We start from the raw sequence: 121,896 nt of genomic DNA, 5'->3' as shown, positions 1-121,896 counted from the left end.
AGAACCCAGGCGTCCCGGTGCCCTTTGCAAAGCCTACTGGCAAAGGACCCAGGTGTCCTGCTCCCCATCCCCTTTCCCCCTTAACCCCATCAGGCCCTACCGTGCGGGGCAGGGGGTTTAGGAGCCCAACCTAGTCCAGAGCCTGTCCTATGGGATATGCCGTTTTGCTGCAGGATCGGGGCCGGAGGCATTCCCCATTAGCCCCTGCCCGGCTGGGTCTGGCCCCGCTCTGCTACGCCCGACGTTACGTTACGGTACCTAATCCGGGTGCTATTCCAAGACGGGGGATTTTCAATTAGGAACCGCTTAGGAGGGCCCCTCCCCGCCGGGCCATTTCCCTAATGAGCGGTGGCTGGCAGCAAATTAATAGCCCTGGCAGGGTGACCTTAATCTCCTTGTGTATTATAATTAAAGGAAAGGGCGGGAGTGGGGGGCAAAACCTTCCTGATTCCAGGCCTCGGCTGTGTAATTACCCACCACGTGGCAGGTTTGGCCACGGATTAACAAGCCCGTTAGCGAGCCGGACGCTGCTCTCTCCGCTGCCCCCAGGGCCGGGGGAAGAGATGCCCCCAGCCCCGGCTGCCCGCTGGAAGGCGCCCGATGCCTCCGTACCCGGCGGAGAAACCCCGGGGCGGTGTTTTGCCGTGGCCGGGATTTAACGCTAATTAAAAGAGCCTTGTTGTCCCGGCTCCCCTGGTTTTAAGCGGGTGGCCGAGGCCTTTCCCTCGGCCTCTGTTTAAGGGTATTAGCGAAAGGGGATCGGCCAGCAAGAGTCCAATTAAGGCCTGAAACCGGAGGGTCCGGGCAGTGCCGCCTTGGCACGGGGCGCCTGGGTATCCTGCTCGGGGCTGGGAGGGGCGTCAGAGTCGGAGCAGGGGGGCTGGGGAGGGAACCCGGGGGTCCCGGAGGGAGAAAGAGGGGGTCTGAAACCAGCCGGGGCTGGTGGGAGGGCAGCGGGGGGCAGTGGTTAGAGACAGGGAGCGCAGGGAGCCGGGACACCCGGGTTCTCGCAGCTGCCGCCACCCCCCAGCGTGCGGTGGGACACTGGTCCCGCCAGCTCTCTTTTTAGGGGGTGTCGGGGACCTATCCTGCCCCAGGGATGCGGCCGGCAGCGGTGACCCAGGCATCCGGCGACCCGTCTCGTTGCACCAGGCTGAGACCTGGGCCCCGAGGGGCGCGGGGGCTGCCGTGCCCAGCCGCCAGCTGGCCCCCACCCCCGGCCTGTCAGCACCCCCTGCCATCCCAGGAGATCAGGGCTAATTGCAGCCGGCAGGGATTAGTGACACACGCCCAAAGTCACCTCCTGCCGGGCCCTGGCCCCGGCCACCCCCCCGGATTAGCCGCTGAGACGACAGCTGCCAGGACCGCGGCCCTCCCTTCAGCCTGTCCCCCCCACCCGCCCCCCAAGTCCATCCGTCCCCTGCACCCCTCCTGCGTTTCCCCCCTGGGAGCAGGGATGAGCTCCTCTTACCCCTTTCCCTTCCCTCTGTTAATGGGGAATGCAACAGTTCCCCCATCCTGCCGGACTGGGAGAGCTGGGGAGGGAGTTGGGGACTAGGGGAAGGGGGATGCTCAATGGCTTCAAGTCCCTGGAGCCTGGTGACATCCAGGGAAATGGGAGCTGTCCGAGTACATGTGGAGGCCTTGGGTCCTCCATGCAGCGTGGGCCAAGAGATGCTACGGGGATAATGCTAAAGACTTGCGCCTCTTGCCCTCCATCCTTCGAGGTTTTGAAGACCCAGGTAGACAAAGCCTTGGCTTGGACAGTGGAGTTGGTCCTGGTCATGCTTGGAGCAGGGGTTGGACTGGATGTGACCTCCGGAGGTGCCTTCAACCCTCCTTGTCTGATTCTAAATAGTAAAGAGAAACTTTATAGGGAAAGTGTACGGGCAACAAGGGTGCTCGGTGCTATGGGACGAGACGAACGAGGCCAGGCCTGGTGGGGTTAGGAGAGAGGCGCTGGACGGGGGTTTGCACCCCACTAAAGTGCAGTCCTGGGGGATCGATTCCTGGCCATGTCTCGCCAGACAAGGACGAGGGGTCCCAGCGCGAGACAAGCAGGCCAGCAGTGTAACACCGACACCAGGACAGTCGTTTCCCCCATGTGAGATGAAAGGGGGCAGCTCGCAGGCACCGGGTGCCGGGGGAGCAGGCAGTTCAACCAGATCCACCCAGGGGCTGGGCCCGTGCTGGGGCAAAGGGGCATCGGGGTGTGTGGGGCACGGCTTTGGGGTCGCCACATCCTGGACCCTTGATGGCTGCGAGGGGGAGAGGAATGGGGGAAACCCTGCTTGGACCCCGTCGCTCTCACTTCCAGCGCTGCTTTCTCCTGCCCTGGCACGCCGGGGACCGGGCAAGATGGACCTAGGCTCTGACCCCGTCCACGGCAGCTCTCACGTTATGTCCCTGTATCTCTAAATCAGAAGCTGAGGCTTCTCCCGGCTGCACCCCCTTGGCTAGACCCAGAGACAGAGCTCTTTGCCTCCATGTTTCTCAGGTACCGAGAAGGGACACCCAGTTTGTGGCTCTTGATGCATCCCCTCGTTCCCGCACAAGCGTCACTCGCCTTTTGCCCTGGAAACGAAGCCCCCAGGGACCGGGCAGCGTGTCTGTAACTGCGGGAACTGATTCCAAGAGCTTTGGTTTTAAAAGGAAAAAAGCCACTGCTTTCCTTCACCACCTCCCAGCCCCGCAAATGGAAGTGGGTGTCTTTGAAGGTGCGCGGTAGGTGGGTCATTACGGTAATGGATAGCCCGGCTTGAATCTGCGCTTTCTGCATCCCTTTGGGCTCAGACACAGGGAGGTTTCCCCCCATGATCTTTGTCTCTCTGGGCTGTGTGATGCCCAGCTCCAGATTTAGAAACCCGCCTGCCCGTTCAGGCTTTCTTTCCACCCCTTTGCTCCATGCGTTTCCCGCTGCGAGTGGCTCTCCTGGCCTTCGGGAGCTTTGGCGGAGCAGCCGAACAACACGGGTGCTTCTGCGGGCGCTGCCTTGAGCTGGGCCTGACCTTTCCTGAGGCCTGAAGGCAAATGTGTTACGTTCCCCCCCTTCACCTTGCAAATTCACTGAAGGGAGGATGCAGGAGGATCCCGAGCCACACACAGAGGTGTGGGGGACATCCACGGACACTCGCGTGCAGCCACATGCGTGCGCGGAGAAGCCGTGTCTGGGACACGCGCAGACACCCACGTGCATAGACCCCCTGACACGTGTGCACACACACACACGCACACACCTTTCTCCCCAGACAAAGAGCTGCAGAAAATTGACTCCAGCCCTTCCCTCCAACTTGTCTTTCCTCCCTTAAGCCTTTGACCGCAGAGCGGAGCTGGGACCGAAGTGCTGCGCCCCCTTTTTAGTCTTCCAGGTTTTTGGGCAGCTCGTGAAGCTGCCGCCGGCTCTGGTGGAGCCAGGTCCTTTCCCTCTCCAACGAACAGGGGCATCAGCTCCTCGTACTTTAAAACGCTCCCCCCTCCCCAAAGCAAAAAGGACCAAATCGTAGGCACACGCCCGTGTACAAGCAAGCGCCCACCCAGCTCAGCCTGGAGCTGGCCGTGTCTCCTGCTTGCTTTAACGAGGTCCTTCAAGACGATTGCATGGTGACTTTCCGGTCTTTTCAGTGTGATGCTGGCTTTGGAAATCCTGCTGGTGGCCTATAGTGAAGAGCTCCTTCCTTCTCCAAAAGCAGCGTGAAGGCATCCCACCGTCTCCCAAGACAGCAGAGCTAAAGACAAATGACACTTAAAAATAAGGAGCTGCTTTTTCCCTCTGTTAATTCTCTCTCTCTATATATCTATATTTTAATCAACCTTATTTTAATTTTAAAGGGAGAGGTGAGAGAACCTAGCAATAAGCAGCAAGGGAGATGTGTTTGAGGCAAAATGTGTCCGTCTCAATGCAACGGGAATCCAGCATTTTCTCCTTCTAACTGGTGATGGTTTTATGAGTGACTTAGCAGGCCTCCTGCCATACGTAACATTTATGACGTGGTTCTCTGGTAAATTTAGCCCGGCCACAAGTACAAAGTAATGATCATGCCACGAATGGGTTAAGAGTGCAATAAATTTAGGCCAGCTGCGTGTGGAAAGTAGTGACGGCACAATTAATGCTTTAAATGTGCAATACATTTAAACCATTAGTTGCGAAAGGTGGGGATGTAGCGCATTTGCCTTCAGACCAGCCCCAGGTACAAAGTAATGATCATACAATTAATGGGTGAAGTGCGCAATAAATTTAGACCGGCCACGTGTGCAAAGTAATGATCACACAATCACTGGGTTCAATATGCGCTAAATTTAGACCAGCCACACGTGCAAAGTAATGATCATGCAATGAACAGGTCGCATATGCAACAAATTTAGACTGGCGACACATGCAAAGTAATGATTGTGCCATTAATGGGCGAAATATGCCATACATTTAGACCGGCCATAGGTGCAAGGTTGTTATCATGTCATAAAAATGACCATCCCGCTATGAAAAGAGCCGACCAGCTACAAAGTCAGTGCTTGAAAATGTGTAACAACTTTATAGCTAGTTCCTATCCTGCTTTAATTTGAACGTGGAGCAGGACCCTCAGACACTGCTGGCCTTGACACACATTCAAATGGCTTCTGTGTCTTTGCTTTGGACACTAGGAAGGGTGGACCTAGGATTTTGAAAAGGGGGTGGGTGGGGGGATGGGGTGGTACATCACCACGTCTACCAGGATGCAGCGTCTCATCAAGTCAAAAAGAAGCTTTACTAATGAGCTAGCGGCCTAGGGCTGCCTTATCCAGGTTACGATCAGAGCAAAAACAAATCTAACTTTTCCGGGATGTGCATTCATTTGCTGTCACATATCGTAGAGTCACAGACAACTCGGGCTGGAGGGGACCTCCGGAGGTCACACCCAGTCCAATCCCTGCTCCAAGCAGGACCAGCCCCAACTCCATCATCCCAGCCAGGGCTTTGTCTACCCAGGTCTTCAAAACCTCCAAGGATGGAGACTCCACCACCTCTCTGGGGAGCCTCTTCCAGTGCTTCACCACCCTCCTAGCAAGAAAAATTTTCCTAATGTCGAACCTCAACTTCCCTTGCTGCAACTGGAGCCCATTGCTCCTTGTCCTGTCGTCTGCTCCCACTGAGACCAGCCCCGCTCCATCCTCTTTGCAGCCCCCCTGCAGGGAGGTGAAGGCTGCTATTCAATCCCCCTCGGTCTTCTCTTCCGCAGACTGAATCAGCCCAGTTCCCCCAGCCTCTCCTCACCAGTCCTGTCCCCCAGCCCCACAACCATTTTCCTTGCCCTCCCCTGGACTCTCTCCAAGTTGTCCACAACTGCACAAAAACCATTGCAGACTGAGCAAAACGAATCACAGGTCATCTCTCCATTTGTCCTGCAGTCGCAACAACAAAGCAAGCATCTCTCTCAGATTCATAGAGCAGAAATCCTGCTGCCTCCATCCCCTCGGCAGGGCCTCCCGTGCCTCCCTGACTGTTATGTCCACACCTGTTTTTAGCCTGAGTTAAACCACGGCTGTCAAATGGGAGCTACGTTACCAGGAGCGGCTCCCAGACAGCACAACTGCAGGAGAAAAGTTTGTGTGCTAACAAGGAGGGAAGGCTGCCAACACATCCGGAGTGAAGAGTTTAGAAGGAATCAGGTAGACTCTGAGCCGTGAAGTCAACTGACCCCATCCCAGCTGCCTGAATAGGGATATTTTAAACCTTGGGTGGACCAGGAATCAAAGCAGGGGTGCAGTTGTACCACTGGGTATTAGGATCCTTCCCCCCCCCCCCGATCGATTTGTGGCCTGTCACAAGCATTTGATTGGGTTTCTTTAATTATTATTATTTGCTGTTACATTTGAAATAGTAGGCCATTGGCTCGCGGAGACTTTAATGCATGGGATTAGCCCCGATGTGCAGGAAATGTTCCCGTTTCAGAGAGAACGATGATGCCCTGATGCTTTGCCAAACTGGCGGGGCTGGACCTGTGAAAACGCAACCTTTTATTGTGAAAAAAATCCCCGTGTTGAAGTCCAGCTGTTGAATGCCGATGCACCCGTGCCCGTCAGCCCCAGCACGGGTGCGCATTCAGCTCCGATTCCGGTTAAAGTGGTATCCAGCCACAAAAATGTGCTGCCAGAGAAGGACGAGGGGAAGCCTGGTCTCAAAAGAGATAGCAAAGCGGGGTGGTCTTGTGGCCACCTGGCTCTGTCGAGGCCAACACGATGCCTCCAGGGCCAGGGGAAGGAAACCCGCTCCCCTCCGGGTTTTAATCCGTGAGGTCTAATTCCCATCATGTGAGATGCTCAAAGCAGGTCTGAGAGCGGAGCCCTGTCGGGAGCTCACCCCCTCGCCCCCCCTCTCCAGCCCTCCGGGAGAAAATCCCAAGCCTCCGGCTCCCAGACCCAGCGAGGGCAGAAAAGCGTGTGCTGCGTCTCTGTAGCCTGGGCCATAAATCTTCTCTCCAAATTCAGGTTAAGCTTTTCTTTTTTCTGCAGATTAATGGATCTCTGGCTCTTCCCGTTATCCTTTTAGCACATTTTTCTTTTTCCAGCTGGGCTTGTGGGGGGGGAGGTTATTATTATTTTTTTTTTCGGTAGCACTCCCGGGTTTGCTGTCCACCGAGGCAGCCTCGTATCGCGGGGCCTTTGCAAACAGATCTCTGCTATGTTCTCCTCTCCAGGACCCCTGCGGATCTCGGCCTGGACCCTCGGGGAACACAGGCACGTGGCAGGAAAGGTAAGATGAGCCCCAGGTGGTGGCTTGCGGGCAAGGGGGAATGGGGTGTCTGAGCTGGGGCTGGTCCCTATGGAGTTGGACCCTATATGAGTAGGCGGTTGGACCCTATATGACCCCCCGAGGTCCCTTCCAACCCTCATTTCCTATGATTTTGAAACGCAACTTTGGTTTTTGACCCATCCTGTCGCCAGCTGTAGGACTTTTACACCCCGAGAGCAGAGAGAGGGAGTTTGCCGGCGTCAGTCTGAAATCAGGAAGAAGGCAGGGCGCAGATGCACCTTCGAGACCAGCTGAATCAGAGATGCATCCGCTGTCGTGAGCTCCAGCTCGCTTCAGTGCTTTGAGAGCACCCCGCAGTCGCTAAAGGGAGGAAAAATCCCAAACATTTCTGCATTCGTTCCAGTCACAAAACAAGAGAGAGAGAAAGCTCCCGAACTGTAGCAAGCCCATCCATGGGCTTCTAACCCCCGGGGCGTAGGTTGTAGCTGTGTTGGTCTGAGGACACAGGCAGACAAGGCTCTTTGGGTAAATCTGGTATCTTTTATTCCACCAATTCATTTTTCCAACTGTTGGAGTTGGTTTAATAAAAGATACCAGATTTACCCAAAGAACCAGGTCGGCCTTCTAACCCCAGCGCATCCGTCGGATGCGGTACTTCCCGCCAGTGACCTCGGGTTTAGGATACTGGGTTACGTCGTTTCCTTTCTTTCCTCCTTCTCCATCCTGGGAGTGATGGAGTTTTGGGGGGTTCCCCCCATCTAAATTCATGAATTTAGATGGGGGGAACCCCCCAAATTGCCTTCTTCTTGTTCGCATTTTGGAATCTCAACCTAGTAAATATATAGAGAAGAAGAAGTACGCATTGCCTTCGAAAGCTTGTCTGCGGCCATCCTTACCAGAGAGCTGCTCCAATACAAGGCATCGCCCACAAAAATACTTGCCGAATCGATGGATCGCTTCCGGCTGAGCTGCAGACTCATGGAAAACCTTATCTAGAACCGATACAGCAGCAGACGTCCTATCCATCACCCTCTGCTTCCTTAAAAAGCCATTTTTAATACATTTATCTTGCCCTTTTGGGGTTCTTTTAGCATCCTGGAGGGTATATTTCAATCACTGGGGGTTGCAAATATACCTATATATCTATATCTATATCTAATCTAATGGGTTGAGATTCCAAAATGTGAACTATATCTATATCTATTGCTATCTAGATATCGATAGATAGATAGCTAGATAGATAGATAGATAGATTTTTTTCTTTAAGTACATACACATTTAATCATCAAGGATCTTCTTTCTTTTTTAGATAAAAGATTTCAAAGGGAAAGTTTTTGAAAGAGCCCAAAACTTCTCTTTTTTTTCAGTGCTTTCTAATTTCATCCCCGCTCTTTTTGTTTTTCCCGTTGCAAAGTTTATAACCTGGCCAGGGGAGGGGGGATAGAAAGGCTGATTCAAACTGGTACCTAACCCTGAATGAATGCAGATTTTTGGGGGTTAAAACTAATGGAAGGCAAAAATCACAATTCATTTCTTTAAAAAAAAAAATCTGCAAAAAAGGCCTAAGTGGTTTAGACACCCCAGCTGCTCCCACTTAAACACCCACTTTAGACACCCCCACTTAAAAAGCCTCTTTTTGTTTTCCACGCAATTTTAAACACTAGGGGTTTGGAAGTAGATTCAGGTTTTGCTTTATAAAAGGGGCCTTAAAGGACCTGTTCCCATCATGAGAACGAGGCGGCGATAGCCGATAGCCAAGCATCAGATCAAACAGAACAGGTTAAGGTGTTTTTTCATGAGAGAGCAAGGCATTTTATGACGGGGAGACCTGTCATCCCGTGTTTAAACCCACCACAAACCCATCCACTTTGAAGTGAAATAAAAAACGGGGGTGAACGACTTCCGGGCGCTGGAATCGCACCAGGGCAGCTCTTTGCTGGTCCCAAGGACCGGGCCGGTCCCCTTAGGGAGCGATCTGCAAATAGCATCGTGCCAGTATGTCCAGATTGGAAAAGGTTACATCCGGATCTCGGGAGAGGGAGGTCAAAAAGACGTGATTTTTCTTTTTAAGGAAGGAAATAGAGGATGGGGAGAAATATTTCTCTTCTCTGCCTGGGATCCATATCATAACAGAACCGACCAAACGCTTTTTGCTAAAAAGGGGAGATCGTCGCCAGAGTAAGAACGCGCGGCCTTCGAAAGCTTGTCTCAGTCCATCCTTACCAGACAGCTGGTCCAGTAAAAGACATCGCCCCCCAAAAATACTTGCTGAATTGAAGGATCGTTGCGCTGCTCGGCAATAAAAGACATGGCCAAAAAAATACTTGCCGAATTGATGGATCACGGCACTGGGCTGCAAACTCGGGGAAAACCTTATCTAGAATTGATGCAGCAACAAACCTCGTATCCATCCACGCTCTGCTTCCTCAAAAAGCCATTTTTAATACATTTATCTTGCCCTTTTGGGGTCCTTTTAAAGACCTTTCAGCAGCCCGGCGGATATATTTCAATCTGTAGGGCTCACAGACAGTATTGCAGATTATTTTCTGTTAATAGTACCATGGGTCTAGGAGAGAGAAAGACGCATGAATGCAGTTTTGAAGGGAGATGGAGCTAAAAAAACCCTGCAACCCCCCTCGGTTTCTCTTCTCTGCTTGCTGCAACCAGGCAGCTGGCTGGCGCACCTCATCCAAGGGCTTTAGGCTCAGGTGGACCTGTGGGTCCCCTCACCCGCTGTCCCGGATTTAGCAGGATTAGAAGAACCGTCATTTGACCGGAATTTGTCAAACCCTCGTTAACACCCCAACGCACCCCCTAAGGGAGGCTTATGTCCTCCAGACACCCCCACCCCTTCCACAAGCAGCTCAGGTCTTTGGGAACCAAAGAGGCAGTGGGGTGTCTAAACCACTTGGGCCTCGTTGCAGATTCATCCCTTGATATTTTGCCGGCTAGAGGCAGGTTCTGACTCCTTCCTGGACATAGGTGTCTCTCCCTTTCGGGGAGACCCTACTGGCGTCTCTCTCTTTTGGGGAGACCCAAGGGTCTCTATCTTTCGGGAAGACCCTGCTGATGTCTCTCTATTTTGGGCAGACCCTACTGATGTCTCTTTTGGGGAGACCCAAGGGTCTCTATCTTTTGGGGAGACCCTTTTGGTGTCTCTCTTTTGGGCAGAGCCTTCCGGGGTCTCTCTCTTTCGGGGAGACCCTTCTGGATCTCCATCCTCTGCAGATTTGGGGGCTCCCAGAGCTTTCTCCTCAGCCCTGTTTGAAGGCCCGTCTCCCAGCCCCTTCCAGAGCAGGGGGATGCCGGCGCCAATGACCTGCAAAGTGTCTGTCTGCCATTCATTTCCCCTCCTTTGCTTATCTGCCATGAGAGGAGCCGGGTCGGGGAGCTAATGAGCATCACCCTTTGCAAATTGGCACAGGAAGCCTTTTGAACGACACTCCCTTGTTTTGCAAACCCCCCTGTTGGTTTTTGGTGGAGAGAAGAGAAAGCAAGACCCCCCCCCCCAACCCCCCAGGTCTCTGAAGCAGCCCAGAGACAGCCTCCAACAGAGCGGGCGGAGGGGGAAGGACAGAAGCCGTGGGAGGGGAAACCCAAGCCCCTTCCCGCCCAGGGTCATACTAAACACCCAGAAGCAAGATAAGGTGACAATGCTCAAGGCCAAAAGCCAGGGTCAAAGAGGTCGAGAGAATAATAATAAAAGCACCAGAAAACCCAAATGTAACGGCAATAAAAGAGATCATCTCCCCCCCATCCCGGCTGGTCTGGCTGCTACGTTTGTGCAGCTCCGTGCGCGGGTGGGTGCACTTGCAAGAGGCTTTGGAGAGCGCTCAAGGGCGTTTCTCCCTCTGACCCGTCCAGCTCGGATCTGCCACGTCCAGCCGCCCGTGCCAAAGCAACCCACCCGACCTGAATGGGTCTGTGCCCAAATCCCCTGGTCCTGCTGGCTGGGATCTTCCCGCACAGCTTTGATGGGCAGCCCAACCTGGCAGCTCCCTGTGCTGCGTTTTGCCTTCAATCCCCAGCTCCTGGAGTCCCGTGAAAACCCAGCTTTGATTCGACCCATCTCCTAGCTCACCAACGAGGCACCCCAGCTCGAAACCCAGCCCGTTTTCCCAGCTAAGGGGAATTGCCCTTTATTGTCAGGTTGGATTCGCCGTTGCCTCCCGGCGACTGGACCGGTCTCGGTCGCATCTATTATGATTTTGTTTCCCCTCGGGTGCAATCCAGAGATTCCCGGACCCGAGCCCCGTCACGCTTGGAGCTGTACGAACTCTAATCAGCCCTTTCCTGGGCTCCCTTCGCCCCATAGACATGGGGTTTGGGTTTCAAATCCGGAATTGGGGGACTTGTAACCAACCCTTTACTGCTAGGCATCACTGCCCTTCGTTTGCTAGGCAGGGTTTGGGCAGAGTCAGGCCTGGAAATGCAGCCCGTGGAAAGGCATATACCCGCTACTTATTTATGAGCTCGTTAAAACCCTGGTAATTAACCCAAGCAAGTCCTAAGGCTGGTACGAGGGACCTGGGCCTGGGAAGGGAGTGCAAGGACTAGGGTGAAAGGATGAAACACTCGTGCCCCACTTTCACGGGGTCGCTGCGCACGGCAGCCAGGGGAGAAGGAATTAGGATTCTGCCTATGCAGCACGGCGCCAATTAGACCCGTCCTGAGCAGAGGACGCAGCTCATCCGTGGGAGGACGCCCAAGGTTGTTGCCCTGGAAGGGGGGGGCAGGATGGACACAGAGGGTCTCCCCACGGGAGCCCCTCTGCTCTCGTTAGCTGGGAGCCCTGCGTTATACCAGACCCTAGAGACCCTGGTTGGGATCAGGGCCCGGCGTGCTAGGTGCTGGACAGACTTCCAGCAAACAGCCCCCCCCGCAGAGACAGGGACATGCCCAGGGTTGCAGGGTTGCAGTGGCAGAGACCCCAGACTCCACTGGGCACCCTCATAGGGGCCTGGCAGCCCTGGGTTCGAGACGGGCACGGAGGGGTGGGGCGCGGACAGCTGAGCTGGGTGAAATCTGGGCATCTACCCCCGCCCAGAGCCCGGCCTGCGTGTTTGATGCTCCCGGCAAGACCCTCCCGTCTCTCGGCTAGCCCCGTCCCGGGGAGGACAGCTCCGCGCAGCCCACCCGAGATCTCCCCTGACCTATTTGCGGCCCTGCCAGGCGACTTCAAGGGTATGCATCGCCGGCCCTTAGCGTGTGCATGCGTGTGCATGCGTGTGCAGGCCCCTGCAGCGGTGGGGGGGGAAGCTAGGGACGAGGGGGTGGGGGTGTTGCTCTTGATTGAATTAATTAGCTGGCAGGGTGGAAAGGAGAGGGGTGGGCCTAGGTGCCCTGAAGGTGCGAATGCCCACGGCTGCTCCCTTTCCATTGGAGGAGCCTTGCCCCCCCCGCCCCCACCTTCCCCTCGCTTTAACCACCTCCCAGCAGCTTTTAGAGGAGATGCCCATCACTGCTGGGTCTTTTCTGTCCTAGGCTGCGGTGAAGCCGGCCTGGGACTCTGAGCCGCCCGGGGTCACCTAGCACCGGCCCCCACCCCCCGAGCATGATGTCTTACATCAAGCAGCCCCATTACACCGTCAACGGGTTGACCCTGGCTGGGCCAGGCATGGATCTACTCCATTCTGCCGTCGGATACCCAAGTAAGTGAATCGTTTTGCTCGGGCCAGAAAGAAATCCCCCTCGCCGGATGCGCGTCGCCGCGGTTGCAAGGGGGTCTGGCTGCCGCGCACCAGAATCAGCCGCATTCTCGCCCCTCTCGGGTCAGAGACCAGCGGAAGCCCGAAGCCTAGGTGCGGGTGTCCACGGGCTTGTCACTGATCCTCGTCGCTTTAGATATAGTCTGCGGACCCCCAGGAGGAGCCCGCGGACCCCCCGGTTGACAACCACCGGGATAGATGGACTCGCTACGTGCCGCAGCGGGTCAAATCTCACGCTTTCTAGAGCAGGGACGATGCCGAGGGGCTGGCTGCGGGGACACGGCAGGCGTGCAGCCCGGAGGGGACGAGGCCGAACCCGGTCGTTATCATGAAGTAGGGGGAGAGGGTAGCGGGGAGGACAGGAGAGGGGCGGGCAGGAGGAGTTTTCTTATCACGGGTGGAAATAACGCGGTCAGTGGAGAGCGGAGCCACTGAAACGGGTCCGGCTGGGTCACAAAGACCAGGCCCGGCTGGGTCGTCTAGTTAACGAGGGCAATGCATCGCGTTCCCTATCGCCAGCCAAAGAAACCTGATGCGGCTGTTACGGGAAGCTGGGAACCAGCTGAGACAGAGGGGGATAGAAACCCATTGATGGTGCTAATTATAGTGCTCGTCGTTATTTATTGGAATCGGGGTCATTATGAATATTGCTGTTGTCAGTCATCATCGACCTTGATGGCTATTATTATTAGTAGCGTCATCGATATTATTAGCGTCATTTATATTATTAGCGTTCTTGATATTGGCATGATTTCTATCATTACTATTAGCAATAATTATATACCATGTAAAATTATATTAATTATTATATGTAATAATTGTATTATGCGTAATAAAATAATATTCTATGGAATAATGCTCTATTATGCATAAGAGAATATTTTTCTATGACGTATACTAGACTAATAGTATATGTATACTGGAATAATATTCTATCATGTATAATAATATTAATAATGCTGTTCCTTAGCATGTGTATCACTGTCATTATCACCACTATTATTAACAGTTATAATAATAATGGATTTTATTTCTTCTCCATAATTGATCGATAATGATGATGATGATAAGTTATAATAGCAATTAATTTTATTCCTCTATAATTGATCAATAATGATGATGATAATGATAATGTGCCCTGTACTTCATCATAAGGAATAATAATAACAATAATAATAATTATTATTATGATTTCTCATGGTAAAGTACAGGGTACAAACCAGCTGTTTGAGACCGTCATGTTCCTAAAATTTAGCTCTCCCCCAGTCTTGTGCATATGCGTGCACGTGTGCATGCATGCATATGTGCGTGCACGTGTACATGCATGTGGGTGCATGCATGCATGCATGCGTGTGCGCATATGTGTGCTTGCATGTGTGTGTGTGTGCACGTGCACGTGCGTGTGTGTCTCCACTTGCCCCACACTAAGCATGTTGGAGTCCCAAAATATTTCAGTTGGGACCCACCTTTCACTCGGGTCCCCGGTGACCCGGGGCAAGGGGACCCCCACGCTGCCCTACCCGCATCCTCCTCCCGTGGGCAGGCCGTGGGGCAAGCAGTGCCCGGGGAGGGGGGCTGCCTTCTCCATGTTAGCTGCTGCCTTGGGGGCTCTTATTCGAGCACCTGCAAGCTGCTTGTTTGCAAACCCCAGGCCTGCTTGTTTGCAAACTCTGGGCTATCTCATCCAGACAAGACGGTTGCAGGAACACCAGCCTGTGCCGGACATTTGGTTCCTCTCCCTGGGGCATTCGCCCGCCGGGAGGGCACCGGGCGGCTCGCACGGAGTCAGTCCAGCTCAGGAAGTCCGGTTGGTTGCGTGTTATTCTCCGGCCCCGTGGAGCGTGTGCCACGTTCCCATCACATGGGAGAAGCACGCCAGCGAGACGCGGCACGTCCAAGCAGCTGCGGGGAGCTCGGGGAAACTTCGAACCGGCCGGGACCTCATCTCGGCGCGGGGAAGATTTAGGCTTTGGGCAGAGAAACCGGTGCCTGCGGGAGCTCTGGGGGTGTCGGATCCAGCGGTGAAGGCTGTTTCCAAACCCAACCTACTGCAAAATTGTCTGCCACCATGTCAGGAGAACTGTGCAGGTGGATCCTGGGACAGGGGATGCTTATCCTCAGCAAGGAAATGTTATTTAGGATTCATCCCGGGCCGACGGGCCCGCTTGTGCTTTGCCCCGGGATAACATGGTTCATCCCGGGATTGTAGAAAATCCTGCAGACGGGCTCTCCGGAGGTCACATCCAGCCCGACCCCCAGCCCGAGGCAGGATCGGCCCCGTCCAAACCAGCCCGGACACATCCGGCATCGACCCCCTGAGCAAAACCACCCTCAGCCCTGACACCGCACCCAAACCTGCCCCGGGAAAAGCAGGGGGGCGCAGGGGGCAAATCCTGCTGCTGCCGGGGGGGTCATAGGTGCTGGAGAGACCCCAGGACGAAGCTGTGGAAGGCAACCCCCCCGCCCAGTCCATACCAGTGTGACCAGGGGGGAAATAAGGCAAAATCCCAGCACGATTCTTCCGCTCAAGATCCTGTCCCCGGATGGAGCGGGGGCCACTCGCGCACTGCTGGTCTCTTCCCCCTCCCGTTCTTCCTATTCCCCATCCGTTCTGTCTCTGCTTTCCCTGCCTCGCTTTGCCCTAAAACACTCAGTTTGCCCCCGGACTCGAGCCCAGCAGACCCCCCAGCAGCCTCCACCTTTAGGACCAGGCTCCCCGCTCCGTGTCCCCCGGGGGGATCGCGCCCGGGGGTCGGGGTTTCTCGTAGACGGACGAGAGTCAGGCAGCCCCGGGGGGCTCCGGGGGAGGAGGCCGCCTTGCTTCTAACCTTGTTCTCCCCCCGCGCGTCCTGCAGCCACCCCTCGGAAACAGCGCCGGGAGAGAACCACCTTCACGCGGGCGCAGCTGGACATCCTGGAGGCGCTGTTCGCCAAGACCCGCTACCCCGACATCTTCATGCGCGAGGAGGTGGCGCTGAAGATCAACCTGCCCGAGTCCCGGGTGCAGGTGAGGTGGGAGCGGGGGCAGGCGGGGACCCACTGCGCAGGTGGGCGCACTGAGGCTGGCGCCAAGGCGGGGGCAGCTGAGTTGTCTGCATGACAGCTCCCTGCCTCGGTTTCCCCACTCGGCTTTGCTCCCCCCAACCAGTCCCAAAGTGTCTGGGGGGTGAGATGCAGGGGAGGGGCATGACAGCTCCCTGCCTCAGTTTCCCCACTCAGCTTTGCTTTCCCCCAACCGGGCCCAAAGTGTGCGGAGGGGTGAGATGCAGGGGAGGGGCATGACAGCTCCCTGCCTCAGTTTCCCCACTCAGCTTTGCTTTCCCCCAACCAGTCCCAAAGTGTCTGCGGGGGTGAGATGCAGGGCAGGGGCATGACAGCTCCCTGCCTCAGTTTCCCCATTCGGCTTTGCTTTCCCCCAACCAGTCCCAAAGTGTCTGGGGGGGTGAGATGCAGGGGAGGGGCATGACAGCTCCCTGCCTCAGTTTCCCCACTCAGCTTTGCTTTCCCCCAACCAGTCCCAAAGTGTGCGGAGGGGTGAGATGCAGGGGAGGGGCATGACAGCTCCCTGCCTCGGTTTCCCCACTCGGCTTTGCTTTCCCCCAACCAGTCCCAAAGTGTCTGCAGGGGTGAGATGCAGGGGAGGGGCATGACAGCTCCCTGCCTCGGTTTCCCCACTCAGCTTTGCTCCCCCCAACCAGTCCCAAAGTGTCTGGGGGGGTGAGATGCAGAGGAGGGGCATGACAGCTCCCTGCCTCAGTTTCCCCACTCAGCATTGCTCCCCCTAGCCAGTCCCAAAGTGTCTGGGGGGGTGAGATGCAGAGGAGGGGCATAACAGCTCCCTGCCTCAGTTTCCCCACTCAGCTTTGCTCCCCCCAGCCAGTCCCAAAGTGTCTGGGCGGTGAGATGCAGGGGAGGGAGGTCTTGCAATGCCCCCAGCCAGTGCCAGGGCAGGGGGGCACTCATGCTCACCCCCTTCCCCCCACCCCCCCCCGCAACACCAGGTCTGGTTCAAAAACCGTCGGGCTAAATGCCGCCAGCAGCAGCAGCAAAGCACGGGGCAGGCCAAAGCGCGGCCGGCCAAGAAGAAGAGCTCCCCGGCCCGCGAGCCCAGTGCGGAGCCCAGTGCCGCGGGGCCCTACAGCCCGGCGGGGCCCGGGCCGGCCGGCACGCCCAGCTCGGCGCCGGGAGCCACCGTGTCCATCTGGAGCCCGGCGTCCATCTCGCCCATCCCGGACCCGCTGGCGTCGTCGGCCGCCCCGTGCCTGCCGCGCTCGGCGCCCTACGCCATGACCTACAGCCAGGCGCCCGGCTACGGCCAGAGCTACGCCGGCTCCGGCTCCTACTTCAGCGGCCTGGACTGCAGCTCCTACCTGTCCCCCATGCACCCGCCGCTGGGCGCCCCCGGCGCGGCGCTCAGCCCCATCGCCGCGCCCAGCATGGGCAACCACCTCAGCCAGTCGCCGGCCTCGCTGTCCAGCCAGGGCTACGGCGCGGCCGGCCTGGGCTTCGGCCCCGTCGATTGCCTCGACTACAAGGACCAGACGGGCTCGTGGAAGCTCAATTTCAACGCCACGGACTGCTTGGATTATAAAGACCAAAGCTCCTGGAAGTTCCAGGTCTTGTGAAGCCGGGGTGGGGGCGACACCCCATCTCTACCCCCCGCCCCCTCGGCCCCGCTCCGTGCGAGGCGTGCGAGCACGGGGCTTGGTGTGAGCCCCCCCCCCCCCCTCCACCTTGCGTCTCCTGGACTCGGGGGAGCGGAGGATGGGGGCGTCGCATCCAGTAGCCCCCCTTTTCTGGCTCCCGGCCGCATAGACTTGGGCTGAGACCCGTGGCAATATAACGCCCTCCGGCCTGGCTCGGATTCACCTCCATCGATGTCCCGCGCCGGGTCCCGCTCTCCCGCCCGCGACGTTGGGGGGAGCGGGCCCCAGCACCCCCGTCCGGCACCCGTGGGACCGGGGCCGCCTGACGCTCGGACACCTGGGCTCTCTCCCAGCTCCGGTCTTCTTGCCCCCTTTTGATTTCCAAGCCAGGCCCAAAGGATTTGGGCGCTTTTTTCCCCCCCCCTTAGGGTTCAAACACCAGGGTTTGGGGAGGCTCGTTTGCTTTTAGCGATCTTTATCGGGACCCCGAGCCCCGGAGGAGACGTGCGAGCTTGCTGCACGGGCGCGGGGAGGTGGCGTGAAATAGTCGGGGCAAGACGAGGCCGGCGGGACGCTCCCAGCTCCAGGAGTGGGGTTTCGGGGCCCTTTTTAGTCCTTCAATCCCCCTTTCCAAGTCCTTCTCGACCGCCTCTTCACCACGTCCCCGCGGCCCAGGTTTGAGGGCTCATTTTCCAGGGGGTGGAGAAACAAGGCAGGGGAAGGAGTAATAAATACGGGGCAAAGAAAGGTCCCATCGGCGTAAGGAATCTAATATATATATATTTTTCTCTCTGTGTGTGTCTGTGCGCCCTAAAAAGTCCCCGCTTCGACCTACCAAGCCTGCTTGGTCCCTGGGGTAGAGGCCGTCTTTAGTCTAGTTTTATTCTAGGTAAATTCAAATGTTTCTTTCTTTCTTTTTTTTTTTTTGGCTCTAGCAGACAATGGCGACGCCGGCGGTTTTTTGATGACTTGAGCTATTTATTATTGTCGTTAGGACGGGCAGTTTTTGCCCCCCCCCCCCATTTCTGCTGGTCTGAGGTTTAAAAAAAAAGCAAAAAAAAAGAGAGAAAAAGAAAAAAACCTTTAAAAAAATAATAATAAAAACCAAGTGAAAACCAGACGTAGGGATCCGGCGTGGGGTTATTTTGGGGAGGGAGTAGGGTGGGGGCGTTGATTCATCGGTGATTTTTGCAGTTGCTAATTGGTGGGTTCAGATGGGTGGGAGCTTAAGTGTGTGTGTGTGTGCGTGTGTAGTCTTGGATGCCAGGGTTGTGCGTTTGTGAGTGTGAGACACCTGGGTTCTGCCTGTCTGGGGGTATCTGGGTTGTGCGTGTGTGTGTGTGTGCATCCATCTGGGACACGTGTGTGTGTGTGCGTGCGTGCATCTGAATGCCTAGGTCCTGTGTGCGTGTGTGTCCCTGTCTCGGACACCTGGGTTTTGTGAGTGTGTTTGCACACCTGGCTGGTGCCAGGGAAAGGCCCCGGCGCTGGGGGCATAGCCCCCCCCAGCACACACATGTCCGCACTGGGAGCCACTGGGACCAGCTGGAGGTGCCCGGGTGCAGGTGAGTGGGGGGAGCCGCCTACAGCTTGGGGGGTGGGGGCTCCCTGCCCCCCGCCCTGTGCTTCTCTTCAAAGCGGGGGTCTTTGCAACGGACAGTGGCTTCACACCTGGAGTTAATCCGGAGTCACTGCTGTTCCTTCACAGGCCCAGCTCCTGCCCCTGGGTTGGGGTGGGGCAAGCCCACCTGCCCTACTTGGCCTCCGTTAGCCACCAGTGTTAATTGTCCCCCCCCTTCCAGAGCCAGCTGCCCACAACAAACATGGCCGTCTCGGCTTCAATGCCCCCTGCTTCATGGGACTGCCCCCCGCCCAGCCCCCTCTTGCTGCCCCCCGGGGAGCCCCCCTTGCCCCAGCCCCCCCTCCCCCGTTTGGGCAGGTTTCCTGGGGAAGCGGAGACGGCCATGTTGGTTGAGGGCAGGGCCCCCCGCTTATATGGGGCTCGACCCCACGGGGAGGGCCTGATCCTGGGGCCCCCCCAGAGCTGGGCGGAGAAGCCAGGCATCCCGGTCCCCAGCCCTGAGTCCCGGGGGGGGAGCTGGAGCTGGCTTTGTTATTTTTACTGATCTAATTTAGCAAATGTCCCAATCCTCTTAGCGCCCCCCCCGCCCCCCCCAGTAACTGAATTAGACGAGATTATCGGGGCCCCGGGCGGACGCTGACAAATTGCTGCGGCGATGGGTGGTGACAGCTGTGCCCCCCAGCCCTGGGCACGAGCCCTGCCAGGCTGGGGGGGTTGGGGGCCTCTAGAGCCCCCCCCCCCCCCCCCAGGCGGCCGGGCTCTTAATTAGGGCCAGCTAACGAATGTTGTCTGGAACAGTCCCTTGCCCTTTGACCCCTAAATCCACCCCCCCCACACCCCCCCACCCAATGGGGTCTGAGCCAGGGCTGCAGGTGCCCACGTGACCCCCCCCATGGGAATTCACCTGGCACACGCATCATCACACTCACACACATAGACACACATGTTCATGCACGGGCATGTGCTCTGTGTAGAGGTGTGCACAAGCGCACACAGCATCCCCTGTCTTCTGTGCGTGGTGGTGAGCTCACATACACATAGGTGTGCACACACGCACACAGAGTCATACTTTCTCCTTTCTCACACACACACACACACTCATCCTCTATGCAGAAGCATGTGCACACACACACACACACAAGCATACTGGCTGCATAGTCAATGTGTGCGTGTGCATTGCACACACACAATCATACTGGCTATAGGCACACGCGTGCACACACAAAATCATACTGGTTACACAGACATGCGCAGGCACACACACACGTAGATATCTAGACATGCATGCGCACACACAGTCATACTGATTGCACGCCCACATACACACAACCGCACGTACCACCATACTGGTTTTACAGATGCATATGTACACATACAAGCACAATCATAGTGGTTACACACACACATAAATGCACAATCATACTGGTTACACCACCACGCACACAGACACAAGCGTGCCCATGCACACGCAATTGCACCCAGTGGGGTGTGGGGGCAGGGGGCTGCAGGTCGGGAGTGAGGGGCACCAGACCAGAAATGCCCCCCCATTGCTAATCCATGGCCTCCTGGCAGGTGGGGGGGAGGAGCCCCCAGGGTGGGGGGGACGGACAGTAAATTAATCCCCGACCTGTCAGCAGGTTTTAACGAGATGGGCAGATTGGAGCCTAATCTGCCCTGATCCGGGGGAGGGGGGCACCTTGGGAAGGTGAAGCAGGGGGAGGAAGGGGTCCTGGGGGGGCTGGGGGGCTGGGGGGGAAGGGGGTGGGGGGCCATGATGGGGGGGCGGACAAGGGAAAGAAGGTTAAGCTTGGTTTAAAATGTCTAATGAAGAGGATAAGTAGGGGCAGGGGGGTTGTGGGTTGGGAGTGGGAGGGCTGGGGGCTGCGGGTCAGGGGTGGGGGGCACCAGACAAACCCCCACCCCCTGCCGCAATCCCAGGGCCGGTGACTTGGGGGGGGCCATGCTCAGTGGGTCCCTTTTCCCGGGGGGCGGACGCCTGGGTTCCTCCCCCAGCTCTGGGAGGGCAGTGGGGGGCAGTGGGTGGAGCAGGGGGAGTTTGGGAGCCCGGACGCCCGGGGCCCCCCCTCTAGCTGGGGGCGGGCTGCGGTGGGGGGCGGGGGCCGGGACACCTGGGTTCGCTCCCCGGGGCCCGGGCCAGGCAGAGCGGGGCAGGAGCCAGGATGGGCAGGCGGGGGTCGGGGTCGGGGTCGGGGTTGGTGCTGGGGTTGGGGCTGGCGCTGCTGGCGCTCGCCCAGGCAGGTAAGGGCGGTGCTTGGCGCTGCACACCCGGAGCCGGGACGGCTGGGCCCCTGGGGGGGCAGTGGGGGCTAGTGGGGAGAGCAGGGGGGTCTGGACCCTTCGGGGATGGTGCGGGGTCTAGTGGGCAGAGCGGGGGGGTCAGGAGCCCCGGACCCTTGGGTTGTCTCCAGAGCTCTAGGGGGGCAGCGGTGCCTGATGGTTAAAGCAGGGGGGACACCTGGGTTCATCTCCCCAGCCTTGGGAGGGGGCATGGGGGGGGTCTGGTGGGATAACACAGGGGGCTGGGAGCCCACACTCCTGGGTTTGCTGGGGGGGAAGTGGGGTCTAATGGTTGGAGCGGGGGAGCCCGGACACCTGGGTTCAGCACCCGCCATAGCGCATGTGACCCCCCAGCCCGGGCGGGAGGGGGGCTGGGACGCGGCGTCAGGAAGCTTCTGACATCATCACCCCCCAGCAGGGATTTCCCCTCTGAAGCCGGGGTGGGGGCGCATAGGGGGCACCACGGGCCTGGGCAGGGGCAGCTCGGGGGCCGAGGCCTGGTGAACACGGGTCACGTGTGCGACGGGGCCAGAGGCTGGGGCAGGACCCGGGACCCCCTACCCCCAACTGCCCCCTACTCCCACCCGTGCGTCTCTGCCCCCCCAGGGAGGAACATGCAGCTGCTGCGGGTGCAAGTGGCGCAGCTGCGGGAGGCACGGGCGGTGCAGGCGGTGTCCCAGCATGCCCTGGGGCGGGGGTCACCCCCCCCGACCCCCGCTGAGGGCTCCCTGCCCCAACCCCTGGACCACTTCGACCGGCTCGAGCTTCGCACCTTCCCCCAGGTGAGAGCCCATGGGGGGCGGGGGGACCTGCCTGGCTTGGCCCAGGGTTGCTGGGCACATGCGTGTGTATGCACACATATGTGCATGGGTGCCTCAGGTGTCTGCCCACACATGTGGCAGAGTGGGTGCAAAGCAAGGAGCCAAGAGGCTGGGATTGGGGGGGGGGGGTAGGATGGGACCCCGGATGCCTGAGTTCTATCGGCAGGCTGCTGCCGACACACACATGTGCATGTGCACACATGTGTGTGCACAGCCCTGTGTGAGCGCAAGCCAGGCTGCTGGGAAGATGCATGTGCACATGTATTGGCACGCACATGTGTGAGCACAGAAGCACCCCCGCCCCGTGCAAGCGTGTGCCAAGCTGCTGGGAAGACCCTAGCATGTTCACACACTTGTATGCATGTACAAACACACAAGCACCCTCCCTTTGCAAGTGTGCCAGGCTGCTGGGAAGACAGATGTGTGCTCACACACTTGTGTGCATGTGCAAACGCACAAGCATCCCCTGCTTTGCAAGTGTGCTGGGAAGATGCATATACATGCACACATACACACGTGTGAGCACACTACTCTGGTGCAAGCATGTGCTGGGGGCACACACTGGCCTACACACATATATGGGCACACCCCCACCCCATATGGGCACATGCCAGGGTGCTGGGGGACACCTCCCCCTGCACATGCCTGGAGGCGACCCCTATACAAGTGTGGGCTCAGCTGCTGGGGACCCACGTGTGTATGTGCATGCCCACACACTTGTGCTGCACACACGCACTGGAGACCGACACCCCCAGCTCCCCCGTCTCCCTGCAGCGGTTCTGGATCAATGCTGAGTTCTGGCGCCGCCCGGACGGGCCCGTGTTCCTCTACGTCGGTGGCGAGAGCGCCCTGTCCCCCTTCTCCGTGCTTGCAGGTGAGGGGGGGGTTGGAGGGCCCCCCTGGGCCTGATCCGGGGGCACCAAGCGGCTCAGAGTGAGGCAGGGTGGGGACAGGGGCTTCCTGGGTGGTGTTACACTCAGCCGTCATCCCCTGCTCCACCCCAGAACTGGCTGCATCATGGGCCTGGCAAGAGCTGGGATGGGGGAGACCAATCCGGGGGCACCACACGGCTCAGAGCGGGGTGGGGAGGAAGCGGGCAGGGGACCGACTTGGGCGGTGTTACACTCAGCCGTCACCCGCTGCCCCACCCCAGAGCTGGTCGCATTGTGGCCCTGGTGTGGGAGGGGGCAGCCGTGGCCAGCGCCCGCTGACAGGGCCGTGTCCCAGGGCACCACGTGGAGCTGGGCCGGGCACACGCGGCGCTGGTCGTGGCGCTGGAGCACCGCTTCTACGGCGCCAGCCTCAACGCGGACGGGCTGCGGGACCGGCCCCTGCGCTTCCTGTCCAGCCAGCAGGCGTGAGCGGACCCCCGGCCCGCTCCCCGCAGTGGAGGGGAGCGCGGTGGGATGGGGAGAGCAAGGGGCGCTGGGGCCCGGACCCCTGGGTTGCCTCCCCCCAGCTCTGGGACGGGGTGGGCTATGGGGGGGTCCCCGGTCTCACCCCCCCCTCCTCCGCGCCCCCCAGCCTGGCCGACGTCGCTGCCTTCCACCAATTCGTGACCCACAAGTTCAACGTGTCGCGGGGCAGCCCCTGGGTGGCCTTCGGGGGCTCCTACCCCGGCGCCCTCGCCGCCTGGCTGCGCGTCAAGGTAGCGGGGGGCAGTGGGCAGAGCAGGGAGTCCTCTCCCTGCTGGGAGTGGGGCTTCGTGGTGGGAGCAGCGGGGCCTGGCACTGATGGGGGGGCCTTTCCCTCTCCCCCCAGTTCCCCCATCTCATCTTCGCCGCCGTCGCCTCCTCGGCCCCCGTCCGGGCCCAGCTGGACTTCGCCGCCTACAACCAGGTGTGTGTGTGTGTGTGGGGGGGGGGGGGGGGGGGGCAGGAGTCGGGGGGGGGACCCCGGAGTCCGTGCCGGGTTCAGATCCTCAGGGTGGGGTGGGGGTGGGGGGGGAGTTGTGCTGTGCTGCCTGCATCGCCCCCCCCGTGGGGCAGCTTCTGTAGGGGGCTGGTTAACCCATTCCGGGATGCCCCCACTTCCCAGCATGCTTTTGGGGCTGCACTCACCCCCTCACTGTGTGCCCCCCCCAGGTAGTAGCGGCCAGCTTGTCGGACCCCCTGGTGGGCGGCTCCACAGACGTAAGTGATGGGGCGGGGGGGGGACAGTCACGGTGCCCCCCCCCAGCTTTGGGGTGTCCTGGCTGTCCAGCTCTAACCACTGCACCCCACTCCCTGCCAGCCCTGGGGGGGTGGGGGGACAACCCTGGAGTCCTGTGCTAACCCCCCCCAACTCCAACCATGCCCCCCCTCACTGGGCACAGACCCCAGGTGTCTGGCTCCCCCCCCAACCCTAACCCTGGCACCTGCCCCAGTGACCCCTGCCCTGTGCCCACAGTGCCGGGCAGCGGTGGCCGCGGCCTTCGCGGTGCTGGACGAGCGGCTGCGCGGGGGGCGGCTGGCAGAGCTGGCGCAGGATTTCGGGGTGTGCGGGGGGGTGCTGGGCCCGGACGACGGCGCGGAGCTGGCGGCTAGCGCGGCCGACGTTTTCATGGCGGCCGCCCAGTACAACAGCGAAGCGCTGCCCGGCGCCCACGTGGCCCCCGTCTGCGCCCTCATGACCGATGCCGCCCGCGGGGACCCCTACCGCCGCCTCGTCGCCCTCAACCGGGTGAGGGGGGCCTGGGGGTTGGGCTGCGGGGAGTTGGAGGGGAGCTGTGGGGTGTTTGGGTGGGGCTGGGGGTGTTTGTGGGGGTCTGGGGGGCATTTTGGAGGATCTTGGGGTATTTGGGGGTGTTGGGGGGATGCTTGGGGGGCTGGGGGCATTTTGGAGGGGCTGGGGGGGGGCAGCGTGTGGGTCCCAGCTGGGCTGAAGCCTTGCAAACTGATTGCAGTGGCCTCTGGGCCTGCTGGACTCTGTCTCCCATGATGCACCAGGAGGACAAGGGAGAGGGGCCTCAGGGCAGCTGCTGCAGAGCATCATGGGAGCTGGAGTCCCAACCCCCCCCAGCTGCTGCAGCTCCCGTGGGGCAGGGGGTGCGTGGGGGGTTGGGGGCAGCCGGTGCACGTCCGTACCTTTGTATACGTGTGCAGGAGCAGGCGCATGTGTGTGGGTGCGTGTAGTCGTGCCTGTTGGTGTGCGTGCACACACGTGTCAGCTTGCACGTACACAGTGGGCATGCGTGTGCACATGGACACACCTGTACCCTTGCCCATACACACATGTGGGTGCATATGTGTGTGTTTATATCTCTGTGTGTGTGTGTGTGTGTATGTACGTATATGTAGATATAAAATGCATATATGTGCACACATGTGTGTGGTGTGTCCACATGTGCACAGAAATGCGTTTACGTGTATGTATGTGTGCACACACGCAAATGTGTGACTGTGTTGTGATGTCTGTGTGCAGCCCCATGTGCCTGCCCTTGTGTGTGCGCATCCAGCTGCGAGTGTGTGCCCATGTGCGCCTGCCTGCATGTGCTCATGGGTGCTGAGGTGTGCACCCCCCTGGGCCCACCTGCTGCTGCAGGGACATACGGTGCACGCTGATGTGTGGGCCTGACACGTGTGTCGGGGGCGGGGCCAGGACGTGCTGCGGCACACGGGGCAGAACTGCACGATGGCGTCGCGGGCAGGCGCCGTGGCCGAGCTGCGTGGCGTGGGGCTGCAGCTCGTGGGCCCCGGCGAGCGCCAGTGGCTCTTCCAGACCTGCACCGAGTTCGGATACTGTGAGTTGCGCCCCCCTCCGGCCCCCTGGCCCCACTCTTGCCCCCCACCCCCTGGGCCAAAGGGGGGGCTCCAGGGTCTCTACAACCCCCTGCAGGGGTCCAGATGCCCCCTGAGAGGGCTTTATGCACATGCATGTCTTCATTGCACACTCATGTGTGAGCATGTGTGCCCCCCTCGCATGCAGAGGCTGTGCAGGGCCCGGCTTGTGCATGCAGTGTTTGCACATGGGCATGTGGGCATTCATGTGCAGGTGAGGGGGCGTGAGCATCCACAGGCCCTGCCACACGTGTGCACGTGTGTGTGCTTGTGTGTTTGCACATGCATGTGATGGGTGCGCCCCTCCATTTCTTCCCCCGCATGTGTGTGTGCCCCGTCTCCCCGTGAGGGGACACGTAGGCCCCAACACACGCATGTGCATGCTCTCCTGCATGGATCATACAAAGAGTCCCCCTGTCCTCTCCCACTCAGGCGCACTCTAACACACACACACACATGCACACACTCACAGGCCCTGATATGCTGCGCAGAGGTTGTGCACACCTATGGCCTGACACACGTGTGCACGCCCCCCTGCACAGAGCATAAAGAGATGTCCCCGTTCCCCCCCATGTGTGCTCACACACACACACACAGAGGCTGTGCAGAGGTTGTGCACGCGCACGGCCTGACACGCGTGCACACACCCGACAGACCAGACGTGCGAGGACGCCGCCTGCCCCTTCTCGCGCGCCGTGACGCTGCGCCGGGAGCTGAAGCTGTGCGCCGAGGTCTTTGGGGTGCCCCCGGCCCGCGTGGGCCCGGCCGTGGCCTTCACCAACGCCTGCTACGGCGCCGCCCGCCCCCGCGCCGCCCGCATCCTCTTCATCAATGGTAGGGGGGGTCCCCAGTGCCTCCCAGTCTGCCCAGTCCAGCCAACCCCAGTCCCACCCCCCTGCCCCATGCAGGCGACATCGACCCCTGGCACGCGCTTAGCGTGACGCGGACCGAGACGCCCGCCCGCCCGGCCGTGCTGATCCGCGGGGGCTCGCACTGCGCCGACATGGCCCCCGCCCGGCCCGCCGACCCCCCCGCCCTGGTGCGGGCCCGGCAGGTGAGACCCCCCCCCCCCCCCGCTCTAACCACTCCCCCCCACTCCCCTCCCCGCCCCAACAGAGGGGGGTGGGGGGACTCCTGGGGGGGTGGGGGTCCTAAGAAGGGGTGTGACCACACCTGGAAGGGGGCGGAGCCTTTGGGGGGACCCCCCCCTTGGTGACCCCCCCCTTCTGTCCCGCACAGCTCGTCGCGGGCCACCTCCAGCGCTGGCTGCAGCAGGCCCCCCCCGACCCCTGACCCCCCCCGCACCAGGGGGGGCAGCAGCTTTTTCTTACTCTGCTTTGTATTGTAATGGGGGCGGGGGGGGGTCCAGGGGTGGGGGGGTGGGGGGGCAGGACCCCTGGGGGCTGGGGGGTCCCCGGATTCCTGCTTTGCTTTTATACCCCAATAAAAGAGGTGCAAACCCGCCTGGCTCCACGTCACTGGGGGGGCGGGGCAGGGCGGGGAGCCCCCAGGGGTGCACGGGGGGGGGGGCGTTGTGGGGGAGGGGCACCCAGCACGCCCCCCAAGGGGGAGGTGTTTAAAAGGGGAAGCTCTTCCAAAGGGGGCGGAGCTATCGGGGAGGGGGCGGGGCCTGGCAGAAGGGGGCACCCCTTCAGGGGGCGCGGCGCTGCTTCGACGTCACACGCTTGAGTGCGGCCGAGGAGGGGGGGCAGTCACGTGACGCGGCGCAAGATGGCGGCGCCCAGGGCGGTAGGTGACCCCGTGGCGGGGTGCCCCCCAGGGCAGAAGGGGACCCTGCTCCCCGCCCCCCCCTATCAGGGGAAACTGAGGCAGGGGCCCAGCGCGGACCAAGCCCCCAGGTGCCCCCCCACTGGGGGCGACCCCCCACGTGCAGGTTTGCCCCTTGCTGACCCCCTCCCCCCATTGCTGACCTCTCTGCAGCTCCGGCCCTTGCGGGGTCTGACCCGCGCCCTGTCCGGCCGGGCCCCGGCCCCGGCGGGCACCCTGCTGCGGCTCCTGTACGACCGCTTCTCCGACGTGGAGGCCCTGATGCAGTGGAGGGAGCTGAGGAGAGGACGCGCCCTGCGCCGGCAGAACACGTGCGTGGGGGCTGCCCCCAGGACCCCCCCCGGCCCGTACCCCACGGACAGACCCGGGGGTGGGGGGGGCTCATGGCCACCTTCCCCCTCGCAGGGAGAACGCCTACATCCAGAACCACTACGGGGATGACGTCACAGCTGCCCATTTCGTTTTGTCCAATGGGGGCGGTGCCAGGTATGGGGGGGCTGCGGGCCGGGAGCGAGGGGCCGCGGCAGGGCAGGGGGGGAGCGAGGGGTCCCGGCTGACCCCGCGCCCCCCGGGGCAGGTTCAAGGACCAGTCGCACTGGGTGCGGGCAGGCAAGAACGCCATGGCCGGGCTGCTGCCGTACCTGGACGACCCGAAGTCGCGGCCCGTCGTCGCCATCGACCTCAGCGGCTCCTCCCTCACCTGCACGGGGCTGGAGAACCTGGGTGAGCCCGGGGGGCGGGGGGAAACACTGCCCCTGCCCCGGGTTCTCCCCTCTTGCTGCTTCCAGCTGGGACGTGTCAGCAACACGTGTGTGCACACGCAGCCCCTGGGCACGTCCACCAGCGCCAGGCAGGAACCCCCCATCCCTGTGCCCCCTCCCAGCGTGGCGCTGCCAGGCAGTGACTCGGTGCAGGGGGTGGGGGAGGGCATTTCCCGGCAGCCGATGCCCCTGGGACGAGGCTGCTCGTTTGCTGCCATTAGCCCGAGATCGGTCCCAGGAGCGGGGGAGGAGGGGGGGCACGCTGCAGACGCCAGCCTGGGCCGGGCGCCAGCTCCGCCAGCCTCGTTGCTGCTGGTTGTTGAGTTGCAGTGCGCACGCCTGCGCACACCTGCGTGTCTGCCCATGTTTGCCAAGGCAAGCCAGCACGGCTCGCCCATGGGCGGGAGCCGGGCATGCAGGGACACGGGCGTGCAGGCAGAGACACGTGGCACATGCATGGACACACGTGTGTGCAGACACATGCAGGCATTGCGTGCACATATATGCACAGAGGTATGTGGACATGCATGTGTGCCACGCCTGCAGACACATACGTGCCCATGACTACACACATGCACGGACATACACAGATATTGCCTGCGCATGTGTGTGTATCCAGAGCCATGCAGACACGTGCCCGTGCACATATGCAGACCCGCCCCCCCCAGTGGAGCCTGACCCTGCCGTTGTTTGGCCCTGGAGACCCTGATGCCCCATCCCACGGACAGGAGGCCCCGCCCCTAACCCCCCCCCCTTGCAGTGTGGCTGAAGCACCTGGAGTTCCTGGACCTCAGCGCCTGCCCCCACCTGGACGACTGGGCCCTGACCCGCCTGCACCCGCTGGGGGAGACCCTGTGCCACCTCTCACTGGCGCGCTGCCCCCGCATCACCGAGCGCGGCCTGGCCTGCCTGCACCTGCTGCCGTGAGTGCCCGGGGGCCCCGTGCCCCCTCCCGGCTGGGCCCTTGCAAACTTGTCCCGTCCCCTTGGGGGGGGGGGGGGGGCAGAGGGTGGATCCCAGTTTACCCCCTTGTGGCTCAGCCATGGACTCCGTCTCCCATGATGCAGCAGGGTGCCATGGGGGCAGAGCCTCAGGGCAGCAGCTGCAGAGCATCATGGGAGATGGAGTCCCCAGGCTGGGAAAGATCTTCTGCTTCCCCTGCCTCAGTTTCCCCCTCCAGGACGGGCTTGTTTCTGTAGCAACCTGCCGGGGGGCAGGGGTTGGGGGCGGGGCTTGCTCTGGGATTAATTCTTCCCTGTCTGCCCCCCCTCCCCCCCCAGGAACCTGCTGCACCTGGACGTGTCGGAGCTGCCGGCCGTGGCGCAGCAGGGGTTAATGTGCATCCTGCTGGAGGACATGCTGCCGAACTGCCAGATCCTGGGCCTGAAGGAGGCCCCGCCCCCTCCCCTAGCCGGCAGCCAATCACAGCCTGGGGTTGGGTCCCATTGATCTCCTGCAGGGCGGGGGTGTGAATGGGGGGGGGGGGGGGGTCCAGCTGCTCCCATGGGAACAGCTCTCCCCCTCCGTGATTGGCTGAGTTGTGATTAAAGGCATCTTCCCCCCCCACCCAATTTGTGTTTTTTTTCTTGTGGGGGCACCACGGGGTGTGGGTGTGGGGGGGATCCAGGTGTCCGGGGGCCCTGGGGACCCTCTGCCCCCCCCACATGCGCCCTGGGGACCCTCACTGCCCCATCCCCATCGAGCCCTGGGACCCAGGCGTCCAGGGGTTCACTCTCCCCCCCCCCCCGATTGAGCCCAGGTGTCCGGCCTGCCTCTCCATCCCCTCCCCCCATAGACCCCGGGCGCCCGGCCAGCCCCCCCGAGCCGGGCGCCGCGCCCGCCCCCCCCCGCCGCGCCGCCGCTGCTCCTGGGTATATTTAGCCCTTATCGATGGGGGGGGGGGGGGGGTCGTGCCCTTGAGCCCTGCGGGCCGGAGGCTTGCAGGAGCGGGCGCGGGACCCCGGGGGGGCGGGGAGGATCCAGCCCCGCCCGGGCCGTGACTCGCTCGGGGCGGGGAGGGCGCGGCCGCCTCGGCAGCGGGAGGCGCCGGATCGGGGCCGGGAGCGGGGCCGGGACCCGCGCAGGTGAGCGCGCACGGGGCGGCGGGGACCCCGCGGTGCCCCCCCCGCATGGGACCGGGCTCCTGGGTCCCACCGCCCCGGGGGAGGGGGGGTCTGGGCTTTGCCGCTGCCGCGCCCGCCCCGCGCAGCCCGGCACGGGCGGGAGCCGGTGCCCACTGATGCCAGGCGCCCTGGAGCGGGGCTAATGCCCCCGGGCTCGCGTCCCCTGGGTGGGGCGGGGCGGGGCGGGGCGGGGCCTGACACCCCCAGCGTGGGTCCCTCCCCGCCCCCCCCAGGGGCTGGGCGCAGCCATCTGTGCAGGTGTCCTCTGCACTGGGCGCCCGGGCCCTCGCGGGCTGCTCTAGAAGTCTGGGGGGGACAGAACCCCTCTGCCCCCCAGTGCAGGGCATTGTGGGAAGGGTCTGGAGGACTCCACGGTGCTCAGATTGCCGGGGGGGGGGGGAGCAGCTGCCCTGACCCCTCACCCCTATGGGGCGCCTCTGCCCCTCTCATAGACAAGTCCGACAGGGGGTTGCTCTAGGAATCTCCAGGGTCCCCTGGTGCAGGGCATTGTGGGAAGGGACTGGAGGACCCCACAGTGCCTGTGTGGGGGAGGGCAGGGCTGCGCTGATGCCCCCACCCTGCTAAGGGCACCTCTCCACCCCTCTGACAGACGGGTCTCTGGATATTGCTCTAGGAAGCTCCAGGACCCAGAACTCACCTGCTCCCTGGTACAGGGCATTGTGGGAAGGGCTTGGAGGACCCTGCAGCACCTGGCTGAGGGGATCAGGGCCTCCCTGCCCCACCCCTTGTCCTTCCAGCTCCCTCCTGATGAGCAGGATGCGGTACCACAAGTGCCTGACGGTGGCACTGGCCCTGGCCACACTCCTCTGCCTGGATGCCTACATCCGCTGGAGCCCGCTGGGGGAGCCCGATCCTGTCCCCCTGCCGCTTGCCACCACCCCTGCACCCCCTACCACCCCGGCGCCCCCACTGCCCCTGCACCACAGCCTGCAGATCCTGGCCAACATGGTGCCCCGGGCAGATGCCTACTGGAACCGGCAGCTGCACCAGCGCCTGGAGGAGTTGGGAGGTGGCAACGGCACCAGCGCCAGCGCTGGCACAGCGGCGTCCCTGGGTGTCCCCGACTGGGCGGCTTACCCAGAGCCCCTGCAACGCTTCGTGAGCCATGGCGCCCGTCGCCACTACCCGCTGCTCCTGGAGCCGTCGCGGCCGTGTCCCCCGGACGGCCCCTTCCTGCTGCTGGCCATCAAGTCGGCGCCGGGCGCCTTCGCCGAGCGCCAGGCTGTGCGGCAGAGCTGGGGGCAAGCGGGCGCTGGAGTCCGCACCGTGTTCCTGCTGGGGGCACCTGACGGGGACGGGGACACCCCGGACATCTCGGGGCTGGTGGCCTGGGAGAGCCGGGCCCACGGCGACGTCCTGGCCTGGGGTTTCCAAGATGCCTTCTTCAACCTGACACTCAAGGGGCTGCTCTTCCTGGGCTGGGCCGGCGCCCACTGCCCCGGCGCCCGCTTCGTGCTGCTGGGCGACGACGACGTCTTCGTCAACACGCCGCGCCTGCTGCAGCTGCTGGCGGGGCTGGGCCCGGGGCCCGTGTACGCCGGGCACGTGATGGCTGGGGCCTGGCCCGTGCGGGCGCCGGGCAGCAAGTACTATGTGCCCGAGAGCTTCTACGCCGGGCCCTACCCAGCCTACGCAGGCGGCGGGGGCTACGTCTTCTCCGGGGCGCTGCTGGGGCCGCTGCAGGTGCTGGCCGGGTTGCTGCCGCCCTTCCCCATCGATGACGTCTTCGCCGGGCTCTGCTTCCGGGCGCTGGGGGTGGCTGCCCGGCCCCACCCTGGCTTCCGCACCTTCGACATCGCGCCCAGCGACCGCGCCAGCCCCTGTGCCCACCGTGCCCTGCTGCTCGTGCACCGGCGCCAGCCCCCCGAGACGCTGCGGCTGTGGAGGCAGGTCCGCGACCCGCAGCTGCAGTGCTAGGATGGTGGGGGGGGGGCTGTGTGTGTGTGTGGGGGGGTGCAGCCTTTCTATGAAGGGGGCATTAAAGGGTGTTTGCGTGCACCTGGCTCTGTCGCTGCTTAGGAGGGGTGAGGGGCTGCAAGTTGGGAGTGAGGGGCACCGGCAGGGCTGGGGTGGGGGAAGTCACGGCAGAGACCTGTCATTCTCCCCCCGCCCTGGGTGCACCGAGGTTCTCATGTCCTCAGCCCTGGCTGGTCCCCGTCCCCCTGCAACAGAGACCTCTGAGCCCAGCTCAGTTCTTACAAACTTTATTGGTGACGCTGCTCCTGGCAGCTCCAGTCCCAGCTCCAGGCCCCCAAGGGTGGGCGGGGGGGAGGCACAACCCTCCTAGCTCCGGGGGCAACAACACCTCCAGCCACTGGCCAAGCGGTGTGGGGAGGACGGGCTGTCCCAGGACCCAGCTCCCCCCCACTGGCAGCACAAGGGGACGGAGGAACAGGAGGTGAGAGTGGAGGTGTGGGTGGGGCCCGACAGGCATGTGCAGGGCTAGGTGGGGTGGGTGAAGCCTGGGGGAGGTAGGGCTAGGTTGGGTGGGTGGGGTTGGCAATAGGGGGCGGAGCCTGCCAGGCATGTGCAGGGCTGGCAGGTCTGGTGAAGGTGGGAGGGGCCTGATGGAAGCATGGGGGAGTGGGTGGGGCCTAGGACTGGGTGGAGTCTGCTAGGCTGCGATGGTGGGTGGCTGGCAAGGACGGCAGAAGGCCTGGTAGAGATGGAGCTTGTTAGGGTGGGTGGGGCCTGAGAAAATGGGCGGAGCCTGCCAGGCACAGGCAGAGCTGGCAGGTAGCCTGGCGAAAGTGGGAGGGGTCTGGAGGTGGGTGGAGCCCAGGGGCGGGGCCAGCAGTCACTTGTCAAAGAGCGCGAGCGGGTAGTGCTCGCCGTAGAGGCGCAGGTGCCGCGCCAGCCCGTCGCGCTGCCGCGCCAGCCCGGGGGGGGTGTCGCAGTACACATCGGAGAAGAGCAGCTGGGGGCTGGGCTTGCGGCGCCGCTCGGCTGCTTCGAAGGCCTCCAGCACCTGGTGGGGACGGGCACAGGTGAGTGCCGCCAGGTGAGTGCCCCCCCCCCGAGGCCCCACCACTCACCTGGCGCCGCGACTCCTTGCGCCAGGCCTTCTCGCGCGCCTCGTCCCACCAGCCGCGGCCCAGCATGTAGTGGCGCAGGCGCGAGATGGGGTGGTCCTGCTTGTCCCAGTAGTCGACCTCGTCCACCGAGCGGTAGGCTGAGCTGTCGTCGCTTGTGCTGTGGTGGCCAATCCTGGGGGCGGGGGCGGGGCTGAGCCTGGCCCTGCCTCCTCCCTAAGCCCTGCCCCATCAGGCCCCTCAGGCTCCGCCCTCAGCCTGGCCCCGCCTCCATCAGGCCCCTGCACCCCCCGCACAGCCCTGCATCCTAGCATAATCCTGCCCCCTTCCAAAGCTCCACCCCCATCAGGACTCAGTTTTCCTCCTGCAACTCCAGCCTGGCTACGTCCCCTCCCTAAGCCCCGCCCTCATCAGACCCCTGGACCCTCAGCATAGACCCGCCTCCTAGCATCTTCCCACCCTCTCCCCAAACTCCACCCCCATCAGGGCTCAACCTCCAGCCTCCCTAAGCCCCGCCCCCACTCACCTGTAGGTCATGGCTTCAATGAGGAAGGGCTGGTTCTCAGCCACGGCGCGCCGCCGCGCCTCCCGTGTGGCATTGTACACGGCGAACACGTCGTTGCCGTCCACGCGGATAGACAGGATGCCGTAGCCAGGGCCACGTGCCACTGCGGGGGAGGCAAATGTCACCACTGCAGCCCTGATCCCGCCCCCGGCCCCCGATCCCAGCCCCGCCCCCCGCGCTACTGACCAATGCCGTCGCCGCGGTACTGCTCGGAGGTGGGCGTGGAGATGGCGTAGCCATTGTTGCGGCAGAAGAAGAGCACGGGGCAGTCCAACGTGGCGGCGAAGTTGAAGCCGGCGTGAGCGTCGCCCTCGCTGGCCGCGCCCTCCCCGAAGTAGCAGATCACGGCGCGATCAGCGTTGTCCCGCTTCATGGCATACGCTGCGCCCACCGCTGGCACCGGGCGGGGGGGAGGGGGGGAGTGAACCAACCCCCCCTCCCAGCAGCCACGTCCCAGCTTGGGGGAAGGGGAGGGAAAGGGGCAAAAGGGCTGCAAGCTGGGAGCGAGGGGCAATGGCGCGGTTGGGGGCTGCAGGGTGGGAGCGAGGGGCAATGGCGCGGTTGGGGGCTGTGGGTCAGGAGCGAGCGGCACCAGCGGGGCAGGGGGGGTCAGGAGGTCGGGAGCGCAGGGGTCTCACCTTGGGGGATCTGGGTGGCGAGAGGGGATGAGATGGTGACGAAGTGCAGGTCACGGGAGCCGTAGTGCACGGGCATCTGCCGGCCCTTGCCGGGGTCGCCGGCGTGGCCGTAGCACTGCGCCATGAAGAGGTCCAGCGGGTACCCCCGGTACATCAGCACCCCTGGGGCACGGCGCCACGTCAGGAGGCACCGTCGTCGACCCCCGCCTCGAGGGGCTGGGGGCAGCCCCCCTGGGGGGGGGTCACAACAGGGCTTTACCTGCCTCGCGGTACTGCCCGAAGACCAGGTCGGTGGGGTCGAGCGCGGCGGCGCTGCCCACGTGGGTGCCCTCCTCCCCGTAGTTAGTCATGTAGAAGGAAATGCGGCCCTGGCAGGGGGGAAACCGAGGCAGGTGGCGCCGGGAGCCCAGCCCGCCCCCCCCCCCCCAAGGGACCCGGGCATCCAGGCGCGCCTCACCTGGCGCTGGGACTCGTACAGGATGCGGTCCATGGTGTTGAGCAGCGTCATGGTCTTGTAGAGCTTCAGCACCGTCTCGGCGGGCAGCTGCGGGCACGGGGGGCGGGGTCAGCGCGGGTGGGCGGCGCCCCGGATCCGTGACCCCGGGGGTCGCGCCCCCTCACCTGGGGGTCCTGGCTGGGGTTGAGGATCTGGCCCTGGCGGTCCATGACGCGGTAGACGGGGATGCCAGCCAGCACGTTGGGCTGGATGAAGTCCAGCGTGTCCACGAAGGCGGCCGAGGCGCCGGGGAACTGGGGGCGCTCCGCCGGCGACGGGAACTCCTCCTGCTGCCTCGCGGCATGCTGGGAAGGGGCGCCGTTACCCATCAGGCCCCGCGGTGCCCCCCCCAGATGATGTCACGGGCCCCCCGAGCTGTGCGGGGAAGGGGTGGGCTCTGCCCTCCATCTACACCCGGGGGGGCTGGTGTTTGGGGCGGTCCCTGTGCCCCCCCCCCCCCCCCCCCGGCACCTCCTGGACCAGGGTGCCCTTGGGTGCGGCAATGTCAAGGCCGCGGGGAGGGGCCAGCTGGGGGAGGGGGGGCACGCCCCCGGTGCGGACCAATCAGTGGCCGAGGCTGGGGGGCGTGCTTGCCACCTGCCCCAGGATGGGGGGGCTGATACCCCTCTGAGCTGCCAGGGGGGCTAAAGCCAGCTCTGCCCCCCCCAAAACAGGGTGGGGGTAACTGCTGGGGGGGCAAAGCTCATCCCGCCCCCCCAGGAGAACCCCTGCCCCACCCCACTGTGGGAGGATTGCCTCCCCACACACGTGACACCCCCCTCGCGTGCCCCCCACCTAGGGGGGATGTGCCCCACCAGGCCCCGCCCCCGCCGAGGCCCCGCCCCGCAGGCCCCGCCCCCGCGCTCACCCCCGTGCGCAGTCCCCGCAGCTGCAGGAGGCGCAGGCCCCTCCGCATGCCACAGGCCGCCGCCATCTTGGTGCGGGCGCGGGGGCCGATGGGAGAAGGGGGAATGGGGGTGTCACCATAGCAACGGCGTGTCTCTGCCCTTTTAGGGAAGCCCCGCCCCCACGGTGGCCCCGCCCCATGCCTACGCGGTGTGCTGATTGGCTAACGAGGAACAACGCCACACCCTGTCAGGGAGAGGGGGCGTGGCTTCGCGCACCCCGCCGCGCTGATTGGCTGGGCCGCGCCCGGCCCCTCTGTCAGGGAGAGGGGCGGGGCCTGCACCCATTGGGCGCCGTGATTGGCAGGGGCGCGTGCTTCTCCGGCCTATCCGGGGTAGGGGCGCCCAAGAGGCGCATCCATTGGCTGCCGTGCGTTCCAGCCCCCCACCCGCCTCGAGGGGCGGGGACTGCGCGTAAGAGACGCTGCGATTGGGCAGGAGCCGCGTTGGGAAGGAGGGGAAGGCTGCCCCGGAAGCGGAAGCTGCGCGTGCGGGCGGCATGGGCTCGGAGCCGGAGCCGGGCTGCGCCCTGCGGCCCTTTGCCGTGGAGCAGGGGCTACTGTCGCGGCCCGACGGCTCCGCCGCCTTCGTGCAGGGTGCGGGGGCGGGGCTTCGAGCGTGGGGGCGGGGCTAAGGGCTTTCCCCGCCCCCGTTGACCCCGGTGCCCCGCAGGCGACACGTCGGTGCTGGCGGGCGTCTACGGCCCGGCCGAGGTGCGGAGCAGCCGCGAGAGCCCCGAGCGCGCCGCGCTGGACGTGCTGCTGCGGCCCAAAGTGGGGCTCCCCGGTGAGGTGACCCCTGACCCCGGGGTCATTCCCCGCCCTCCACCTCCGTGCCGTGGGGGGGAGGGCACGGGCTTCTCCCCATCACGTGACGGGGTGGGGGCGCCTACAGAGGCCTGGACACTTGGGTTTTGCACTGGGGGGTGATGCCCTCCCTGGAGGGTCACGGGGGGCGGGGCTTCCTGCTGACCCTTGACCCCCCGCAGGCGTGTTGGAGCGGAGCCGGGAGCAGATGGTGCGGCGCGCGTGCGAGGCGGCGCTGCTGGGCGAGCTGCACCCCCGCTCCTCCGTCACCCTCGTGCTGCAGGTCGTCAGCGACGCCGGCTCCGTATCCTGCCCTGGGGGGGGCAGAGATGCACCCCCCCTCGTCATCGTTCAACCTCGCCGGGCCCCCTGGGAAGGACGGGGGGTGGGGTGGGGGTGAGGCTGCTCTAACCGCTAGGCCCCGGGGACCGGGTCGTTGGCCTTGACCCCGGGCCCAGCTGCTGTCGTGCTGCCTGAACGCCGCCTGCCTGGCGCTGCTGGACGCGGGGCTGCCCCTGCGCTCGCTCTTCTGCGGGGTCACCTGCGCCCTCGCGCCCGACGGCGCCGTCGCTCTGGACCCCAGCGCCCGCCAGGAGAAGGTGGGGGGGGGTGTAAGGGATGGGGGAGCAGATGGGAGCCGGACGCCTGGATTCTCTGGGAGGGGGGCGATGCCTCGTGCGTGGAGTAAGGGGGGGGCCTAAAATCTAGGACGGGATCGCTCCTTGGTGTGAGGCTGCAGGAGGAAGGGGGGCTGCTGGGGGGCAGAGGGGAGCCTGCACGCCTGGGGTCACACTCTTGCCCCGCAGGAGGCCCGGGCGGTGCTGACCTTCGCCTTCGAGAGCACGGAGAAGAGGTTGCTGCTCTCCACCACGCGCGGGGCCTGCTCTGCCAAGGAGGTGAGCGCCCCCGTCGTCCCCGTTAGGCTGGGGGTGCTCGGCAATCCCAGCATGCCTTGGGTGGGGTCCTGTCTCCTGGGGGGGAGGGGCCTGGCTGCCTGCCTGCCTGCCTGTACTGGGGTCCTAGTGCAGCCCTGACCTCTATTCCTCCTCCCAGTTACACCAGTGCCTGGCTCTGGCTCAGCGCGCCACCGACACCATCTTCCAGTTCTACCGTGACTCGGCCAGAAGGAAGTTCTCCAAGAGCTGAGGCCCCTGCGGGGAGCCGGACCCCCGCAGACCCGGGGGGGGGGGGGGCAAGGACATGCCTCAGGGCAGCAATGGGCAGCTGAACTGAAGGTGGGGGGGGGCTGTGGGTCGGGAGTGAGGGGCAGCAGTGGGGGCGGAGGGGTGGGAGTGAGGGGTGCTTCCGCCCAGGGGCTACCCAGTGTTCTGGTGGGATGGGGGGGCCTGCTCTGGCATTGGGGTCCCCAAATAAAGAGCACACGGTCTGTGCTGTTGCCCCCCAGCACCCAAGCATCTGTCTTGTCCTTAATGACACATGTTTTTTGTGGTTGGTTACCTGTGTGTGTGTGTGTGTGTGTGTGTACACACGTATACTGGTGGCTTCCCCATCCCCGGGGGGGGGTGGTTCTCTCCACCTTTCCCTACCCCCACCCCCAGTCTTCCCCTTGGTTCTGGTCACGGGCAGGGGGCGGTGGGTTGGGGGTGAGGGGCACTGGCTGGACTGGGGGGCAGGGGCTGCCAGGGGGTGGTGGGACCTGTGCTCTCCACGGCTGCTGTGGCGCTTGGGGCGGGGGACCCGTTAGCTGCATTTAATGAGCTCTGGGGGTGTGGGCAGCATCCTATCAAGCCTCTGCCTAACAAGCCTGGCGCTGTGGCTGGGCTCTTCGTTTACCGACAGCCCCAGATCTGGCCCGGACCCCTCTCGAAGGCAGGGGTGGAGGCCCATAGGGCTGCCAGGCCGCAGAGCGAGGGTGCTACGTGCAGACCTATCTACCTCTGGGCCTGTGCTGCTGGGGCGCAAGGGAGGGGGAAGTAGGGCCCATCCGTGGCCCTCAGGGCATTGGCAGGGCACCTCGGGCTGCCAGCAAGGCTGTTGCTGGAAAACGTGTCCCCAGGGCCATGGCCTGCCCCAGGTGTACAGTGAGGGGCCGTGGCACCCCACAAAACAGCCACCCTGGGGCTGTGGCACCCCCGGGTGGCTGCCATGGGGCTGGGGCAGTTCCACGCTGGCCGCCCTGGAGCCATGATGCCCCTCTTAAGGCAGCTGAGACCTGTGGCTCCCTCACGGGGGTTTCCATGGCGCTGTGGTACCCTAAAGGTGACGGTGGTACTCTGGGGTGGCTGCGGTGGAGCTGTGGCACCCCCATGAGGGTGGTCATGCACGGCGGCATCCTAGAGTAGCTGCCCCTGGGCCCTGCCACACTCAATATGGCGGCGGAGCCCCTCCCCCGGGCCTGTGACCCACCCAAGATGGTGGCGCTCTCCTATTGCGGCCAATGCTGCTTTGCCACACCCAAGGTGGCGCTGCGCCCGGCCATCGTGCTCCCTTCCCACGATGGCGGCGCTCTCCGTGCGGCAGTTCGACCTCCTCAAGATGGCGGGCAGCGCTCTCTTCCCTTCCTCCCGCTCTCTTGGGCGGGGCTGCGAGTGATACGTCAGCGCGCTCGGTACTCCGACCAATCAGAAGCCGGCATTCCGCAGGGGCCTGCCCGGTTGCCGTGGCAGCGGCATCCGGAAGTGGTCCGGAGTGCAGGGGCGAGTGGAGTCCTGCGGGTGCAGGCGCACGTGTGTGCATAGGGTGAGGGTGCAAGAGGGGTGTGCAAGGGGCTTTGCGCGGTTAGTGTGCAAGGGCGTGTGCACAGGTTGAATATGTAAGGGACGTGCACGGGACAAGCGTGTAAAGGAGTGCGCATAGGGGGAGCGTGCCAGCGGGTACAACGGGCTGGGCCGGGTGTGTGTGCAAGGGTGTGTGTGTTGCCAGAGTATGTAAAGGAGTTGGCACGGTGAGTGTGCAAGGATGTGTGTCGGGTGAGTGTGCAATGGACTTTGCATAACTGCAAGAGGGGAGTCATCACGTAAAGCGTGCAAGGGGCTTTGCACGGTGAGTGGGTGAGGGGTTAGGCACAAGTGAAGCGTGCAAAGGGGCTGGCATGGGGTAAGTGTGCAAGGGGGCACGCGCAGGGTGGGTGAGCGAGCGAGTGCGCGTGGCGACATGCATGGGGGTTGTTACACTGAGTGTGCACAGAGTGAGTGTGCAAGGTAGGGGGTATGTGCGGGGGTGCAGACACAGGTGTGACAGATGTGTCCACATGTGCAAGCTGGCAGGGCCCCGGGGGGCACGGGGGGGGGGGCACAGGTCAAGGTACAGGGCAGTGGCTGGGGGGTGGGGGCAGGGGGTCGGTGTGCGGGGCGGGGCAGGGGGCCGCAGGGCAGTGGGTGGGGGCAGGGGTCAGGGTGCGGGGCAGTGGCTGGGCGTGGGGGGGGGGGCACCGGCAGCTCGTCCCCGGGGTGCTGAGCCGGGCGCGGGGTCCGCAGGCCATGGCCGAGCTGCACGTCATCGGTCAGATCGTGGGCGCCAGCGGCTTCCCCGGCACCAGCCTCTTCTGCAAGTGGGGCATCCACGCAGGTCGGTGCCCGCCCCCCCTCCCCCCCCCCCCCCAGTCTCGTGGCTCGGCTCAGCCTAATGAGGGGTGAGATGCCGGGAAGGGGGAGAGGGGGGCTTCCCGGATGCCTGGGCTCCTCGGGATGGGAGGGGTCCGCGGGCAAGGAGCAGGCGGAGGGGGGGGCCCAGACACCTGGGAGCGGAGGGGGCCGAGGGGTTGCAGGCCTGGGCTTTGCTCTCCCCCCCCCCAGCTAGCAGTGGGGTGTAGTGGTTAGAGCAGGGGGCTCAGACACCTGGGTTCTCTCCTGGACTTTAGGGCCTAGTGGTTGTTGGGGGGGGGGGTGAGGGGTTCCCTCCCCAGGCCCAGCAGAGGAGCAGGGCCTGGTGGTGGGAGCGTGGGGGCAGGTGGGGGGCGGGTGCCTGGGTCCCATCCGGCCGTGCCCCCCTGGCAGGCGGCGCCTGGAAGCTGCTGTCAGGGCTGCCGGAGGGGCAGACGCAGGTGGACCAGCCCCAGCTGGACGACGTGGCCTACTGGTGCCACCCCATTGACGTGCACTTCGCCACCAAGGGGCTGCAGGGTGAGAACCTGCCCCCCCCCGGGGGCATTTTGGGATGGGGGCGCAGGAGCCTGCCTAATCCCCTCTTGCCCCTGCCCCCTCAGGCTGGCCGCAGCTGCACCTGCAGGTGTGGCACCAGGACGGGTTTGGGCGCACGGAGCTGTACGGCTACGGCTGCCTGCACGTGCCAGCGGCGCCCGGCTGCCACACGATCGCCTGCCCCACGTGGCGCCCGCGGGGGTCGTGGCCCGAGCGCCTGGCACAGCGCTTCGTGGGGGGGGGCCCCCAGCTGCGCCAGCCCCAGGCTGCCGCCGCCGCGCCCGAGCGCCACCGCCTGCGCACCACCGCCGCCGGCACCGTGCACCTGCGCCTCGGCGTCCTGCCGCGCCACTTCGCCCGCTACGGCGTTGAGTGCTAGCACCACCCCCCCCCACGGGCGCTCCCTGAGGACCCCCAGAGTCCCCCTGACCCCCCAATGCCCCTCCTACCACCTGGGGCCCCCTATAAACCCCCCCTACAGATCCCCCCCACGGGATCTCCCTGTCCCTCTTACCCTCTGCCCCCCACAGCCCCCCCATGCTTGCCATGGCCTCTACCTGCATCCCCGTTCCCCTGTGGCTACACCTCCCCCCCCCCATACCCCTCTTACTCCCTGGCGCTTCCCAGAGACCCCCACGGCCCCCCGCTACTGCCCACAGGTTCCCCCTGCCCGCCCACTATCCCCTGGCCCCCCCACAGAGCCCCCCACAGTCATTCCCTGCCCCCATTCCCCTGGGGCCACACCCTCTGACCCCCTGAGGCTCCCCATGGACCCCCCGCGGGCCCCTCCTGCCCCCCCAGACCCACCCTGGAGGTTGGGAAGGCCGAGGGGCTGTGGCTGGGGGCGGACAGAGGCCCCCCCACCGCGCTGCTGGTCTTGGCGCTGATGTGGGGCCAGACCCCCCTGCACTAGGATTCCCTCCCGGCTCTGAGACCCCCCCATTTGTACAGACCCCCCCTCCTTTTTCTATAAAGGCTCTTTTGTACCACGAGGTCTCGGGGGGAGTTTGTCTCTGCCCAGAGGTTCCCCTGGGGCACCTCCTGCCCCCCAGGGGCAAAAGAAGCCCCCTCCACTAGCTGCCATGACCTCCGCGCTGCCCCACCAGGGGGCGCCCTGCTGCCGGCTCCCATCCCCCCTGTGCCCCCCATTCACCCCTGCCATGGCTGGGCAGAGACCCCCCCTCCCCCCCGCCCAGTCCCATGGCTCGGCTCAGCCTAACGAGGGGTCAGATGCCGGGAAGGGGGGCGGGGGGGGGCTTCCCGGATGCCTGGGAAGGGGAGGGGTCTGCGGGCAAGGAGCAGGGGGCAGACACCTGGGTCCTCTGGGAGAGGGGGGCGGGGCGAGGGGTTGGAGACCTGTCTTTGCCCCGCCCCCCGCTTGCAGTGGGGTGTAGTGGTTAGAGCAGGGGGCTGCCTGCTGGGCCCCGGGCCTAGTGGTTAGAGCGGGGGGGGGGAGGGCAGGAGCCCTGGGTTTCCCTGGGAGCTGCGGCTGCGGGGGTGTGGCTGGTGCTGGGGGGGGGGGGCGGCCGGGAAAGGTCCGGGGAGTCCGGCCCCCACTTCTGCTTTCGGGTTGAGCGCGTGGGGCGGCCCTGGGGGCTTCTGGGAGCCGGGCGGGGTGGGGTCCCTGGGGGAGGTCACAGCTGGGGGGCCTCCCCATTCAAATAGCTCGCGGCGCCCCGCCCACCCCGGGAAGGCGTGGCTTAGCTGCAGGGGTGGGGGGGGCTCCCCCATGATACCTGGGTGTCAGCGAGGGGGCGTGGCGTGCCCCACTCGAGGGGCGTGGCTGAGCTCCCATTCTAGGCGCAGGGATTTCCCCCGCGAAGGGGCGTGTGCTCCCCGTGGGAGGGCGGGGCGGGGCGTGTCCTGGCCGTGCAGGGGCGGGGCTTGCGGCCGGCGCTCCCACTCGGGGCGTGTCGCGGGCGGCCCGGCCCGGCGGCGCACAAGAGGCGCGGGCCGTGGCCGGGGCCAGGGCCGGGGCCGGGTGCGGGGCGGAGCGGAGCGGAGCGGGCGGCGGGCGATGGGCCGGGGGCCGTGGCTGCCCGGGGCCGTGGCCGTGGCCGTGGCCGTGGCGCTGTGCGCGGCGGCGGCGGCGGCGCTGTCCACGTGCCGCTCCGTGGACCTGGAGGCGGCGCGGCGGCGGCGGATCGAGGCGGTGCGGGGCCAGATCCTGAGCAAGCTGCGGCTGGCGGCGCCGCCCGAGGCGCCCGGGGGGGACGCGGCGCTGCTGCCGCTGCCGCCCGCCGTGGCCGCGCTCTACAACGCCACGCGCGACGCCCCGGCCCCCGCCCGCGACCGCGACCGCGACCGCCCCGACGACTACTACGCGCACGAGGTGCATCGCCTGGACATGGCGCCCGCCAGCCCCCGTGAGCCGCCTTCGCCGCCGCCGGGCCGGGCCGGGCCGGACCCCGCGTCCCGCGTGGGCCGGGGTCCGGGGGGGGGAGGGGGCAGGAAGACGCGGGGAGGAAGGAAATGCGCTGCGCCGCGCGCGCGGGGGCAGGAAGCAGCTGCGAGGGGTCCGGTGCCCGGGCCCGGCCTCAGTTTCCCCACCCGCAGCGCGCCCCTTTGGGCACCGACTAGCCGAGCAGGGGTCTGCCTCCTGGCCCCGGGCTCCCGCCGCAGGCAGCGCCCGGGGTATTAGGTGCATTACGGTAGCACGCAGATGCCCCGGTCTGGGGCAAGGCTGCTCTGTCTGCCCCGCGGCGCGCAGCTGCTCCAGGATCAGGCCCTTCCCCTGGGGGGGTCAAGTGTGGAGATCCAGACGCCTTGGCTGTCTGCCCCCTGCCCGCAGCCCCGTGGGGGGTCTGCCCCCGCTCCAGCTTGAGTCACTCCCCCCCTCCGTCTGCCCCCCCCAGCGCCAGGGAGCGGATCCGGCCCGGCCCTGCCCGTGGGCCCTGTCTGGGCACAGCCTGTAATTACCCTGCCTGTGTGTGTGTGTGGGGGGGGGGGGGCACTTCCGCCCAGGGATTCCCCCACCTCCGCCCCAGGTGCCCCTGGTTCCCCCCCCAGCAGGGCTGGGCGCCTGGGGTCTCTGCCGTGTTCAGGGAGGGGGCTAGGCCTGGGGTCTCCCCTGATTCCGGGGGGGGGGCAGCTGGGTTGCTTGCCCCCCCCTCCCCAAACACACACACACACCCCCCTTCCTCCAGGAGTGTCTGCAGTGGGGGGAGCCCGGACGCGGGGGGCGGCGGGGGGGGGGTTGGGAGGCCCCAAAGGGGAGGAAGTGCCTCCTCGTCCCAAACCGCACGGCCCTTATCAGCGGCAGCAGGGGCCTGTGGGAGGAAGGAGGGGGCCCAGCGACCCCCCTCGCCCCCCCTGACATGCAAGGGGCGTGTGATGCGATGGGGGTGGGGGCAGCGGGGAGCCCGGAGGCGTCCACGGCTCCCGGCCCTTCCGCTATAGACCACCCCGGAGCGAAGGGTGGGGGTAAGAAGCCAAGCGTCCGGGCTCCCCCCCTTCCTATAGACCACCCTGCTGCGCAGCGGGGGCGGGAAAGAACCCAGGCGCCCAAGCTCCCATCCCCCCCAGCGGGGCAGGGACCCGACCCAGGCGTCCGGGCCGTGCCGGAGCAGGCAGCGCCCGGGGCCGGGACCCGTCTGCATCCGGGGCTGAGTCAGGACCTGCAGGGGTGGGGGCCAGGACACCTGGGCTCTCCGGGCTGAGGGGAGGCCATCATTCCGCTCCAGAGTGAACACCCCAATGGGGGGGATTTGAAGGGGAGGCTGTGCCCGTGCCCCCTCCCACCTGACTGTCCTCCCCACCCCCCCCAGAGGGCGCGGGGGCCGCCAATGCCTCAGTGCGGGGCACGCAGGGCAGCTACGAGCTGCGCTTCGACGCGGCGGCGCTGCGGGCGGCGCTAGGACCCGAGCTACTGCTGCACGGCGCCGAACTGCGCATGCTCCGCAAGCCCTACACGGCTCAGGCGCCCGCGGCGCAGCGCGTGGAGCTCTACCAGGTGGGCGGGGCCAGTGGCGGGCGTGGCCTGGCGGTCCCTGCGGGGGGTGGGAAGGAGCTGCTGGAGGGGGCAAGGATTTAGAGATAGGGGTGTAGGGGATTGGGGGAGCCCCCAAGGGGCCAGGGCATGGAGCTTGGATGTGTTCAGGTAGGGGGAGGGGCATGCAGGGTGGGTGGGGCTAGGCAGGAAGGGGGCGTGGTCTGGGGCATTTGCGCGGGGCATTAACTCCTTCTATCCCTCCCAGAAATTCGGCGCTGGGTCATGGCGCTACGTGGAGACGCGGGAGGTGGCGCTGGGCCCCGAGCCGCAGTGGTTGGCCTTCGACGTCACCGACGCGCTGCGCTTCTGGCTCGCGGGCCACGGTGAGCGCTGGGGGTGACTGGCTTTGGTGGGGGTTAGGCTGGGTGTAATGGCACTGGGGGTGGCTGGTTTGGGGGTGGACCGTGGCTTTGTGTCCCACCCCCCCACAGTCTGCTCTTGCCTCTGCGCCAGGAGCCCAGAGGTGTGGGTCCCACGCAGGGCCAGGGCACTGGGGGGCTGCACCCAACGGTGGGGGTGGGAGCCCGGATGCCTGGGTCCTGCAACCTCTTACCTCCCCCTCCCCCTTGCAGAGCCTTGGGGTTTCTTCAAGCTGAGCCCGCACTGTTCCTGCGAGGACGACCACAGCACCGCCGAGATCCTCTTCCAGATCGATGGTGAGTGCCGCTCGGACTCCTGGGTCCTCTCCTCCTGCAGTGGGGGGTGGGAGCCCAGATGCCTGGGTTCTCTGCCCAGCCCACTGCTGCCCTTTGACCCCTGCTCCCCTCCCTCGCAGGGTTCGAGACCTTCCGGGGCGACATGGGCAAGGTGAAGATGCAGGGGCAGCGTCTGCCCTTCCTGCTAGCCACCGCCACCCCCCCGGAGCGCGCGGCCCAGCTGCAGAGCCCACGGCACCGCCGTGCCGCCGCCGACACTGCCTACTGCTTCGGGTGCGCCAGACGCCTGGGCTCTCTCCCTGGGTTGGCTGGCGGGGGCGGTGCTGGGAGCCTGGACGCCTGGGTTCTTTCCTGAGCTCTGAGAAGGGAAGTGGGAGCTGGGGGAGTAGAGCTGGGCAAGGGAAGTCCAGAATGCTGGGTTCTCTGGGAGCAGGAGAGCTAGAGCAGGGGGGGCTGGGAGCCTGGGTTGTCTGGGAGAGGGAGAGCTAGAGCAGGGCGGGCTGGGAGCCCAGACACCTGGGTTCTTTCCCAAGCTCTGAAAAGGGAAGTGAGGGCTAGGGGAGTAGAGCTGGGCAAGGCAAGCCCAGATGCCTGGGTTTTCTGGGAGCAGGAGCGCTAGAGCAGGGGGGGCTGGGAGCCTGGACGTCTGGGTTGTCTGGGAGCGGGAGAGCTAGAGCGGGGGGCGCTGGGAGCCCAGACACCTGGGTTCTTTCCCAAGCTCTGAAAAGGGAAGTGGGGGCTAGGGGAGTAGAGCTGGGCAAGGGAAGCCTGGACACATGGCTTCTCTGGGAGTGGAAGAGCTAGAGCGGGGGGTGCTGGGAACCCAGACGCCTGGGTCTCATGCCTCCCCCTCCACCCCCCAGGACGGAAGAGAAGAACTGTTGCGTGCGGAAGCTCTACATCGACTTCCGCCAGGACCTGAAGTGGAAGTGGATCCACGAGCCGCGCGGCTACTGGGCCCACCTGTGCACCGGCGCCTGCCCCTACATCTGGAGCTCCGACACGCAGTATAGCAAGGTGCCCTGACGCTCGGGTCCTCCGGGGCTGGGGGAGATGGGCGCCTGGGTTCTCTCCCTGCTCTGGGCTGGGGGTGGCTTGGGTTGTGCAGCCCTGACCCTGACCTTTGACCCCTGCCCCCAGGTGCTGGCACTGTACAACCAGCACAACCCCGGTGCCTCGGCCGCACCATGCTGCGCCCCCGAGACCCTCGACCCGCTGACCATCGTGTACTATGTGGGCCGCAAAGCCAAGGTGGAGAAGTTGTCCAACATGATCGTCCGCTCCTGCAAGTGCAGCTGATCGGCTGGTGGGCCCCAGAGCTCCGCCCCTGCCCGCCTCCCATTGGACTCAGACTCTTCCCCCCCCCACCCCTCAGCAAAGCACGAGGGGAAAAGCGGTTATTTTTTTAAAGGAAAAAAATGAGAGGTTTTTTTTAAATGAGAGGTTTTTTAATGTAAGTTTTCTAGAGGGGTTTGGGGGGAAATCTCGTGGTTTTGGTAAACTTGAGGGGGGGAGGGAGGAGGGGGGGGTTAGAGTTATTTAACGGGGCCCCGAATCCCTGGATTTTAATTTAAGCCGATGCTGCCGTGGGTCCTGGCACCTTCTGCGGCCTTATAAGGACACACTCTTAATTTATGCGTGAAGGGTGGAGCTCTGACTGAATAGAGGCTCGCCCCTTGGCAGTTTTGGCCCCACCTCCTGCTCTGCCAGCCAACTGGCATTGGCCTGGCCGCAGTGGGCGGGCCCAGCTGGCTCTGGGACTCCACCCACTGCCCATGGGGCTCTGCCTCCAGCTGCATGCCCCTTCCTCTTGCAGACTCCGCCCCCTCCACCCTCCCAGGCTGGACACGGGCAGGGGGTGGGGGGGAGGGTTCCCCAATTTCCAGTTTCAAAAAGAACACATGGGGGTGGGGGGGTAATGGAGGGGGCAGTGCCCCTCACTCCTGACCCCCAGGTCCTTCCCCCAACTCCTCCCCCAGCCCTGCTCGTGCCCCTCACTCCCAACCCACAGCCCCTGCCCCCCCCGCCCTGCTGGTGCCCCTCACTCCTAAACTGCATCCCCTGCCCCTCCCGCCCCATTGGGGCAACCCAAAAAGAGGGCATGTTTGGGTGGGCGTATTTGCCCCCATGGGCACTGGATTTTGGGGGTGGGGGGGTGGTACACGGTGTGTGGGGGGGTCATGTGTGTAACATTAAAGGCAGCCGGCTTGGCTCCGGTCCCTGCTCTGAGCAACGTGTCTGGGTCTCTGCACTAACCCCTGCGCCTCACTCCCCTCCCTGGGCGGGGGGAGATCGCGCTCCGGGGGGCTCGGCCTCCCCTGGCAAAACTGCGGGGAGAACGCACGTGCCCGGGGTCTCGGCCCAGGCTTCGTCCAAGGGCCCAATCCTGCCCCCACCCCCCAGCCGAGGCCCAGGGCATGGGGGACAAGGCTGGGAGACCCCAGCCCCCCTCTGTTCTACTGGGCTGCCGGCTCCACCCCAGAGCTGGCTGCATCCCAGCCTGGCAGCCCCCCCCCCTGCCCCGGGGTGACGCAGCGGGTAAATATTTACCGCGGCTCCAGCAAATTGGCAGGTCTGGGCCATGGCGCCACTTCCTGTTTGTGCGCCAGGCGTGGGGGGGCTGGGCCCGGAGGGGGCTGCTCCTGGGGGGGAAGCAGGGTTGGGGGGGCACCTGCCTGGGGTGCAGCTGGTTCTAGGGTGCCGAGGGGCACAGAGACCCCCGCCCGCCCCTGCCCTGCCTTGCCCTGAGATGCAGCGGAGTGGGGGGGTCTACACAGCCTGGAGTGCAGCCAGCTGGGGGGGGGGCTCAGCCTTGCCCTGACCTGTGTCCGTGTGTCCTGGGTTATTGGGGAGGGCAGGGGGGGCGGGGGTAGGGCTGAGCCTGGAGCTGGGGGCTGGCAGGGCGTGGACCCAGGTGTCCGGGTGCCTGAGCTGGTCTGTGCCCCCCCTGCCCATGCACACACCGAGCTGGGTGGGGAGGGGGTGACCAGCCAAGGGGCCGAATATGAGCGGTGGGGGCACGGGTTTCTCCCCCCAGCACCTGGCGGGGGTGGGGGGGGGGCCTGTAGGCTGTGTGTTTATGTCTGTGCGTGCCTGTACAGTCACAAACATGCGTGTGCATGAATAAAGCCACCTCCCCCCATGGACCCCCCCCCCCCAATACTGGGTGCAATACCTCACGGACGTGCCCCCCCCCAACCCCTACTCTGGGGCTGGGGCCAGGACACGCGGGTTGTCTCCCGTGGGGGGGCAGCACGGGGGTCTCGCTGGGCTCAGGCCATTCTCTCAGCCCTTGTCGGCTGGGGGCGCAGGTCATGGCTGCGTCCTCCCCCCCCGCTCCCCCCCAAGGTGGTTCCGGCTCCGGACAAACAACCTGGACCCGCGGGGTTAAAAATAGCCGAGGGCTTCCGCCCCCCCCCCATGAGCAGGGCCGGGGGGGGGGGGGGGGGGGGTCGGGGTCTAGACACACAGGGCTTGCTATGACCAGGCCTGTGGCCCTCCCAAATGTCAACCCAGGCGTCCGGCCCAACCCACTAGGCCTTGCTTCCCTCTTCCAGCTGTGGACATAACCCAGGTGTCTGGCTGTACCCCCCCCCCCCCCCCCCCCGCCCCAACAGCTCCATCCCACCAGGTGCCCCCGTCCTGGGCCTGATATGGGGGGGGGCGGGGGGGGGGGGGCGGCAGGAAAGGGGTGGGGGGGCAGCTATAAATACCCTGCGGAAGAGAAAGCGGAAGCAGCTGCTGGTTGGGGGAGCAGCGGGGGGGAGGGGGGAGTGTGTCACGTGTGTGCACATGAGCACGCACTTGTAGCGTCTGATAGTGCAGGAGAACCCCCTCCCCCCATACACACGCACACTGGGAACGCGGGGTCTAGAACACACTCACGCACATGGTGTCCAGGACAGACGCACATGCACACACGTGTATGTACAACCCCCCCCCCCCCCACACACACACACGCAGAACCCAGGTGTCACCCCCCCCCCAGGTATGTGGAACACACAGATGTCTGTGCGCGTGCACACACACACACACACACACTTGTGCACACACACACTCGTATGACCCCGTCCCCTGCATACCCTCTCCCCAAATCCCCCGCAACACCAAGACCCAACACCACCTGGCCTCCAGCCCCTAGCTGGGGGGGGGGGAAAGAGCCCTCCCCGAAGGGGTACCATTGCCCTGGGGGGGGCAGTGGCTGGTGGAGAATCCTCCTTGGGGCCCTGCAGTGTGGGGTCTAGGACGCTGGGCCGGGCAGTGCTGCTGGGGGGCCGAGGGGCACTTGGGGGGGTGGGGTGGAGGTGGCGCCGGTGGCACAGAAAGGCCCATTGAGCAGCCCTGGCCCTGCCCCCCCCACGCCGGCCGCAGCTGGGGGGGCCGGGGGCGCCACGCTGGCAGCGGTGCCCGCAGCCGGGCTGGGCCTCCCTGCGGCTGCGGGCAGCTCCAGACGTAAACATGACCGGCCGCCCCCGGCCTTCGTTAGCAGCCTAACGAGTGCCTGCTGCATTGGCGCTGGGGGGGGGGGGGGCATGCTCCCCCACTCTGGGCTCGCCGTCCCTCGCCCGCTTGGCCCCACTCCCCTCCCAGACCGGGGTGGGGGGAGAACTCAGGCATCTGGCTTCCCACCCCCCTGCTCTAACCACTAGCCCTGCTGGGTCTGACCCACCGGGCAGTCATTTCCTGCCGGAAATAAAACCCAGGCGTCCAGCCGCCCCCCCCCCGGCTAGGCCCCGTTCCCCCTGCCCCGGGCCTGGGAGCAGACCCCCGGCGCCCAGGCTCCCCCGCCGTGCTGGGCGCCTCCCCCAGCCCCCGGGACAGCGGGTTAGGGCGGCGGGGGGGATGGGGCGCTGGGAGCCCAGACCGGGCTCCAGGGGGTAGGAGCGAGCTGCGTGGGGGGCAGGCAGCCCGAGACACTGACCAAGGGGGAAGGAATGTGCCCCCCCCGGGGTGACTCAGGGGCATCCAGGCCCGGGGCTGACTCAGTGCCGCCACTGGGCCCTGCCGTCCTCCCCGAGCCAGGGAAGAGCCTAGGTGTCGGGGTCCCAGCCCCCCACCCTGCACCAAGCCCCCGGCCCCGCTCCCCGCCCAGGGAACCCAGGCGCTCAGCCCTGCCCTAGTGTAGACGGTGCTCCGCCATGGCGGTGGATGAGAGGGGAAACCGAGGCACGCGGAGACCTGGGCCCTGCAGCGGGGGGGCACGGGCAGGCCCGGGGGTGAACCCAGGTGTCCGGGACCCTTCCCCTCCCATCTCTCCCTGACCGGCCAGCCGGTGCCCCCCCTGCCACCGGCCCTGGTTCCTGACCCCCCACCCGGGACATAACGAGCTAATGACATGGGATGAGAATATCCCACACCCACGGCTGGTGATGTCATCTCCCCAGAGTGCTCCCCCCCGGCCCCCCCTCGCTCTTCCCCTGGGAAAGAACCGGCCGGAGCGGGACCTCCCACGGGCGGTGAGGTCATGGCGGGGGAGGGAGACGGGAGTCCGAGCTCCCAGGCCCCCCCTGCTCTACCCATCGGGCCCGCTGCCCCCCTAGAGCCGGGGGGGAGAACCCAGGGGTCGGGGCCCGCAGCCCCTCTTGCTCTCGCCCCTCAGCCCCTCCCCTCCCCCAGCTGGCAGGGATGGGACCCAGGGTCTGGCTCTGGGGGAGGGGATTCCCCTGCAGAGCTCCCCCCCACCAGGGGCTCCCCCCCATCAGGGTGACATCATGTTGCCTAGCGACAGGGAGCAACAAACAGCTCCTTGGCAACAAGCCTGGGTAGAGGAGGGGGAGCGAGACCCCCCCCTCCACAGCAGGGCCAGGCCCTGCCCTGCCCACAGCCTCCTCCAGGAGGCGCCGGGCCTGATCCGGGCCCGATCCTGGACTGTGGGGGGGGGGGGGGCACATGCCAGCCCTGGCCTGTGCTGCCCCCTGCTGGCCCCGAGCAGCAGCTGCAGGCAGCCAGAGGGCGAGGGGGGGAACGGCTCTTGCCCCCGACCCCTTCCGGGTCTGGAGGACCCGGGCGTCCGGCCCCCCCGCCTGCCCCGTGTCGCAGGTGACGGGCAAACGGGCGCGGTGCTACCAAATCCCACTTTAATGGTGCACAGAGACCCCACCCCAAATGCCCCCCAGGTCCTGACCTCTGACCCGGGGGGGGCGCGGGCCCCTGGCTCGGGTGCACGTGTGGAGGGAGCGGTCCCAATCCAGCGGGGGCGGGGAGGGGAGCGGGGTTCGGGATCCCAGCCTGGAGGTCGGGGATCAGAGGTCAGGGGTCGAGGGCAGGCCCGGGCTCCTCGTCGTCGAAGTAGCGCTCCTCCTCGTCCCGCGCCACCATGTCCAGGTCGTCCAGCTCGGGGTTGTCGTCCACCGCGCTGCAGGGAGGGGCCGGCGTGACCGCGGGGAGGGGACCGCGGCGTCCGGGCTCCCCCCCCAGCAGCCCCCACTCCCGGGGAGGGGACCGCGGCGTCCGGGCTCCCCTCCCAGCAGCCCCCACTCCCGGGGAGGGGACCGCGGCGTCCGGGCTCCCCCCCCAGCAGCCCCCACTCCCGGGGAGGGGACCGCGGCGTCCGGGCTCCCCTCCCAGCAGCCCCCACTCCCGGGGAGGGGACCGCGGCGTCCGGGCTCCCCCCCCAGCAGCCCCCACTCCCGGGGAGGGGACCGCGGCGTCCGGGCTCCCCCCCAGCAGCCCCCACTCCCGGGGAGGGGACCGCGGCGTCCGGGCTCCCCTCCCAGCAGCCCCCACTCCCGGGGAGGGGACCGCGGCGTCCGGGCTCCCCCCCAGCAGCCCCCACTCCCGGGGAGGGGACCGCGGCGTCCGGGCCGCCCACCTGTAGTCGAAGTCGCCGTCGCGGCCGTCCAGGAAGTGCTGGTGCATGCGGGAGGTGAACTCCTGGCGCAGGAAGGCCTTCTCCGCGGCGCTGGGCACCCAGGCGTCCGGGTCCTCCTCCGACTCCTCATCTGGGGGGGAGAGGGGAGAGATGCGGGGGTGAGACGGGGCCCTGATGCCACAGCAGACCCCCCAGGAGCTGGCAAAGGAGCCCTGAGTCCTGGCTTCAGCCGCAGCGTTAACCTCCTGTGACCCCTGACCCCCCAGGCTGGGATTACGACCCCGCAGCCTAGGCTCCCAGCCCCCCCGTCGTCACCCAGCAGCCCCCATGCCACCCCCCGAGTCGGGAGCCCAGGTGTTCGGGCCCCCAGCTCAAACGGGCGCTCCCCTTGTAACTGGGGGTGTCGCACCCAAGTGAGCCCCCCTGAACTGAGGCATGAACCCTCCGGAGCCCCCCCGAGCTGGGGAGAGAGCCCGGGTGGGGGGGCCGCACACAGACCTTCCTCGCTGTCCTCGTCCTCGTCCTCCTCCTCCCGGCAGGCCTCCTCCTGCTCCTGCTGGGCGCGCAGCAGCTCCTGCTCCTGGTAGCAGTCGAGCAGGGCCCCCGCCAGCAGGCAGCCCCCCGCCTGCTCCCGCTCCCGCGCCCGGTCCTGCGCCAGCTCCTGGCGCCGCTCCGCCTCGCTCAGGTAGCGCCCCACGTACTGCTGGTAGAGCAGCGGGGCCCGCGCCCGCATGGCCCCCCTGCTGAAGTACTCGCCGTCTGCGGGCACAGGGAGGGTGCTGGGGGGCAGGCGAGTGTCCCCCTCACCTCTGACCCCTCATTGTCACCCCACTCCAAACCTGGGGCCGCCCCTTGTTTGCACCCCGTCGCCCGCCCCTCCCCGGAGCTGCGGCCCCGTACCTCGGATGAGCTGCTGCAGGGCGGCGTAGCGGCGGTTGCGGGTGCGGGTGCGGGCGTGGGCCTGGCGGGCGGCGCGCTGCACCTCGCCGCAGTAGAAGGCCACGTCGTAGCGCCCGGCCAGGTGGGCGAAGCAGCCCAGGTGCGGCGGGCGCAGGGCGCGGTGGAAGCGCTCCAGGAACAGCCCCGGCTTCTGGCGGTACAGCGCCTCCAGCAGCGCCCGCTTCTCGCCCGCCGTCAGCTCGGGCTCCCCGCGCTGCTGGCTGCACACGGGCAGGGGGCTGCTGGCCACGGCCGCCAGCATGGCCTGCACCGCGTCGCCCGGCTCGGGGGGCTCCTCCTGGGCCCCCTCGGGGGGCTCGTCCTCCGCGATCTCACCCCAGTGGCTCCCGGGGGGCGGCGGCTGCTCCGCGCTGCTCGTGGCACCTGCTGAGAGGGGGGCATTAGCAGCTCTGCTGGGGGGGGTTAGCTTGGGGGAACTATTTGATTGTGACGCTCCCTGTTACCCCAAAGGGGGGCTGCTTTGATCATGAAACTTCATTACCCCGAAAAGGGGAACCCGTTTGAGTGCAGCAGCTTGGGGAGCAAACAGGAGGAGCTGGTCCTCCTGCTAAACTCAAATAATTACGATGTGATAGGGATAACGGAGACCTGGTGGGACTGCACCCATGACTGGGCCAGGGTATAGAGGGCTGTGCCCTGTACAGGAGGGATCGAGTACGCAAAAGGGGCGGGGGTGTAGCTCTCGTGTCAAGGAGAGCTACACATCCCTGCAAGCCAACACTGGTGCCCAGGGTGGGCGACTGGAGACCCTCTGGGTTACAAACCATGGGGGAAATGCTGGTGGGAGTCTACTACAGACCCCCTAACCAGGGTCAAGACCTTGACCAGGAGTTCGCCAGGGAGTTGGCTGAGGCCACGCGCTCCCGGTGCACGATTGTCATGGGAGACTTCAACTACCCGGACGTCTCGTGGGAGGAGCGCTCGGTCAAATCCGGGCGGTCGCAAAGCTTCCTCTCGCGCGTGGACGAGCTCTGTCTGATGCAAGAAGTCTATGGGCCGCCGAGAGGCAAAGCGCTGCTCGACCTGGTACTGGCAATGGGGGACGAGCTAATCAGTGACCTAACGATCGAAGGGAAGCTGGGTGACAGCAATCATGAGCTGATCACCTTCACTAAAGCTGGAAGTCAGTCAGCAGTACAGAAGTCCTGGACTTCAGGAAAGCCGACTCTGACAAGCTCGGGAGGCTCGTCGGGGAGGCCCTAAAGGGCCACAGCCCCAGGGGAGGGGAGTGCAGGACGGGTGGCTGCTCCTCAAGGGAGCGATCCTGGAAGTCCATCCCGTCTCGGAGGAAAGGCAGCGAGAGGGCACAGCAGCCCCTGGCTCTGCAGGGAACTAGCGGTCCTCCTGTGTCTAACAAGAGAAGCCTACAAAGGATGGAGGACGGGATCCACCTCCCAGGAGGAGCACTCTGCTCTGCACCGGCCCTGCAGGGAGCAAACCAGGACAGGCAAGGCTGCCACCGGACTCCAACTGGCTACAATAAAAAGTCCTTTTTCAGATACGTGGGGAGCCGGAGGAAAAGCAAGGGCAACGTTGGGCCCTGCTGAACCAGATGGGACAACCGACGACTGCCGCCCAGGAAAAAGCCAACCTATTAAATGGGTGCTTTGCGTCGGTCTTTCACCAGTCCCATGGGACGCCCCTGCCCATTGTGGGACAGGGAGGCCCGGGTGAGGGAGATCCCCTGCCCTCCATCGAAGCTGACCTCGTGAAGGAACACCTTGAGAGGCTCGACACCTTCAAGTCAGCTGGCCCGGATGGGTTACACCCCAGGGTGCTCAAGGAGCGGGCGAGCATCATAGCCCAGCCCTGGCACGGGTCTTCGAGAGCTCCTGGTGCTCTGGTGAAGTGCCCCAAGACTGGAAGAAGGGCAATGTGGTGCCTGTCTTCAGGAAAGGGAGGGAAGTGGATCCGGCAAACTGCCGGCCTGTCAGCCTGACCGCTATCCCGGGGAAGGTCTTGGAAAAGATTATCAAAGAGGCCGTTCTTAACAGACTGTCTGACGGCAACACCCTGAGGGATGGCCAGCACGGGCTCGTTGCAGGTAGGTCGTGCCTGACCAATCTCATTTCCTTCTGCGACCAGGCGACCGATCACCTGGACAAGGGGGAAGAGATCGATGTTGTAGATCTTGACTTTAAAAAAGCCTTCGATCTGGTTTCCCAGGATTGTCTTATAGAAAAACTGGCCAACTGCGGCCTGGGCTGCATCACAGTGCAATGGCTGGGACCTGGCTCCGTGGTCGGACCGGGGGGGTTGACACAAGTCACTCATCGTGGCGGGTGGTGACCAGTGGGGGCCCCCGAGGCTCTGTCCTCGGGCCTACACTATTTAACATCTTCATTAACGATGTGGACGTTGGTGTGAGAAGTGGGCTGGCCAAGTTCACCGATGACACCAAGCTTTGGGGCAAAGCGTCCACACATGAGGAGAGGAGGGCGATCCAGGCTGACCTGGACAGGCTCAGCAAGCGGGCGGACAAGAACCCGATGGTGTTTAACACTGAAGAATGCACGGTCCTCCACCTTGGGAGGAAAAACCCACAGCATGTCTATGGGCTGGACAGCGCTGCGCTGGCTAGCACTACGCACAACAGGGACCTGGGGGTCAGGACTGACCACAGGATGGACACGAGCCTGCAGTGCGATGCTGCGGCTAGTAAAGCGAGCAAGGCGCTCAAGCAAATCCCGGGACGCCGCTGTCCCGTCGCAGGCGGCCGTGGAGGCCCGCGGCCGCTTTCGGGCCCCGCAGTGGAGGGACGCGGGGCGCAGAGGAGCCAGGCGCGCGGTCGGAGCGCAGAGCAGGCCCGGCCGCCGGGCTCCTCGGCCGCGACAAGCGCAGGCTGGGGGGGGCGGGGGGGGCACGGCACCTGGTGGCCGCCTGCCAGTTGCCCCAAGGGGGCCATTGCACTGGGACCCCCCCCCGGGAAGGGGAGCCCGCCCCCCCGAGAGCCACGCGCCGGCGGCTGCTCACCCGGCGGGGGCGGCCCGGCGAGGGCGGCGCTGCCCGGGTCCCGGTGCGGGTCCATGCGGGCGCGGCGGAGCCCGGCCCGAGCTTCCGGGCGGTCCCGGCCCCGGCGGCCGCGCACGAAGGTTCCGGCGCCGCTTCGTTCCGCCCGGCTCCTCCCCCGCCAGCCCGCCCGCCCGCCCGCCACAGGCCCCGCCCCCGTGCCCGCCCCCCAGCTCCAGCCACGCCCCCCAGGTGAGGTTCCTGCCTCCCCCCCGCCCGCCAGGTGAGGATCCTGTCGTGTCCCCCCTTCCCGAGCCGTCCGGGCAGGTGGGAGCACACCTCTTCCCCCCGGCCCCAGCTGCCCCCCCCCCCCGGCGAAGGGCCCGAGAGAGAGAGAGAGAGAGAGGCGGAGCCCAGGGTAAAGTTCAATAGTCACTCTTTCTCCAAATACAAAAAGCCGGTACAATCCAACTCAACACGGAGCGTGTGCAAAGTTACAGAAACCGAGACATCGTATAAAAAAGTTACACATCGAAGTGGAGGTTGGTTTTTTTTTTTTGTGTTTTTTTCTCTTGTTCTCACCTGAATTGAGCGGATTGGGGGGGGGGGGACGGGGCCGAGGAAGGGGCTGGGGTGACCTTGGTGAGACAGGAACAGCTGCTGACCCACAGTTAAGGGAGACGGGGAGGGAAATAAAAGTCTAAAAAATAAAGGAATCAAAACTGAACGGGAAGGAGGGGCACGGACTGATGGGAGAAGAGCCACGCGCCGGCCTGGGCTCCGCGCGGGTCCCAGGGCTTCAGAGCTGATGGATTAAAAACACCTCCGGGGACGGGGGCAGGAGGAAACGGGCTCTGCGGTGGGGCCGCAAAGGCAGGGGGAGCTCGGAAAGTCTCGCTAGCTGGGTCGTGGCGGCGGGCGGGCGGGCGGGCGGGGGGGCTCTAGGAGTCAGGCCCTTTGCTACTGTTAAAGTCTGGACCAGGGGGTCCCCGGCCGGGGTGGGGTCCGGGAGCTAAAACCAGGGCGGGGAGGGAACTAAAAAGAAAGGAAAGCGGGTGGAAGAGGCGAGACGCATGCGCTGGGCGGCGGAGGGGACGAGGCCGGCGTCAGGCCTATCGGAGGGGTGGGGAGGGCGCCAACCCTCCCCTGCCCCCCCGGCGGCGGTCTCGGGCCGGCTGGTCGGAGGCCGGGGCGGCGGGGCTGGGCTCACTGGGCGCTGGTCCCTCCCTGGCTGCTGCCCGAGTAGCTCCCGTAGTCGTAGTTGCCGTAGTAGGGAGGCCACTGGCTCTGGCTCTGGCTCTGGTAGTACTGGCTCCACTGCTGGGCGTACTGCGGGCAGAGCGGGGCATCAGCGCCGCCGGGCCCCCGCCGCAGAGGGGGGGCCCGGGCCCCATCCCCCCACCTACCTGTTGGTACTGGTTGTAGTTCTGCTGATTGTAGGGCTGCGCTGGCGGCGGGGGCGGGGGCTGGGGGTAGCTTTGGCTGTAACCGCTGTAGCTCCCGTAGCTGTAGCTGGGAGTGTAGCCGCCCTGGCTGTAGCCCCCCTGGCTGTAGGGCTGGCTGTAACTCGGCTGTCAGGGAAGACAGAAGGTCCCACAATCACCTCTGGGACCCCGGGGCGAGAGGGGGGCAGGTTTGGGAGGCAGGGAGGGTAACTTTCAGTAGCCTATGCGTGTGGAGTGCCCCCCCCCTCGTGTAATGGAGGGGGAAGGACCCAGCCCTGTCCCGCTACAGCAGACAGACCCCTGGAGTGGGCATCTGTGGGGGGTAAGGGGGGGGGGGTCAGGGCAGAACAGCACTGTCCTTGGGTAATGGGGGCAGGACTGGGAGGATCAACCCTGCCCCCACCCAGGGATGCCAGGGCACAGCAACGAGGCTGGGGGTCGAGGGACCCTCCCCCCACGGCCTCTTACCAAAGGGGGAACCTATTTCAGCAAGACCCCTGTGACCCCCGGAAAGGGGAGACCCGCTGAATGCCACACCCCCACAGTTGCCTCCATTTCAGTGCAACGCCACTGTCCACCCTCACCCCCACCCGGCTGCACTCCAGCACCTCAATCACTTGGGCATCAATCACCCCCTGCCCCACCCCCAGTAGGATGGTCCCTGCACATGGGAGGTGGAAGCTGGAGCCCCCCCAGTGACCAGGCCCCAGGGGGACGGAGAAGCAGGAGGCTGGTTGCTAAGCAGCTGTTGCCACAGCCACGCTCCTTGGAGGTGCCCAATGGCAGTGGGGCAGGAAGCTCTGCTGCCCCCCGCCCCCCGCCATACCTGCTGGCCCTGGCTGTAGGTGGGGGGCGCCGTGCTGGTGTTGGTGGGGGCCACGGTGCTGGCGCTGACACTGCTGCCACCGCTGGCTTTGTAGGTGCTGGGTCCGCGGGCAGGGCTGTAGCTGCTCGGGGGCTGCGCGTTGCGGCTGTAGCTGCCCCGGGTGCTGGTGTTGTTGTCCCTGGTGTTGTTCCCCCACCGATTTGGGGTGTAGCTGCCCCGGCTGAAGCCTGGCAGACAGGGCAGGGAGGGCTCAGATGACTGCAATCCTCTCCCCACATCCCCCCGCCAGGGCAACAGTAAGGGATGTCATGCCCACCCCGCCCCACAAGAGGAGGTGCTCAACCTTTTGGCCTGGCAGGGCCTTATGGGCAGAGCCCAGGCTATCTGCAAGTCAGGTCCAGCTGCTGGCCTCGATCCTGCAATCTGGGGGGCAGCCCAGCCCTGCTAGGGGCGGCACTATTAACTGCCACTGCCCCCCTACTGCCAAGTGCCTGACCCATGGAGAGTCCTATGGGCCAGAGGTTGAAGGCCTCTGCTCTATGGAGCCCAGTGCTGCCCACAACGCAGGCTGGTCCCTGCCCCCCCACACTGGGGGTGGGCATTAATCTGCCCCTGCCCCAGCCCCAGGGACCCCAAGCTTGGCACAAGGCTTCTTCAGCCCCGCAAAATCACCCCACCTCGGCACACAGCTGAGTCGCTATGACCAACCCCACCCCCCACCTCCACTGGGGCCCAGCCTCACCTCCACCACTGCCAGTGCTGCCCCCAGAGCCGCCGCCACTGCTGCCGCCACTGCCACCGCGGAAGCCCCCCCCGCCCCCACGGGGCTGGAAGGCGCCACGGGCCCCGCCCTGAGGGCCGCCGCCACTGCTGCCACCACCACCACGGCCCTCAAAGCGCTGGAAGCCGCCGCCTCGGCCCCGGAAGCCGCCCCCTCCAGGTCGGGTGTCAAAGCGCTTTTCGGGAGGGGGCCCGGCGCGGCGGCCCTCCTCGTTGTACTGCTTCACCAGCACCTCGGCCTCGGCGCGCTGCAGCTCCACGTACACCACCGTGTCCAGGAAGTCGCCCGCCTCGGGCAGTGTGAAGTTGGCTTGGGGGAGCGGAGAACAGGAGCATCAAGCAGCTGCCCCCCACCCCAGCTTGTCCCTGCTCCACCCCCCACCCCCTTGTGTCAGGGGGTGGGGATGAATGAGGACCCCATGGCTCCCCCCCTTATGGGGATGGGAGCCCTGGAGCAGGGGGTGTTTGGACAGAGCTGCCCCCCACCTTTGGGCATAGGGACAGTGGGGATGGAGGGGCAAGACAACAGGGGAAGGGGGGCATGGATGCCACTCAGCGACCAATCTCCACGGCAACACTCAAGCTGCATCCAAGGACCAAGCCCCCAGGTGCCTGGTTTGGAGGGGGGGGAACAATACGAGGCTGCCCCCAGCATGGCCTGCGGCCCCACCTTTCATTTCCAGCACAGCGTGGTCGGGCACATCCTTGCCCTCCTCATCCGTGCGCTTCACGGTGCGGTCATTGAGGTCATCGTCCGTGGGGCAGATGACGATGGCCTTGCGCTGGAAGCCCTCGAAGGGGCGCATTTTCCGCCGCTGGGCTGAGCCGTACACGTTAGTCTGGGAGGAAGTGGGGAGGGGGGTGAGCGGCAATGTCACTCGTTCCACTCCTCCTCTGCAACCACTTCCCCATTGACTGCTCTGCTTTCTGTTCCCTGCCCTGGGCCTCCTGTCCCATCCATTCCTCTGCTTTCTACTCCCTGCCCTGGGTCCCACGCCTCATCTGTCACTGCTCTGGGCTCCCTGCCCCATCTGCTGTTCTGCTTCCTGGCCCTCTACTGCTCTGCTTTCTGCTCCCTCCCCTATCTGCCCTGTGCCCCACGAACAGGTTACCTGTGTCGTGTGGGGCGCAGGTCCTAAGCTGGCAGCCCCCAGGGGTGCGTAGTTCCCCCCCTCTCCCAACTCTCCTCCAGCCCTCTCTCTCAGGGGGACACCAGCAAGCACCCTGCTGCATGCAGTGGCCCTGCCATGGTAAAGGCAGGGGACATGCACACACACTGCCCCATGTACCTGGTCCAGGATGTAGTTGCGCTTCTTGCGGGCAGCGATCTGGATGAGGCGGTTGAGGCACTGCGTGGCCTGCTGGATCAGCACGTCCCAGCGCCCTGCGTAGTTGCGCTGGCGCCGAAGCCCCATCACCTGGCAGAGAGGGAGCGGGGAAAGGGTGTCACAGTATGGCTTGGAAGCAAGGGGGGAGCGTGGGTGCGGCAGGTGGCTGGGGGAAGGGGCAGGGCTAGGACACCTGGGTCTGCTAGCCCAATCTCATGGCTAAGATGCGACTGGGAGTCAGGGTGCCTGGGTTCCACTCCAGCTCTGGGAGGTGAGTGGGTCAGCGCACAGCCACCAGGATGCCTGGTTTCCACCCCCAAGAGATCCACCCCACACCCCTCAACTCCGCCTTGAGGTGGGAGCTGCCTGCAAGTGGCAGGGGGAGGAGCCATGCAGAAGACCCCGCCCCTCCCGTCTCTCACCCGCATTTTGTCCATGATGGCGTTGGTGCCCAGGATGTTGTACTTCTTGGAGGGGTTGGCAGCCGCATGCTTGATGGCCCACGTGGTCTTGCCAGCAGCGGGGAGGCCGACCATCATGAGGATCTGCAGGGCAAGCCCGGTCCGTTGTGAGGATGGAAAGTGAGGCACGGAGATGCCAAGGGAGTCCAGGTCCCCAAGCTCACACCTCTTCCAAACCCTCACCCCCAACCTACCTCGCATTCGGCCTTGCTCTTGGGGCCCACAGTGCCACGGACACGGTCGGCCAACGGCAGGTGCTGGATGAAGGTGAAGCCGGGCGGGACGGAGAAGTAGGTGTCATCGCGTTGCCCGAAGTTGAACTCGATGGCGCAGTTCTTGACCAGGACATGGGGGAAGAGGGCCTGGCCGCCCAGCGCCTCCTTCCGCACCCGGTAGGCCACGCCCAGCCACTTGCCGTTCTTCATGAAGGACAACTCCACCTCCTCCCCGCACTCAAAGTCCTGGGGTTGGGGGGATGGAGCTGTCAGTGCTGGTCACAGAAAAGCAGGGCTAGAAGGGACCCCCAGAGGTCGCATCCAGCCCAACCCCCTGCCTGAGGCAGGAGAGACCCTATCCAAACCAGCCCAGGCACAGGGTCATAGAGAAGTTGGGCTAGAAGGGACCCCCAGAGATCACATCCAGGCTGACCACCTGCCTGAGGCATTTCTACATCCGAATTCATGTACCTACACCCAAACGAAGGCCTGTAAGTCAAGCTACAGGCCGTCTGCAAGGGCAGGAAAGAACTACAGTCCTGGAGCTGTGGAGCTGGAAGGGACCCCCAAAGGTGACAGCTAGGCTGACCCCTGGCCTGAGGCAGGATCAGCCCCATCCAAACCAGCATCAAACCTCTAAGCAAAGGACTGTCAGCCCTGACACCGCACCAGGCTTCGCACCCACCACGGCCCCAGGGAAGGCAGGGGGGCTGCGGCCGCCAATGTCCTGCTGCTGCCAAAGCGGGGTCACGGGCGCTGGACAGAGCCCAGGCTGAGGCCATGCCCCCGCTGCAGAGGAAGGCAAACCCCGCCACTGGAGGTGAAATCCCTTCCTGCCCCCAGTGCAGCGTGGGGCTGAGCCTGAGCCCAGGGGCAAGACCCTTTGGCCAGAATTCTGCCGGGTTGGTGCCAACAGGAGCGTTGGCACAGGCAAGGCCCCATCCCCAGCCTGGGCTGAACCAGCACCTCTGGGGGAGGCTTAAGGTTGCTACAGATAACCCCCCAGGGCTGCAGCTGCCTCCTGGGTTTGAGGTTCCCCCTCCAGGGGCCCCACAGACCTGGCCTATGCCCCCCAACCCCAGGACTATGTCTTGAGCCATGGCAAGGTCCCATATGCCAGCTCGGCCTGGGGGGTTACACCCAGGTCAGGACTATGCCTTGAGCCACAGCTCAGTTCTGACAGTCAGGACGCTCGGCCTAGACTCTGGTGCCCTCCAGTGGCTGCCCCAGGCAGAGCGAAGGGGGGGCTTGTGGGGGTGGGGGTGCCCTCACCGCGAGGCAGGCGATGACGTCGTTCTCAGTGAAGGTCTCGCCGTAGTTCTCGAACTTGCAGTTAGTGGACTTCTTGCCAGTGCCGCCATAGCCGTAGGAAAAGAGCTCCTCTCCTGCCAAGGGAACCGGGGTGACCCAGACGAACCCCTCCCGCCATGCCCGTGCCTCACTTTCCCTGACCTGGCCCTGAGGCAGGAGTAGAAATGCCAGGACCCAGCAGCCGGCCTTATGTGGCTCCCTCAATTGAAGGGGCCTTGGGGGGGAGGGGGGGATGACGACGACACTGCCTGTGCCCCAACCCTAGAGGCCAGCTCAGGTCAGGCCCAGCGCACGGCCCTCCCCACCCCGCCACCCCAGACACTCTGGGGTAGGTCACAGGGCCTCGCGGTGTCTGCCCTAGCCCCGTGCCCCTTACCCAGCTGCGTGCTGCAGGAGTCCAGTGACCAGCCGATGCGCACCACGTGGGGGTCCGGCTCCGTGGAGGGCAGGTGCTTCACCGAGATCTCTTCGTTGACCTGAGGGCAGGGGAGGTGGCTTGAGAATCCCCCTCTGGGCCCCAGGTACCAGGGGCAAGGAGGAAGTTGGGGTTAAGGTGGGGGGAGGGGCTGAATGAGGTGCTTTGACCCCAGGGAGGAACATCAGAGTGTCCTGGATGGGTTTGGGAGCCAGGGAGAGAGGCAGGGAAGAGGTTTTAACCCCAGCCAAGCCCTTGATATCTATCTAGGCATCCTGGCAGCCACAGAACCCACTGTGGTCCGAGGAGCTGAGGGAACGTGGGCCCACCCCCCACCCCATACCTTCATCTCGTAGCAGACACGGCCCTGCCGTACGCCATAGGTGGCACGGGCACCTGACCACAGGTAGGCGAAGCCCTCAATGGTCAGTGGGTAGCCGCTGTATCGGTCCCGGGCTACTTTGAAGTGCAGGTCGCAGTTGTCTGGGGAATGGAGGTGACGTGGAGGTGAGGCAGGGCATGGCTGCGCTGTGGCCAGCCAGGGGCATGAACCCTGCCCTTCCCTGGCCGGCTAGCCTGATCCCGGGGGTCAGACAGGACTAGGACCCAGGATGCCTGGGTTCCATGCCTGGGTCTGCCAGCCTGCTCTCGTGGATAAGACATAATTGGGAGCCAGGAAGTGCCTGGTCCCATCCCCGGCTTGGGGAGGTGAGTTGAGCCCATGCTGGCATGTTACACATGTGAGAAAAGAAAGCGGGACAGAAGCCCCCAGAGAGCTCCAAGATCCTGGGCCTGTAACCCCAGGGCTATGGGGGAGGTAGTGGTGGTGGTGGTGGTGGTGCGCGCTCCCCCCCAGCAGCACTGCTACCACTCACATGTGTCGATGGCCACAAGCGTCTCATCGAAGTCCTCCTCATCGTCCTCTGCAGGCGGCTGAGGTGACCGGCCCCTGTGGCAGAAACAAGGGGGGAGGTCACGACTCAGCGACTCCCTGATATCCAGTGAGTTACTAGGCAAAGTGTTGGGGGGACCAGGGTACGTGTGTTTAAGGGGCTCCTTTCCCTCTCCTCCAATATCAAGATGCTCACACATATTAGAGGCGTGCGCTAGCCCCAGCCAGCTGGAAAGACAGCATTTGCAAACATGGGAATGTCCCCAGGTCAGGGGGTGTGGGGGGGGAAACGGCTCCGATGAGAGCTGAGGCCAGGCTGTTGGCAGCACCTGGTGTCATGCCAGCTGATGCCCTGGCACTGCACAGAGGCTGGTAGCACTGCAGACAGGTGAGAAACTGAGGCATGGAGTGAGTGGCAACTGGAGCTGGAATCAAGCTGGGGGGTGGGTACACATTCCCCAGCTTCCCCAGTGCAGGAACCCCTGGACCGGGCTGAGAGCCCGCGACCCCCCTCACCTCTTGTCTTCCCGGTGCTCATAGTAGCCCCTGCCTCGCGGCTCCTCGTATGGCCGCTTACGGCCCTGTGGCTGTGGTGGTGGCTGCTGCTGGGGTGGCCTGGGTTGGGAGGCATCAGGCGTGCTGTAGCTGGTGGGAGGCGCGTTGAAGGCTGGTACAGGGGTGCTGTAACTCGCTGGGGGCGCGCTGTAGCCAGGGGCAGGTGCACTGTAGTTGGCCGGTGGGGCGCTGAAGCCAGAAGGAGGGGCGCTGTAGCCAGGAGCAGGGGCGCTGAAGCCTGGTGGGGGTACGCCGTAGCCAGGAGCAGGTGCAGTGTAGCCAGCTGGGGGCACGCTGTAGGCAGGGGCAGGGGCACTGTAGCCAGAGGGGGGCATGCTGTAGCCAGAAGGGGGTGGGTTGTAACCGGGGGGTGGTATGTTGTAGCTGGGGGCTGAGGCGTTGTAGCTGGGGGGAGGCAGGTTGTAGCCGGGGGTGGGGTCTTCCTGCTTGACTTCCGACTTCATCTCTGTGCACAGAAAAACAGGCGGCGTCAGGGGGCTGGAGAGGCTGGGTGCAGCCTGACAGCGATGCCTCGACAGCCTCAGACACTCAGTGAGGTCTTTGAGGGTGACAGGGGGGTGGGGGGGGGTCTCTCCAAACTGCTGCAGGGGGGTGGGCAGGGCAAGCTCAGGGAACAAGGGCCAGGCAGGGCTGGTGCTGAGTTCAAGGGATACTGGAGAACCCAACACTCGAAAGCCCTAAGTGGAGGCTTCTCAAAGGTGCCAAGTTGGGGGCAGGGAACCATGGGGCAGCTGCCAGGCAGGACCCAGCCCACATCTCCCCATGGCCAAGGAGACTCCCAGGGGCAGGGGCCAGGCACCTGTGGGACCCCCCGCCCCACCAATTCCCGCCAACAAAGGCCCCTTGGCGGGCTGGTCCCTACCTGGGTGCAGGCCAGGATGCTCCGTCTCTGTTGGCCGCCGCTCGTAGCTGGACTCATTCTCCTGCCTGACGGCGCCATGCTCAAAGGACTGGTAGCCCTGGTGGTCGCTCTGGTGAGTGTTGCTGTCGATGTCGTCTGCGCAACAGAGACGTGGCTTAAGACGGGAACCGGTAGGGAGCTGTGGGTCCCGCTCACTGGGGCGGGGTGCGTGGAGCTGCACTGGAGGCTCCAGCACAGAGCGCGGTGCGGTTGGCAGGACAAGGGACCGGCCAGGCATCACCGAGGTCCCTGGGGGTGTTTCCGGGCAGGGAAGTTTGGGAGTGATGCTCATCAGGGCTGGGAGCCAGGGGAAACCCAGCAGAGGCAGGATCCAGCTGCCTGCCTGCTCCCCCAGCTGGTGTGGCCAAAACCCACCAGACCCAAAAAACCTGCAAGCAAAGCAAAGCATCCAGCAAGGCAGCAGTGAGGGGTGTAGGCCCCCCGATACCAGGGATCCGCCGGGAGGGAGGTGCCGGGGTGGGGGGGGCGGCGCAGAGACACAATGTCACCAAAGCAGCCAGGGGGTGATCGGCTCCCCACGGCAGGAAAAGGGGACGGAGACGCGGGACACACACCAACGCTGGCCTCGAGGGGCTGCCAGCGCACAGACCTCCCAGCACAACCAGCCCGGCTCGAGACAGGAGCAACAGCTGAGCTGTGCCGGGGAGCCCGGTCCCCAGCGCGGAGCTGCACCGGGGGGCCACATGCAGCCCCCCCGCCGGACTCTGGGCAGGCACCCGACTTTCAAGCAGAGCCGTCGGATCCATCGCCCCGGGGAACTTTCTGCCTCACGCCGCCACCTCCTCCACAAAGCCCGGAGGGCACACCCGCGAGCTGAGGCGCCCCAAAGGTGCCTGGAGACCAGCACAGGACACAAACGGGGCACCTCAGCACCCCCGGGCTCATCTCCGGAGGACCTGCCCTGGCGTTCCCCTCCCGGAGCCGCACGGCTCCGTATGGAAACGAGCCATGCAGCCGGCGAGCCCCTATTGCCAAGGCCCCTGAGGCCGGCGTGCGCTCCTCTGTGCAGGCAGGCAGCGTGTCGCGTCCCACCACTGCTGCAGCTAAGGCTGGGGGGGCCCCCAAAAAAGTCCTGGCTCCCAGGGTCTTGAGTGGGTTCAGCACTCCCACGGCACAAAACCAGCTCGGCCGGGAGGCAGCTCCGCTACGGGATGGGGGAGGCAGACAGAACGTGAGCAGGACAATCCCCACCGCATGCCCGGGCAGGTCCGCCGGGCCGGCCCTCTGCAGCAGGGTGACGGAGCAGAGCCGCGATGCCGTGGGCTGCCCCGGCTCCTGTCCCGCAGGGCAGCCTGGGGGCCCGGTGGCCAAGGCCCACAGGAAGAGAGCGCGGGTGACCCTTTTGGGGTACCTGGCCCCCACCACAGACTTGCAAGTCAGAGCTTGTTGCTGGAGGTGCAGCAGGGCGGGGGGCACAGCACAGCAGCGCTGGGGAGCTCCCCCCACCAGGGGAGATGCACCAGGAGACCAATGGTGGAGCTGCACCAGGGGGCCTGTCCCACCACGGAGATGCACCAGGGGCCAATAGTGGAGCTGCACCAGGAGACCCAGTCCTCAGCGCGGAGCTGCACCAGGGGGCCAATGACGGAGCTGCACCAGGGGGCCCAGTCCCCAGCGCGGAGCTGCACCAGGGGGCCAATGACGGAGCTACACCAGGGGGCCCGGTCCCCAGCGCGGAGCTGCACCAGGGGGCCAATGACGGAGCTGCACCAGGGGGCCCGGTCCCCAGCGCGGAGCTGCACCAGGAGGCCCGGTCCCCAGCGCGGAGCTGCACCAGGGGGCCAATGACGGAGCTGCACCAGGGGGCCCGGTCCCCAGCACGGAGCTGCACCAGGGGGCCAATGGCGGAGCTGCACCGCGGGCCCCGGTCCCACCACGGAGGTGCAGCGGGGCCAGTGGCGGAGCGGCTCTTGCCCCCTTACAGTGTCCGTCGGGCGCGGGGTCGCCGCCGCCGGGCCCGCGTCGCGCCTCCTCGGCCTCCAGCGCCGCCTGCAGCCGTTCGGCAAGCTCCGCCTTGAGGCCGCGCGTGTCCAGGCCGCGGCGGCCCAGCTCCTCCTTCAGCTCGTTGACGCGCAGCCGCCGCACGTCCATGGCCCCGGCCCCGCGGCCCGGCCTGGCCCGGCCCGTCACTCCGCGCGCCGCCCGGCCATGGAGCCCCCGCCGCGGCCCCGGCTCAAAATGGCCGCCCTCGCCCTCCTCCTCCCTCCCCGCGCCGGGCCGCCTTGCAACGCGCGCCGCCATTGGCTCCGCGCGCCGGCCCGCCATGTCACGCGGCTCGCCATTGGCTCCCGGCCGCCGCCCGCGGTTCTCCCGCTCGCTCTCGGTTTGTCACGGGGTGCCCCATTGGGCCGGGGCGGCCGCGGGGTTGTTACGGGCCCGGCGGTTGGCTGGAACCCGGGTGACGCTTGGGGGGAAGCGGCGGGGCGGGATTGACAGCGAAAGAGGCTGGCAGCGGACCAATCGCAGCAGGCGTCGCTCTTCTGCTGCGCTGGAGGGCGCGGAGGCGCCTGGGGTGGGCGGGGCCAGTGTTAGCACGCCTCCAATTGGCTGAGCTGCGGCGAGGCGCCTGGTGGGTGGGGCCAGCGTGCTAACACGCCTCCTATTGGCTGTTTGGGTGCCTCCCATTGGCCGAGCCCTGCACGAGTTAAAGTTGTTTTTTTTTTTCCTTGCCCCTTTCCCATTGGCGGAGCCCTGGCAACCAGGGCTGAGGCGGGGTGTTAGCCTGCTCCCTATTGGTGCAGCCCTGCTGACACGTTGTCAGCCGCACTCTCCTTGGCTGAGAGCCATGGGCGCCATTGTGGGCGACGAGGGCACGCGGCCCCAGTCCTGAGGTGGTTGCCAGAGGGCGGCCATGTTGCCCGTGCCCTCCTGCGGGGACTGGTGGGGCGCCCGCACGATGCCGCCCACCGTCCTCCTCGAGTGCCTCCTTCCCAACGGGATGCTGGTGCCCCTGGAGAGCCCCCGCGAGGCCTCGCTGCTGTCCGTGAAGCGCCGGCTCTTCCGCGAGGCCCGGAAATACCCGCTTCCCCACCTCCTCCGCGACGCCGCCTGCTACGTCTTCGTGGGCGTCACGCAGGACGCCGCCCGGGAAGAGTTTTTCGACGAGGCGCGGCGGCTCTGCGACCTGCGGCTCTTTCGGCCCTTTCTCCAAGTGGTCGAACCCGCCGGCGACCGGGACGAGAAGATGCTGAACCGGGAGATCGGGCTGGCCGTCGGCACGCCCGTCCGCGAGCTGGAGGCGTCGAGGGACCCGGAAGTGCGGGACTTCCGCAGGAACGTCCTGAACGTCTGCCGGGAGGCCGCCGAGCGGCGAGGGGCCGACGCGCCTCGCAGCCGGGCTTTGTACGCTTGGCCTCCCCGCGTCCACGCGTCGCCTGAGCTGCCCCGGCCCCTGTACGACAAGCTAGACGAAGGGCAAATGGTAGTGGCCGTATGGGTCGTAGCCTCCCTGAATAACAAGCAGAAATACCCCGTAAAAATCAGCCATGACTGCGTGCCCGAGCACGCGATCGCCGAAGCAGTCAGGGCGCAAACACGAAGCGCGTCGCTGTCACCTGAGCAACTGAAACGCCGCGTCTTGAAGTACCAGGATAAGTACGTTTTAAAAGTGTGCGGCTGTGATGAATACTTGCTAGAAAGGTATCCTCTCAGCCAGTATAAGCACATCAGAAACTGCATCATGGTTGGCCTCGTGCCCAACCTGATGCTGATGTCCAAAGAAAGCCTGTATGCCCGGCTGCCGTCGGATAGCTTTACCATCCCGTCTTGTCCCAGAGGTGTTTCTACGCCTACCCCGTACACGAATGCAGAAGTTTCCGCCAAATCCCTCTGGTCTATAAACAGTGGTCTCAGAATAAGAATCTTCTGTGCCACGTACGTCAATGTAAATACACGAGACGTGGACAAGATATACGTCCGAACGGGTATCTATCACGGGGGTGAACCGTTATGCGACAACGTGAAAACTCGAAGGGTGCCTTGTTGCCGTCCGAGATGGAACGAATGGCTGTCGTATGACCTGTACGTTCCTGATCTCCCCCGTGCCGCTCGCCTTTGCCTCTCCCTCTGCTCTGTCAAAGGCAGGAGGGGTGCGAAAGAGGAACATTGCCCACTGGCTTGGGGAAACGTGAACATGTTTGATTACACGCACACTCTCGTATCGGGGAAAATGGCTTTGAGTCTGTGGCCAGTGCCACATGGGCTGGAAGATCTGCTGAATCCTATTGGCATGACTGGGTCCAATCCAAGCAAGGAAACTCCGTGTCTAGAGCTGGAGTTTGATAGTTTTGGCGGCCCTGTCAAGTTTCCAGACATGACGGTGATTGAAGACCATGCCAGCAGGGCTGTCTCTCTGGAACTCGGGTGTAACTACAGCCGTATGGAGCTGACTAACAGGCTAGCTAAAGGTTTTGAAGTAAGAGAAAGCGACAAAGAACAACTCCGTGCACTTAGCGCAAGAGACCCGCTTTCCGAAATCACTGAGCAAGAGAAGGACTTTCTTTGGAGCCACAGATATAGTTGTGGAAACATCCCAGAAATTCTGCCCAAGCTGCTTTTGTCCGTGAAATGGAACTCGAGAGATGAAGTAGCCCAGATGTATTGCCTGATAAAAGACTGGCCCCTAATCAAGGCAGAACAGGCAATGGAGCTTTTGGACTGTAATTATCCTGATCCTGTGGTGCGATCGTTTGCCATTCAGTGTTTGGAGAAGTGCTTGACCGATGACCAGCTGTCTCAGTACTTAATCCAGCTGGTACAGGTTCTGAAATACGAGCAATACTTAGATAATCTGCTGGGGAGATTTTTGCTCCAGAAAGCACTGACCAATCAAACAATAGGACATTTTTTCTTTTGGCATTTAAAGTCTGAAATGCACAATACAAGTGTGAGGCAGAGATTTGGATTGCTTTTGGAGTCCTACTGTCGCGCATGCGGGATGTACCTAAAGCACCTGCGCAGGCAGGTGGAAGCCATGGAGAAACTAACTCACCTTACTGATATTCTCAAGCAGGAGAAGAAAGATGAAGCACCGAAGGCACAAATGAAGTTTCTCGTTGAACACATGAGGCGACCAGATTTCATGGAAGCTTTGCAAGATTTTATCTCTCCTCTTAACCCTGCCCTTCGGCTAGGGAACCTCAGGCTTGAGGAGTGCAGGGTTATGTCCTCTGCAAGAAGGCCTCTCTGGCTAAACTGGGACAACCCAGATATTATGGCTGAACTGTTGTTTCAGAACAATGAGATCATCTTTAAAAACGGGGATGACTTACGTCAGGACATGCTAACGCTTCAGATTATTCGAATTATGGAAAACATCTGGCAAAAGGAAGGTCTTGATCTTCGGCTGCTGCCTTATGGCTGTTTGTCTATCGGCGACCGCGTGGGCCTTATCGAGGTGGTCAGAAGCTCTTATACAATCATGCAGATTCAGTGCAAAGGAGGCCTAAAGGGCGCGCTGCAGTTCAGCAGCCACACGCTACATCAGTGGCTCAAAGACAAGAACCAAGGAGCGGCGTACGACGCAGCGATCGACTTGTTCACGTGCTCCTGCGCCGGCTATTGCGTCGCTACCTTCATACTGGGCATCGGTGACCGTCACAATAGCAACATCATGGTGAAGGATGACGGGCAGCTGTTTCACATCGATTTTGGGCACTTCCTGGATCACAAGAAGAAAAAATTTGGCTACAAGCGAGAGCGCGTGCCATTTGTCCTCACGCAAGATTTCTTACTCGTGATTAGTAAAGGAAACCAAGACTGTACCAAAACGCGGGAGTTTGAAAGGTTTCAAGAGATGTGCTATAAAGCTTACTTAGCAATTCGGCAGCAGGCCAATCTCTTCATCAATCTCTTCTCCATGATGCTCGGCTCGGGCATACCGGAATTGCAGTCTTTTGATGACATTGCTTACGTTCGAAAGACGCTCGCCTTGGACAGAACTGAGCAGGAAGCTCTGGACTATTTCACAAAACAGATGAACGATGCTCACTACGGCGGCTGGACGACAAAAATGGACTGGGTCTTCCACACGATAAAGCAACATGCCTTGAACTGAAGTGAAAGCAAAGAGGACCAAAACCAATAGCCAGCTTTTAGGGCTGCGCCGCTAACACCTGTTGGATTGGAGTCACACAAACCACGAATGACGTTAGAAGTTATAGCAAGAACAGAGGCAGTTTTCCAAAGGGCTTCACACACGTTTAGTAGGCTCTTTAACTTCATGTTATGCTTTAAACCCAACAAAAGGGTTTGGAAGTTTTTCCTGTTTCTGGTTTTTTGATTAAAGGATCATTTGGCAGGAGGAGGAAGAGTGCCAGCATCAGAGGCCGTCCGTGACGTGCTACAGCAAGAGCTCTGGTTCGGGAGGTGGAGACAACACCGCGTTTCTAATGAGTGGAAAGGGAACTTCTCGTTTCCCTTGGCTATTTAGATGCTGCGTATCTGGAAGGAGAGGAGTTTTAAGGGCAGAACTGTTAAAAATAATAGCGAGGGAACCACAGTGCCTTTAACTGTATTCACACACATCCTGTTTGGGGTTTAACTGAACCTTTTCGTTCTGGGGGCTGTTGTCTGCTTGGTTTTTGAAAGCAGTGTGAAATACGCCCGATACGTACCAGGTTTTCCCCTGGGCCGTATTTGTACAGGGGGAAATAAAACATCCTGGTGTTCGCTTCGGGCTCGATTGAATTGAACGTGAACTGAACAGGCAATTTCACGCGTGTTCGGAGCCTAAAGACCAGTTATTAAAATTGTTTAATTAAAATGTATTATGTATTATTTATTAAAATAATCTTTCAATAATTTTTTGTATAAAAGCGATGGCTAGCATAGGAGCTATTATTAGTATATACTTTCAATATGGTTTGTCCCAGAGTTGCTCCTTTAATTTGGCCACCCAGTTCTAGCTGTCCAATGCTCCCGTTACCCGTTGTGTCGCTTTGCTCCTAGGACCAAATTCAGCCCCGGTGAGAGAGGACACAAGACCGCGCTTGGCAGTGGGAGACACAGCTGGCACTGGCAGAGCCAGAGGTGAATTTGTCCTCAGTCTCTTCAGCAAGTGAGTTGTGGGGGCGGGGTTGTCCATTCACCCCATTGCTTCACCCCCCAGGCATGTACAGCTCCGAGCACAGTGTCGAGGCCTCCCCAGCTGGTGCAAACAGACCCAAGCTCCTATCCTTCCACCCTGCCCAGCTTCCCCATGCCTGGACCCCATGATGCCCCCGCCCCACCCCAGTCCAGCAGCCGCGGCCCCTGGGAAGTTCTGCAAAGAGTGTGTTTATTCCCAGGCACGTACAGCGCCGAGCGTGGGGCGTACAAACCAGTTCATATACAGCACGTACAAAACGGGGCAGTATGTACAGAGGAGACTGGGCTTGGTTGTGAGGTGGGGGGGGTGGGGGTGCTGGATCGGGGCCGCGGGCCCAGCCAGGGTCCACCTTCCTGGGGCTGTGGGAGCTGAGGCTTGGCATGCTCAGGACATGTCGGGCACCACCCCAGAATGGTGGGGGGGGGAGAGGGGGAGTGTGGAGGCTGGGGCAGGGGGGCAAAGGGGCCATGTCCTGCCCTACTGACCTTCAGGCTTGGGGGCGGGGGGGGGGGTCAGGGGTCTGTCGGATGGACGATTGGCCAGGGATGGGGGGAGCAATGGCAGTGAAACAGCTTGGGGAGGGGAATGTACCAACTGGAGGGGGGGGGGGGGGGGCTAGTGGCTGTGGGGGGGCCAAGGGGGGCAGCCAGGCCCAGCCAGCCCTTGTCCCGCAGGGCTAGTTGCCCCCCTCAAATGCCCCTAGCCCCCCACCCCTGTGGGAGGTTATGTGCCAGGGGTGTCTCACCAGGAAGAGGGGGCACTCCATCCTGCCCCGCCCCCCCAGGTGCCCCAGAGCATACTGGGAAGAGCCCAATGGGGGTGGGGGTAGGGGTCCAAGAGACCACCCCCCCGAGCCCCACTCAAGCCCCCTCCTCAGAGGCAGTGCAGGGCGAGGAGGTCCCAGGGGGGTCTCCCAGGGCCCGGCTGCCCTCGTGGGGGGGTGGGCATAGCACATAGCGCCCGGCCCCCCGTGGAGGGGGCACCTGGGCCCCGGCAGCCCCCACACACCCACCCTTGGGGCAGCCTGGCTCTTCGGGGCCCCACCCCCCCACAGCACCCAGCTCCGCCCTCTCGCCTGCTCCCCCTTCCTCCATGTTGACATAGAGGGTCTCGGCGGGGTCCATGGGGGGCGGGAGCCCCCCCAGGATCTTGGCCAGCGCCTCGTGCAGCTCCTCAAAGCCCGGCCGGTCCCGGGGGCTCAGCGTCCAGCAGCTCGACATCAGCTCGTACCTGTGGAGAGGGGGGTGGAGTGAGATGTGGCCACCTCTGGGCCAGGATGTTGGGGCTGGGTCTAACAGGGACCTGGGATGCAGCCACTTCTGGGGTCGAATGTGAAGGCTGGGCGTAACGGGGACCTGAGATGCGGCCACCAATGGGGCGGGCGCACCCTGAGGACACAGGCCCACTCCACGGCCTGCTGGGAGCGACCCGGGGGGGGCGGGGGGGGCACTCACAGGCCGTCGAGGCAGTCGGGTGGCTGGCGCAGCCGGTGGCCCTGGCGCAGGTAGTCGTAGATCTCGCTGTTCTCCACGCCCGGGTACGGCGTCTGCCCCCGCGTCGCGATCTCCCACATGGTCACCCCGAACGACCACTATGGGGAGGGTGGCGGGGGGCAGGGGTTAGTGCCCTCCCATTGGCTGGGGGCAGCAAGGGCACCTTCCCATTGGCCACCATGCATGGTGCCCTCTTATTGGCCAGGGGCAGGAACCATGGCCAATGGCAGCAATGGTGTCCCTGCATTGGCCAGGGGCAATCACAGTTGCCTCCCCATTGGCTGGGGAACAGCAACCATGCCCTCCCAAGAATGGTGACCTCCCATCGGCCAGGAGCAATAACAGTGCCATCCCACTGGCTGATGGAGAATAATGGTACCCTCTCATTGGCTGGGGGCAGCACCCATGCCCGCCTACTGTCTGGGGACAGGAACCGTGCCCCTGTACAGGCTGGTGGGGCAGGGACAGTAATGGTGCTCTCCCATTGGCTGGGGGCGGGCCAGCACCCATGTCCTTTCATTCGCTGGGGGCAGTACTGGTACCCTCCCATTGGCCAGAGGCAGGTGGGGGGCAGTAATCATGCCTTCTTATTGGCTGAGGACAGGCAGGGAGCAGAAATGCTGCCTTCCCACTGGCTGGATGAGGATGGGAACCACGCCCTCCCATTGGCTGGGGCCAGTACTGGGGCCTTCCCATTGGCCACGGGGGCAGTAACTGCGTCCTTGGGGGCAGTAGTGGCACACTCCCATTGGCTAGGAGCGGGCAGGGGGCTGTGCCGGGGCCCTCCCGTTGGCCAGGGGCCGGTGGCACCTCACCACGTCGCTCTTGGTGGTGTAGACGCGGTCGGCCAGGCTCTCGATGGCGATCCACTTGACGGGCATCTTGGCGATGCGGCCCTGGCGGTAGTAGTCGCCGCTGTAGATCTTCTTGGACAGCCCGAAGTCGGCCACGCGCACCCGCATGCTCTCATCCAGCCTGGGGGTGGGCTCAGTGTGGGCGGGGCTGGAGGCGGGGCCTCCAAGGGGGGGCCCAAGGACTGGGGCCGTGGGAGTGGAGCTTATGTTAGGGGTGGAGCCACTGGAGTCAAGGGAAGTGGGGAGGGGCTAGGGGCAGAGCTGTTGAGGTTGTGGCGGGGCCACAGAGCTGGCCTGGGGTCACTGAGAATAGGGGGCGGAGACAAGGGGCTGAGGGCGGGGCCATTGGGGTGGAGCTATTAAGGATGGCGGTGTCCCAAGGGGCGGGGCCATTGAGGGTGGGAGTGTGCCCATAGAGCTGAGGCAAGGCCACAGAGTGGGAGGCGGAGACAAGGGCATGTGGGCGGGGCCACTGGAGCAGAGCCCAGGGGCGGGGGGCAGAGCTCCCTAACCAGTGGGGCTCAGGGCCGGGGCGGCGGGTCTGAACCTGCCCGTGCCACCCTTGCCCGGCGGTCGGGGTGTCGGGGGTCAGGCTCGGGGCCACTCACATGCAGTTCCGCGCCGCCAGGTCACGGTGGATGAAGTTCTTGCTGCTCAGGTAGGCCATGCCGCTGGCGATGTCGGCCATGAACTTCAGCAGCGTCTGCATCGGCAGGTACTGGGGGGCACGGAGGCGGGGGGTTAGCCTGGGGCAGCTGCATCTGGGGGTGACCACGCGGGGCGGGAGCTCGGGGGGGCAGACACGGCCGGCTGTGGGGGCATCGTGGGGCAGGGGAGGCTGGTCCGGGGGGCCGGGTGCGGCTGTTGCTGGGAAGGAGCAGGGGGCAGCAGGGGCGGGTGCGAGGGGGGCTGGGGGCGCCGAGGGGCTCACCGTGGGGGTGTCTCCGAGGCGCGAGTAGAGCAGGAAGCTGTGCAGGTCTCCGTGCTGCATGAAGGGCAGGAGCACGACGGGGGCGGGGAAGCCCCCGCTCTCCGAGCTCTGCAGGCAGACCCCTGTGGGGGCGGGGGGGGGCGGGGGTCAGGCCGGACCGCTGGGTCCCATCCAGCCCCCTCCACCCCCCCCGCAGGTCCCAGCGATGCTTTCCCAGGGCAGCCCTGCCCAGCCTGCCCCTGCGGACCGCAGCCCCCCCCCTTCCCGTCCACGTTCCCAGGGCATCGAGGGTGACACGTGGCCCGTCACACGGGCTCTCTGCCAGCCCCTCCCGCCCCAGCCTCCCTCCCCGGCTCCCCGGGGGGACGCCGGCATCTTCTGCCCATTCCATTCGCCCCCCCCCAGGCCACGAGCGGCTCCCAGTGCGGGCGGGCTGGGCTGCGGGTCGGGAGTGAGGGGCCCCGTTAACCCCCGCGGCGCTGGGCCCCACCAATCAGCGTCATGACGTTGGGGTGGTCGAAGTCCTTCATGCAAACGGCCTCGCTCAGGAAGTCCTCCAGCTCGCTGCGCGTGCAGATGGCAACTGTGGGCACAGGGGCCGGGGTCAAGGTCCAGGGGGCGGGGCCATGGCACGGGGGCGGGGCCACCAGAGGCACAGCCTGCGGAGGGCGGGGTTACAGGGCAAGAGGCGGGGCAGCCTGCAGAGGTGCAGGCACCTGGAGGTGGAGTCAGAGCCTTTGGGGGTGGAGCCACAGCATGCAGGGGCGAGGCCACAGCATATAGAGGCACCCCCCAGGATCGGCATGTAGGAAGTGGAATCAGAGCACGTAGGGGCGGAGTTGCAACCTGGGGGGTGGGGCTGCAGCACACAAGGGGTGGGGCCACAGTCCTGGAAGGCAGCTGCTCAGGGCGTGGCAGGAAGAAGACGAAGCTGCGGCACATGGCACGGAGCCACCACCCATGGGGCGGAGTCAGAGCCTCTAGGGGGCAGGGCCATTTGGTTTCTGGCACTCAAGGGGTGGGGTCACAGCACCACAGGGTAGACTCACTGCCTGCAGGGGCAGGGCTATGGAGGGGTGTGGCACATGGGGGTGGAGTCCCATCATCTGGGGGCATGACTCACTGGGGGCGGAGCCTGGGCATAGCCCCGCCCCTGGGCCTGGCAGGGGAGCATGGGGGGCACTCACTCTTCATGGTCTTCACGGCCACCTTGAGCACGGCGCCGTCGCGGTGCAGCTGCCCCTCGACCACCGCGCCGAACTCGCCTGTGGGCATCAGGCCGGGCACTCATGGGGGGGCCAGGGCATGCCTGTGCCCCCCCGTGTCTGCCACAGCCCCTCCCCCCCTGATGCCCCTCACTCCCAACCCGCAGCCCCCTTCACCCCCCATCCCTACTGGTGCCCCTCACTCCCACCCTGGCCAGATCAGGCCCCAACCCATAATGCCACGGGGCAAGGGCAGGGGTGGGGGGGCAGTACCTTCACCCAGCGTCTTGCCCAGGGCCACGCGGTGCCGGTCGACCATGACGTCCCGCAGCTTCTCTTTCAGCTCCTCACTGATGCCCAGGCGGTTCACTGGGGGGGCAAGGGGGGCATCAAGGCCTGCCCCCCCCCTCCACGGGCTCAGGGTAAGGGGGGGGGGTCTCGGCCCCCTGCATGAGGCTGGGAGGGGAAACTGAGGCAGGGAGCCTGCTGCAGGTGGAGGGGGAAGGGATGGGGGGCGAAGGGGCCCGGCTGGAAAAGGGACCCAGGCATGCGGGTTGGGGGGCACTCACGCGTGGCCTCGGTGGTCCGGCGGCTGTAGGACTTGCGGACGCGGTAATGGACCACGAGCTCACCCCGCTCGAGCCGCGGCTCGAAGGCTTCACTGCGGGGAGGGGGGTGGGTGAGACCCACAGCCCCCCCCCGGTGCCCCTCGCTCCCGCCCCGCAGCCCCCCGCCCCCACTCACCCGTAGCGCGTCTCCTTGCGCCGCACCCGGGCGAGGAAGAGGACGAGGATGATGCTGAAGGCTCCGGCCGCTGCCACGGCCACGACCACAGCCCACCAGGGCCAGGCCAGGGCGGGGGCCGCCACGTCCCTCACTGCCATTTGGGGAGGCGGGGGGGTTAGTTGGTTTCAGCGGGTGTGAGGGGCACATCCTTGCCACGTGCTTTGCAGAGGGGGGGACCTCTGTGGCTCCCCTCAGCCCTAAAGCCCCCCCCCGAGCTTCTGGGTGGTTTGGGGCAGGAGGCACCAGGGGGGTATCTGTGGGGGGTAGTATTGGGGTGAATGCCCCCCCTCACCTGTCTGCGGCTCCGGCTGGCCGTCATCTGCAGGGGAGAGCAGACGTGACCCCGTCAGCCCCCACCAGCCCCGAAAGGACCCAAGGACCCGGGGAGCAGGCCAGGGGCCAAGCTGGGGGTCCCCACCTCCACCCCCCAGTACTCACGGTCGGGGCCGGGCACGGGCAGGGGGAAGCTCCAGGGCCCTTCGCCGGCGCCGGTCCGGGCGGCCACGCGCACCGTCAGGTTCTGCACGGCCGGCGCCAGCTCCAGCGCCGCCTCCCGCGCCAGCCCCACGTCCACCACCACCTGCGGGGGGCCACCGTGTCACGAGCTGCCCCGGCCTCAGCTCCTCAGGGGTGTGGCCAGGTCCAGGGGGCGGAGCTCCAGTGGGTGGCCTGGCACCAGGAGGGGCGGGGCCATGCCATGTGGGCCAGGTGGGCTGGGGCTGTGATAGGTCAGAGGCCATGGGGGTGTGACTATGCTAGGGGCAGGGCTCTCCAAAGGGGCTGCGATAGGCTGGCTAGCACCCAGGGCGGGGCAAGGGGGTGGGGATATGGCAGGGGTGGGGCTCCCCTCATGTGCTGCAATAGGCCGGTCGGTACCTGAGGTGGGGCAAGCAGGTGGGGCTATAGCAGGAGGCGGGGCTCATCTCAGCCAGGCCAGCCTTGTGATTGGCCAGTGGGGCTGGGGGCGGGGCCATGGCAGGGTGGGGCTGGGGGCGGGGCCAGGGCTCACCTCGGGCAGGCCGGCGCTGCGATAGGCCAGGCGGTAGCCGTGCAGGACCCCGGGCAGGCGGCCGGGGGGCTCCCGCCACTGCACCAGAGCGCGGGTCCCATTGCGGGTAGCCATCACGTCGTCCGGGGGGGCGCTGGGCGCTGGGGGGGGGCACACGTGAGGGGGGCTCGAACCTCCCACTCCTGCATCGCTCCCGAGAAGAACCCAGGTGTCCGCCCCCCACAAACCCCCAGCGCAGGCGACCCTGGCGTCCGGGCACTCACGGGCCTCGAGGGTGCGGGCAGGCAGCCAATGGGTCCAGCGGGAGGCGCCGGCGCGGCTGCGGCAGGCGGCGCGCACGTGGTAGCTGGCGAAGGGCTCCAGGTCCCCGAGCACCAGGCCGAAGGGGGGCACCGAGATGCTGAGGGCACGAGGGGTGTTGGGGGGGGGCCGGGGGCAGCTCCTCGTCCGAGCGCAGCACCTAGGGGGGTGAGGGGGGCACTCAGACCACGCCCCCCCACGGGCCCGGCCGCAGCCCCCCGCCCCCCGAAAAGGGAAGCGCGACGTGCTGATCTCCAGATATTTTTCCCAGTTTATGACAGACCTCAGCTCTCACTTCTGCTTTCCTGCCCCCCCCGGACATCCGGACCCCCCCACGTTCCCTCCTTCCACCTCTGGGCACCCCCCCGCCACCGGGTGCCCCCAGCCCTGTTGGTGGGAAACTGAAATTCAGCTGCCCTTGGGGAAGCGAAAGTGTGCGAGGGGTGGGGGGGGACAGGGAGAGAACATGGGGGGGCTGATACCTTTGTAGCCCCCCCTCCATAATGGGCAGGGGCTGCAGGTCAGGAGTGAGGGCACTGGCAGGGCTGGGGGGGCCGGGGGCTGCGGGTCAGGAGTGTGGGCCCCGACTGCCCCCCCGGCCCTACCTGCACGGTGCAGTGGGTGAGGGGCTCGTCCCCGCTGGCCCCCGGCTCCCAGGCCAGCTCCAGCGCCGTCGTGCTCTGGGTCACCAGCGCCAGGTTCTGGGGTTGTTGCGGCACCACTGGGGAGGTCAGAGGTCAGGGGTCAAACGGGGGGTCACCAGAACTCACCCCCGCCCCCAGATTCACTTGGGAGGCCCCCCTGAGGCCCGATCCTGCCCCCCTCACCTGTGACCACGGCCGTGCGGGAGGTGGTGACGCCCTTGGCGTTGTGCGCTTCGCACGAGAACTCGGCGCTGCGGGTCAGGCCTGGGGGGTGGGGGGCGGATGAGTGGGGGGCCTGCCCCCGGTGCCCCTTATTCCTGACCCGCAGCCCCCTGCCCTCCCCAGTGCCCCTTGCTCCTGGCCCGCAGCCCCCTGCCCCCCACCCCGGTGTCTTGCACAGCCCTGCCCCCCCCACTCAAGGCCATGAGGCCTTATCTGGGGCCGAGGCCGGAGCGCCACAGCCCCCGCGGCCTGGAGGGGATGGGGGGGGGCATCGCGGCCTGCAGCCAAGGTCAGGGAACAGGGAGCGCTGGGGGTGGGGGCAGGATGAGGCCCAGTGTCCCCAGAGCCCCCTGGCTACGAGGGGAGGGGCCCGGACTGCTGGGTTCCTCCCCGGCCAGGGAATGGGGGGGCGCGGGGACGCCCCGATGCCAGGAGCTGCCGGGGCCCTGACTCAGCCCCTGTCCCTGCCCTGCATTCTCCTGCCCTGAGTCAGCCCCGCCCCAGCTCCTGCCAGCGACCAGGGGCCTCTGTGCCTCGGCCCCCCCGCGCCCCCCGGGGCTGTTCCCACGCTCGCGGGCGCCCAGGCAGCCGCTGCCATTGAGAGGGGCACAAAGGGGCCGCGGCCCAGACAAGGGGCCCATTGAGACTGGGGGCGGGGGGGCAGCATGGGCATGGAGCCTGGCCCCTCCCCCAGCCCTGCCGGTGCCCCTCACACCCAACCTGCAGCCCCCCTCACTCCTGACCCACAGCCCCCCTGCCCCCTAATGCCCCACACTCCCAACCTGCAGCCCCCTTGCCCCCTGGTGCCCCTCACTCCCAACCCGCATCCCCACTTCCTCCCTCACTCCTGACCCACATTCCCCCACCCCCGATGCCCCTCACTCCTGACCCGCATCCCCCCTGCCCCCCTCACTCCTGACCCACATTCCCCCACCCCCTGATGCCCCTCACTCCCGACCCGCAGCCCCCATGCTTACCTGCCAGGGTGAGGGTGGAGGGCACCCGGGCCAGGGCCTCGTGGAGGCCATTGAGGGGGGCTCCGTCCTGCAGCCACACGAGCCGCACGGGCTCGGGGGGGCCCTGGGCCCCGCAGCTGAGGTTGAGGGGGGGTCTCAGCTGCCACCGTCTGGTCCTGGGGCTCCTCGGAGAACACAGGGAGGCCTGGGGGGGGGGGGGGGCAGGAGCTGATGCTCCAAGGCCTTGGCCCACCCCCCTACCCTGCCAGTGCCCCTCACTCCCAACCTGCAGCCCACCCCCGGCCCCCTCACTCACCCTCCAGGGTCAGATGAGCCTCATCCGACAGCATCTGCTCCCCGTCCACCCACAGGGCGCACTGGTACCCAGCCCATGTCAGACAACTGCACTGCTAGGATGCTGCGGAGGTGACGGGGGGGAGGCAGGGTTGGGGGGACCTGCTGGTGCCCCTCACTCCCGACACGCAGCCCCCACCTCAGCTGGCCCCTGCCCCTCACTCGTGACCCGCAGCCCCCACCTGAGCTCGCTGGTGCCCAGCCAGTCGTCCTCGTGCAGGGGCAGGTGCAGCTGGTTGCTGTCGGCCAGCTCCAGCGGGTGCCCGTTGTGGTGCCAGGTGATGTCGGGGGGCTCGTCCGGGGCCTGCACGGTGCAGCGCAGCGCCACATCCTGGCCCGGCGACGCCGTCCGGTTGCCCGGGCTCTCCACGAACCGCAGCCCTGGGGCAGGGGGGTGGGCCGTGTCACCCACCCGGGGCCTGCCCAGAGCCGCACACAGGAGGGAGCCCCCCGCCCTGGCCCCACACGGGCCCCTGGGCACGTGGGTTCTCGTTCCTGGGGATGCCGTGTTCTTTCCCCCGAACCCTGGACGCCCCCCATCTGCCCCCCAGGCCCCACCTGGACCCCTGGGGTCTCTCTGCAGTGCTGCCAGGGGAGTGGGGTCCAATAGTCAAAGCGAGGGTGTGGGGGGGGAGTCTGGCCACCTGGGGTTTTTGCCTGACTTAGTGCAGTGCCTCAGTTTCCCCAGCTGCCTGACCCCTGGGAGCTGGGGGGGGGGTGGAGGGGGGCGTTAACTCTTCGAGCCTGGGAGCCACATCCAGTGCGCAGGTCGTGGGAAGGGAAGTCGCACCCGGGCCCAGCGCTGGGGGGGTCACGGCCTGGACCTGCCTCCCCCCATCCAGGGCTTCCGGCCCCCCCAGCCCCTGTCCGTGACCTGGCAAGGCTGCTTCTGGCCCCAAAATGCGGCTGCTTCTGGGGTGGGGGTCGGGGAACGTCCGCACATAAGGGCTATGGGGCCCTGGGGGTGTCCCCGCCAAGAAGCGCCCTCTGCTCCGCAGAGGAGGGGGCCTGATCCGTCCCCCCCTCCCCCGGCTGGACGGCTGTAACCAGCCCCAGATGTCTGGCTCCGGCGGCCCCTTGGCTCTGGGGGGCGCGTCATCGGCCCCCACCCAGCAGGTGCAGGGTGGGCTGGCCAAGAACCCCCCCCCCCCGCCCTGCTGGCGCCCCCCACTCCCGACCCATTGCCCCCCCCGGTCCTGCCGGCACCCCCCACTCCCGACCCACCGCCGCCCCCCACTCCCGCCCCTGCCGCTGGAGGGCATCATCGCAGCCATGTGTCCTGCCCCCCGTACCGCCCCGGCGGCGACTCTCCCGGGGCCCGGCCGGCCGGGAGTCAGGGTCAGACCGGGGCCCGGGAGCCTGGGGGCGGCTGACCGCGGGGGTTGTACAGCTCCGAGCACCTCGGCCAGGGGGCAGCCGCCCGGGCTCGTGGGGGGAAACTGAGGCAGGCGGGGCCGGGAGCGGGGCTGCACTCACCGCGGGCGGCGGCGCCGGGGGCCGCCAGGAGCAGCAGGGGCAGGAGCAGCCGGGTCGGGATCGGGATCGGGGCCGGGGCCGGGGCCATGGCCGGGCCGGGCCGGGGGCTGCGACCGAGTCCCGGCGCCCGCAGCTCCGCGCCCGCCCCGGCCCGGCCCCGGCCCCGCGCCCGCCCCGCTCCGCCCCGCCCGGCCCCGCCCGGCCCGGGCCACATTCCACCGGCGCCTCGGGGGTTAACGGGAGGAGAGGGGGGGCTCGGGGGCCTTAAAGGGCCAGGCGCCTGCGGGCAGCGCTCCCGGAGCGGGACCCGAGCGCACCAGCTGTGCCTCAGTTTCCCCCGCCCTGCCCCGTGTGTGAGCGCCCCGGTCGTGCCTCGGTTTCCCCTTCCTGCCTCATGCCCCCCCCCCCCGGCCGCCCCCGCAGCCGTGCCTCAGTTTCCCCGGGTTGGGAGACAACCTGGGGGGCCGGGTTCCCAGCGCCCCCCCAGCCCCCACTCCCTGCCGCAGACGGGGTGGGCATCGCCACCCACCACCCGCCGCCTCCGCCTGTCTGTGCCCCGGGGTTAAAGCAACAGCACTTAGCGGAGGGGGGCAGGCTGGGGGGCAGGCTGGGGGGCTGCGGGGCAGCGGCCGGGCTGAGGGGGGGGGGCAGACTGCCCAGCGTGGGGGGAGACTGCGTCACGGGTGTGTCTGAGCCCGAAGCCACCGGCCACAGCGCCCACAGCGCCAGCTGTTGGGGGGGGCAGGGGCTGACTCAGACCCCGGACACCTGCGGTGCCCCCCGCTCCCGCCCCGCAGCCCCCCTCGCTGGAGTCCCACAGCCTGGGGGGTCAGATCCGGATAGCCCAGGGAGGGGGCAGGGGACTGGGGGCAATCCTCCCGCCCCTCCTGCAGGCTGAGATCAGCCCTGTGCCACCAAGGCTGGGTGGGGGACCCGCGGCCCCCATCGGAGCCCCCTGGGACTGCCTCAGGCCTGGCAGGGAGGGGGTTAATCCCAGCACGCAGGCCTCTGGGTTAATGGGGGTGGGGAGGGGGTGCAGGGGGGAGTGAGGGGCTCAGGCAGGGCCGGGGAGGGGAAAGTCTGCCTTGCGCATCCAGCCTTGCCCCGCGGGGCTGTGGGAGGGTCTGGGGGGCACTGCCAGGGCCAGGAGGGAGTTTCCAAGCCCGGACCTGACTCAGACACTGCCCGCTGCCACCAGCCCCCCCTCCCCCCGCAGCAATGGGACAGGATAGTAAGGCGGGTAGGGGTCAGACCCAGGGGGCCGAGCCTGGGCTCAGGCCTGTCCTGGTTTGGAGGAGGGGGCTAAACTCAATGCAGGGAGACAATGCCTCCCCCCAGCCCAACGCTGGCCGCAGACCCCCCCCCCCCGCCCCCCACTGGCCCTTTGCTGAGTGTCTCGAAAGCCCGAGGCCTCGGCCGCGGTGGGGATGTGAAACTCCCGCGCAGCTCGCTCCATGCCCTGGCGCTGGGCTGGTGCTGCCAGCTCCCCCAGCCCCCTGCGACCCCCCCAGCCCGGCGCAGGGGCAGCCAGGCCTGTCCCCCCAGCTCAGGCTTCAGCCCCCTCCCCACCTCCCGCGGGCTCGGCGCCTCGCTGTAGCGCCCCCAAATCCAGGCCTGCGCGGGGAGCGCGGGTCCGGCCGAGCCAGGACACCTGGGCTCCCCCAGCACCCGCGACAGGTGCGAGGACCGGGGGCCCCGGCTGCTGCGGTCGGGCTGGGCCCTCAGCGCCGGCTCTGCGCATTCCTGGGCCGTTGTCTTAGCAGGAAGGAATTTCCTGCCTGCGATTCTCCATTTATTTATACTCCCGCCTGCGGCTCCCACGCACGCCCGGCCAGCTCCGGGCCCGGGCACCGCACAGGGGATGGGGACAGGGCCCACGGGTGCATCCAGGGGTGGCGACGGGGTGCAGCCGTGGGGGCATCCTTGCATCTTAGTCTCTGGGGAGGCAGATGAGCGTGTGGGGCTAGGACGACTGGGCAGATAAAGTCCAGTTTTGGAGCAAAAGCAGAGCAGATCAAACCAGTGCAACGTCTGCTCGAGGGTATCAGTGGAGACGAGACGCTTTTCTCCCATCCTAGTGGAGCTGGTGCCGTCCGATCCAGTTTCACATCCAAGCCAGAACACCTTGAACTGCCGGAGTGGACGGTCCCTTGCTGTATGATGCCCCCATTTAGGACACAGAGCATGGTCCAGAGGGGAAAATACGGCCGGAGACATCCAGGGTGTCAAGTCACGAGTCCTGGCGGTGTCCCTGTCTCTTCTTTGGGTTCATTCAATAAAATCTCGCGTCCTTGGGTGTCTTAAGGGCAATAAGGGGATCTTGGGTTCAACAAGGACAAGTGCAAAGTCCTGCACTTAGGACGGAGCAATCCTATGCTGGGGTGACGGGCTGGGCAGCTGCTCTGCAGAAAAGGGCCTGGGGGGGCAGGGGGCAAGAAGCTGAACAGGAGCCGGCAGCGTGCCCGTGGTGCCAGGAAAGCAAACAGCACCCTGGGCTGCATTGGTAGGAGCGGTGCCAGCAGGTCGAGGGCAGTGATTCTTCCCCTCGATTCAGCACTGGGGAGGTCACATCTGGAGTCCTGTGTCCAGCTGTGGGCCCCCTGCTACAGAAAGGATGTGGCCACGTTGGAGAAAGTCCAGCGGAGGGCAATGAAAATGGTTTGGGGGCTGGGGCACAGGACATGCAAGGAGAGGCTGAGGGAACTGGGCTGATTGAGTCTGGAGAAGAGAAGACCGAGGGGGATTGAATAGCAACTATCTGAAGGGTGGTTGTAAAGAGACTGGAGCTGGGCTGTTCTCAGTGGGGGCAGATGACAGAAGGAGCAATGGGCTCAAGCTGCACCAAGGCAAGTTGAGGTTAGATATCAGGAAAATCTTTGTCACGAGGAGGGTGGTGCAGCACTGGGACAGGCTCCCCAGAGAGGCGGTGGAGTCTCCCTCCTTGGAGGTTTCCAAGGCCCAGGTAGACAAAGCCTCGGCTGGGATGATGGAGTTGGGGCCAGTCCCACTTGGAGCAGGGGGTTGCACTAGACGTGACCTCCGGAGGTCTCTTTCTGCCCTCGTCCATGGTTCTATGATCTTAATGGCAGCTCGGATACTTCGCTGTCAGGCATTTCTACCCCTGGGTTCATGGGACCGCACCTGAGAGGTGGCTTCTAGCTTGAGCGATGAGCAGTTCTGCAGGGCGGGGAAAGAGCGTCCTGGAGCCGTGGGGCTGGCAGGGAGCTGCAGGGGTCACAGCGAGTCCAACCCCGAGCTGAGGCAGGTTCAGCCTTGTCCAAACCAGCCCCGACACATCCAGCATCGAACCTCTGAGCAGCACGACCATCAGCCATGACACTGCACCAGGTATTGCTCCTGGACCTGCCCCTGGGAAGCAGGAGTGCCATGGGGGGCAACGTCCTACCAGGGGGGCATAGACACCAGAGAGACCCCAGGTCCAGGCTGTGCCCCCACTGCAGAGGAAGGCAAAACCCCCCAGTCTGGACCAGTCTGTTAGGGGGGAAACCCCTTCCTGCCCCAGTGCAGCGCTGGGCTGAGCCTGAGTGCAAGAGCAAGACCCTCCAGCCAGGATCCTGCAGGGATGGTGCCAGGAGCATTGGCACAGCCCAGCCCCATCCCGAGCCCTAAAGCCCCCCTGACAGGTGGAGCAGCAAGAAGGAGGGTGGGGGAAAATCCCTCCCAACCCCTTGCAGCAACCAGCAATGCCCAGAGATGCAGGGGATCCCCACGGCAGAGCACAGGCATCACTGCGCCTCCATCACCCCTCCAGCAGCTGCCTTGAGCCCGGCCAGGGATGAAAGCCCAAGGCCTCCCAGAAGAGACATTGCTCAAGAAGGGAAATAGGGAGCAGAAGTGAGTCCAGCTCCAACATCAAGGCCTTTCGAGCAGCCCATTAACACGTGCGGGGTGGAGAGAGCAGCAGGAACCCAGGAGATGATAAGAAGCCATGAAGCCAATGGACTCGGCACTGCCTGGGTAGAAACGCCTCTGCCTCTGGGGGTTTATAGCATGGGCGGGGGGGGGGGCAGGGACCCCACCCCCTGCCCTGGGGTCTCAGCTCTCCTGGCCCCTGTTCCCTGGTGCTCCGACCTTTTGTGGCGGAGATATTAAGCCCCCTTCAAGAGACTTGGGGCAGGAGGGGTGTCTCTCTAATAGCAGGGAGATGGCTGCTGGTCTCGCGGGTGGCTGGAGGGGCTCAGTTTGTCTGGTGAGAGGCACCGGGGTGGGTGGGGGAGAAGCAGCTTGAACTGGGTCCAGTCCTAGCCTGGTGCACGGAGACTGGGAGTCACTGGGCAGTCCTGGGGGGCACCCGCTTGCCCAGGACTGCAGTGCCAGATGGCTCCGATCCTGCCCTGCTTTGATTCCTGGCTGCTGGAGACCCCCCGCCCCCCACAAGCCACTGCCAATCCCTCAGCCCCCCGCCTCTCCCCCCTTTCCCCAAGACACCAGGATCGAGCCCTTCATCTGTTCATGCATCCCTGGGCTGCGATTGGCTGGCTGGGAGGTTGTCATGGGGATTCCCCCCCAGGATAGGCTGGGCTGGGAATTAAGCTGCTTGTAGGTGCCCCCCGCACCACCCAGCCCAGGCCTTTCACCGCCCCGGATGGATGGATGCTGGGGTCCAGCATGAGCTCGCCAGGAATCCATCGGGGCTATCTCAGGAAATACGGTAAGACCCCCCCCACCCCCAAACACCCCCCACCCATCCCCATGCACTTCCACCCATGCCCCTGCCACTCCCTGGGGCTTTTCCAGGCCAGATGCCCCTTCCCCAGCTCCGGGGCTCACTTTGGGTTGAGCCTGGATGAAGGGGGATGTGGGGGGTGGCTACGACTCAGTTTCCCCAGACTGAGCATCTTTGGGTCACCCCCCCAGGACCAAATGTAACCCTTTAACTCTGGGATACGTCACTCCCCAAACACCTCCCTCCCCTCCAAGAAGCCATTTCAGGCCCCCTGAAGCCTGGAGTAGAGGCGCTGGGAACCTGGAAGTGAAAAGCCCCCCAGGGAGGGTCCTCAACGTTTGCAGAGGGGTCAAGGCGGAGAAGGGCCTGGCTGGCTCGGGGAGAGAGTTTCTGCCTGGAAACGTTGCAGGAGATGGAAGGAAAGATCCAGGCTCGGAGGCAGGATGGAAAGGAGGTGGAGACCGGGATCCGGGGATGGAAAACGTCTCCCCGGCATCCGGGACACGGAAACGTTGGAAGGGGGCAGGGAACAAGGCTCCTCTCTGGGGCAGGCGTCTGGATCCGGCCCCACCAGGTTGGATCAAAGATGACGTGAGCAGAGACTCCCTCCATCGCCCTCCCTCCGTGCCCCACGTCCTGGCAGAGACCAGCTGGTTTCAAAGGGCCTCTGGGTCCAGTCCAAGCCTCTTTGGAAGTGAAACCAGCTGGAAAATGCCCGGTGCTTTTCCCCCGCCCCCCTCTCTGGGCATGTGGATTTGATATTTTTGCAATGAAAATCCCAGGAAAGAAAGAAAAAAACCAAAACAAAACAAGTTACAGGTTGAAAGCCAGCTTCAGGGACAAGCGTCGGCTTCGAAACCCACCAAACCCTGAAAAGCACCCAGGAAAGGCATCGACTCAACCGAGACCCCCAAGTCCTGCCCTGAAAACTGATTTTTGCCAAACCAGGGAGAAAGGGAAGAGGGGACTTTCTAGCTGAAAGCCGATGGTTCGGCTGAAAACTTACATAATTCACAAGAAAAGGTTAAAAAAGGGGGAGTTACCGTATTCTCTCACATACAACACGCGCCTTTGCACTCACAACCGGCTCCCTGTGTGGCTATTCAGGGAGTCAAGTGACTTAATGGATCGTCCCAAGAGGACGGAGCTGGGCTGTTCTCAGCGGGGGCAGATGACAGGACAAGGGGCAATGGGCTCAGGCTGCAGCAAGGGAAGTTGAGGTTGGATATGATATTAGGAAGAACTTTCTCACGAGGAAGGTGGTGAAGCGCTGGATCAGCCTGCCCAGAGCGGCGGTGCAGTCTGCATCCTTGGAGGTTTTGAAGACCCGGGTAGATAAAGCTTTGGCTGGGATGATGTAGCTGGGGCTGGTCCTGCCTTGAGCCCTCCTGAGGTCCCGTCCAACCTGAATTTTCTGTGATTCTTCTTCACTCCAGAGGTTTGAATGACCATCTCTGTCTTAATTGCTCTTGCCAGTCCACTAATCAAATTCCCATCGCTTGCCTGCTGCTCCTGGTCTCCCTTCTCCCATTTCGAGGTTCCTTTCAAAAGCAGTGATGCACCAGCCTTCAGCAGCAAGTAGGGGTTCAGCTTTAGTTAAGCAGTACAGGGAAGGCGAGCAAGGGGAAGAGGAGGCTCCACCCCTGCTCCACACAGCCATGACCTCTAGACAAATCTCCCCCCACCTTCATTCTGCCTTTCGAAAGCCACCCGCGGGTCTGTCTGGGCCGCGTGGCAGGACAGGAAATACGGTGCTTCCCCCAGTTCTGACATCTCAACTTCAGTTTCCTTTTGGATGGAAAAGCTCTTTTTTGGGGGGGTCTCGAGCTCTCCGATAGCTTCAGGCAGGACACAGCCGACTCCCTGTCCCGAAAGTGTTAATTGTTTTGAGGCCGGCTCCCCCCCCAGTTCCTTGCTGCTCTCCTGGGATTTAGGGCAGGTCTCAGCTGTCCCTGCTGTTGCAGGGCCCCGCCCTGGGCTGGGATTAACCCCCACCCTGGGCCCTGATTGAATCCTAATCCTGAAGCAGCAAACCGTGTTTAATCAGAGGCTTTCATCTGCCCCACTCCCCCCCACCTCCCCGGGAGTCTGGTTGCCCCCGGCTCCGGCTCCCGGCGATGGCAGCTCTGAAAGCCCCGGGCGGGTCGGGCCAGCGGGCGCTGCCCAGGTGGGGTCGGCTCCTAGTGCGATAAGGGGATGGAGACAGGCTGGCTGGCTGCGGCAGAGATATGCACACACGCACACATACACTATAGGCCCAGAGTGCCTATACACCCCACCCCCCACACACGCACACAACAGGCAGAGATATAGCCACCCCCACCCCCTAGGCATACACGCGTACCCTAACGGCAGAGAGGTACACACCATAGGCAGAGATATAGCCACAGACACACACACAGAGCAGAGATTGCGTGTACATCTCTGCACAGAACTGTGGCTTAGCTCAGAGGTTCGATGCCCGGCTTGTCCGGGCCACTTCGGACAGGCCTGCTCCTGCCTCGGGCCGGGCTTGGACTGGATGTGACCCCTGGAGCAATTCGGGCCCTTTTATTTCTTTAAATGACCGCCAATCTGCGCTGCATGGACAGGCTTGGAAAACAAAGACCGTGGGCAAAAGCCAAGAGTCGGCGTTATCCAAGGGCTGCAGACCACCAGTTTGGAGGCCTGGGCGGGCAGGACTGAGAGGGAGAGGCTGGAAGAGCTCGAGGGGTCAAGCCTGGAGACGGAGCGGGGGTTTGATCCCAGTCTTGGGGCGACAACAGAGAGGACGGGGACAGGCTTTTCTCTGGGGCCGCAGGGGACAGGACTAGGAGCAACGGCCTCCGGCTGCAGCAGGGGAAACTGAGGCTGGAGAGGAGGAGGGTCCAGCACTGGGCATCTCCATCCCTGGAGAGGTCCAAGCGCAGGCTGGAGAGACCCGGGGCCAGGAGGGTTTGAACAGGGCCGATCCAGATGTGACCCAATGAGGTCCCTTGCAGCCGGGCTTCCCCCCGACACCTGCCTGCCCGTCTCATCCCCCTCTCCAATGCGGCCTGCTCCTTGCTCTATGTGTGTGCAGCGCTGTGCACACAGGGCCTTTTGCTTTCGGTGCTGTAAACCCTCCTACAGCCGCCAGGGTTGGGGTGTGCAGGGGTGCCCCACCTTGGGCCCCGGGAGCTGACACGGGGACTCTCCCTGCAGGGGGGTTCCTCTTCAAGCAGTGGAAGGAGAAGTTCCTCTTCCTGGCCCCAGACGGCAGCCTGATCATCAGTCGTGACGCCCAGTCTCCGGCCGAGCTGGGCATCTCTCTGGGCACCAGCTGCCGCGCCATCCTGGAGGGCCGCGAGCTTGGGGACCTGCCTCGCCTGCCCGGGGGCGCCCGGCCTGACAGCTGCCTGGGGCTGAGCCTCAGTGACGGCCGGGTCTTGCTCCTCCTGGCCCCGGACAGCCAAGTTTGCAGGTAGGACCAGGGTGGAGGGCAGGGGGAAAGCAGGGCGGGCAACTCCCGGCCCACGGGAGATGCAGACGTGCAGGGGATGGGGGCTGCTATCCAGCACCTGTTCTCTGCCCCACTCAGCGGGGTGCCCGAGAGCCTTTGCAGGGTGCTACAGCGGGGACCTGCCCTTGGCAGCTCCCATCACTGAGTACAACCCCAGCAGGGGGGATCGGCTGCCCATTCGCCCTCCCATCTTGCTGGCCGCACACGAGGAGCCAGTTTCAGACCCAAGCCAGCACAGATCGAACTAGGGGAATGTGCGCTCGTTTGCTACGATATCAGTTAAATAGAGGCTGGAAGCTTTGCCCCTAGGCTAGTGGACCTGGCACTAGAGGATCCACTTTCAGACCAAAAGCAAATCTAAATGTAACCTTTGCGACACGCAGCCCTTTGCTAGATGAGTTTTGAAGTTTAAACAACAAACAACACCGCAAACGAGGCAAAACCTGATACCCTGCCCTGAGTCCCGTGGCTGTCGGAGTTCAATGACAGCTCTTCTTTAGCTCCGCCCAGCAAAATCTCACCTTCTTGAGCACCTTCCTGGTGCCTCCGATGTGTCGCTGTTGGTTGTTTCGACCCCTGAGCTCGTGTGACGGTGCCCGCATGAAGAGTTGAAGCCATTGCAGGGCAGGGAAAGAGGGGAGAGATGTTGGTTTACCAGCAGTAGGTGCAGGCAGAGGAAAGGCCGGCTTGAGCAGTGCAACGATCAAGACTTAGAAAGGAGAGAGAGCCGTTAACATGTGTGAGGTGGAGAGATTAGCAGGAATCGGGGAGGTGAAGAAGCCCATGGACTCAGGGCTGCCTGAGTAGAAATGCCCCTGCCTCTGCTGGCAGTTGGGTTTAAAGTCTGGGTGGGGTAAGAATCAAAAAGGGTGCAACAGCCCTCCTGCCCCCCCACCGGGATCTGCCCCCAGGGGTGTCCTGCCCCCGATACCCTCAACCGGTGCAGCCCCTGTGCCTCCAGCTGCCTCCGTCCAGCACCTGGTGACCCAGCTCTGAGCTGTGCGCCACGGGGTGGTGTGGATGGGGGGAAGAGGTTGGCTCCAGGGCACTAACCTCCCCTCTTCTTCTCTTCCCCGGCTTCCAGGCAGTGGCTTAATGTCCTCCGCAAAGTCAAGGAAGTGAGTGCAAAGGGATTCAGGGGATCTCAGGGGGGACCAGCCCATGGCCCCCATCGGTGATGGAGCTCTTCTCTCTGTCTCTGCCCAGAGCTTCTCCCAAGGGTCCCCCACGAGCTGCCGGCTCCACATCCGCTCGCCCGCCAGGACGTGCTGCTGGACCGAAGCGGGAGGGGGTAATGAGTCCCCTGGTGCAGAGAGGAGAGAAGGTGCGAGGTCCCCCATGACTTGAGCCCCCCGTCACCACGGCCCTGGCACCACAGCCACGGACCCCGCAGTCAGCAGGGCTCTGGGTCTCCCATTAGCCTCGGCGCTGGAGAGCCATGGCGAGGGGCTCATTCAGACCCAGAGCCGAGGGGGGTCTCATGGCACCACTTACCCCTGCCTTCTCTCCCCAGCCCCCACCAGGACGAGCCAGCGCCTGGAGAAGCGCTCCGCGCACTGCCTCCGCCACGGCTCCCCGGCTCTGCCGGGGGTCCGGGCTGCCTGCTTGCTGATGGGGAGCGCAGCGGCTGGCCCCACCATGGGCTACATGGTCACCTCGGCACCCACCGCCCGCCCCACCGAGGCCCTGCCCCCCGACTTCAAGGAGCTGGGCTACCACCCGAGCGCCTGCGACCCCGAAGCTGCCCCCTACGACGCGCTGGACTACGAGGGCCTGGACCAGGACTTTGATGCGCCCGATTTTGGGGGCTTCACCTTCTAGAGACCCCACCCCCTTCTGCACCCCCTTCCCCAGATCTAAAGGGCTACACCCCGGGCTGGCTGCACCCCAGCTGCTCGTCTCCCCTTCCCCGCCCATCAGTGGGCGATGACAGGGCCATCAGAGCCATGGGGGACTTCTCTAAAGTCCCTGAACCAGGTAAGAAATCCCCTTCCCTTCCCCTCGGTGCTCAGAGGTGCTTCCCATCTCCTCCCTGTTCCCTCCAACCCTCCCGCTGCTTTCCCCACTGTCCTTGCAGGGGGCTGGGCTCACCTGGGACAGGGACGGTGGTACAGGCAGAGATGGGCAGGGGGGGCATCCCCCACCCTCCCCAGCCCCTGTGGGAGCAGGCGCGGGAAGGGGGAGCCCCTCCACCCATCACCTCTGCTGCTGTCCCTGGTCCCAGCCCCCCCCATGCCACCCAGCTGGAGCAGGTGGGAGGGGCTTTGAAGCATCCCCCGCCCCCCCAACAGTGAAGGAAGCAATAGAGGTAGGTGTTTCTGAGCACGGAGGAGAGGGAGGGGGGCTTCTTACCTGCTTTGGGGACCCTTAAGGAACACCCCCTGACTCCTGGGGTGCAAGCCAATCTGAAAAGTGTGTGGGGGGGGGTGCGGTGTTCAGGCACTGCCCCCCCACCACTGGATCCACTCCTGGCTAAACCAATGCCAAGGGGACAGTGTCCCCCCCGCACCCCCAGCTCTGTCCCCTCCACACTCCTTCACACAGGGAGAAATCAAGCTTCCTAGGCACATTACCGTATTTTCCTGCCTACAACCCACCCCCCAATAGAATCTGTGCTGTCTTGTTGAAAGGCAGAAGGAAGGGAATGAATAATCTTTCCAGAAATGGCTCGTACTGTATTTCTCACATATAAGGTGCCCTACAATTGCCAGCAGCTTATTTTAGTGAGGGGTGGGGCGGAGTATGTTGTATGCGAGATAATACAGTACCAGGGATGGTTTTGGTCTCTTTCTACCCCAAATTAGGTGTCTTTGCCATTGCTTTTTAAATCCCAGTTGCTTTTCTTAGTGCTCTGCTTTCCTGTCCTGCTTGTCCCCCCACACCATGTAGGGGTAAGGGAGGCAGGGTGGGGTCCTTGGCATCGTCAATCCCGTGTGGGGGTTTTTGCATTAAATCATAGTAGCCTCCTCCTGTCTCCCTGTGGTGCTTGCTTAGGGCATCAGTTTTTGGAGGGAAAGACAGCCGGGCCCGGCTGTCTCTGATGGACCTCAGCCAGCACCCTAGGGGTTACCGTATTTCCTCATGTACAATGTGCCCTGGAATATGTGGCGCACCTTGTTTTTGCTCGGCGCTGGAGGAGGAGAGAGATTTTTCCTTGTAGGAACAGTGGAGCGGCAGCCAGGGGGAAGTGGGTTTTTGTATTTGCCAGCTGGCTCCGGCACCGCTGAGCTCATCCTTTGGAGAGGCCATGGGCCAGGAAAGGGGGACCCCACCCTCCCCCAGGCTCGTGCCGGAGCACTTATGTGCGTAGCTTCTCTGAGGATCCTTGCAAAGCTGGATGGCCAGGGCCTCCCCGGGGTCTCCTCCAGCTCAGCCCCGAGGTCCAGGCAGCATCAGCCCTGTCCCAGCCCTCCCAGACACGTCCTGGTCCCGCCCAGTGCTAACGCCACACTGCAGCCCCATTGCACGGCAACAAGAGATGTTGTCCTGAGACACCCAGGGCCCCTGAACCTGCCCGGGGTAGAGCCGGGGGCTGCTTCAATCATGTGGGGAATGGGGCTCAATGCACTCAAGAGACCCCAGGCAAAAAAGGTGATCCCCCCCCCCCCAACACACACAGAGGCCATGTCCAGCTGAGCAGACAATTTTCTTCCTGATCCGAAGCAAGACCCTTTAGCTAGACCCTCCAGGGCTGAGTCCCAGCAGGAGTATGGGCCCAGCCCAGTCCCAATCAGAGTCCTAGAGAAATCAAGGCGGCCGGATTACAAAGCCAAGGCCCCGGGGGATATTCCCTGCTGGGTGTAGCTAGGAGCACTCAGAGCATGCATTATCCACCCCCCCACCCTGGCTTGCGGCTTGGCTTTTCAATCTCTAGAGGTCAGTCCTCTTGGGTTAAATTCCCCCCCCCCCCCCCGCCACCATTTTCCATGGAGGGAAGACTGGAGAGCAGCAGCGCCTTTTAACTCTCCCTGTTCCTAGAACAAGTCCCACGATGCAGAGGCGGACGGGCAGCAAAGGCCAGCAGAGCACCAGCTGCCGTGGCTTGCGGCTGTCATCTGGGCTGAGATGCAGAAGGGAACTACACGAGATCTCCTCTATGAGGGCTGTCGGCCACCGAGACCGATGGGCCTTGAATGGGGTGGATCTAGGAGTTGGAAAAGGTCCTGCGGCACAGATAAAACACATTTTTCTTCCATGACAGGGGAAGGAGAAGGTTTCCTAATACACTCAAAGCCAGATGCTTTACAGGGGCAGATCTGGGAGGAGGGTGCATTGGTGCACCTGCCCTCCTCTCCCAGCTTTAATTCCTGCTCCATCCAAAGTTTAAAGCCAGCAGTGGCAGGGGCATTTCTATTCCAGCAGCTTCTGTGTGATGATGCACCTATGCCCTGCCTTCCCCAATTTTGCAAAATCCTAGATCCACCCACAATGCTATACTGTCCATTTAAAAGGAAAACAAACACTAAACATGACTTCATTGGAATGTGCCCTCGTTTGCTAGCTCATATATGAAGTTTAAAAAAACAGCAACTCAGCAACTCCAGGCAACAAGAGTCCAAAGATGTTTCATTTGCCCTGGAGTCATTCCAGTTATGGGTGCTTCTCATTCAGGTTCATAAACCAAAATCATACAAATCATAGATAATGAGGGTGTGACCCCAGGAGGTCACATCTAGTCCAACCCCCTGCTCCAAGCAGGACCAGCCCCAACTACATCATCCCAGCCAGGGCTTTGTCTACCTGGGTCTTCAAAGATGGAGACCCCACCACCTCTCTGGGGAGCCTGTTTCAGTGCTTCACCACCCTCCTCATGAGAACGTTTTCCATAATCTCCAACCTCAACTTCCCTTGCTGCAGAGAGAGCCCATTGCTCCTTGTCCTGGCGTCTGCCCTGACTGAGAACAGCCCAGCCCCATCCTCTTTGCAGCCCCCCTGCAGGGAGGTGAAGGCTGCTATCCAATCCTCCCTCCGTCTTCCCTTCCTTAGACTAAACAAGCCCAGTTTCCTCAGCCTCTCCTCATCCACCATGTTCCTCAGCCCCCAAAACATTTTCATTGCCCTCTGCTGGACTCTCCAATCCAGAGCCTTCTTGACCATCTGGACTGTGCATCTGACACTTCCATACAAATAATTTCCACCCCTGCGTTCAGGCTCCCATGAGCTCACGTGACCACACCCGAATTAAGATGTTCAGCTAGGACTAAAAACAGTCCACAGGGCTGGGAAACAGAAGAGACGTTCCCAGGGAGGGTGGACAGATGGCAACAGAAGAAAGGGTAGTTTGAACTGGGGAACATCCAGACCATTGGAAGGGAGAGAGGGTCATTCAGACCTGTGGAGCAGAGAGATTAGCAGGAATTGGGGAGATGACAACGAGCCGTGAAGTCAATGGATTCCCTCACTGCTGCCTGGATAGAAATGCCGCTGCCTCTGCCAGGCCGTTGTGTTTAATTTTTGGGCAGAGCAGGAACCAAAGGAGGGCATGACTGCCCCACTGCCCCCAATCAGATCCACCCCTGGCCTGGACCAATTAGCCATCTGGGCGGCTAGGCTCGGAGGGGAACGATGTCCTCACCCCCTGCATACCCAGCTGGACTCCCTCCCTGGTGGTGACCATGTGGGTCATTGCTCCTTCTCTTCCTCATTAGCAAGGATTGTCTTTTGCTTGATGACCCACAAGAAGACCATGGAAGACCTGAGGAAGCCCCACCATAATGTATCACCTATAACACGCACCGTCCCCTGCAAACCCAGCTGGGGAAGAGTGGGGTGCACCTTATACATGAGAAAAAAAGGGATCCCCACTGGTCTGGAAATGTGTGTTGGGGGAGTCATGGCTCTGGGCAATCACCACTCCCTGATACCGCATACCCAGACCTGTGGGGAGCCCCCGGGGAGCTGGTATCAGACATCCAGCTGCTGCAACTTAGGTGCCACAAAGGACAATTTTCCCCCTCCTCCTGTAACTATTCAGGCTGCCCGTCCATGCCAAGGGGCGCGCTATAAGCGGAAAGTTATGGTACTCTCCTAGCACGGCTTAATCCAGATGCTGCAGGGATGAGCAGCACAGCACAGATGGGCCCCGGCCTAAAGCTTCATTTAAACTCCCATGAAACCACTTTTCCACCCAGAAAGCCAGGGGAGGAAGGCGGTGGGGGCAGGGTTGGGGATTAAATCCTGCTCTACCAAGAGGCTCATTAAAAGCACCTCTTCCACCCAGTCCCTCCCAGTGTGCCCGCGGGTCCAGAACTGGTGCAAGCTGGGCAGTTCCTTATTGCCGGGCGATCTGGCTGCACTGCCTGACGTCAGCCGTGGAGGAGCTCCAGCACAGGGGCCAGCCCCATCCCACCCTCCCCACGGCGTGCTGCTAGCCTGGGTACGGCGTCCCTCACCGTGTGCCCTGGTTCCCCGGAAATCGGGGCCCTGGTCCAGCCCAGCTGAAGCTGGAGAGACTGGGGCTTGCATGTTCGTACCCGACGGCCCCAGGACTCAATAAGACGGGGCCCCGATCTGGGCCCCTCGTGGCAGCAGGGATAGGCAGGGCACTGCAGCAGCGGCTGAAGGAAGGGGTGGGCGGTCCCGGGGGAGGCCACTCGCTTTCCAAAACAAATTACCCTGCAGACGGTGACAGCAGGATTGGATACGAGAAGGGAGGCCAATGCTGTCAGGCGGCCTGGATAACAACCTGCCTCCTCCCATCCCCAGCTGTTAGCAAACAAGACATCCCTACGCTGGTCTAGTCCAGGGCAGGGCCTGGAGTGGCTGCGTGCTGTGTTTTGTAGTGTACAGGGTGCTCTATGTCCCCTCCTGGAGCCCCCCCGCCACCCAACAAATGGCAGCTAGGAAGTTTAGTGCACGTGATATGCGAGGAAATACGGTAAGAGCTGGTTCTGGTGCTTGCTGGGCAACAGAAGAGGTTAGATCTGCATTGGGTGGCAGCCGAGGGGAACAAGGAGCAGGCTCCCAGAGCCGTGGGGCTGGCAGGGAGCTCCAGAGGTCACGGCTACTCCAACCCTGGCCCGAGGCAGGATCCGCCCCGTCTAACCCAGGCCGCACAAACCCAGCATCGAACCTCCGAGCAACACGACCCCGCGCTGGGCATCGCCCCCGCCGCTGGGAGATCACGGGGCAAATGTCCTGCTGGTGGAAAAGGGGGTTCATAGACGCTGCAAAGACCCGCAGGCTGAAGCCATGCCCCTGCTGTGGAGGAAGGCAGCACGGACCAGTCTGACCAAGGGGGAAATCCCTGAGCACGGGGACAAGACCCTCCAGCCAGGACCCTGCGGGGTCGGTGCCAGCAGGAGCATTGGCACAGCCCAGTCCCATCCCCAGCCTAGGCTGCAAAAGCACCCAGCGCCTCGTGGGGAGGCTTAACCCCGCCTGACACTATAGCAGCAAGACGGAGCGGGGTGAAATTCCCTCCCAGCCCCACGCGGCAGCCAACACAGCCCCGAAGTCTGGGAGATGCCCACAGCAGAGCACAGGCATCGCTGCGCCTCCAGCCCCAGCCCCAGCAGCTGCCCACCCGCCCGGGATGGAGACCCTTGCACCACCCCGGCGCCTGCTCCCACCTCCCTGCTCCCACAGCAACGCAGGCTTTCCAGGTTTACAGTCGCTTTTGGGCCCGACTGTGTCGCGGGGACAGGTCTAGACGCGGTTTCGAAGGCGAGACCTTCTTGTGCAGCTCTCTGCCTATGGAGGTGGTCCCGGGACAGCTTGGCTCGTGGCAGCCTGGCTCGACCATCCCGGCTCCAGCGGGGCATTGGTCAGGCTCAGCTGTGGAGGAACAGTGCCGCGCAGTGGTCAGGGGAGGCAGGACCAAGGAGCCTCCGGAGGGCATGGTTCGCTTCCCAGCTCCTTATGGACAAGAAACCACCTGTCTCCGAGCCTCAGTTTCCCCCCGGCAGTGGCCTCCCCCCATGCATCAGGAGGGTTAATTCCTCGGGGTAAGGGGGGCTTGAGCCGACCACTGGCTCCTGCAGCTGGAGAAGGGCCGGCAGGGATCGCAGGGGCTTCTAGGGTCTGTTGGAGGCCTGGCAGCCCGCAAAGGGGCTGGAGGGAGAAGCTCTCTTTTCTCCCACTTGCTCCTTCCCAGAGCCACCTCCCCACTCTCCTTTTGCACTGCGGGGAAGAGAGAAGGCTGCCGGTGTCTCTTGTGACCCCACATCTTCCCCAAAGGCTTCTCTGCGCCCCCTGAGCCAGTGCACCTTTCCTGCCTCAGAGCAGCTCCATCACCGCCAAAAAAGCAAAGAAAACATTAGGGACGATTAAGAAGGGAACAATGAAGAAAGTGGCAAAGCTCGTGAGGCCCCTTTATCAACCCGCCCGTAATACTGCGCCCAGCTCTGCTCCCTGCACCTCCAGAAGGGTGGAGAAGAGCTGGCGAAGGTGCAGAGAAGGGCCCTGTGATTTCCAAGGAACTGGGACTTTGGTGCGTATCTTTTGGCTCAGTGCCCACAGCCACCCTGACTTCTTGCAGACATCACGTCCTTGCCCCTGCACACATTGTCCAGCACCAGCCGCCCTGCCGCACAGCATCGTGGGGCTGGAGGTGCATCACGGAGCTGAGGCAGAACGCTATGTGGGCACAGCCAGGATTTTGCAAAGAGGGGGCAGCTGAGCTGGGACCCCGGATCCTCACATCCTGGCTGTTGCCAAGGCAGAGATCCAGTGTGCAGTGCTGTTGGTTCAGCCCAAAAAGTGCCCACTAACATGGTGGCATCGTCCCGTGTCCCCTCCGCGCCCAGTGCGGACGGCGAGGCAGGACGTGACGAGTGACCAAACCCCTGAGGGCCCCAGAGCCGTCTGCCAAAGGGGCACGCACACAAGAAAAACAGGTGTACAACCGGCCACTCCTGTAGGGAAAAGGGAAGCCCACCCGGGTCACCCTCCCCTGCCCTTCGCCCATCCATGCCTCTGGACACAGGCCCTGGTCCCAGGCAGGCAAGTGACCCTGGGAGGAGAAGAGCCCCAGGCACCAGCTTGGAGGAAATAGGCATCGGCGGCTGCTGGGCGCAGGAGTGCGGGGCACAGCTTTGGGGTCACCATGTCCTGGACCCTCTAAGGCTGCAAAGGGAGAGAAACTGGGTAAAACCCTGCTCAGACCCTGTCCCTCTCCCTTCCAGCGCTGCTCCCTGCTGCCCTGGCACATGGGAGACCGAGCAGGATAGAGCCAGGGTCTGACCCCGCACCTTGGACCCTGGATGCCCCTGGTCTGAGCGGTCCACACCATCGCATGAGGCAGAGCTGGCCTTGCGGTCCCTGGCGTGTGGGGACACTGGGTGGGCAGTATCGCCCCAGGCAGTATTGCTCAGCCCCGGTGGGCACCACTCTCCTCGGGCTGCACCCTTGGATCTCAAGGGGCCGCGACCCCGAGTGCCCCCTAGGGACGGGTCAGGAACCGTTCTTGATGTCTGATTACTGAGGACCTCAGCGAGAAGTGGGGAGTGGGTGGGTGAACAATTAACCAGCCGGGGGCTTGCACGGAAAGTGCACAGACACAATGAAGGGAAGGTGACACGTGCGGCCATGGGGAGGAGCGACCTCCCAGGAGGCGAGTCCTTCTGCCCCTCTCCCCACCTTTATTGCCTTCTCCCACTCCTGCGATTTCCAAGGAACTGGGGTTTGGCGATCCTTATCTTTTGGCTCAGTGCCCAGAGCTGGCTTCCTCCACACGGTCACGGCCTCGGTGCCTGCACACTTTGATCAGGACCAGCCGCCCTGCCGCAAAGCCTTGTGGGCCTGTGGGGACATCGTGGTTCATCGTGACAGAACCGTGCATGGGCACAGGCAGAATTTTGGGAAGAGGAGGCAGCTGGGCTGGGACCCCGGATCCTCACATCATGGCCACAAAGCCAGAGATCCAGTGTCGCCTGCTGTTGGCTCAGCCCCCAGGGCTCCCACTACCACGGTGGCATCGTCCTGTGTCCCCTCCGCACCAAGTGCGGACGGTGAGGCAGGACGTGACAAGTGGCCAAACCCTTCAGCACCCCAGAGCCATTTGCCAAAGGGCCCACATAAAAAAGGGTCTGGGACATGCCCAGGCAGCAGGACACATACAACAAGCACAGCACAGGGTTTCTCCAGTTAGACAGGTGCCAGGAGCGTGATGCCGGTTCAAGAGGGACCCATGCTTTTGTGATGGGGGTCAGATAAAAGCCCAAGCCAATGTGACGGATGGATTGTGCACTGATTTGCTAGTGTGTATAGGAAGGTGCAGAGACACACAACAAACCAGGCCAGAAGGAGTCAAGAGACGTGTCATTCATCCCGTTGGTGTTGGAGTTCAATGCACATGTCTTGTTCACGTTGATCACCCAACATCCTGCCTCCTTGACCGTCTTGATGGCGTAGCTTGAACTGAACTAAGGTAGCTGATGCTAACAGAGAGTGTAGTAGTAGAGCAATGTAAGCGTGGTATCTTGTCCTGTAAGCAACTGGAAAAATCCTCTTCGTATCATTCTGCTTGACGTAAGTGAATGAACTCTGCATAGCCTTTATGTACGCGTGTGTGTAAAAGGGTGAATGGTGAGAGAATGGCATAGAGATGGGAGAAGAATATTTAACTGCTCATGTAAGCAACATGGCGCCAAACATAAGTTACTGGTCAGCAAACTAATTAATAAATGGCTGAAGAATCCCTTTTGGGCCTGGGGCACAAAGGAGATAACGAGGAGAAGGAATGCACCCATCCTGCCAGGTGGGCACCAAGAGCACTCCAAGGCGGAGAGAAGCTGCAAACCAAAGAAGAACAACCGCAAAAACAGAAGCTGGGCACGAAACCCCCCAAAAGCACTGAAACAAAGGATGCCAATCCCTATGAAAGAAGATTTGAAATTGGGGGAGTCCCTTTCTCCACCGCTGTTTCATTGGAGCACAGATGCATGTGTTCACCCCGCTCCAGCTGTTATCTTCAAATCTGCTGTCATCAAATCATCATCATCTACTCAATGAGCCCGGGTTGGCCACCCTGGGCGATATTGAGCACCTATTGCTGGTGACTATATGTGGTGCGTGTGTGGATGAAATGGTTGTTTTGTGTATGTGTATGCCTGTGTGTAATGATGTCTACGATGATTTGTGGGCGTTTGAATGACTTGTGTGCCTGAACCTCTGTGTCTAACTCATGTGATCAATAAATGCGGCACCTTGCCTTATCCCCCTTTATAAAGTCTCACTCGTGATTTGAGCAATCGGCAATGTGTGTAACCACGGTGCCGCCAGTACTTCACCGGCAGGCATTTCCACCCCACAGCTCCTGTGACTGCACCCGAGCTAAGGTGTTCAGACAAGGATGAGGGCTCCTGGCATAAACCAAGCGGGCCGGCAGTTTAACACTGACACCAGAAGGGTTGTTTTCCTCTGCGTGGAGTGAAAGGGGGAGCTTGTGCCTACCGGGCACGGGGGGAGCGTAGAGTTCACCAGATCCACCTGGATGCTGGGCCTGTGTTGAGGCAAAGGGAGATCGGGGGCTGCGGGGCACAGGAGTGTGGGGCACGGCCTTGGGGTCACCACGTCCTAGACCCTGGATAGCTGCGAGAGGGACAGGAACAGGGGAAAACCCTGCTCGGACCCCCTCACTCTCCCATCCAGCCTCACTCTCTGGCACCCTGGGACATGGGAGATGGGGGTGAAGGACCCGGGGTCTGAGCCAGGCCAGGGCAGCTCTGCCCTTCTCATATAGAACAAGAGCCCGTGTCGAGGTGCGGGGTGGTCCTGTACCCGCGTTCCTATCTGGGCAATACTCGGGGAGTGTGAGGGAAAAGCTGCCCCTTGGCAAAGTCAAACAGGGCAAAGGTGGATCTTGGAGGAAGGAGGAGGAAGGAGGAGGAGGAGATGAATCAGCAGAGGGTGGGGTTCCCCTTTCCAGGGACCAGCTTGGCATATAAGGGGCCGTCTTTGCTGCCGGACCCCAGCTGGCTGACTCGGCTGGGCAGAGAGAGACGTGCAGCGACCATGGCTCTCAAGTCTGTCACCAGCTTGGTGAGTACCAGCCCTTCCCCCTGGGCGGGGGCTGTGCCCAGGGCCCCGGGGAGCATCTGCGAGTCCGATATTTTCCACTTCTCCCAAGCGCCGTCTCCTGAGCTTTCCTCTCTTTTCCCCTTCTCAGACCGCCCCCTGCTCCCTGGCTTTTCAGGATTGTTTTCACCCTGGTATGGGGGTGAGAATGCAGGGCTCTGTGCCGTGCGGCAGCCAGTGGTAAGTGACTGGACACGTAGGAGTCACTCCCGGGCGTCCACATGTGTCCACATCTGACATCAGATCCCATCTCGCCTTAATGACAGGGTGGGGTAGGGTGCTTAGGTGGTGGGGGCTGACCCCTACAGCAGGGCCCCTCAATTAACTGCACACACACCAGCACGCACACGCACACCGCCCCTCCATGAGACACGGTAGGAAGTCTCTCCGTCCCCCGGCTCAGCACAAATCCACGCCCAGGGACTCGTGCTGGGCTGTAGCAGAGCCTCTGGGCTTCTTGCCTCGCCCATAGCCTGGATCCTGCTAGCCCTGATGGTCTCCCACCATCTCCCCCCACCCCAGCCTGGTGAGGAGCCCACAGCCCACTTGCGTCCTGGCTCCTGGAAGTGCTGGGCACGGAGCTGGAGCTGCAGCTGGGACCCGGCTGCTTGCGCCAGGTGTGGATGCGGTACAGAGAGAGCACCGCGCTGAGAATCTGTATAGAGTGACCCACCCCTATTCAATACCCGCCCTGGGGTCTACCACGGACCGATCTAGAGATACCCAAGGAAATCTCTCCAGCCGTCCTGTTCAACAGCCATGAATGCATCCATCCCCCATGAACCTGCATTGATCCTGGCTCTGCTCTCTGCCTCCCCCACCTCTTGTGGCCATGACTTCCACCAGGGAACGATGGTGTTTCCTTAAGAAAGTCAACTCTCTTGTTACTTTTACGCCTCTCACCTACTCATTTCAGCAGGTCCCTCCTGGTTCTAGTGTGCGGGGACTCAACGAACAGCAGCCCCATGGTCACTTGGTCCACAGCCTTCATGGTGTGATAGACCTGTGTCAAGCTGCCTGCCAGGTTTGCGCTCCGGTTGAGGGTTGGGGTCCAGGGCTCGGGGTCTCACAGGTCTTGCCTTCTGCCTACTCTCCCAGGTTCTCTGTGAACTTCATCTGTGGGGAGGAGCCCAAATCCAATATAGCCTTTCACTTCAAGCCCCGCTTCGACCAGAACTGTGTGGTGTTCAATAGCTTCCAGAACCACAGCTGGCAGTCTGAGCAGGTGATGGAGGGGAACCCGTTCAAGCATGGGGCCTCCTTCCTGCTGGAGTTCTACATCACTGACCAGCACTTTGAGGTACTGGGGTCCAGTGGGCCATTGGGTAGGGAGGGGATTGCAGGGGGCAGTGTGGGGAGATAGGGCAGGAGCCCACAAGAAGGGCTAGTGGGATCCAGGCCAGGGGCAAGACAGGAAGCCCAGAGCCGAGGGCGGCAGAGGCTCCTCCACAGCCCAGCACCAGGGCCTGGGCTGAGAGCTGTGCCAGTTGGTGGGATGGGGAGACGTGTGGAGGGGTGGCATGTGTGTGTGCAGGTGTGGGGGTGAGTGGGGGAGTTGTAGGCAGATGGCTGTGTTTGTGTGGCCATCCATGTATGCGTGTGAGTGTGCATGCATGTGCCCGCCCCCCTGCCCTGCCTCTGATTACTCTGCGCAGCCCTGGAGACAAATCCCCTGCCTCCACACCCCAAACAGGGACTGGAAGAGATGTCCCCCAAAACATCCCTTCCCCGCCCACCCAGGGTCTGGATCAGACCAATGACCTCATGCACGCCTTGCTCCCTCCCAGGTTGTTTTGAACAAGAAGGTGTTCGGGCAATTCAAGCACCGCATCCCCCTGTGTGGAGTGAAGGTCCTGGAGATCAATCCTGAGGTGCAGATTCAGAAGATTGAGTTCTTCTAGGTTGTCCCAGAACAAAGAAAACCCCAGGAATGGGGACCCTGCACTGGGGATCCTGCAGGGATCTGCTGATGGAGGTGGAGTGTTACCAATAAAGTAGCCTCTGGGCTCTCCCCTACCTGTGCCTGTGCTTCTTTGCACCTTTGCTGTACAAACGTGTGGGGCTGGTAATCCACAGACCTTTCCCCTGGCCCTGGGGAGACTCTGTCCTCAGGGGAGGGGAATTCACAGGTGCAGGTGGGAGTTGGAGGGTGGGAAATGTTGGGGAGCCAAGTTGGGGGATATTGGAGAGCAGTAGAGCTGTAGAGGTCACATCTAGTCCACCCTTAACCTGAGGCTCCTGCCAAACCAGCCCAGAAAAACCCAGCCCAGAAAAACCCAGTGTCAAACCTCTGAGCAACACGACCTTGAGCCCTGATACCGCATTGGGCATCACACCTGCCCCTGCCCCTGGGAAAGCAGAGGAGCCACAGTGGGCAACATCCTGCTGCTGCTAGGGGGGTTCACAGGTGCTGTAGAGACCCCAGGCAGAGTCTGTGCCCCCAACCAGCATTGCCACAGCCCTGTCCCATCCCCAGCCTGGGCTGCAGCCAGCACCAGTGCCTCTGGGAGAGGCATAAAGACTGCTGATGTGAGCAGCATCAGGGACAGGGGGGCAACCAGGAAAATCTGGAAGCCTGGGACACCCCACCAGCAGAGCACAGGCATTGCTGAGCTTAGATCCTCCCCCACCAGGGGGGCAGTGGCCAGTGGCGGTCCAGGACTGCCCGCAGGTACCATCAGCATTGGTGGTGGCGCTTTTTGCAGGGGGTGCACCACCAAGCTCAGGGAGTGCATGTGCATCCATGTGCACCCCCTACGCGTTGCCAATGGACACAATGAAGGGAAGGTTACCCTTCAGGCAACAGGGAGGAGCAACCTCCCAATAAGTGGATCCTTCTGTCCCCACTCCCCACTACTATTGCTGTGACAGGCTCATTGCCACAGGGGTGGCCATGACTTTCCGTTGTGGCTTTGCTGCTCCTGCCTGGCTCAAACTCAAATGCTGCTCTCCCTAGATCACTCGCCTGCCATGCCTTGTTCTTAAATAATATAGGTTGGTACAGGGATGCTCCCAACAGCCTTAGAGTGAGCCCTAATTCCAGTAAGTTCCCACTGGGCCTTTCCCGAGACCCCACTGGGCTCAATCCAGCCCTCAGGCTTGGTAAATCTTGATCAGCCTGACTAGGACCCTGCAGGGCACTAAGAGCCTGAAGGACAAACTGTGCAGCACGTTCACCTTCCCTACACCGCACCTGAAGCCTCATGGATGTTCTCTCTCATTGATGTAACGCTTTATACACTTGGGCCCTCAGACCCCCGGACCCGCCAACAGCCTTTCTTCTGGGCTCTTGGACCCTCTCAATTGGCTTGGCCCGCTCTGGGCTCTCTGTAAAATGCACCATGGGTGAGTTTATACAGAAAGAGCGGTTAATAATTATTTCCACGTAAGAGATGATCAATCTGATGGCTACAAAACATACACTATGCTAAATACTCATTATATTAATCCCCTAATTAATAATTCACAACAAATAGCCATTCACTCTGACTTAGGTCCAAAGGATGGAGGGAGGGGCAGTCCCTCACTCCTTTCATCATGTGTTTTGAGGACTCCAGCTGTCTCGGGCTATCCCCAGTAGCCCCAGGTGTCTGGAGACTGTTTTCTCTCCAGACCACTGCAAAACACAGATTCTTCCCCACACACCTCTGTGCACACTTCTCTGCCTCTCCAAGCCCGCAGGCCTATTTACACAATTGCACACAGAAAAAAAGTTCACACTGCCGCAGGCAGGCCAGGCAGCACCTCGCTCTCGCTTACCCTTCAGGCACTTGCACACCGAGGCTTCCCCTCAGGCCGAGCCTCCCTGGGTGTGAGCCCACACAGGTGTCCTGGGCACTTTCCCTTGCTGGCATCTCTTTCCTCAAGCTGACACGGCTCCACACAGTTCTTTCTGTGGCCGCTCACACAGGGGTTTATCCCACTCTTACTCAGCCCAAGTATCCCAAACTCAGTGGGGGATCGGTGTCCTGCTCTCTGGGCTCCCTGGGGCTCTGTCCCCACCCAAAGGGATTTGTGACGCCATCTCAAAAACTCCAAGGGCTCGTTCTAGGGGTTGCTCTCCCTGCTCGACTTTCAGGTGCTCCACTGGCCTCCAGCCACTCATGAAGTTTTCAGCAGACAGCAGAGTGATGGGACACGGTGAAGGCTCTTCCAGCCATCTTCACTTAGTGCACATCTCTTTCTACCACCCCTCAGAGTGGGGATATACCCAGGTATAAGAGGAGTAGCCAGCCAATCCCTGGGCTGCAGTTTTACTGGGCTCTCCAACCAAGTTTGGAATCTTGAATCCCGTGCTGGGGATAAGACTGGACTACAAGTTTTGTGTCCTGATTGGTACAAAACCGATGGTAGTTCCTGGCAAGGTGTCCCTGAGGGAACAATCTTCCTCAAGCATCCAGGCAGAGCCTGACGTAGGACACTCTGGAGGTAAGTGCCCCTTCAACGGCCTGGTACATCTATAATAGCACTGAGGGGGTCAGGGTGCCCCACGCACTGCATGCTTCCCCAATAATGGAGAAGAGGGCACATACACCATAGACACGGACCGATCTCCAAAAGAGAGCGGGGTCACCCCGATCTTCAAGCCCCAGCACACCCTAGCACACCCAGCTGTCAGCACAGCGAACCAGCAGACGACAACCACAATACAGTTTCTTTGAACTATTTATTTCATGAAGTCAGAAGAAGAGGTCAGCAGAAGACTGAGTCACGCCGGGCTCTGCAGCTACGCCCGGTGTGCTGAAACATTCACTGCACGCAAAAAAATACCTGCCAATGACACGGCAAATGACCTGCAAGTCCCTGCCACTTGTAGGGACACTGAGGGCACTTGTGCACCTCATTGGTTTTCTCTAGCGACAGATATTCCCTAGGAGGATTTCACTCTCGCAGTGTACAACAAAGAATGACGTTACAGTTCTGTTACGTAACACGTTTAAGACTCAGAACTGGTCAGTGTGCTATTACAAGTGTAATAGTACAAGTGTAAATAGTATTACAAGTATTAGTGTGCTATTGCAAGTAAAAGACGCCAGAGGGCACCTTATGGCAATTTTACCCTCTTGATCTCCTGGTCCTGAATTACAGCAGGGGACACTTTAGGAAAGTGTTTAGCGACTGGTTTATTTTTGGGGGGACTTTTGCTTACACTCCTCCCCACCCTCCCAAATGTTCTTCCGCTCACCCAGCTATTCATTTTCAGGGGCTCTCTCCTGGTGCTCTCCCTGACAAATCTACATAAATTGGTACCCAATTTTCCCCCCTCCCATCACTTTGGGGACTGCTGGTGTGGCCAGTGGAGCCCACCCATTTTTTTCTTTATATTTTATACCTTTTATTTACCACAGCACCCCTCCCTCCTGCAGGGAGGATGTCCTCTCCTCTTCCCATATGTGCCCCTGCCCCCCCAAATCACTTTCATATGAATGTGCAAATGTCAAAGCCCCCCTTGTCCTGCTGGTCTCTGTCTAGCTCAGGAGACATCTGTGAGACATGGGACATGAAAAGGTGGGGTTGGAGTGTGTGAAGAAGTGCTTGTCATCCGGGCAGGTAAAGGGCAGCCTCCCGCCTGATCAACATCAATCAGGAACATCAAGGCAAGGCAGGCGAGATGGGCAGGTGGTTTGCCTGGAAGCAAGTGAGTTGAGACCAGCCTGGGGATGCCCCCTTGGAACAGAGCAGGACTAGTGAAATGTTAGAAATTGTTGAGCATTTCCATAAGGATGCTGATTGTTTGGTGGCACGGTTTCATGTGGCAACAGGTTCTCATCTCAAAAGCATGAGTGTACCCAAATATTAGCAACATCCTATTAACATTTCCAGTCCACAGGCAGTCGACAGTGCTCCAGCTGTATTGCTTCTCTAACTGCCTATTACCTTGTATTACTATGTACTCAATGCACGTACCTTTTTCAATGTCTGGGGGCAGGAGTTTAGGAACAGTATCCCACCCCATACTGGTGAACAAGTTAAGAGGCTGTGACTTGGATAACTACACAGTCCGGTGGGTGGTGAATTGGCTGGAGGGTCACACCCAGAGAGTCATGGTAGATGGGTCAGTCTCGACCTGGAAGGGTGTGGGCAGTGGGGTCCCGCAGGCCTCGGTCCTTGGACCGATACTCTTCAATGTCTTCATCAGCGACTTGGACGAGGGAGTGAAGTGTACTCTGTCCAAGTTTGCGGATGACACAAAACTGTGGGGAGAAGTGGACATGCCGGAGGGCAGGGAACAGCTGCAGGCAGACCTGGACAGGTTGGACAAGTGGGCAGAAAACAACAGGATGCAGTTCAACAAGGAGAAATGCAAAGTGCTGCACCTAGGGAGGAAAAATGTCCAGCACACCTACAGCCTAGGGCATGACCTGCTGGGTGGCACAGAGGTGGAAAGGGATCTCGGAGTCCTAGTGGACTCCAAGATGAACATGAGCCGGCAGTGTGACGAAGCCATCAGAAAAGCCAATGGCACTTTATCGTGCATCAGCAGATGCATGACGAATAGGTCCAGGGAGGTGATACTTCCCCTCTATAGGGCGTTGGTCAGACAGCAGTTGGAGTACTGCGTGCAATTCTGGGTGCCGCACTTCAAGAAGGATGCGGATAACCTGGAGAGGGTCCAGAGAAGGGCCACTCGTATGGTTAAGGGCTTGCAGGCCAGGCCCTATCAGGAGCGACTAGAGAACCTGGACCTTTTTAGCCTCCGCAAGAGAAAGTTGAGAGGCGACCTTGTGGCTGCCTATAAGTTCATCATGGGGGCACAGAAGGGAATTGGTGAGGTTTTATTCACCAAGGCGCCCCTGGGGGTTACAAGAAATAATGGCCACAAGCTAGCAGAGAGCAGATTTAGACTGGACATCAGGAAGAACTTGTTCACAGTTCGAGTGGCCAAGGTCTGGAACCGGCTCCCAAGGGAGGTGGTGCTCTCCCTACCCTGGGGGTCTTCAAGAGGAGGTTGGATAGGCATCTAGCTGGGGTCATCTAGACCCAGCACTCTTTCCTGCTATGCAGGGGGTCAGACTCGATGATCTATTGAGGTCCCTTCTGAACCTAGCATCTATGAATCTATAAATCTATATAAGGAGAAGCATAAATTCCCATTTAAAGTCACTTCTGTTTATTGTCCAAAGAATACCCAAATCACATTGCCTATTTGCAATCCAAACCCCACCCTCTTCCAACAGAATTTCCCATGCTCTCCATCCGTCCCTGTCACTGCCCATAGTCCTCAAACAACAGACATCCCTTTCCCTGAGACTCATCAACTCAGCACTCCCTCAGGTGACAGCCAGCTTTGGGCTTCGTTGTGCACTGTGCCTTTGTGCCCCGTGGCTCAGGGCACTTCTCACCTCAAAGAACTAATTAACAGCCACTGATGACCAGCAACTGGCCCTTTCCAAAGGCAGTAGAACACCCCCTAGATAATCTAGCATAAAGCATTGATAATAACACTGTGGGAGAGGAGAACCAGACACGGAGCAGCCAAGCCACAGAACGAAAGACCCACATGGTGCCTTTCGACACAGGCAGTTGGGAAGGGTAGACAATGTAGGCAAACTGCCCCCAGTGTTACCCAAACCCTACCACTTCCTCAGGCAGGGGCACCCTCTTCTCCACCCTTTCCCACTGAACGGGTGCTCGAGATAAGACCACCCGCAGCACTCCTAGTACACACGACTGTGTACCTGGTCCCGCGCCTGCCCCTCTTGCCAGCACTGCCCCACTCCGAACGCTCCAGCTGGCAACCAGGGTTTGGGGGCCAGCACCCGGAGGGAGAGTGCGGGACATTGGTACGTTCCCAGAGGGTGGGGTCCTTCTGAAAACACCAATGATTTTTAGTGGAGATTTGTGAACGGGCTAACCGCTCAATGTCATCTCCCCCGCCAGCTGTTCCTTGCCCTGCCCCACGAGGTGCCACGACCCGGACGGAGGAGTGATACTATCAATCAGGACACTGATTCATTATGGAGGTAGTTAATGGAAAGACTTCTAAAAATCAAACTTTTGGAATTACGTCGGGAGAGAAGAAAGCCCAGTTCCTTTGATTCTTTCTTACTTTCACATGTACTAGCTGCACATTAATCCTGAGGGCCCAATGTAAAGATTTTAAATTTGTCTTTTGATAGGAGTGAAAATGAGATGGGCGTCCAGTTATCCTGAGACACTACTGCTATGGTCTATTATATTATATGGTCACTTCCATACAAATAATTTCCACCCCTGCGTTCAGGCTCCCATGAGCTCACATGACCACACCCGAATTAAGATGTTCAGCTAGGACTAAAAACAGTCCACAGGGCTGGGAAACAGAAGAGACGTTCCCAGGGAGGGTGGACAGATGGCAACAGAAGAAAGGGTAGTTTGAACTGGGGAACATCCAGACCATTGGAAGGGAGAGAGGGTCATTCAGACCTGTGGAGCAGAGAGATTAGCAGGAATTGGGGAGATGACAACGAGCCGTGAAGTCAATGGATTCCCTCACTGCTGCCTGGATAGAAATGCCGCTGCCTCTGCCAGGCCGTTGTGTTTAATTTTTGGGCAGAGCAGGAACCAAAGGAGGGCATGACTGCCCCACTGCCCCCAATCAGATCCACCCCTGGCCTGGACCAATTAGCCATCTGGGCGGCTAGGCTCGGAGGGGAACGATGTCCTCACCCCCTGCATACCCAGCTGGACTCCCTCCCTGGTGGTGACCATGTGGGTCATTGCTCCTTCTCTTCCTCATTAGCAAGCATTGTCTTTTGCTTGATGACCCACAAGAAGACCATGGAAGACCTGAGGAAACCCCACCATAATGTATCACCTATAACACGCACCGTCCCCTGCAAACCCAGCTGGGGAAGAGTGGGGTGCACCTTATACATGAGAAAAAAAGGGATCCCCACTGGTCTGGAAATGTGTGTTGGGGGAGTCATGGCTCTGGGCAATCACCACTCCCCGATACCGCATACCCAGACCTGTGGGGAGCCCCCGGGGAGCTGGTATCAGACATCCAGCTGCTGCAACTTAGGTACCACAAAGGACAATTTTCCCCCTCCTCCCGTAACTATTCAGGCTGCCCATACATGCCAAGGGGCGCGCTATAAGCGGAAAGTTATGGTACTCTCCTAGCACGGCTTAATCCAGATGCTGCAGGGATGAGCAGCACAGCACAGATGGGCCCCGGCCTAAAGCTTCATTTAAACTCCCATGAAACCACTTTTCCACCCAGAAAGCCAGGGGAGGAAGGCGGTGGGGGCAGGGTTGGGGATTAAATCCTGCTCTACCAAGAGGCTCATTAAAAGCACCTCTTCCACCCAGTCCCTCCCAGTGTGCCCGCGGGTCCAGAACTGGTGCAAGCTGGGCAGTTCCTTATTGCCGGGCGATCTGGCTGCACTGCCTGACGTCAGCCGTGGAGGAGCTCCAGCACAGGGGCCAGCCCCATCCCACCCTCCCCACGGCGTGCTGCTAGCCTGGGTACGGCGTCCCTCACCGTGTGCCCTGGTTCCCCGGAAATCGGGGCCCTGGTCCAGCCCAGCTGAAGCTGGAGAGACTGGGGCTTGCATGTTCGTACCCGACGGCCCCAGGACTCAATAAGACGGGGCCCCGATCTGGGCCCCTCGTGGCAGCAGGGATAGGCAGGGCACTGCAGCAGCGGCTGAAGGAAGGGGTGGGCGGTCCCGGGGGAGGCCACTCGCTTTCCAAAACAAATTACCCTGCAGACGGTGACAGCAGGATTGGATACGAGAAGGGAGGCCAATGCTGTCAGGCGGCCTGGATAACAACCCGCCTCCTCCCATCCCCAGCTGTTAGCAAACAAGACATCCCTACGCTGGTCTAGTCCAGGGCAGGGCCTGGAGTGGCTGCGTGCTGTGTTTTGTAGTGTACAGGGTGCTCTATGTCCCCTCCTGGAGCCCCCCCGCCACCCAACAAATGGCAGCTAGGAAGTTTAGTGCACGTGATATGCGAGGAAATACGGTAAGAGCTGGTTCTGGTGCTTGCTGGGCAACAGAAGAGGTTAGATCTGCATTGGGTGGCAGCCGAGGGGAACAAGGAGCAGGCTCCCAGAGCCGTGGGGCTGGCAGGGAGCTCCAGAGGTCACGGCTACTCCAACCTTGGCCCGAGGCAGGATCCGCCCCGTCTAACCCAGGTGGAGGAAGGCAGCACGGACCAGTCTGACCAAGGGGGAAATCCCTGAGCACGGGGACAAGACCCTCCAGCCAGGACCCTGCGGGGTCGGTGCCAGCAGGAGCATTGGCACAGCCCAGTCCCATCCCCAGCCTAGGCTGCAAAAGCACCCAGCGCCTCGTGGGGAGGCTTAACCCCGCCTGACACTATAGCAGCAAGACGGAGCGGGGTGAAATTCCCTCCCAGCCCCACGCGGCAGCCAACACAGCCCCGAAGTCTGGGAGATGCCCACAGCAGAGCACAGGCATCGCTGCGCCTCCAGCCCCAGCCCCAGCAGCTGCCCACCCGCCCGGGATGGAGACCCTTGCACCACCCCGGCGCCTGCTCCCACCTCCCTGCTCCCACAGCAACGCAGGCTTTCCAGGTTTACAGTCGCTTTTGGGCCCGACTGTGTCGCGGGGACAGGTCTAGACGCGGTTTCGAAGGCGAGACCTTCTTGTGCAGCTCTCTGCCTATGGAGGTGGTCCCGGGACAGCTTGGCTCGTGGCAGCCTGGCTCGACCATCCCGGCTCCAGCGGGGCATTGGTCAGGCTCAGCTGTGGAGGAACAGTGCCGTGCAGTGGTCAGGGGAGGCAGGACCAAGGAGCCTCCGGAGGGCATGGTTCGCTTCCCAGCTCCTTATGGACAAGAAACCACCTGTCTCCGAGCCTCAGTTTCCCCCCGGCAGTGGCCTCCCCCCATGCATCAGGAGGGTTAATTCCTCGGGGTAAGGGGGGCTTGAGCCGACCACTGGCTCCTGCAGCTGGAGAAGGGCCGGCAGGGATCGCAGGGGCTTCTAGGGTCTGTTGGAGGCCTGGCAGCCCGCAAAGGGGCTGGAGGGAGAAGCTCTCTTTTCTCCCACTTGCTCCTTCCCAGAGCCACCTCCCCACTCTCCTTTTGCACTGCGGGGAAGAGAGAAGGCTGCCGGTGTCTCTTGTGACCCCACATCTTCCCCAAAGGCTTCTCTGCGCCCCCTGAGCCAGTGCACCTTTCCTGCCTCAGAGCAGCTCCATCACCGCCAAAAAAGCAAAGAAAACATTAGGGACGATTAAGAAGGGAACAATGAAGAAAGTGGCAAAGCTCGTGAGGCCCCTTTATCAACCCGCCCGTAATACTGCGCCCAGCTCTGCTCCCTGCACCTCCAGAAGGGTGGAGAAGAGCTGGCGAAGGTGCAGAGAAGGGCCCTCTCCCATTTCTGTGATTTCCAAGGAACTGGGACTTTGGTGCGTATCTTTTGGCTCAGTGCCCACAGCCACCCTGACTTCTTGCAGACGTCACGTCCTTGCCCCTGCACACATTGTCCAGCACCAGCCGCCCTGCCGCACAGCATCGTGGGGCTGGAGGTGCATCACGGAGCTGAGGCAGAACGCTATGTGGGCACAGCCAGGATTTTGCAAAGAGGGGGCAGCTGAGCTGGGACCCCGGATCCTCACATCCTGGCTGTTGCCAAGGCAGAGATCCAGTGTGCAGTGCTGTTGGTTCAGCCCAAAAAGTGCCCACTAACATGGTGGCATCGTCCCGTGTCCCCTCCACGCCCAGTGCAGATGGCGAGGCAGGACGTGACAAGTGACCAAACCCCTGAGGGCCCCAGAGCCGTCTGCCAAAGGGGCACGCGCACAAGAAAAACAGGTGTACAACCAGCCACTCCTGTAGGGAAAAGGGAAGCCCACCCGGGTCACCCTCCCCTCGCCTTCGCCCATCCATGCCTCCGGAGACAGGCCCTGGTCCCAGGCAGGCAAGTGACCCTGGGAGGAGAAGAGCCCCAGGCACCAGCTTGGAGGAAATAGGCATCGGCAGCTGCTGGGCGCAGGAGTGCGGGGCACAGCTTTGGGGTCACCATGTCCTGGACCCTCTAAGTCTGCAAAGGGAGAGAAACTGGGTAAAACCCTGCTCAGACCCTGTCCCTCTCCCTTCCAGCGCTGTTCCCTGCTGCCCTGGCACATGGGAGACCGAGCAGGATAGAGCCAGGGTCTGACCCCACACCTTGGACCCTGGATGCCCCTGGTCTGAGCGGTCCACACCATCGCATGAGCAGAGCTGGCCTTGCGGTCCCTGGCGTGTGGGGACACTGGGTGGGCAGTATCGCCCCAGGCAGTATTGCTCAGCCCCGGTGGGCACCACTCTCCTCGGGCTGCACCCTTGGATCTCAAGGGGCCGCGACCCCGAGAGCCCCCGGGAACGGGTCAGGAACCGTTCTTGATGTCTGATTACTGAGGACCTCAGCGAGAAGTGGGGAGTGGGTGGGTGGATAATTAACCAGCCAGGGGCTTCCACGGAAAGTGCAAAGACACAAGGAAGGGAAGGTGACACTTGAGGCCATGGGGAGGAGCGACCTCCCAGGAGGCGAGTCCTTCTGCCCCACGCCCCACCTTTATTGCCTTCTCCCACTCCTGCGATTTCCAAGGAACTGGGGTTTGGCGATCCTTATCTTTTGGCTCAGTGCCCAGAGCTGGCTTCCTCCACATGGTCACGGCCTCGGTGCCTGCACACTTTGATCAGGACCAGCCGCCCTGCCGCAAAGCCTTGTGGGCCTGTGGGTGCATCGTGGTTCATCGTGACAGAACCGGACATGGGCACAGGCAGGATTTTGGGAAGAGGAGGCAGGTGGGCTGGGATCCCGGATCCTCACATCATGGTCACAAAGCCAGAGATCCAGTGTCACCTGCTGTTGGCTCAGCCCCAAGGGCTCCCACTACCATGGTGGCATCATCCCGTGTCCCCTCCGCGCCCAGTGCGGACGGCGAGGCAGGACATGGCAAGTGGCCAAACCCTTCAGCACCCCAGAGCCGTTTGCCAAAGGGCCCACATAAAAAAGGGTCTGGGACATGCCCAGGCAGCAGGACACATACAACGAACACAGCACAGGGTTTCTCCAGTTAGACAGGTGCCAGGAGCGTGATGCCGGTTCAAGAGGGACCCGTGCTTTCGTGATGAGGGTCAGATAAAAGCCCAAGCCAATGTGACGGATGGATTGTGCACTGATTTGCTAGTGTGTATAGGAAGGTGCAGAGACACACAACAAACCAGGCCAGAAGGAGTCAAGAGACGTGTCATTCATCCCGTTGGTGTTGGAGTTCAATGCACATGTCTTGTTCACGTTGATCACCCAACATCCTGCCTCCTTGACCGTCTTGATGGCGTAGCTTGAACTGAACTAAGGTAGCTGATGCTAACAGAGAGTGTAATAGTAGAGCAATGTAAGCGTGGTATCTTGTCCTGTGAGCAACCGGAAAAATCCTCTTCGTATCATTCTGCTTGACGTAAGTGAATGAACTCTGCATAGCCTTTATGTACGCGTGTGTGTAAAAGGGTGAATGGTGAGAGAATGGCGTAGAGACGGGAGAAGAATATTTAACTGCTCATGTAAGCAACACGGCGCCAAACATAAGTTACTGGTCAGCAAACTAATTAATAAATGGCTGAAGAATCCCTTTTGGGCCTGGGGCACAAAGGAGATAACGAGGAGAAGGAATGCACCCATCCTGCCAGGTGGGCACCAAGAGCACTCCAAGGCGGAGAGAAGCTGCAAACCAAAGAAGAACAACCGCAAAAACAGAAGCTGGGCACGAAACCCCCCAAAAGCACTGAAACAAAGGATGCCAATCCCTATGAAAGAAGATTTGAAATTGGGGGAGTCCCTTTCTCCACCTCTGTTTCATTGGAGCACAGATGCATGTGTTCACCCCGCTCCAGCTGTTATCTTCAAATCTGCTGTCATCAAATCATCATCATCTACTCAATAAGGCTGGGTTGGCCACCCTGGGCGATATTGAGCACCTATTGCTGGTGACTATATCTGGGGGTGTGTGGATGAAATGGTTGTTTTGTGAGGTCCTGTGGCTGCACCCGAGCTAAGGTGTTCAGACAAGGATGAGGGCTCCTGGCATAAACCAAGCGGGCCGGCAGTTTAACACTCACACCAGAAGGGTTGTTTTCCTCTGCGTGGAGTGAAAGGGGGAGCTCGTGCCTACCGGGCATGGGCGGAGCGTAGAGTTCGCCAGATCCACCTGGGGGCTGGGCCTGTGTTGAGGCAAAGGGAGATCGGGGGCTGCGGGGCACAGGAGTGTGGGGCACGGCCTTGTGGTCACCATGTCCTAGACCCTGGATAGCTGCGAGAGGGACAGGAACAGGGGAAAACCCTGCTCGGACCCCCTCACTCTCCCATCCAGCCTCACTCTCTGGCACCCTGGGACATGGGAGATGGGGGTGAAGGACCCGGGGTCTGAGCCAGGCCAGGGCAGCTCTGCCCTTCTCATATAGAACAAGAGCCTGTGTCGAGGTGCGGGGTGGTCCTGTACCCGCGTTCCTATCTGGGCAATACTCGGGGAGTGTGAGGGAAAAGCTGTCCCTTGGCAAAGTCAAACAGGGCAAAGGTGGATCTTGGAGGAAGGAGGAGGAAGGAGGAGGAGGAGATGAATCAGCAGAGGGTGGGGTTGCCCTTTCCAGGGACCAGCTTGGCATATAAGGGGCCGTCTTTGCTGCCGGACCCCAGCTGGCTGACTCGGCTGGGCAGAGAGAGACGTGCAGCGACCATGGCTCTCAAGTCTGTCACCAGCTTGGTGAGTACCAGCCCTTCCCCCTGGGCGGGGGCTCTGCCCAGGGCCCCGGGGAGCATCTGCGAGTCCGATATTTTCCACTTCTCCCAAGCGCCGTCTCCTGAGCTTTCCTCTCTTTTCCCCTTCTCAGACCGTCCCCTGCTCCCTGGCTTTTCAGGATTGTTTTCGCCCTGGTATGGGGGTGAGAATCCGGGGCTCTGTGCCGTGCGGCAGCCAGTGGTAAGTGACTGGACACGTAGGAGTCACTCCCGGGCGTCCACATGTGTCCACATCTGACATCAGATCCCATCTCGCCTTAATGACAGGGTGGGGTAGGGTGCTTAGGTGGTGGGGGCTGACCCCTACAGCAGGGCCCCTCAATTAACTGCACACACACCAGCACGCACACGCACACCGCCCCTCCATGAGACACGGTAGGAAGTCTCTCCGTCCCCCGGCTCAGCACAAATCCACGCCCAGGGACTCGTGCTGGGCTGTAGCAGAGCCTCTGGGCTTCTTGCCTCGGCCATAGCCTGGATCCTGCTAGCCCTGATGGTCTCCCACCATCTCCCCCCACCCCAGCCTGGTGAGAAGCCCACAGCCCACTTGCGTCCTGGCTCCTGGAAGTGCTGGGCACGGAGCTGGAGCTGCAGCAGGGACCCGGCCCCTTGGCCGAAGGGGTTCTCCCTCCTCAGACTGCTGTCCCGTGCTAACCTGGCTGGGCCTCCCGAGCAGGTGACCAGTTTGCCCACTCTCCAGCGACTGGAAGCACTGGCCACAAGCCCCATTCAAGCACCAAGTCCTTACGTGCAATTTTGCCCAGCGACTTTGTTACTTACTCCTGGTTTGTCCCGGTGTTAACTGAAGGAATGTGTGGTCAGGTCATGACTTGTGTCGCATTAAGTGCGATTGTGTCAGGGGTCGGGATTTTATAGGATGCTTTGGACAGGGCTGATGACACCTCAGGCAGGGAGCTGGACTAGCTGTGACCACACTGCTTTAGGATGTCTAGGACTCCAGGATTGCTAATGCTTGGAGACGCATGTCTACATCTGGACATGACCAGGGCCACACTGGGTCAGACCCACGGTCCATCCAGGCCAGCGTCCCTCTCTGCTTGCGCCAGGTGTGGATGCGGTACAGAGAGAGCACCGCGCTGAGAATCTGTATAGAGTGACCCACCCCTATTCAATACCCGCCCTGGGGTCTACCACGGACCGATCTAGAGATACCCAAGGAAATCTCTCCAGCCGTCCTGTTCAACAGCCATGAATGCATCCATCCCCCATGAACCTGCATTGATCCTGGCTCTGCTCTCTGCCTCCCCCACCTCTTGTGGCCATGACTTCCACCAGGGAACGATGGTGTTTCCTTAAGAAAGTCAACTCTCTTGTTACTTTTACGCCTCTCACCTACTCATTTCAGCAGGTCCCTCCTGGTTCTAGTGTGCGGGGACTCAACGAACAGCAGCCCCATGGTCACTTGGTCCACAGCCTTCATGGTGTGATAGACCTGTGTCAAGCTGTCTGCCAGGTTCGCGCTCCGGTTGAGGGTTGGGGTCCAGGGCTCGGGGTCTCACAGGTCTTGCTTTCTGCCTACTCTCCCAGGTTCTCTGTGGACTTCAGCTGTGGGGAGGAGCCCAACTGCTATATAGCCTTTCACTTCAAGCCCCACTTCGACCAGAACTGTGTGGTGTTCAATAGCTTCCAGAACCACGGCTGGCAGTCTGAGCAGGTGATGGAGGGGAACCCGTTCAAGCATGGGGCCTCCTTCCTGCTGGAGTTCTACATCACTGACCAGCACTTTGAGGTACTGGGGTCCAGTGGGCCATTGGGTAGGGAGGGGATTGCAGGGGGCAGTGTGGGGAGATAGGGCAGGAGCCCACAAGAAGGGCTAGTGGGATCCAGGCCAGGGGCAAGACAGGAAGGCCAGAGCCGAGGGTGGCAGAGGCTCCTCCACAGCCCAGCACCAGGGCCTGGGCTGAGAGTTGTGCCGAGTTGGTGGGATGGGGAGACGTGTGGAGGGGTGGCATGTGTGTGTGCAGGTGTGGGGGTGAGTGGGGGAGTTGTAGGCAGATGGCTGTGTTTGTGTGGCCATCCATGTGTGCGTGTGAGTGTGCATGCATGTGCCCGCCCCCCTGCCCTGCCTCTGATTACTCTGCGCAGCCTTGGAGACAAATCCCCTGCCTCCACACCCCAAACAGGGACTGGAAGAGATGCCCCCCAAAACATCCCTTCCCCGCCCACCCAGGGTCTGGATCAGACCTATGGCCTCATGCACACCTCGCTCCCTCCCAGGTTGTTGTGAACAAGAAGGTGTTCGGGCAATTCAAGCACCGCATCCCCCTGTGTGGAGTGAAGGTCCTGGAGATCAATCCTGAGGTGCAGATTCAGAAGATTGAGCTCTTCTAGGTTGTCCCAGAACAAAGAAAACCCCAGGAATGGGGACCCTGCACTGGGGATCCTGCAGGGATCTGCTGATGGAGGTGGAGCGTTACCAATAAAGTAGCCTCTGGGCTCTCCCCTACCTGTGCCTGTGCTTCTTTGCACCTTTGCTGTACAAACGTGTGGGGCTGGTAATCCGCAGACCTTTCCCCTGGCCCTGGGGAGACTCTGTCCTCAGGGGAGGGGAATTCACAGGTGCAGGTGGGAGTTGGAGGGTGGGAAATGTTGGGGAGCCAAGTTGGGGGATATTGGAGAGCAGTAGAGCTGTAGAGGTCACATCTAGTCCACCCTTAACCTGAGGCTCCTGCCAAACCAGCCCAGAAAAACCCAGCCCAGAAAAACCCAGTGTCAAACCTCTGAGCAACACGACCTTGAGCCCTGATACCGCATTGGGCATCACACCTGCCCCTGCCCCTGGGAAAGCAGAGGAGCCACAGTGGGCAACATCCTGCTGCTGCTAGGGGGGTTCCTAGGTGCTGTAGAGACCCCAGGCAGATTCTGTGCCCCCAACCAGCATTGCCACAGCCCTGTCCCATCCCCAGCCTGGGCTGCAGCCAGCACCAGTGCCTCTGGGAGAGGCATAAAGACTGCTGATGTGAGCAGCATCATGGACAGGGGGGCAACCAGGAAAATCTGGAAGCCTGGGACACCCCACCAGCAGAGCACAGGCATTGCTGAGCTTAGATCCTCCCCCACCAGGGGGGCAGTGGCCAGTGGCGGTCCAGGACTGCCCGCAGGTACCATCAGCATTGGTGGTGGCGCTTTTTGCAGGGGGTGCACCACCAAGCTCAGGGAGTGCATGTGCATCCATGTGCACCCCCTACGCGTTGCCAATGGACACAATGAAGGGAAGGTTACCCTTCAGGCAACAGGGAGGAGCAACCTCCCAATAAGTGGATCCTTCTGTCCCCACTCCCCACTACTATTGCTGTGACAGGCTCATTGCCACAGGGGTGGCCATGACTTTCCGTTGTGGCTTTGCTGCTCCTGCCTGGCTCAAACTCAAATGCTGCTCTCCCTAGATCACTCGCCTGCCATGCCTTGTTCTTAAATAATATAGGTTGGTACAGGGATGCTCCCAACAGCCTTAGAGTGAGCCCTAATTCCAGTAAGTTCCCACTGGGCCTTTCCCGAGACCCCACTGGGCTCAATCCAGCCCTCAGGCTTGGTAAATCTTGATCAGCCTGACTAGGACCCTGCAGGGCACTAAGAGCCTGAAGGACAAACTGTGCAGCACGTTCACCTTCCCTACACCGCACCTGAAGCCTCATGGATGTTCTCTCTCATTGATGTAACGCTTTATACACTTGGGCCCTCAGACCCCCGGACCCGCCAACAGCCTTTCTTCTGGGCTCTTGGACCCTCTCAATTGGCTTGGCCCGCTCTGGGCTCTCTGTAAAATGCACCATGGGTGAGTTTATACAGAAAGAGTGGTTAATAATTATTTCCACGTAAGAGATGATCAATCTGATGGCTACAAAACATACACTATGCTAAATACTCATTATATTAATCCCCTAATTAATAATTCACAACAAATAGCCATTCACTCTGACTTAGGTCCAAAGGATGGAGGGAGGGGCAGTCCCTCACTCCTTTCATCATGTGTTTTGAGGACTCCAGCTGTCTCGGGCTATCCCCAATAGCCCCAGGTGTCTGGAGACTGTTTTCTCTCCAGACCACTGCAAAACACAGATTCTTCCCCACACACCTCTGTGCACACTTCTCTGCCTCTCCAAGCCCGCAGGCCTATTTACACAATTGCACACAGAAAAAAAGTTCACACTGCCGCAGGCAGGCCAGGCAGCACCTTGCTCTCGCTTACCCTTCAGGCACTTGCACACCGAGGCTTCCCCTCAGGCCGAGCCTCCCTGGGTGTGAGCCCACACAGGTGTCCTGGGCACTTTCCCTTGCTGGCATCTCTTTCCTCAAGCTGACACGGCTCCACACAGTTCTTTCTG

General features: G+C 62.8%; 14 protein-coding genes across 19 annotated transcripts; 10 read left to right on the top strand and 4 right to left on the bottom strand.

Moving 5' to 3' along the window:
• Nucleotides 1-7,552: 7,552 nt before the first annotated feature.
• LOC102576692 (homeobox protein otx5) lies at nucleotides 7,553-17,163 on the top strand. 2 transcript variants are annotated; one of them, XM_006264949.3, is made up of 4 exons: nucleotides 7,553-11,911; nucleotides 12,212-12,378; nucleotides 15,291-15,442; nucleotides 16,437-17,163. In XM_006264949.3, the coding sequence occupies exons 2-4, from the start codon at nucleotides 12,282-12,284 to the stop codon at nucleotides 17,058-17,060; spliced, it is 873 nt and encodes a 290-aa protein (XP_006265011.1). In that variant the 5' UTR covers nucleotides 7,553-11,911; nucleotides 12,212-12,281; the 3' UTR covers nucleotides 17,061-17,163. The 2 variants fall into 2 exon arrangements, with proteins under 2 accessions (XP_006265011.1, XP_059574303.1); XM_059718320.1 differs by lacking the exon at nucleotides 7,553-11,911 and having other exon boundaries at nucleotides 12,116-12,378.
• A 4,143-nt stretch (nucleotides 17,164-21,306) lies between these two features.
• PRSS16 (serine protease 16) lies at nucleotides 21,307-27,002 on the top strand. Its single transcript, XM_059718166.1, has 11 exons — nucleotides 21,307-21,743; nucleotides 22,557-22,656; nucleotides 23,010-23,139; nucleotides 23,307-23,430; nucleotides 23,544-23,621; nucleotides 23,867-23,914; nucleotides 24,171-24,443; nucleotides 25,362-25,503; nucleotides 26,195-26,374; nucleotides 26,449-26,594; nucleotides 26,780-27,002. The coding sequence occupies exons 1-11, from the start codon at nucleotides 21,576-21,578 to the stop codon at nucleotides 26,831-26,833; spliced, it is 1,443 nt and encodes a 480-aa protein (XP_059574149.1). The 5' UTR covers nucleotides 21,307-21,575; the 3' UTR covers nucleotides 26,834-27,002.
• Nucleotides 27,003-27,185: 183 nt separating this feature from the next.
• On the top strand, nucleotides 27,186-29,655 carry DMAC2 (distal membrane arm assembly component 2). Its single transcript, XM_019483003.2, has 6 exons — nucleotides 27,186-27,289; nucleotides 27,482-27,639; nucleotides 27,734-27,814; nucleotides 27,906-28,051; nucleotides 28,850-29,012; nucleotides 29,370-29,655. Exons 1-6 carry the CDS (start codon nucleotides 27,272-27,274, stop codon nucleotides 29,536-29,538), a joined length of 735 nt encoding a protein of 244 aa, XP_019338548.1. The 5' UTR covers nucleotides 27,186-27,271; the 3' UTR covers nucleotides 29,539-29,655.
• A 441-nt stretch (nucleotides 29,656-30,096) lies between these two features.
• On the top strand, nucleotides 30,097-32,196 carry B3GNT8 (UDP-GlcNAc:betaGal beta-1,3-N-acetylglucosaminyltransferase 8). Its single transcript, XM_059718725.1, has 2 exons — nucleotides 30,097-30,173; nucleotides 30,847-32,196. Exon 2 carries the CDS (start codon nucleotides 30,981-30,983, stop codon nucleotides 32,148-32,150), a length of 1,170 nt encoding a protein of 389 aa, XP_059574708.1. The 5' UTR covers nucleotides 30,097-30,173; nucleotides 30,847-30,980; the 3' UTR covers nucleotides 32,151-32,196.
• Nucleotides 32,197-32,421: 225 nt separating this feature from the next.
• Nucleotides 32,422-35,943, bottom strand: BCKDHA (branched chain keto acid dehydrogenase E1 subunit alpha). Its single transcript, XM_014597704.3, has 9 exons — nucleotides 35,833-35,943; nucleotides 35,090-35,269; nucleotides 34,926-35,012; nucleotides 34,728-34,836; nucleotides 34,469-34,630; nucleotides 34,017-34,223; nucleotides 33,792-33,933; nucleotides 33,269-33,440; nucleotides 32,422-33,201 (listed from the first exon to the last, which is right to left on the bottom strand). Exons 1-9 carry the CDS (start codon nucleotides 35,896-35,898, stop codon nucleotides 33,031-33,033), a joined length of 1,296 nt encoding a protein of 431 aa, XP_014453190.2. The 5' UTR covers nucleotides 35,899-35,943; the 3' UTR covers nucleotides 32,422-33,030.
• A 375-nt stretch (nucleotides 35,944-36,318) lies between these two features.
• Nucleotides 36,319-37,866, top strand: EXOSC5 (exosome component 5). The gene is made up of 6 exons (XM_059718731.1): nucleotides 36,319-36,465; nucleotides 36,542-36,655; nucleotides 36,858-36,979; nucleotides 37,134-37,274; nucleotides 37,482-37,571; nucleotides 37,729-37,866. Exons 1-6 carry the CDS (start codon nucleotides 36,369-36,371, stop codon nucleotides 37,819-37,821), a joined length of 657 nt encoding a protein of 218 aa, XP_059574714.1. The 5' UTR covers nucleotides 36,319-36,368; the 3' UTR covers nucleotides 37,822-37,866.
• A 1,392-nt stretch (nucleotides 37,867-39,258) lies between these two features.
• On the top strand, nucleotides 39,259-41,764 carry B9D2 (B9 domain containing 2). Of its 2 annotated transcripts, none has more exons than XM_059718733.1 (4): nucleotides 39,259-39,678; nucleotides 40,113-40,203; nucleotides 40,632-40,757; nucleotides 40,841-41,764. In XM_059718733.1, the coding sequence occupies exons 2-4, from the start codon at nucleotides 40,116-40,118 to the stop codon at nucleotides 41,152-41,154; spliced, it is 528 nt and encodes a 175-aa protein (XP_059574716.1). In that variant the 5' UTR covers nucleotides 39,259-39,678; nucleotides 40,113-40,115; the 3' UTR covers nucleotides 41,155-41,764. The 2 variants fall into 2 exon arrangements, with proteins under 2 accessions (XP_059574716.1, XP_059574715.1); XM_059718732.1 differs by having other exon boundaries at nucleotides 39,263-39,375.
• A 958-nt stretch (nucleotides 41,765-42,722) lies between these two features.
• TGFB1 (transforming growth factor beta 1) lies at nucleotides 42,723-47,651 on the top strand. Its single transcript, XM_059718721.1, has 7 exons — nucleotides 42,723-43,141; nucleotides 44,543-44,727; nucleotides 44,972-45,089; nucleotides 45,339-45,422; nucleotides 45,542-45,695; nucleotides 46,286-46,439; nucleotides 46,563-47,651. The coding sequence occupies exons 1-7, from the start codon at nucleotides 42,793-42,795 to the stop codon at nucleotides 46,719-46,721; spliced, it is 1,203 nt and encodes a 400-aa protein (XP_059574704.1). The 5' UTR covers nucleotides 42,723-42,792; the 3' UTR covers nucleotides 46,722-47,651.
• Nucleotides 47,652-51,485: 3,834 nt separating this feature from the next.
• On the bottom strand, nucleotides 51,486-56,295 carry CCDC97 (coiled-coil domain containing 97). 2 transcript variants are annotated; one of them, XM_059718727.1, is made up of 5 exons: nucleotides 56,167-56,295; nucleotides 53,134-53,559; nucleotides 52,732-52,992; nucleotides 52,234-52,363; nucleotides 51,486-51,777 (listed from the first exon to the last, which is right to left on the bottom strand). In XM_059718727.1, exons 1-5 carry the CDS (start codon nucleotides 56,219-56,221, stop codon nucleotides 51,672-51,674), a joined length of 978 nt encoding a protein of 325 aa, XP_059574710.1. In that variant the 5' UTR covers nucleotides 56,222-56,295; the 3' UTR covers nucleotides 51,486-51,671. The 2 variants fall into 2 exon arrangements, with proteins under 2 accessions (XP_059574710.1, XP_059574711.1); XM_059718728.1 differs by having other exon boundaries at nucleotides 53,134-53,556.
• Nucleotides 56,296-56,561: 266 nt separating this feature from the next.
• Nucleotides 56,562-67,488, bottom strand: HNRNPUL1 (heterogeneous nuclear ribonucleoprotein U like 1). Its single transcript, XM_059718864.1, has 15 exons — nucleotides 67,236-67,488; nucleotides 65,254-65,388; nucleotides 64,332-64,836; nucleotides 63,799-63,872; nucleotides 63,267-63,406; nucleotides 62,885-62,984; nucleotides 62,470-62,582; nucleotides 61,177-61,443; nucleotides 60,944-61,066; nucleotides 60,483-60,611; nucleotides 59,864-60,032; nucleotides 59,156-59,503; nucleotides 58,414-58,640; nucleotides 57,549-57,713; nucleotides 56,562-57,471 (listed from the first exon to the last, which is right to left on the bottom strand). The coding sequence occupies exons 1-15, from the start codon at nucleotides 67,402-67,404 to the stop codon at nucleotides 57,349-57,351; spliced, it is 2,787 nt and encodes a 928-aa protein (XP_059574847.1). The 5' UTR covers nucleotides 67,405-67,488; the 3' UTR covers nucleotides 56,562-57,348.
• A 484-nt stretch (nucleotides 67,489-67,972) lies between these two features.
• Nucleotides 67,973-72,076, top strand: LOC102577148 (phosphatidylinositol 4,5-bisphosphate 3-kinase catalytic subunit alpha isoform-like). The gene has a single exon (XM_059718863.1). The coding sequence runs from the start codon at nucleotides 68,165-68,167 to the stop codon at nucleotides 71,366-71,368; it is 3,204 nt and encodes a 1,067-aa protein (XP_059574846.1). The 5' UTR covers nucleotides 67,973-68,164; the 3' UTR covers nucleotides 71,369-72,076.
• A 496-nt stretch (nucleotides 72,077-72,572) lies between these two features.
• AXL (AXL receptor tyrosine kinase) lies at nucleotides 72,573-82,788 on the bottom strand. Its single transcript, XM_059719015.1, is given in 23 exon segments — nucleotides 72,573-73,630; nucleotides 73,855-73,991; nucleotides 74,709-74,868; nucleotides 75,356-75,465; nucleotides 75,679-75,800; nucleotides 76,169-76,261; nucleotides 76,866-76,943; nucleotides 77,157-77,252; nucleotides 77,453-77,544; nucleotides 77,628-77,760; nucleotides 77,962-77,988; nucleotides 78,108-78,249; nucleotides 78,679-78,818; nucleotides 78,942-79,138; nucleotides 79,461-79,492; nucleotides 79,584-79,699; nucleotides 79,806-79,886; nucleotides 80,822-80,951; nucleotides 80,953-81,005; nucleotides 81,117-81,183; nucleotides 81,185-81,218; nucleotides 81,337-81,535; nucleotides 82,631-82,788. Coding segments are annotated over 23 exon segments (2,697 nt in total). The 5' UTR covers nucleotides 82,719-82,788; the 3' UTR covers nucleotides 72,573-73,260.
• Nucleotides 82,789-97,551: 14,763 nt separating this feature from the next.
• Nucleotides 97,552-104,815, top strand: LOC132245756 (galectin-7-like). Of its 2 annotated transcripts, XM_059718603.1 has the most exons (4): nucleotides 102,701-102,780; nucleotides 102,908-102,996; nucleotides 103,915-104,116; nucleotides 104,604-104,815. In XM_059718603.1, the coding sequence occupies exons 1-4, from the start codon at nucleotides 102,754-102,756 to the stop codon at nucleotides 104,715-104,717; spliced, it is 432 nt and encodes a 143-aa protein (XP_059574586.1). In that variant the 5' UTR covers nucleotides 102,701-102,753; the 3' UTR covers nucleotides 104,718-104,815. The 2 variants fall into 2 exon arrangements, with proteins under 2 accessions (XP_059574587.1, XP_059574586.1); XM_059718604.1 differs by lacking the exons at nucleotides 102,701-102,780; nucleotides 102,908-102,996 and adding an exon at nucleotides 97,552-97,675.
• A 7,806-nt stretch (nucleotides 104,816-112,621) lies between these two features.
• LOC132245633 (galectin-7-like) lies at nucleotides 112,622-120,000 on the top strand. 2 transcript variants are annotated; one of them, XM_059718297.1, is made up of 4 exons: nucleotides 112,622-112,767; nucleotides 117,643-117,731; nucleotides 119,099-119,300; nucleotides 119,789-120,000. In XM_059718297.1, the coding sequence occupies exons 1-4, from the start codon at nucleotides 112,723-112,725 to the stop codon at nucleotides 119,900-119,902; spliced, it is 450 nt and encodes a 149-aa protein (XP_059574280.1). In that variant the 5' UTR covers nucleotides 112,622-112,722; the 3' UTR covers nucleotides 119,903-120,000. The 2 variants fall into 2 exon arrangements, with proteins under 2 accessions (XP_059574280.1, XP_059574281.1); XM_059718298.1 differs by lacking the exon at nucleotides 112,622-112,767 and adding an exon at nucleotides 117,448-117,515.
• Nucleotides 120,001-121,896: the final 1,896 nt, after the last annotated feature.

Source organism: Alligator mississippiensis, chromosome 15 (genome assembly GCF_030867095.1).
Source record: "Alligator mississippiensis isolate rAllMis1 chromosome 15, rAllMis1, whole genome shotgun sequence".
In the NCBI taxonomy this organism is placed as follows: domain Eukaryota; kingdom Metazoa; phylum Chordata; order Crocodylia; family Alligatoridae; genus Alligator; species Alligator mississippiensis.
Note: the sequence above shows the minus strand (reverse complement) of the source record. Positions and strands in the feature narration are given on the sequence as shown.

What these genes read in the sequence shown, in the direction of transcription:
- LOC102576692 (XM_006264949.3), top strand. Translation starts at nt 12,282, where the DNA reads ATGATGTCTTACATCAAGCAGCCCCATTACACCGTCAACGGGTTGACC. An exon ending in TTCTGCCGTCGGATACCCAA is followed by an intron (nt 12,379 to 15,290) that starts GTAAGTGAATCG and finishes CGCGTCCTGCAG; the next exon opens with CCACCCCTCGGAAACAGCGC. An exon ending in TGCCCGAGTCCCGGGTGCAG is followed by an intron (nt 15,443 to 16,436) that starts GTGAGGTGGGAG and finishes CCGCAACACCAG; the next exon opens with GTCTGGTTCAAAAACCGTCG.
- PRSS16 (XM_059718166.1), top strand. Translation starts at nt 21,576, where the DNA reads ATGCAGCTGCTGCGGGTGCAAGTGGCGCAGCTGCGGGAGGCACGGGCG. An exon ending in AGCTTCGCACCTTCCCCCAG is followed by an intron (nt 21,744 to 22,556) that starts GTGAGAGCCCAT and finishes GTCTCCCTGCAG; the next exon opens with CGGTTCTGGATCAATGCTGA. An exon ending in CTGCACCGAGTTCGGATACT is followed by an intron (nt 25,504 to 26,194) that starts GTGAGTTGCGCC and finishes CACACCCGACAG; the next exon opens with ACCAGACGTGCGAGGACGCC.
- DMAC2 (XM_019483003.2), top strand. An exon ending in GCCCTGCGCCGGCAGAACAC is followed by an intron (nt 27,640 to 27,733) that starts GTGCGTGGGGGC and finishes TCCCCCTCGCAG; the next exon opens with GGAGAACGCCTACATCCAGA. An exon ending in CACGGGGCTGGAGAACCTGG is followed by an intron (nt 28,052 to 28,849) that starts GTGAGCCCGGGG and finishes CCCCCCTTGCAG; the next exon opens with TGTGGCTGAAGCACCTGGAG.
- B3GNT8 (XM_059718725.1), top strand. Translation starts at nt 30,981, where the DNA reads ATGAGCAGGATGCGGTACCACAAGTGCCTGACGGTGGCACTGGCCCTG.
- BCKDHA (XM_014597704.3), bottom strand. Translation starts at nt 35,898, where the DNA reads ATGGCGGCGGCCTGTGGCATGCGGAGGGGCCTGCGCCTCCTGCAGCTG. An exon ending in CGCCACCCAGATCCCCCAAG is followed by an intron (nt 34,224 to 34,468) that starts GTGAGACCCCTG and finishes GCCCGGTGCCAG; the next exon opens with CGGTGGGCGCAGCGTATGCC. An exon ending in ATTGAAGCCATGACCTACAG is followed by an intron (nt 33,441 to 33,791) that starts GTGAGTGGGGGC and finishes CCCCGCCCCCAG; the next exon opens with GATTGGCCACCACAGCACAA.
- EXOSC5 (XM_059718731.1), top strand. Translation starts at nt 36,369, where the DNA reads ATGGGCTCGGAGCCGGAGCCGGGCTGCGCCCTGCGGCCCTTTGCCGTG. An exon ending in GCCCAAAGTGGGGCTCCCCG is followed by an intron (nt 36,656 to 36,857) that starts GTGAGGTGACCC and finishes GACCCCCCGCAG; the next exon opens with GCGTGTTGGAGCGGAGCCGG. An exon ending in GGGCCTGCTCTGCCAAGGAG is followed by an intron (nt 37,572 to 37,728) that starts GTGAGCGCCCCC and finishes TCCTCCTCCCAG; the next exon opens with TTACACCAGTGCCTGGCTCT.
- B9D2 (XM_059718733.1), top strand. Translation starts at nt 40,116, where the DNA reads ATGGCCGAGCTGCACGTCATCGGTCAGATCGTGGGCGCCAGCGGCTTC. An exon ending in CAAGTGGGGCATCCACGCAG is followed by an intron (nt 40,204 to 40,631) that starts GTCGGTGCCCGC and finishes CCCCCCTGGCAG; the next exon opens with GCGGCGCCTGGAAGCTGCTG. An exon ending in CGCCACCAAGGGGCTGCAGG is followed by an intron (nt 40,758 to 40,840) that starts GTGAGAACCTGC and finishes CTGCCCCCTCAG; the next exon opens with GCTGGCCGCAGCTGCACCTG.
- TGFB1 (XM_059718721.1), top strand. Translation starts at nt 42,793, where the DNA reads ATGGGCCGGGGGCCGTGGCTGCCCGGGGCCGTGGCCGTGGCCGTGGCC. An exon ending in CTTCTGGCTCGCGGGCCACG is followed by an intron (nt 45,090 to 45,338) that starts GTGAGCGCTGGG and finishes TCCCCCTTGCAG; the next exon opens with AGCCTTGGGGTTTCTTCAAG. An exon ending in GATCCTCTTCCAGATCGATG is followed by an intron (nt 45,423 to 45,541) that starts GTGAGTGCCGCT and finishes CCTCCCTCGCAG; the next exon opens with GGTTCGAGACCTTCCGGGGC.
- CCDC97 (XM_059718727.1), bottom strand. Translation starts at nt 56,221, where the DNA reads ATGGACCCGCACCGGGACCCGGGCAGCGCCGCCCTCGCCGGGCCGCCC. An exon ending in CGCCGGGCCGCCCCCGCCGG is followed by an intron (nt 53,560 to 56,166) that starts GTGAGCAGCCGC and finishes CCCCCCTCTCAG; the next exon opens with CAGGTGCCACGAGCAGCGCG. An exon ending in GGACGAGGACAGCGAGGAAG is followed by an intron (nt 52,364 to 52,731) that starts GTCTGTGTGCGG and finishes TCTCCCCCCCAG; the next exon opens with ATGAGGAGTCGGAGGAGGAC.
- HNRNPUL1 (XM_059718864.1), bottom strand. Translation starts at nt 67,404, where the DNA reads ATGGACGTGCGGCGGCTGCGCGTCAACGAGCTGAAGGAGGAGCTGGGC. An exon ending in CTCCTGCAGCACGCAGCTGG is followed by an intron (nt 62,583 to 62,884) that starts GTAAGGGGCACG and finishes TTCCCTTGGCAG; the next exon opens with GAGAGGAGCTCTTTTCCTAC. An exon ending in GCAACTACATCCTGGACCAG is followed by an intron (nt 60,033 to 60,482) that starts GTACATGGGGCA and finishes ACTTCCTCCCAG; the next exon opens with ACTAACGTGTACGGCTCAGC.
- LOC102577148 (XM_059718863.1), top strand. Translation starts at nt 68,165, where the DNA reads ATGTTGCCCGTGCCCTCCTGCGGGGACTGGTGGGGCGCCCGCACGATG.
- LOC132245756 (XM_059718603.1), top strand. Translation starts at nt 102,754, where the DNA reads ATGGCTCTCAAGTCTGTCACCAGCTTG. An exon ending in TCAAGTCTGTCACCAGCTTG is followed by an intron (nt 102,781 to 102,907) that starts GTGAGTACCAGC and finishes TCCCCTTCTCAG; the next exon opens with ACCGCCCCCTGCTCCCTGGC. An exon ending in GTGCCGTGCGGCAGCCAGTG is followed by an intron (nt 102,997 to 103,914) that starts GTAAGTGACTGG and finishes CTACTCTCCCAG; the next exon opens with GTTCTCTGTGAACTTCATCT.
- LOC132245633 (XM_059718297.1), top strand. Translation starts at nt 112,723, where the DNA reads ATGGCAGCTAGGAAGTTTAGTGCACGTGATATGCGAGGAAATACG. An exon ending in GTGATATGCGAGGAAATACG is followed by an intron (nt 112,768 to 117,642) that starts GTAAGAGCTGGT and finishes TCCCCTTCTCAG; the next exon opens with ACCGTCCCCTGCTCCCTGGC. An exon ending in TCACTGACCAGCACTTTGAG is followed by an intron (nt 119,301 to 119,788) that starts GTACTGGGGTCC and finishes GCTCCCTCCCAG; the next exon opens with GTTGTTGTGAACAAGAAGGT.